The sequence below is a fragment of the Sceloporus occidentalis genome, unplaced genomic scaffold (assembly GCF_023333645.1).
Source record: "Sceloporus occidentalis isolate IW3139 unplaced genomic scaffold, rSceOcc1.0.p SCAF_6, whole genome shotgun sequence".
NCBI classification, from domain to species: domain Eukaryota; kingdom Metazoa; phylum Chordata; class Lepidosauria; order Squamata; family Phrynosomatidae; genus Sceloporus; species Sceloporus occidentalis.
In genome coordinates, this window is record NW_028316986.1 from 23184345 (window position 1) to 23328523 (window position 144179).

General features: G+C 40.4%; 3 protein-coding genes across 11 annotated transcripts in view; 2 read left to right on the forward strand and 1 right to left on the reverse strand.

The window, feature by feature from the left end:
- Positions 1-8987: 8987 nt before the first annotated feature.
- Positions 8988-82229, forward strand: PPP2R5D (protein phosphatase 2 regulatory subunit B'delta). 6 transcript variants are annotated; one of them, XR_016281676.1, is made up of 17 exons: positions 9003-9390; positions 15843-15950; positions 37451-37685; positions 44633-44832; positions 45502-45612; positions 47312-47404; positions 49491-49621; positions 51055-51114; positions 51408-51516; positions 52812-52865; positions 56137-56307; positions 57655-57782; positions 60510-60611; positions 62409-62481; positions 66932-67048; positions 70053-70302; positions 81625-82229. XR_016281676.1 is itself a non-coding variant. In XM_089529089.1 (16 exons), exons 1-16 carry the CDS (start codon positions 9223-9225, stop codon positions 70188-70190), a joined length of 1998 nt encoding a protein of 665 aa, XP_089385215.1. In that variant the 5' UTR covers positions 8988-9222; the 3' UTR covers positions 70191-73469. The 6 variants fall into 6 exon arrangements, 4 of the variants coding, with proteins under 4 accessions (XP_089385215.1, XP_089385216.1, XP_089385217.1 ...); XR_016281677.1 differs by lacking the exon at positions 81625-82229 and adding an exon at positions 71487-73469; XM_089529089.1 differs by lacking the exon at positions 81625-82229 and having other exon boundaries at positions 8988-9390; positions 70053-73469.
- MEA1 (male-enhanced antigen 1) lies at positions 73349-84102 on the reverse strand. Of its 2 annotated transcripts, none has more exons than XM_089529095.1 (4): positions 83996-84102; positions 75679-75958; positions 75461-75557; positions 73349-73979 (listed from the first exon to the last, which is right to left on the reverse strand). In XM_089529095.1, the coding sequence occupies exons 2-4, from the start codon at positions 75946-75948 to the stop codon at positions 73816-73818; spliced, it is 531 nt and encodes a 176-aa protein (XP_089385221.1). In that variant the 5' UTR covers positions 75949-75958; positions 83996-84102; the 3' UTR covers positions 73349-73815. The 2 variants fall into 2 exon arrangements, with proteins under 2 accessions (XP_089385221.1, XP_089385220.1); XM_089529094.1 differs by lacking the exon at positions 83996-84102 and adding an exon at positions 83605-83698.
- A 2434-nt stretch (positions 84103-86536) lies between these two features.
- The window catches only part of KLHDC3 (kelch domain containing 3), a 72780-nt gene continuing 15137 nt past the window's right edge, over positions 86537-144179 (forward strand). The window contains exons 1-8 of one of the 3 annotated variants that reach the window (XM_089529098.1): positions 86537-86791; positions 119827-120080; positions 124011-124187; positions 131538-131653; positions 136102-136173; positions 136328-136541; positions 136955-137041; positions 141506-141641. In XM_089529098.1, coding sequence (XP_089385224.1) covers positions 119927-120080; positions 124011-124187; positions 131538-131653; positions 136102-136173; positions 136328-136541; positions 136955-137041; positions 141506-141641 — 956 coding nt within the window. In that variant the 5' untranslated portion in view covers positions 86537-86791; positions 119827-119926. Of the gene's footprint in view, positions 86792-101721; positions 101786-119826; positions 120081-124010; positions 124188-131537; positions 131654-136101; positions 136174-136327; positions 136542-136954; positions 137042-141505; positions 141642-144179 lie in introns of those variants that run through there. The other 2 variants (XM_089529099.1, XM_089529097.1) reach the window with 2 other exon arrangements.

Consider the following 144179-nt stretch of genomic DNA (forward strand, 5'->3'; position numbering starts at 1 on the left):
GTGGAGGAGACATACAGACAGTGGAAATTCAAGGACTACAGTTATAGCGCTGCTCTTCCACTTTGAACTGCTTTGGCTGCCTCCTGTTGCATTCTGGGGTTTGAGGGTCAGGGAGGCGTTTGGGAATTCTAAGACAGAGAACTCCTAGGCCTCGCTGAACTACAAAGCCCACAATGCAACTGGAGGCATCATCTGAAGATGCCAGCCACAGATGCTGGCGAAACGTCAGGAATAAACTCTTTAGAACATGGCCACATAGCCCCAAAGCCCCACAAAAACAACTGGAGGCAGCTAGAGACGCGAAAGTGGAAGGGACATACAGACAGTGGAGATTCATGCACTATATTCATATAGCGCTGCTCTTTCACTTCCACAGCTCTGTCTGCCTCCTGTTGCATTCTGGGACTTGTAGTCCAGTGGGGCTAAGAGCTCTCTAGCTGAGGATCCAAAACATCTGGAGGACCAAAGAGTGGGAATCACAGCAACTACACTCTTATAGTGCTGCTCTTCCACTTTAATGGTTCTAGCTGCCTTCTGTTGAATTCTGGGGTTTGCAGTTCAGGGAAAGGCATTTGGAATGCTAAGCCAGAGAGCTCTTAGTCCTTGGTGGACTACAAGTCCCAGAGTGCAACAGCACCAAAGGAGCGCCTTAAAGCCACAGTGCCGCAGCTATCACACCTTTTCCAGGGCGCAAAAAGGAGACACTTTTTGTGGCTCCCTTTTGCACTCTGGGAAGGCCAGATCAGGGCCGTGGCATATGGTTGCTGCAGCCCCAATCCAGTGCAGCTGGAGGCAGCTACAGGCCTCCTTTTAGGGGTGGTCTGCACAGCCTGTCTGTCTCGACTCCCAATAAGTCTCTGGAGCAGGAGAAAACAAGTTCCTTCCTCAAGCATACAGTTATTTTTCCCCCTGCGCCATACATCATTTCACTGTTTACATGTAACTTTCCCAAAACCCAGGCAAATTCAAGAATGGTATTACAGTACTACTACCAATTCGTAAAATACTACATACATTTGAACACAATCTGTGGGTTGCAGCCAGTGTCCTTTAAACTCAGTTAAGGTATTCCTTGGATAACTGGAATATATGCACTGTTTCTGTCATGTATTCTCCTCTGTTCCATCTTTTGTTGCTCAGCACAATATGCTTTATAGATTATAGCAAAGCCTTTGCATAGATCACAAAATGCTATGGAATGCTCTTAGAGAAACTGAGGTGCCACTAGAGTAGATAATCCTGATGAGAAATCAGTACTTAGGACAAGAAGCTACTGTTAGAAGACAAGTTGAAGAAACAGAATGCTTTCCAAGTGGCAAAGAGGTCAGGTAAAGCTGCATCCTATCAACCTATTTGTTCAACTTGTATGCAAAAATATCATAAGAATGGCAGGTTTAGACTCAGAATTAGGAGTGAAAATAGGAGGAAGGAACATCAGCAATCTAAGATATGCAGATACTATTAGTGAAAACATCACAGACTTGGAACAGTGACAAAGGAAAATTAAAGAAGAAAGTCCAAAGGCAAGCTTAATGCCTAAGATAAAGAAAACAACAAATAACTACCATAGAAGATTTACATAAATTCAACTTAGATAATGAGCAAATCAGAATAAAGGTTTCCCCTATACCTTGGATCAAACATTGATCAGAATGGAGACTACAGTCAAGAAACCAGAAGAAGGATTTCTTTAGGAATGGGAAGAATTAGATAAGATGCTGAAGGGTCCAGTGATTTTGACTGAGCACTAAAGTCAGAACTGTCCAAGCCATGGCATTCCCCATCGCCATGTGCAGATGTGAGAGCTAGACAGTGAAGAAAGCGGACAGAAAGAAGATCAACTAATTGGAGATGTGGTGCTGGAGAAGAGTGCTGAGGATACCTGTGTGGCCAAGAAGACAGACAAATGGGTCCTAGAACAAATCAAGATTCAAGTGCCAGTCTAGGCAGCTTCAGCATGTGGAACTGAAGAGTATCATATGCCTGATACAGCAAAATGTCTTGGGTCAGTCCTATCTGAGCACATGGATCTTCCATGCAATTTCCATATCTAGTAGCCTTTTGTAGAACTATCCTGCATGGATTTGTGTAATCCTTCAAACCTGGCCACTTTTTTTGTCGGGTGTATCCTACTGAACTCAGTCAACATGTACAGAATTGTTTTGGGGAGGGGGAAGCTAAAAGAGTGTTTGGCAATTAATTCCATAATTCAATTGTGAATGGTCATGTTGTTTGTTGTGAGCCTATTAGCAATTAAGGTTAAGATCTTATGAACCTTTTAGTTGGAAGTAAATCCGACTTAACTCAGTAGGGTTTATATTTGAATAAAGAGACACGGATTAAGTCTGGAAATTCTAACTTTATTTTTTACAGTGAAAACAGAACAGGATTATTCCACCTTTTATTAAAATAAAACAACTCAGCTTGCAAATTCTACTTTATTCTGATACTGAAGAGCAAATAACTTTTCCTTCTTTCACTGACAAATAAAGTTGGGTTGGTGACTATGGTCTCCCCACAGTTATAATTGTTATGCATCTCTATTATTGTCCTATTAAATCATATTTTTACTCTAAATATTCCATCCCCTTAAGCAATAGGTGGGCAGAATACAGCACTGGGATTGTTCTGAGCACAGCACATGTTGTCCCTGGCTATATGTCTGTTCAGGCAATTAACTAATTTTCAGCCACAGTGAGATAAATAAAATCTAGTGCATTTCATTCTAGAATCCAATGATAGCAATTCAAAGGGAAGATGGTGAGAGGAGCGGTAAGATGAGCTGAAGGATGAGTCGCAGGATGAAAATACAAGGCCCTTTAGAGAGCAGAGAGAAATGACTGAGGGGAACCAAATCAGAATGAGGAGATCTGCTAGGATAATCAATCAACTGCAACACAAGGAGTCAGATCTAATCAGTTGCTAATCAATCTATATACAAAGAGCGACACATTTAAAATGACAATTTAGGGCAACAGAACATATAACAGAAAGGCCCTTTGGGGGCAGAATAGGTCCACATGCCACCTCAAGCATGTTTTTGTGGCACAACATGCACTTAGGCTTCCCTGGACATTTCTTGGCTAGAAATCTTGAGTGTCACTTTGAAAAATGCTATCAGACTGTGTTACCATCACAAGCCCTTTCACACTAAACAATGGCGTCCCATTTTAAATGCTGTATCCTGTTGGATCTTGGGGTTTGTAGTTTGATGAGGCACTAATCTCAAGAACCAGCATGGTGTAGTGATTTGAATGTTGGACAAGGACACTTTGGAAGACACTAGAAGACCAGGGTTTGAATTCTGGCTCAGCCATGTAAACCCACTGGGTGACCTTGGGCACATCGTACTCTCTCAGCCTCAGAGGGTGGCAACTCTTTCTGAAGAAACTTGCCAAGAAACCCCTGTGACAGGTTTGCCCTAACAACAAAAACAAGCCACTCTGTGAGCCTTTTTGTCTGAAGAGCAGGGAATAAAAACTAAATCAAAAATTTGTGCTGTGTGAAAGGGATCCACATGTCACTGTTAAAATTGACATTTCTATTATTTAAATTTCTTCTAAGGCAGAAGGCCATTGACATGACTTAAGAAATATCCTGGAGTGGCCATCAAAGCTCTTTTGGGATTTTTGCCAGCATTAATAGTTAGCACTGATGCAGATCTGGATTTATTACAAGTTCCTTCACACTATATTTTTAACTGATAAAGTAGTTTATCTTACTATGCGTTTATTGTTCCTGCATCACTGTGATTGTTAACTGTGGTTTACTTGTTACCTGTTACATGCATGGGATCTTCGAACACCTTCTAACATTTTGGCCAGCATTGTCACACTGTAGTATTTTGTGGGTTTTTCGGGCTATGTGGCCATGTTCTAGAAGAGTTTATTCCTGACTTTTCGCTGGCATCTGTGGCTGGCATCTTCAGAGAAGAATTTTTGCAGCTCAGATCCAGGGTGACTCCTTGTTCAGCTATGCGAATTCACATTATAACGTGAATGTTTTATCACACCTGGTTGCCCTTCCGTTGACCTTCCGAATCGAGGGGGAATCGAATCCAAGGCAAGTCACGTGATGCAGATTCAAACAAAGCAGAGTGAGTGCAAATTGTATTACCACACCGGTGGGATTCAACGATTCGAATCAACACCCTTGCGCATGCTCAGTGGGGGTCTGAATGCAACTTGTACGTTTCTGGGGTGAAAAGGGGCACAAGTTCTTGTTCCCTGTTTTGCGTAATTGTGTGATTGCATGAATATTTGCCTCGTGAATATTTCTGTGTCTTCTTCATCCCCCTTTTTTATTTTCCCTTCCATTTCAGCAATTTTAACACACACACATAGACAGACAGACAGACATATCTGTATATTCACATTCATGCACATACACACATATATATATATTCCCCAAAAATTAGTTGCCCTGAAAGTGAAAGGACCACCGAAAGGAAATGGGGGGAAATTGCAGCTCTTCATCATGGGAAATTTGCAACCCGGGGGGTTTGCGGTGGTGTACCAGAGCAGAAGCAAAGTTGCATTCCACACCAGACCAATTCGGAGTGAAATCGAAGTGAGCATGAAAGCGAATTCTGTCAATTCACACACACACACCCCGAATTCATCAAAATGAGGAGTCACTTTGGATTCACTGCGCAAGTGCCACGGAAGGAGCTCCCATAGAAAGGAATCACGTCTGATAACACATCACGTTATTGTGTGAATTCGCATCGTTGGACCCGCAGTCAACCTGGAACTGAGCTGCAAAAAGCTACAAAAACCTCAGTGTGATAAACTTCTATGTTATGAATAGCTGCCATTCTATTTGAGGCCTGTTTTTCTGTGATTGTGTAGATTTATTTATTTTGTTCTAACTTGTTTAATCATTATTTACCAGCCTGCTACTTATGTTGTCTGTGGAATTTCTTTTTTGTTCTATTGAGATTCCTTTACATTTTCATATTTTTGATACTATCATATTGGGATGTTTTTACATGTTTGATACACCGCATACTATTTCAATCATGTTTTTCTAGGTATTTGAATTAGCAATGGCTGTGTTTACTATGAGTTTAATCAAGTATTGAATTCTGCATCAAACATGCACCAATTTTCTAATAATTTAAATACCCTGCTCTGCTTTGATCAGCCAGACATTCTTTTTTTTACTAGGGACAACCATGTTAGCACACATTTATGTACTGCATGTTTCAGTAACAGCAATATTTATATAAGAATAGTATTTCTATGACAGCATAATTGTGTGCAGGTTTATTTGCTTAATGTTCTATTCTCCCTCCTTCTAAAAAGATTTTGGGAAAGAATATACCATATATATCAACTATGGTCCCAAACACACTGCAGAAATAATCCAGTTTCAGGCCGCTTCAACTGCCATGGCTCAGTGGTAGGGAATCCTAGGAATTGTAGTATATTGTGACACCAGAGCTCTCTGACAGAGAAACCTAACTGTCTCACAAAACTACAGTTCTCAGAATTCCCTAGCATTGGGCCAGAGCAGTTAAGGTGGTCTCAAACTGGATTATGTGTGTTTTGGACCTATATGTTGAGGGCAGATCCCTTGCCTTATGCGGGGGATCCGTTCCGGACCTCTCAGTGTAAAACAAATAGCGCATATGCTCAAGCCCCATTGAAAATAATGGGTCATGTGCCAAAGAACTTACAAAATTCCAGCAGACATAACTATTTGTGTTCACCTTAAAGGCTGGATGGATGAAGAGGGAATTAGCACCACTATATTCCCACCTAGGCATTCAAAAGGTCCAGAAGGGGTGTCATGGAATAGAGAGCAAAGGGAGGCAGTGGTTCTTTTAGGATTTCCTGAGATGGACTAAGTTCTCACCTTTTGGCACTCAATTCAGAGAAGGCAATGCTATATATATAAGTACTGTACTTTTATTCATATATAGTACTGTACTTTTATTCATATATATATATATATATATATATACATACACACACACACACACACACCGTACTTAACTTGGCCCATGGATAAGTCAACCCATTTTTTTTTGGGTCAGTTTTTTTGACTAAAATTTCTAGACTTATACACGAGTATATAAAATAGTTCACTATCATTTAGGTACACTGAGGATGTCATCCTTCTTGTTTTCATTTTCAGCTTGTTTCCTAACAATATTAGGAAAACAACCCAGCCAAGAAAAATGAAGCTAATTTAAGATCTACTAATTTTAATTGTCACTGAGTACTTTATTGAAATTCCCTCTGACCTCAATATCTGCAATATCCCATAGGAGTGTGTAGCAAGGTCAGTTTAAAGTGGTGTATCTTCTAATCTATCTGTTTTAAAATTAGAAGACATAGATGGAAACATTTAGAAATGTTTGGGTTTTGCATATTAGATTACAAAAGGAAGTGTACAGTATAAAAGTAATCGGGAAAAGAGGAAGAAGGCAAGAATATTTGTACAAATGAAATTTTTCTTTGGAATGAACAATGCAGAACATGATATTGAAGCTTCTTGATTTAAGCTTTGTACAAATGTTTTAACTGATTAATTTAATTTATTGATTAGTTAATTTATTATATAAAAATAAAGAAAGAGAGTCAGAATGCTGGTGCCACAAGAAGCTACAATTCCCAGGATTTCCTAGCACTGAGCCAAGGCAGTTAAAGTGGTCTCAAACTGGATTATTTCTGCAGTGAGTTTTGGACCTAAATCTACATTAGGAGGAACTTCCTGACAGTGAGAGCTCTTGGACAGTGGAACAAACTCCCTTAGAGAGTGGTGGAGTCTCCTTCCTTGGAGGTCTTCAAACAGAGTCTGGATGGCCATCTGTTGGGTATGCTGTGATTGAGAGTTCCTGCATGGGTTGGACTGGAAAGCCCCTGAGGTCTCATCTAGCTCTATGATTCTATGATAATTATTTGGATTTTCAAGATATCTGTTCTACAGTCTCTGATAGACTGTTATTATTATTATTATCATTATTATTATTAGGTTCTTCAGAAATCTGTTCTACGGTCCATGGCAGTAATATTGAAAGAAACCCACACATACAGACAGATACCTGCACAAGAACTCCAATCATCACCCAGGACAAAAAAGAAGCACAATCAAAACATTGGTAGACCGAGCAAAACGCATCTGTGAACCCCACTTCTTGGAAGATGAACTGAAGCACCAGGACCGGGCTTTACAGGCTAATGGTTATTCCAGCTCAGACATCAGAAGGGCTGCCAGGCCCAGGAAAACCCAGAGAAGTGAAGACAAGCAGCCACCCAAAGGGAAGGTATTTTTACCATGCATCAAAGGAGTCACAGACAGAATAGGCAAAGTAATATTCAAACAAAGGTTTTTATTGTTGTTATTATTTTCAAGAGGTTTATTCTACAGTTCTCGATAGTATTAAACTAAGAAAGGCCATTATTATTATTATTATTATTATTATTATTATTAGGCTTTTAAAGGAATATGTTCTACAGTCCCTGATAATATCCAGGGGTAGCTGTGTTGGCCATTTAGCAAACTGAAACAAAAATCCACCAACCGAAATGCACATTTTGAAGCTCCACTGATAGTAACATTGAAACAAAGAGGGGTCATTATTATTATTTAACTTTTAAGGGAGTATGTTCTACAGTCCCTGATAGTAATATTGAAACAAAGAGAGGTTATTATTATTATTATTATTATTATTATTATTAATGCTTTTCAAGAAATCTATTCCACAGTTCATGACAGTATTAAAGAAAGAGAGGTCATTATTATAATTATTATAGTATTTGGCATTTAAAGGAATTTGTTCTACAGTCCTTGATAGTAATATTGAAATACAGAAGGGCCTTTATTATTGTGGTTAGTGCTATTATTATTATTATTATTTTCAAGAAATTTGTTCTACAGTCTCTGATAGTATTGAAACAAAGAGAGGTCATTATTAGTATTATTTGGCTTTTAAAGGAAAATGTTTAACAGTCCCTGATAGTAATGTTGAAAAAGATCGAGGTCATTATTATTATTATTATTATTATTATTATTATTTGGCTTTTATAGGAATATGCTCTACAATCCCTGATAATGATATTGAAACAAAGATGGGTAATTATCATTATTATTATTATTTGGCTTTTAAAGGAATATGTTCTATAGTCTCTGATAGTAATGATAAAACAAATCGAGGTCATTATTATTATTATTATTATTAAGCTTTTAAAGGGATCTATTCCACAGTCCCTGATAGCTGGGGGTTATTATAATTTTAGTGGCTGCTGTCCTTTGGATCCCATTGTTTGGTACTGTATATGGATATATGGTAGCAGCTTAGCTAGAGATAAAATTATTATTATTATTATTATTATTATTATTATCAAGACTTTCAGTACTGCTATCAAGGACTGTAGAACAGATTTCTCGAAAAGCATAATAAATTTGTTATTATTATTATTATTATTATTATGCTTTTCAAGAAATCTGTTCTACAGTCTCTGACAGCATTATTGATAATAATAATAATAAATGTATCTCTAGCTAAGCAGCCACCACATATCCATATACAGTACCAAACAATGGGATCCAAAGGGACAGCAGCCACTAAAACTGTAATAACCCCCAGCTGACAAGACATCCCTTTTATTTCTAAAATTATTATTTTGTAAGGGAGGAATGATTGAGATGTGTGTGTGTGTGTGTGTGTGTGTGTGTATATATATATATATATATATATATACACACACACACATACAGAGAGAGAGAGAGGGGGGGGGGACTGCAATGCAGGTGGTGCCTTGTTTCCTGAGCACCTGGGTGACCATTCCCTCCCTCAGAGAAAGAGGAGGAGGTTTTACTTCAGACTAGGGATGCTTCTCCTTGACAATGACACAGAGAAACCAGTGTGTGTGTGTGTTTGTGTGTGGTTGTGTGTATCCTTTGTTCTGTTGGCCTTTAATTTGACAAAGAGCGTCTCTTTCCCCTCACATTTCCCTTCCTGAGGCGGCCATAGTGACCTATATGCTGCCTATCCTGATTCCTGGCTGAGGAGACCATCTTCCCCCCTCCCCTTCCCCCCTCCCCACCATTTTGGTCCCGCTTTGCCTATTTTTTAACCTCTCCCTCCTCCCGCCTCCTTCGGCTGTCTATCAAGCAAATTCACCAATGGGAAAAATGTCCTCCGGCATCCCTGGCCAATGAGGCCCCCTCGACGAAGCGGTTGCTGGGCAGGTTTGGGAAAGAGCGGGCCCAATGGGGGGACAGCCACCCCAGCGCAGAGGCAAGAGGAGGAGAAGGAGGCGGCGGCGGGGACGAGAACCAAAGGAGGAGGCGCTCGGGCGGGAGAGATCGAGGGGCGCTGAGCGGGTCCCTTTGGCTCTTGCAAGGTCCGGGATGCCCTACAAGCTGAAGAAGGAGAAGGTGAGGGGCTGGAGGGCGCTCTGTCTGGGGGATGAATGTGGGACGGGGGAAGGGGAAAGGCCTGGCAGCAGGGCCTCCTCCTCCTCCTCCTCCGAGGCCTTGGGCGGCGCAGGGGCCGGTGCTGCAGCAGCTCCTCCACTGCCTTTGCCTGGGCCCTGAAGGAGCCTCCTTTGCTCATTCAGAAAAGCCATCAGTCCACACAACACACACACACACACCTGCATAGGGTTTGCAACACACACACAATTGCAAAGGGGGCAGGGCTAGCTAGGTTTGCAACACACACACACACAGTTGCATAGGAGCAGGTTTGGGTAGGTTTGCAACACACACACACAATTGCAAAGGGGCAAGTCTAGGTTTGCAACTCACACACAATTGCAAAGAGGCAGGTCTACCTAGGTTTGCAACACACACTTACATAGGGGCATGTCTGGTTAGGTTTACAACACACATACACACACTTGCATAGGGGCATGCCTAGCTAGGTTTGCAACACACACACACAATTGCAAAAGAGCAAGTCTAGATTTGCAGCACGCACACGTGCATAGGGGCAGGTCTAACTAGGTTTGTAACACACACACACACACTTGTATAGGGGCATGTCTAGATAGGATCACAACACACGCAGGCAGGCACTTGTATAAGGGCAGGTTTGCAACACATACAGAGACACTTGTATAGGATCAGGTCTAGATAGGATCACAACAAACACGCACACTTGTATAAGGGCAGGTCTAGGTAGGTTTGCAACACATGCATGCATAGGGCAGGCCTAGCTAGGTTACAGCACACACAGAGAGACACTTGTATAGGGGCATGTCTATATAGGTTTGCAACACACACATACACAGACACTTTTGTATAAGGACATGTCTAGCTAGGTTTGACACAAACACACGCTTGCATAGGGGCATGTCTTGCTAGATTTGCGACACACACACAATTGTAAAGGGGCAGGGCTAGGTTTGCAATACACACATGCATAGGGGCAGGTAGCTAGGTTTGCAACACACACACTTGCACAGGGGCATGTTTAATTTTACAACAGGCCCCCTCCAATTATTTTATAAGGGCATGTCTAGCTAGCCTCCCCCCCTCCACACACTTGCATAGGGGCAGGCCTAGCTAGGTTTACAAGACACACAGACACTTGCATAGGGGAATATTTAGCTAGGCTTGCTGTACGCGCACACACTTGCATAAGGGGCAGATCTAGGTAGGTTTACAACACACACACAGACTTGTATAGGGGCATGCCTAGCTAGGTTTGCAACACACATTTGTAAAGGGGCAGGTCTAACTAGGTTTACATCATGCACACACTTGTGTAGGGGCATGTCTAGCTAGCTTTACAACACACAGAGGCTTCTCTAGGGGCATGTCTAGCTAGGTTTGCAACACACACATTTGTAAAGGGGCAGGTCTAACTAGGTTTACATCATGCACACACTTGTGTAGGGGCATGTCTAGCTAGCTTTACAACACACAGAGGCTTCTCTAGGGGCATGTCTAGCTAGGTTTGCAACACACAAATTTGTAAAGGGGCAGGTTTAACTAGGTTTACATCATGCACACACTTGTGTAGGGGCATGTCTAGCTAGCTGTACAACACACACACACACACACTTGTAAAGGGGCAGGCCTAGCTAGGTTTACAACTTGCATAGGGATATATCTACTTAGGTTTGCAACACACAGAGACTCTTGTATAAGAGCATGTCTAGCTAGGTTTCACACATGCACATGCATAGGAGCATGTAGGCTTGCAACACCCACACACTTGTAAAAGGGCAGGCCTAGCTAGGTTTACAACACATACACTTGCATAGGGGTATGTCTAGCTAGATTTCACATACACACACACGCACTTACATAGGGGCATGTAGGTTTGCCACAACACACACACTCGCATAGAGACATGTCTAGCTAGGTTTGCAGTACACACACACTTGCATAGGGGTATGCCTGGCTAGGTTTGCAATATGCAAACACACAAGTTTGCAACACACACTTGTATAGGAGCATATATAGCTAGATTTGCAACACACACTTGTATAGGTGCATGTCTAGCTGGGTTTGCCACACACACATGCACACTTGTATAGGGGTATATCTAGCTATGTTTTCAACATACACTCTCGCATAGGGGCATGTCTTGCTAGGTTTCTAACACACAGAGGTGCACAAAGGAGACCCTGTACAGATGACAGTGCCTATCCTAGTGCTAGTCAAGGGCTTATTGTATGACTGAATGACAAAAAAAGGAGGAGGGGGGGAAAATAGGTCCACAAGCCTAGGAGATCCTTGCATGGAGAAGAGGCTGGTTGTGTGTGTGACTTGGTTTCTCACAATCAAAGAGGATGCCGTGTATATAAACATGAGTGTGTGTGTGTGTGTGTGTGAGAGAGAGAGAGAGGCAGGGTGTTGTGTGGTTCCTGCTGAAGGCCTAGCAGTGTAGCTTGAGCATGCACAATTTGGGGAAAAGGAGATAACTGCATGATGCATCGACAATCCCAGGGGTGGGGTGGGAATAGGGGGTGGAGGAAGTTTCCTTGCAGGGTTAGTAGTGGTGAGGTTTCCTCCAACCAGAAAGGAAGAAATAATGGACCTATCCCACCCTTACAACCTAGAGTATAATATACACACAGGATTCAAAAGACATAGCTGTGTTAATTCGGCAAATCAGTATGCAAAGGGATTTTGTAGCACCTTTGAGACTAACTAAAAGAAAGACACAGGATGGTACTCTTTGTGTGCTTTGCATACATTCATTTTAGGTTTTTTGAGGGGGTATATGCATGTACACATTTACCTTGTATGCAATAAATAAATAAGTGCAACAACTATTGTTGAGGCCACACATAGGGTCACACGTATAGATTTAAGGACAGGCTGCTCCCCTTTGACTTTGTGCTTGGATGTAAAGTTTTGGGATGGAGGCTGGGTTCACTTATGCCCTTCATAGTGAAGCAGGCCTTACCAGAGAGTATGGGCCAATCTGGCTGCTCGGTGTACACACATGCCTGCACAAACACACACACACACACACACACACACAGACTTTGCATATGTAGGAAGACATGGCGATTGTGCATAGAGGTGAATGGGCTATAGGAAAGATAGATGTCTGTATGTATAAGGGAGACGAGGAAGAGTTTTGAATAAATGTTTATGGAGTACAGAGTATGTGTGTGCTTTACATATTTGTGTGTGCTTTAAATAATGAGGGGAATACTGAGACACGGCAGACTGAATTGTAACCAGTCATACATGCAGTGACCCTGTTGAAAGATATTGCTCATGCAGCTGTAAGATGGGGATGAGAATTTTGCAACTCTCCAGATGGATTTGAAGTGCAGCTCCAAGCATTCTTTAACATTCCCTAGACTGTGAAGTCAAAGGCTTTCATGGTTGGCATCCATAGTTCTTGTACCATTCCATACCTTCCAACTGTACCAATTTGGGTTTTTTGGGCTATGTGGCCATGTTCAAGAAGACTTTATTTCTGACATTTTGCCTGCATCTGTGGCTGGCATCTTCAGAGAACGGTGGGATGGAAATGAGTGGGGCATATATACTGTGTGACCGGTCATATACCCTACTCATTCCCATGCCACCATTCTCTGAAGATGCCAGCCACAGATGCAGGTGAAACATCAGGAATAAAATCTTCTAGAACATGGCCACATAACCCCCCCCCCCAAAAAAAAACCCACCAAAAACTATTCCCTAGATTGCCTGAGACTGTGGAGTGACCTTGGACAAGATGCATGCTCTCAGCCTCAGAGGATGGGAATGGCAAAACCTGCTCTGAAGAAACTTGCCAAGAAAACCCATTGATAGGTTTGCCTTGGGGTCACCATAAGCTGGAAATGACTTGCAACAACAGCCTAAGACTGTTGGGAACTCCATACATTCCAACATTTCACAAATGAAAGCTGGCTGGGACACATGTGGCCCAGCAACATTTCAGTGTGATCAACATAGCAAAGGTTATCAATGAGGAAGAACACACAACCTAGGAGAGGCTGCAGCAGTTTACCAGAGCCTACTGGGAAATTCCACCTCTTTCCTCCTTTACTGAGTTAATTAACTACTTATGCACTTGAACTCAATTTGCGGCTGTTGAAGTAAGCTGAGGACAAAGGGGGGAAGTGAGAAGAAGAGGGAGGAAAAGACATTTGTATGGTAGATGGGAAAGTGGGAAGACAGAGGATTAAGTGGGACTGGTGACAAGAACTTGCCCCATCATGCAGCACTCCAGTCTCGAACTGTCAACCTTCCGATTTTCCAGTCGTCAAAATTGGCGTCTTAACCACTAAGCCACTGCATCCCTTTCCAGGCTGGAAAGACCCCTATTTAAAACCCTGATGAGTCTACCCTGACTGACAGCATCTCTTAAGGGTTTTAGTAGATATTGCAGAACTAAACGGATCAGTAGTCTGAGTTTTTATAAGGCATCTTCATATGCACCTTTTTTACCTTTATGAAGCAGGTGTTACAGAACATAACAGCATGCATAAAACAGGGATGGGCTTGCCAGTGCAGCCTGTGTACCTGCATGGTATCACATGCATTGTCATGGTAAAAAAAAAAGAGTGGAAATTAGAGTGTAATATGCCTGTGGAACTAGAATATAACATCAACATAGGCCACATTTTTACAACATGAATATGGATAACATAGTTTACTACAGTTATCTTTTTAAAAAGCTGTGTTGGAGTTCATTCAAGCCTCCACCTATATACATTTACTTGGGAATAAGTCCCATCAGACACTTCACTACTTTCTGAGTCATGGTCAGCACAGTTTCCCATGGGGTCCAAATTGGTTTGGTGGCAAATCATGAGCAACTTACCATGAAGAAGATTTCAGATTCTAGTTTCTTTTTAGTTCACCTTTTCCAGCCTGATGCCATCCAGTTATATTGGACTGTAATTGTAACTTCCCAGCCAGCTGCCCTTGTGGTCTGGAGATACAGAGTTCTGATAAAACATAGTAGAGGTCACCCAGTTGGAAAAGGTTGGAGTAATGAATTCAGCTCGTTTTTTGTGGGCTAGAAACTTTTCTGCACCTCTGAATGAATCCCTACCAGTATTGTTACAAGAGAGGTGCGGGGGTCAGACTGCACTAGACAACCCCATGGGGAAGAGGTTTTACATCAAAATGACTATAATTTTTTTGTGCAGTAATAACCACAATTGTTTTGTGTGCTGTATCAATATATCTACAAGGCTAAAGCTCTATGCTAATTTACTTTTGGAATCTTCTAATGCCCATGTGCTCCAGCCCTGAGTGGGAAAGCATGTGCATGAAGTGCGGAAAGACAAAGCTCTGTGGGGTCATATGGGGAGGGGGAGTAATGCCGATGGTGACCCCTTTTACACACACACACACACACACACACACACATCATATTTGGGATATATAGTTCTCTATAGCACTTTGGAATGTGTATTCTGTGTTTTGTAATATTACTGCAGTGTGGTTACTACATATAAATATATGATCATTGTATATACATTAGAGTTGGGGTTTAATTCCTTTGGATCATTGTTGTGATATAGTTCATTACATTGTCAGTTTCTCTCTGATATTCTTTCTGTGTTGGCTGGTATTCATAGTCACCCTGTGAGAAAGAAGGTGTAATTTTAAATTTCCTAGTTGTTTATGTCACTACTTTTGCTCTTACATTCAGTGATGTGGGGGAAATTACGATTTACGAGTTACATTTGTACAAAAAACATTACTAAGGATTCTGTACAGTCTGGTACAGGAGGAAATCCATGAGGTGACACCATGGGTTGCTGCAGTGAGTGACACCAACCCTAGTGATGCCACTGTTCCCTATCCTGTTTTGGCTCCTCACTCCCCATTTCAGCCTTCCCCAATCTTACTTTGTCCTCCCATGGGCTGGCTCTTCTACCCATATGTGATATGTTGTAAACTCTTTAGTTTCTTCCCTGTAATTTCTCTGGATCTACATTGCCAAAAGAGCTTAATTACTAGCATTTCCTTGGTTTGACAGATAAGCCCTGTTCCTTCCAAGGAGCTGTAGCAGAGATTGGACAGCTATTCAGCCTGCTGGGTTCTGATGTAGTTAAAGGGGTGGAGAGGAAGGGCTTAAGGAGTCAGATGCCCTTTCAGAAAGGAAAGAGAGTTGATCATGCCAGGGGAGCTGCTTAGATGATGGTCAGTGTGTTGCTGTACACAGATCTTTTTCTTGTCTGGAAAGAATATACCTTGGGCATCTACTTGTGAAACATGGTATACTATAGAAGTTTTGTTTCTGGTCTAGTCTCCTATTTCAGTCACTGGAATTCTAGTTTCATGATACTCAGCTCATGGTGTTATGAAACATATGAAGATTTTATTAGAGCAGTGCATCTGAAAATGCCTCTTCTCTTTTGTGTGTTTTGTTTTTGTTTCTTTCTTGTATTCTCCAGGAACCTCCAAAGTCGACCAAAAGCACTACAAAAGCTAGCAGCAGCGGTGGAGGCGGCAGTGGCGGCACTGGGACTGGGAAAGATGGCAGCACAGAGAACTCAGAAGAGGTAGAATGCTTTTTCTGCAAAGCTTTAAGTCATCTGTTGTATGGTGTGCTTTGTATACCAGTTAACTCTGAGTTAAATTCAATCTGATTGGCAGAAAGTTCTTTTGAACATGACTTTTAAAGTCTGAGGTCCTATATGCATATACTTGGGAGCAGGTACTGTTGATCATTGTTGGATTTACTTTTTGAATGGACATTAATTTTGGATTGCACTGTAAAATTGCTTTGCTAGCTTGGCTGTTTCTTCAGACAAGAAGCAGCTGCATATTGCCTACTGCACTGTTCCTTCTTAAAAGGACAAGTATGTGCATGTCTGTAAGTATACAGATCTAACTAGTAGTCTAAAAGAGGAGAGGAATTGTGGCTAAAGTCATTTCAGGATCTCCAGAGTTTGCAAATGAATTCAATAATAAATGGATGGGCAGCTGAAGCGTAGAGGTTTGTATAGGATAAACAGAAAGTTTATTGTGTTCTAGGTTTCTCTAATTTATGAGATCTTTAAAACATTTAATTTCCTGCTGTTGGCATAATAATTTGGTACACATCTGAGAGGTTACCACAGTCTTAGGAAAGGGAGCATGGTAACAATTAGGGAAAAAGTAGAAAGAAAGTTCCTAAAGAATCTGAAAAGTCATACTGTGGTTTTAACATCTAGCTTAGTACAATAGAGATTGACCTATGAAATCAAAATACAGTATAACCTTATCTGTAAACTTGTGATTTCCCCAGACAGCATGGCTAATGACTGCTATGTCTGGGAAATTCTGGGAACTGAAGTCAAAGAGGAAAAAAAATCCAACTTTTCTGCAACATGGGGAAAATAATAAAGCTCTATCGTACATGGTTATTTTAAAGATTCCAGTGAGATAATATATGTGGATTGGTGTGAACACTAAATATTGCTAATCGTTAATTTACTAGTTTTGTTTAAGGAGCAGTAATGTGATTATGACATAAACATTATTAAAAATTGATAAAATCTTTTGGGAGAGATAATTAAGAAGGGTGCAAACAAAAACTTGTGGAAAATAACTTGAACACAAAAGAGCAGTCGGGCTTTACCTTCTGAAGATAGCTGCTATTAAAGGGCCAGATGGCATGCTGTATTATTGACAAAGAAATTCAAGGAATGGTGCATAGGTTAAGAGACTTTGATTGTGACACAGAACAGTATAGTCTGCACATTAATAACAAGGTTTTTAATTCCACTCTGTTGCTCCTGAAGCTCAAGTAAATGTTAATATTTCTGTCTTTTTATCTGTGGAGCACTAAAGATCAGAATATTTGTTCTCTTGTTTAGCTTACAGTGAAAGAAATACTATCTCATTCTGTACCACTGCTAAATATAACACTGCAGCAGTACTACAGGTAGAGTATGCAACATGTGTATTGTTAAAGTTGAGGAAGTCTAGGTGGCCATAAGATTCTCTTTGACTTCTTCCTTTTTTAAACCTTTTAGAGGAGTTTCTGGCTGATATACCATAGTTCTTTTCCTCCTCAGTGGCTGCTTCCATTTGTCACTGATTCTCCATCACTGGAGAAGTGCTAAGTCACCTTAACTGGGAATAATTTAAGTTCCCCTACATAAAAGAACTAATAATAATAATAATAATAATAATAATAATAATAATAGGCTGGAGTGTTGCATGTTGGTATCCTGGAATTAGATTTTTTTTTTTTTTGCAGTTCTCAGTAGGGCAGGCAATGAAAAGAAATCCATGATGGGTTCCAAATAATGGAGGCCTCTGGGTTGAATGTGAGTGTGTCTTGCTAGCTCTGTGCATTGAGGGACCACACCACATGTCTGAAGTTCAGATAATTATGAATTTATTATCTCTTGTCAGTACATTTTAATAAGATTTCAGAATGCTAGAGAAATGGGCGCTGGCACAAAAATATGTTAAAGGTTAGGAAAATTCTCCTTCTATATTATATGTTCTGGATTGTGTTCCAAGCAGGGAAGAAAAAGCAAGAGTTGTGTGAATTCTTCATGAGTTGCTGAAGGATCCTCAGTTTCATGCTTAACATTATAAGTGATGGGTTCCTCCTTTCCATTTTGGGACATTGTAGTACTAAACCCCAGGTTTTCCAAAGTCATACCTTTTTGTTGTTGCTTATTAAATTACCAGAGAGCATTTTTCAAAATAGTAAGGTTGGGTAGCCTGTAACTCTGGGGCCACATTTAGTCTTTGGTCTAGTTTAAAAAGCTTTCTGCAGTTAATCAGTTCAGACCTCTGACAAGAGAGATATCTCCTACTCACTCCAAGTGACAAGAAAAGAAATAGAGAACATGAAGGGGCAGAGGGAAGAAATGTTCCGACTCATCCCCAGCATGTAGCTCTTCCCCAGATTACCCCTTGGGCATCACAGGTCCTATTCCTTTTTTATTGATTTTAACAGTTGGTTATTGCAGAAAAGAGAGCCAAAGAAGCATTTATTTATGTTTTGTGGCATCATAAAAAGCAGAAGTGGGAACTGTGTTGTCCTTCAGATGTTGACCTGCAAATCCCAGCATTACTCAACATAGGGCTGCTTGGAGTTGCAGTCAAACAACATCTGGAGGACTGCATAATTCCCAACCCTGTCTTAAAGGTGTGTGTGATTTTTAGAATTAGAGTCCATTCTAGCAGATGAATGTCCTCCTAAGATGTATGTATCCATAAGTACTGTAGAAAGAAAAATGATAAATGGGTGACGCCAGGACACTGATAAATCAATTAGTCATTAAGATCCCTACAGACTCTTGTCATTTTTGTTGCAACCAACATAAAACAGCAAAATCTTGTGGCACTATTATTATGTAATTATCTCATAATTTTATAGATTTAAACTTCAATTTTCAAGATATTAGTGATGGTTTAATTTTTAAATATGGTTTTATTAACAATAGTTTTCATGCATTAGAATAACTATTGCTACTTAATGAAACTAAAGAAAAATCATACTTTTCATACAGCCAGCTAAACACAGGACTGTCATTTTTGAAAACGCAGTTGTATGTGTGTGTCATACAATAATATTATAAGATGTTTTGAGTATCCTCTCAACAAACTGAGTACGTGAAAGCTAATGTTGGGCCAGGAGTTAATTTTGCTTGGAAAAATATCGGTATGCCACAGCTACTGATGTATATTTTAACCTCTTGATGAGGGCAGGAAAATATTTTAGGTGTACTAAGAGCATTAAATAAAATGTTTAGTGCTATCATTAAAACAAACAAAAAGGAAAAATCTATTTGTAAGTGTCCTGTTTTTTCCCCAGCACTGCTTCCAAATAAAAGCAAGTGTAGAAGAAAATACAATACTCAAATTGGTCAACAAATTACATCAATTAGCAATTAAATTACCCATGGGGTAATCTGGTGAAGAGCTACATGCTGGGAATGACTGGGGACATTTCTTTTCTTTGGGCTGAAAGTAATTGGAATAGCAAATAGGTTAAAAGGGGGTGAGAAACTGCTGTTTACTGCTATTATGTTAGATGCTGACTGCAGTCACTCCCAGATACAGAATTATGTTTTGTTTGTTATTACGAGGCTGACATACAGTTATGTACAGTTGCACTCTGCAATTATCAGAGAAATCAGGTGCTAAAATATAAGGGCTGGGCAACTGTGGCCCTCCAGATGTTGTTGGACTGTAACATACATCATGCCTAACCATTCACTGTGGTGGTTAGAACTGATGGGAATTGCAGTCCAGTAGCATCATGAAAGCCACAAATTGCCCATTCCTAGTCAGTAAAAGTCAGGTCATGAAACAAGTGTATCTCTCTCTCTCCCCTTCTAGTTTTGATTTCCATTATATGTTGGTGAATATCTCCTATCCCAATCCAAGGGGAGAGGGAAAAACAAAGTGTGAATGCACTATATACAATGGAACCTAACACAACAGGATGCTTTCATATAAACTAGTCCAAACCAAGGGGTTTCACTGAAATCCCTAATGTGAAACCCTAGTTTCACACTAGTTTCATTGAAACTAGTCCCATTCCCCTCGGTTTGGATTAGTTTCAGTGAAAGCCTCCTGTTGTGTTAGGTTCCCTTGAATATCTCCTATCTCCATTGGCTTTTGATACTTTCTTGGTATCGACTTGAGGGTGGTTGACAACAACAAAATTCTGGTCACAAACTAGGGCAGAAACAGACCTCTGAAACAATTCACAGAGCCAACACCACAAAAGTAACTCACATTCTCTATTCAAAGTGTTAGTATTCAAAGGACAATCATGCAGGTGCTAAATTCATAAGTAATTTTAATAGCAGCTGGGCACCGATGTGCAACCAAATCTATGCAGGGTACACGACCATGAATTCTTTATCAGATGCACTCTTTATCAGATGTGTACTAATGTGATTTCTACGCCAAACGTTCTCTGAGGCATAGAGTGTGGATACTGAAGAATGATGTACCACACCACTCCTAATGTTCTTTACAGAATCCTCTTCCATGTCAGATCTGCAGTAATCGGAGATACAGTCATAGCTGTACAAATGGAAGCCACCCACATCCATTATCTCCTGCAAATGGAGGCTCGTTGCTTGTGCTGACAGAGTATGCTGTCCTTATGCAACTCTGATTTCAGGTTTTCCAAACTCGTCCCAAAATATTTTGCTTTCTGGGTCTTCCTTTTCAAAGGCAACTGCATAGGATAAAGTATTGGATTTAGTCTTTTGCTGCTTGTTGCTTGTAAACAAGCAGCAAAAGAGTGCTCTTTGGGGATAAAAGAAAGAAAAGAAATTCTGTGCCCTGTTCTGCAAACTGAAAGGATCTGGTAGCAAGTGATGTGAAAGACTTCTGGCTCAAGTCCTTTGAAGAGCTTCTGCTAAGCATCCATAAACCTCAGGAAGTCGGGGCAATAGTTATGGATATGGGAATTGGAGTCCAAATAGCCTGGAGGGCACTAGGTTGCCTTCTCCTAGAGCAGACGGTAGGGGGCTAGATAGACAGATTGTTTAACCTCATATGATGGATCTTCCTCTGTCCCTTCTCTTATGGTCTACAGCCATAACATGGAAAGCCCATACTGACTGGTGTTGTGGTCCAGAAAATCAGAATCGATCATAACTGTTCCTCATTTCAAATAGTGATCTTTCCCAACCTTAATAAACCTATCAGCACAAGCAGATAGAAAGAGACTTGTTCCAGTTTTGTAAATATTGGGGAAAATGTTAGAAAAACTAACAAAACATGCAGAGTTTTTATCCCAGTGATACCATGATAAAGTAATTTCAAAACTGTTGCTATTTTGTATACTGTAAGACACCTTTGGAAGACCATGGTCTTGAATGGCATATTGAAAGCATCTAAAAGAGTGCTTCTTAAACTATCTGATGTGGGATACTGATAATTGCTCCCACTCTATCCCCATGTATTAGGAATAGTACCATATTTGTATCTACTGGCTACAGTTGTATCTTTCATTCCTAGAATGTATCCAGGGATTGGTGCTGGTCTGGGGACCACTACTTTGAATGTCACTGACCTAAGAAAAGACAAAGCAAAATAAATGTTTTGAGGATCAGCTGCTTTTCATCAAGGGAACGGTGTGTACTATTTGAATAACTGCCCCTAATGCCAAGTACTGTTACGGTGTTTATGCATAATGACAAGCATTTGGCTTTTCGTGGCATACGTAAACTTCCTCTCTTTGATGAAAAGCAGCTGATGCAACAATTGTGTTGTGATAATTTAATGGCATTGCAGTTGGATAAACACTTTCACACCTTTGCGTGTTTGTTTTCTGCCTCTAGAATGAGCATGAACAGGTGAAGGAATAACTTAGAGCCATTCTTGGAAGTGTAAAAAAAGGCAGATAATACTTGGCTAGCAACTTGTGAATGTGATTCGAATCCTGTGTGTCCTTTTTAAAAATAGGTTTTATCATCCATAATACAACATATAATAATACTTTACAAAATATTACCATTATTAGATCATATACTCCCCCCCCATGGCTGTGACCAAGTAAATTAATACCCAGTACCCATAATGTGGACTATCTTATTAATAATTTCTTTAACTTTGTTGTACCCCTTTTCAGCTTTAACTTTCTCTGTCCAACCCCATTTTTCCTGGTCATCCAGTGTGTCCTCAGATGTTATTGGACTGTACCTCCCAGAATCTCTCACCATTGGCTATGTTTGGCTGAGTCTTCTGGGAATTAAAGTCCAAGGGAGCTAGCATGCCTAGTGGTTTGAGTGAGTGTTCAATTCCACACTTGGCCATTAAACCCACTGGATGACCAAGTCACACTCTCTCAGCCTCTGGGGATGGCAGTGGCAACCCCCCTCTGAGGAAACTTGCCAAAAAAACATGATAGGTTGCTTTGTTGTTGTTATGTGTCTTAATTTACAGCTTATGGTAATTTAATTACATTTTAATGTACCACTTTTCTATGTTTTAATTGTACTGTTCTTTTAACGTTGTGAGCTGCTCTGAGTCCCAGTTCTGGGAAAAGAGCGGGATACAAATAACAAGAAGAAGAAAAAGAAGAAGAACAATCCTATCACATGGTTTTATTGGAAAGTTTCTCCAGAGGGGATTTGCCATTGCCATCTTCTGAGGTGGAGGGAGTGTGATTTGCCCAAAGTCACCCAGTGCATTTCCATGGCCGAGCCAGGATTCAAACCCTGGTCTCCAGAGTCATAGTCCAGAGCTCAAACTACTATGCCACACTGACTCTCTGGTTTGCCTTTGGGTCGTCATAAGTCAGAAATGACATGAAGGCATACAATAACAAAATCTTGAGAGCCAGCATGGCATAATGGTTTGAGCAGTGGACTACGACTCTGGAGATCAGGGTTCAAATCACCACAGCCATGAAAACCATTGGGTGACCTTGAGCAAGTCACACTCTCAGCCTCAGGGAATGGCAATGGCAAACCCTCTCTGAAGAAAACTGCCAAGAAAACCCTTTGATAGGTTTGCTGTAGGGTCGCCATAAGTTGGAAACTACTTGAAGGTATACAACAACAACATCCAGGGATCCAAGTTGGGGAATCACAGGTCTCAGAGATAAAAGTTAACTTGAGATAGCAGTGATAGGCCTGTCTGCATATTGTCTCTCTGGTGGGGCTTAAAAATACTAGAGGCTCTTGGAAGATGCCTTTGCTTATATAGCCTTTATTTCCAGCTTTCTGCCTCACATACCTTTTTGGGCCTTTGTGCACTTTTTAAAAAAAGCTTGCTTAAAAGCTATGCTTTTATTTTCATGGCATGGGACTCTTCTCAGCTTTATTTCCCCTAAAAACAAATAAGAAGTGTCCTAGGGCTGATCCAAACCAAAAACTCCTGAGCAGAAATTAACTAAGGCGGGTTACAGACCACCCGTTTGGGGCGGCGTGCACTTGCCCCTTTCCCCGCTGTATCGGGGCCTCAGCTGCCAGACCGGCAGCCTCTGAGGCCCCGATCTGCCACTTTCCAGGCTGCGGGGAAGCTGCAAAAGGCCGCTTCCCCACGGCCTGGAAAGGGGTGTCCTTGGGGCTTCAAGCCCCAAGGACACCCGGTGATGGCGGGGAGGAGGAGAAAGGGGCCGCTTGGTCCCTTTCTCTTCTGCGTCGCTGGCGCAGCTGTCTGAACGTTGCGCCCAGAGATGCAAACCCAGAAGGAGCTCCGAAACGGAGCTCCTTCTGGGGTCACGGAAAGAGCGCCCTGGCGCAGTCCCAATACGTCACAACCACGCCGCCTCGTTTGGAGGCGGCGCGGTCATGACGTAGTGATGGCGGAGCTGTGTGGAACGGCCGCCGCCATTTTCTACCGCAGAGCGCATACTAGGGTTAGGGGGGTGCGGAAGCACCGCCCCTTCCTAACCCTAGTACGCACTCTGCGCGTACTTTAAGGCCAGTTTGTAACGGGCCAAAGATAGTATTTTTGGGGGAGACATCCTTCCCTATTCTTTTCCTATACATGCTTGAAAATAAAGAGAAGTGCTTTGTTGGAACACAAGGGAGTACAGATATATCCCTGTGTTCCTGTGTGTTATTTCTTTAACAGAAAATTTGGTACCAGAGGCAGGAATAACATGGAAAGAATAGGGATAAGTTTTTTTTTTTTATTTGAAACTAACAATATTTACAGATGAAATGAAACAACTCAGGCAAATCTTGCATAAATAAACATTTTGAACCTTACAGAGACTACTTGAAACATTATTTCAAAATGGGATTACTTTTCCTTTCTTTCTTTCTTTCACTTTTCTTATGATTTCCATTTTTGTGGCCAAATGTATTGATCTGTGCTTTTTAACATGCTAGGAGTAGCAGTTGAAGAAGGATTTTTTAAAAAAAACTTTTATTAATCATAAACATACAGTAATCACTAACAACTTTTATACTAATATATCTAAAATAAATACAGTGGAACCTCGCCATACGCGGGGGATCCGTTCCGGATCCCGCTGCGTATGGCGATTTCCGCCTATGCTCGAGGTGCGCGGAGCGCAACGGGCGCACGCGCCCATTCAACTGAATGGGACGCGCCACCCCTTCCGCCCCACGCGCGCGCCGCAGCTTGAGCGCGTATGCTCAAGGCTGTGTATGGCACGCCCGCCTATGGCGAGGTTCCACTGTATATGCAAGCAAGAATAACAAAACAAACTTCAATACTGATTAAAAATAAACATCCAATACTGACTTCCCCTACAACTATATACTACTATAATTATACTTCCTTGTATATGGTAATATATTTATGTCTCTGCAACATACAAATTCTGTTTATTTCATAAAACCTAAAGCTGATTCATATTCCCAATGAGATTGCAAGTACATAATAGACAAGTCCCAATCTTTCTTAAAATTATTCAGAGATTTAGAAGGGAATGCCATTATCACAAAAAGTTAACATGGGTTTCTGAGAAACAAGTCATGCCAGACTAATCTGATCTCTCTTTTTTACAAAATTGCCAGCTTGATAGATGAAGGGAATGCTGTGGATATAGCATATCTTGATTTCAGTAAGGCCCTTGACAAGATCCTCCATGATATTCTTGCAAACAAGCTAGTAAAATGTGGGCTAGACAATGCAACTGTTAGGTGGATTAGTTGAACCCAACTGGTTGAACCCAAAGGGTGCTCAGCCATGGCTCCTCTTCATTTTGGAAAGAAGTAACCAGTGGGATGCCACAGGGTTCTGTCCTGGGCCCAGGGCTATTCAGCATCTTTAGCAACTCATGTTCAACAACATGGAAGAAAGAATAGAGGGCAGTCTTATCAAATTTGCAGATGACACCAAATTAGGAGGATTAGCTAATACTTTAGAGGAGAGGATCAACATTTAAAATGACCTGAATAGATTAGAAAGATGGGCCAAAACTAACAAAATGAATTTCAACATGGATAAATGTAAGGTATTGCATTTAGGCAGAAAAAATGAAGTGTGTGTGCGTTTGTGTGTGTGTGTGTGTGTGTGAGATGGGGACACATGGTTTAACAAGACTACGTGTGGAAGGGATCTAGGAATCCTAGCAGACCACAAGTTGAACATAAGTCAGCAGTGTGATGAGGCAGCTAAAAAGGCCAATGCTTTTCTAGGCTGCATCAATAGAAGTAAAGCGTTTAGATCAAAGGAAGTAATACTGCCACTCCATTATGCTTTGGTTAGGCCTTACCTAGAGTACTATGTCCAGTTCTGAGCACCACACTTCAAAAAGGATTTTGAGAAGCTGGAGTATGTCCAGAGGAGGGTGACCAAAACAGTGAAGGGTATGGAAACCATGCCTTATGAGGAGCAACTTAAGGAGTTGGGTATGTTTAGCCTGGAGAGGAGACAGTTAAGAGGTGATATGATAGCCCTGTTTAAATATTTGAAGGGGTGTCATACTGAAGATGAAGCAAAATTGTTTTCTGGTGCTCCAGAGAATAGGACCTGGAGCAATGGATTCAAACTGGAGGAAAAGTGATTCCACCTCAATATTAGAAAGAACGTTCTGACAGTAAGAGCTGTTCGACCATGGAATACACTCCCTTGGAGAGTAGTGGAGCGTCTCCTTCTTTAGAGGTTTTTAAACAGAGACTGGATGGCCATCTGTTGGGGATGCTTTGATTGTGAGTTCCTGCATGGCAGGTGGTTGGATTGGGTGGCCCTTGTGGTCTCTTCCAACTCTTATTTCTGTGACTTTCCTTTGATCAATATTGTCAATGTATTCATTTCAGCAAATTCAATTGTCTTTGTTAGACAGTCTCGTGTTGGAGTATCTTATGTGTCTTCCCCTTTTGTCTCTGTTTTGCTGATCAAGCGTGTTTAGCAAGGGAGCCTGGAGCTACCTGCTGTTTACCTTGCCTGTTGTAGGCAGGCACACCGAGCTACAGCTAGAGAGTACAATCCCATTCCTTCCCAATTCAAGCTTGATCTAATTGCTTACTGCAGACATGCTGATTGAACTTAACACCAGAAGTCTGAGTTAGTCTAGCCTTCCTTTAGCATCTTCTCAATGTCATTGCTGCTGAAAAACCCTTCTAGCTCAAATGAGGATGAAGAGAAAAGGGGATGCTGTGTAGGCATAAAAAGACTTTGTAAAAAGGAGCTTCTTTGTTAACTGGAGTATGCCTGTATGTAACGGTTAATTTCACTCAGTAGCCCTTCCCCACTGGGGTGACCTTGGGCAAGTCATATTCTCTCAGCCTCAGAAGATGGCAGAGGGTCGCCATAAGTTGGAACTGACTTGAATGCACCCAACAGTGGCAACAAAGCCCTTTTTTAAAGCCAGTGTGGTGTAGTGGTTTGAGCATTGGACTATGACTCTGGAAAACAGAATACTGTCTTGGCCATGGAAACCTACTGGGTGACCCTGAGCAAGTCACACTCTCTCAGCCTCAGAGGCTGGTAATGGCAAACCCCCTCTGAAGAAACTTGCCAAGCTCCATAACTCGGAAATGACTTGAAGGCATGCAACAATATCAACAACAACAACAACAAAGTAGCCCTTCCTTAACCTTGACCTCTCTATTTGGTTATACGTAATTTCCACCAGCCACAACCAGTATGGTTAATGTTTAGACATTGCAGGAGTTGTTTAGCATCAGGTTAGAGAAGGCTGGTCTATAGAATAGACTGGAATCAAGTTCGGATTTTCAGTGGTGCAGCTAGGATAAATACTGCTCTCTTTCTCCTTAGACTGTGATGCTGTCAAGAGAAAAATTATCCTGGGGAGAAGGATTGATAGCATTTATTGTCTACTCCAGCCTCATTTTTCAGTTGTGGAGTGATTGGAGAGACAAGTGATCACTCCCTTTGAGAGTTCAGCCTTGATCATATTGGCTGGAACAAAGGCAGGAACAAAGGTCCAGATCTTTGCCCCTCCCTTGGGCTGAAAGGGACTGATTCTGACCCCAGGGAGGCCTTTTTGCAACCAGAGTGCAAAGTCTACCCTCTAACCACACAAAGGTGGCTCTATTTTAGGAACTACTACAGGGCCCTAACCACCTCATGCACCTTGATAAGAATTCTCTTTAAAGTTGTGAGGATATCTTAAGAGTTTAAACAAACAAACAAAGCCAAAATATCACACATTTTGTGCAAGTAAATGTTTGTCTTAAAAAATAATTCCAAAAGAGGAGGAACATTTGTAGTACAGTTGTCCCTCCATTTTCTCTAGTATTAGGGGAACAAGACCCCCGTGAATATGGAAAAACCGCAAATAACAAAAACATTGTTTTTACCTGAGAGGACACCTCTCTAGGAATCTCTAGGTCCTCCAGTGCAGCTCTGTGATCAATGTCCAACATACACTGACCATAGAATGGCACCGGAGTAGCTACAAATGGTCTTTCAGTGCAACTTTTAGTTAAAGTTGACCACAGAGTTGCACTGGAGGACCTAGACAGTCCTAGAGAGAACATATTAATGAAATCTGTGAATAATCAAATCCGCAAATATCAAAGCCGCAAATATGGAGGGATGACTATAGTTTTCTGTGAAGTGTTTCCCCAATTCTCCAATTTTGTGGTTGGATCTTTTGTTTTTTGGACAGTGTTACTGATATTAGTAGGAAAAAACAGTTGTAATCCTTTTGCCCCCCTTCTCCCAGTCTTCACATTGCTAACAGGACCATTGCATGTAAAGAGCAAGTTAGGCATTGCACCCTGGCAACTGCTATTTATCCTGGGAGGGAAACTTTGTAGGGGAGATGATTTTAATGGAGACTGTGATAATGAAAACAATATTCCTTGCATAATGATGAAACTTTGCCTTTCCTCTGCTATGTTGTTGTTTTTGTTATTATTGAGAGGCAGTGTTGTATAGTAGTTTGAGTGTTGCACTAGGAATCTGCAAGACCAGAGTTCAAATCCTCACTCAACTAACCCAATGGGTGACTTTGGGAGGGTCACCCTCTCTCAGCCTTAGGTGAAAGCAATGGCAAACCCCTCTAAAGAAATCTTGACAAGAAAACCCCATGTTAGGTTCCCCTTAGGGTTTGAAAAGACTTGAGGCTATACAATTATTATTATTATTATTATTCAGATACACTAAAGATGTTTAGCATCATTTCTAGGTTTAGATTAGAAGAGAGCTTTTTCTATTTATCCTTGTTCTCAAACTTGGATGTTTTCTTTTCCTTGCCTTATACAAGGGGAAGAGAGGGTGGGCCAATGCCATCAGGCCTCCCCAATGCTATTGGGCCTATCCTAAAGAAACAGAGCCCTTCATCTGTCCATCTGCCTTGGTCCAGGCCTCAGAGGGAGAGATGAACTCCAGGACCTCATCCCCTTCCCCACAACCATTCCCTTCTCCTTTTGTGTCGTGTCTTCTTAGATTGTATGCCTGAAGGCAGGGAACCATCTAATTAAAAGATTGTATGTACAGTGCTGTGTAAATTTACAGCGCTATATAAATAAAGCTTAATAATAATAATAATAAAACCTACAGTATTTTTGTGGTGGAAATACAGCAATTTAGATGCTGGAACTTCTAACAATGCTCCTAGTGGTACTGAAATATTCTGAGAACTTAGCAAAACAATGAAACCATCTTTGCTGTTGCCCTTGTCCAGACCACAAAAACGTGTTCTTGGTGTAATTCTGCCAGAAATTCCCATTTGTGATCCATATTAATGTGTAATTTTAAAGGGAAAGTGTATTTCCCTTAAACACTCCAACTGTGGAGGTTGATACCCCCCCCTTTTTTTTTTAATATACTGTACTCCATTCAGGATTCTGGAAAGGATGCGTTGAAAAGTGGCACAGGGCCTCTTCAGGCTTATAATGAACTGACTGTGGTGAGATGTTGTTAATATGCAACAGGCGGCATGGTGGGGCTGGCACACTGCCCCAGGGCCCTTGTAAGAGAAAAGTGGAGCACGTATTGGGCAGAAAAAAGGAGGGGGAAATGGGACATAGCATCCATTTCCAGATGTCTTTGCAAAGTATTGTTTTGTGCCATTTGCTTCCCACAGTATTTTTCTGGTTCAGGGTATCCTTAGGCCTTCCCCCATTTCTTCTTATAGCTCCTTTCCCACATCGGTCCTCTCATCACGCAGACCCTATAATGCCTTTTCTTCTCCTCATTGATGGAGGGCACACAAGCCTGTAGCAAAGGCTTCCTCCTTTTAGAAGCTTCTTTATTGCGGTGTTTTGAATTAACCTGGAGTTGCTAAGGGTTGGATTTGTGAGGCAAGAAATGAACTTGGAGCTACTGGAGTGACTCCAATGGACGTTCTGCCAGCCTCTTGGTCCTTAGCTTGTGTTGCAAAATGAGGGCAGCTTTTTGGAATGGGTCACTGTTGGAATTCTGATTCATTTTCAGCTACTTTTTTTCTCCCTTGTTTCTGTGTCTCTTGAAAAATACTAACCTCCCCCCTTGCTCTCATTCCACATGTGGGCCTGTGTATATTTATACCTGCTCCCATTTGATCTTTCCTAGTTTCTTTAATTTTTTTTCAGTATTTAAAAATTATTTTCATCTCTCCTATTTTTATTTTATTCTCTCCTTGTTTGCAAGGCTTCTGGAGGGGTTTTGGGTATGAGTGTGTGTGCATGCTAACAAAGCATGGAAAAATGACTAATTTTGGATTGCAACTCCCCCAGTCCCATATCCAGTATGGCTGTGCTCCTCTTCTGCAATGGCTCCTTTCTAATCTCACCATTAAGCATGTTATTCAAAATTATTTTGCAACCTATATTTTGCTCAGATCTCCAGAAATGACCATTTCAGGGTCTGAACCTCTGGGAAGGAGTTTTTGAAATGAGGAATCTGCCTGTAGTACTCCTACACTGTGAATTTACAGAACTAATTTAGGAGTTGGTTTGTTCATTTCTCCTCTGTAGCTTTTGGGTGGATCAACCCTGTGTAACTCCTGATTAGATTTTTGGGAGGGTCTTATGCAAGAAGGGTTGAGCAAAAGGGAATAAAAGCAGGTTTTAAAGGGCATTCTTTGAAGATCCAAAGATGAGCATGGAAGGGAATGTTGCAAAGGAAGATCTTAAAATAACAAATTAAGCTTAAATTGAGAGCTATTGTAGATGTCAAGGCCTTGAATATATCATTTTTAGGAGTGAGATTTTGGTGAAATGAACAGGATTAAAAGAAGAGGCCAGTCAGTGAGGCCAGGCCACACCTGCATAAGATCCCAAGTTCATTTCTTAAATCCTGCATCCTGTATAGCTATTGTCAGTCAGTACTGAGCTAGATGGGCTCAACAGAAACTATGGCACTCCCTGTGTTCCTATATGAAGCTTGGGCAAATTATAAATTCTCAATTGAAGGGCTCATTTGCTGCATTCCTCCTGCAGGCCATTAGTCCATCTGTTCAGAGTGGTATGAACAGAAAGTCTTTCTACATCCTCTGCACAGAACACTGTTGTGGTGTAATGCTTATACAGTGTGGGACTTGGAAGATATGGGTTCTTCTTTCCACTGAGTCATGGAAATCACTGGACTGTCTTGGGCCAGTAACTCTCTTTCAGCCTTACCAGGGTTGTGGTGAGGATAACGTGAAGAAGGGAGCCAAGTATATCACCTTGACCTCCTGGAAGGAGGGTGGGATATTAATGTAATTAACTAACGATCTGACTTTCTTCCTCTTCCCCCTTTCCTTTTCCCATCTCTTGGAGTTGCATTGAGAGTAGTGGTAGTTGATAGCTCTTATTATCAAATAGAAATCATATATTTGGTTTTTTCCCCATGTAATAGTGTTCTCCTTTTTGGTGATCCTTCTTGTGTTTCATCCACTTCATTTTACTGTTGATGTGACCCACCCTCTGTGAATGTGAAATTATCTGCTAAGATAAGAGGCCATTTATTAACAAGCAGTCAGCATGATTTCAAACACACCCAGGGCTGAGTCACAGATGGCACATTTGTTGCTAGCATTCTGAAGGCTTGATGACTCTCAGCCAGATGCATGAATTACCTCTATTATAAAGTATTATGTTTGCTTTAATTGACGTTTAAAGCTATGGAAATTCTGTCTGTGGCAGTTACGGATCCATGGAAGCTCCTTCACACACGCATCACGTTGTGACTTGCTGCTATAACCTCATGATCCAAATACTGCAATATGATGTATGTGGGGCTGTCTTTGAAAATGGCCAGGAAATGTCAACAAGTGCAAAATGCAGGAGTTAGATTGCTAATAGGTGTTGTCAGGTGAGTTTACATTGCGCCAGTACTGAGGGAGGTGCACTGTTTACATATTTGTTTCTGGGCCCATTTCAAAGTGCTGGCTTTGACCCTGAAAGCTCTAACTGGCTTGAGATCCAAATACCTGAAGTAACACCTGCCTATACCAGTTGGTTTGCATCCTAAGATCTGCTGGAGTGAGGGTTTTCCATAAAGTACATTTCATACATTGGCTATCATCTTGTTGGTTAGTTACAACTGGAGTAGACAACACATGGGTAAATACCATTGATTTAGTGGGTGTACTCTGGTTGGGACTAATAGGATTTAGGCCCTTATATGTTAACCAGGATTTGTGTGTTCTCTTTGTGGAATTCCTTCCCCCTGTAAATTTGACTAGTGTCAGCTTGGCTACTTCTTGGTGACAGGTTAAAACCAGGTTTTTTTGCTTGGACATTTCAGCTGGTTAATTTGCCTGTTTATATTTTACATTAAATTTATATTTAAATTGTTTTATTACTGTATTCTGTTTTGTTTAAAGGTATTAGAATTATATCACCGTTTTTCATCTTGTTTTTTAAACACCATGCTGGACCTCACTCTGGAAGTGAGATTTTTTGTGGTGTGTGTGGGAGGCACCATTGCATTCAGTGGTGCTTCCCAGGGTAGAAAAATTGGTCTTTGTCCCTTAGAGCTTGACCAACCTTGCTGTGTAGAAGGTTCCTTAGAGGGCCAGCGAACTTCAGTGACTGCTTTGGATTAGTTAATATTTTTATACACATAGACACACACACACACACACCTTTATATATTTTATTCTCATTCATTCTCTCTCTCTCTCTCTCTCTCTCTCTCTCTCTCTCTCTCTCTCTCTTATATTTACTTTATACATTTTTCTATCAGTGTATATATACATACATACATACATACATACATACATATTGTATAAAATATAATCTGTAAAATTAATACCAGATACTGTATGCTACATTTTAGAGGAAGGAACTGCCAAAGAATTAAAAATAAACCTATGAATTCATGGGCTCACCGTACATTGATGGGTAACCTGAAGGCATAGGCACACATACAGGCATAGAACTAACCAGAGTTATGGAATGGAAAGTCAAAATCACTGTTATGTCAACATTCTGTAGGTGTGTTCCAACTGTTGCCAATGCTTTTTAAAAACCACTGCCCATTGTGGTTTCTTTTTGTCACATTGTGACCATATGTGGAAATGTGAACCCCTCTGGATAGGTTCCCACAAGAAATAGTCAGATATTCAATTATAAAAATAGGGCAGTGCACTCTGGGCCAAGCACTGTTTTGTAGCTACCTTAAAAGCAAATTTCCTTAAATATGAACAGATAGATTTAAATGTTTTACAAGTCTAGAATGTAAGACTGTGATTTGCTGAAAATTTCCTTAGCAAGAGCTATGACCCAATTTTTCAAGCAGTTACATCTTTCTTAGAAATGTAGAAATTCAGGATCTTACATTGATTGGAAATCAAATGTCATTGTCTTGGATATATATTAATATAACATAAATTCCAAATGAGTTAGGCCCACAACCATAGCTGTGCATATATACCTGAGGCTTGTAATTCATTAATATATCTAAGAAAGCAGATTTCAGTCCGTGAAAGTTCATGTAAAAATAAACCTGCTGGTCTTAAAAGGAGCCACAAGACTCTACCCCCCTCCATTTTTATACACAAATAGATTGGCATGGCTAGCTCTTCGAAAATTGCAACTAATAAATTAGCTATCTCTTCAGTTGTTGTGGGAGTATTGACATTCAGCAGGCATTTCACCAGCACAGAATGAACATACAGAATATTGAGTGTTCCAGGATAATTCTTTTGTTCTAAGACTTTGATTATAAGATGTTTTTTTGTTTTCATAAATCTGTCTTTTCTGCCCAGTTTCAAGAGAAAGTGTTAAGAGGTTTTGTTAGTGCTATTCACTTTCACCTATGAACGAGTGTGTCAAAAATAGATTATCCCTTGCTCATCTACAAGGAAGCCTATGGAAGAATAATGACAGATTTACCTTTGGATGACTGTGTATCCAGCTTTAGAGCATAACTGTCTGTATTGTTAGGATTTTAAGAACCAGTGCAATCATTTAGCAGGGGCTTAATATAAGCACCCTTCAGATAGTGCAACAATCATTCCATTAGGATGCAGCAGAGAGAGAGAGAGAGAGAAAGGAGGCAAGGCCGCTTGAGAAACCAGGGGTATATTCGCACTACACAATTATATCAGTTTGATCTTGCATTGCCATGACTTCATCCCACAAAATCCAGGGATTTGTAGTTCGTTGAGGTACTTGGACTTCTCAGCTAGAGAGCTGTAGTTACATGTATTCAAAGTGGTAGTCCATTGGCAGGTGCCAGTTTGCAAGCATCAGCTGCCAGTTCCTGGTGGGTTTCTTGGAAGGAAAGAAACAATAGCAGCCAGTGAGCACAAATATGTTATTGGTCCCTAGCACATTGGGGGAGAAAAAATTTCAGTCTCCTACATTAGATACCTTGAGGTATTCTACTCTGGTTCACTCCTTTGAATTACAGCAAAGTACAATAACATCCAAAATCCACAGAATAGGGCGGAAGCAGCTTGGATCTCAACAGGAGCATCTCTTTTGGTCCTGGTAATAAAACTTAATTTTTTTTATTTCCTGACCAGCCTGCATGAATGTCTCTTCAATACCACCTGAACTGAGAATAGCCGCATCTTGACAAAATGCAGTTAGTTACAAGTTGTGACTAACATGGTCATATTTTTTCTCCTATTTAATTTTTACATCTTTACCTCATGAAGAAGCCAGTGGTGCTTTGAAACCTTGCAACATGTACAGTATTTTACGTCTTTTTGTTGGCCCAGTAGAGGTATCACTGTTTTGTGGATTTTGGGTGTTTATTGTACTTTGCTACATGGCTAACACAGGCTATCCCTGGATATATATTTTTTAATTACAGCATTAGAGTTCTCTAACAGAGGATTCTAAGTAGTGCATCTTTGTTGCTTTATGCCTTCAACCTGTTTCTGACATATGGTGGCCCCAAGACAGGTTCTGGGGGTCCGGACCCCCCCCATTAGAAAAATGAATGGTGTGTGCTGCTGCACCGCCGCACTCAAGCCCCATTATAATGGTGGCACTTAGTCTGGACCCCCCCCCCTCCTAAAATCCTAGCTACGTCCCTGCCCAAGATGTATATATCATGGAATTTTCTTGGCAGGATTTATTCAGAGAGGGTTTGCGCTCTACATGGGGCAACCTTTGTGCCACTTCGGGAAGCTCCAATTGATACAAAACATGGCAGCCAGACTGGTCGCCGGAAAATCCAAGTTCGACCATATTACACCTATTTTAAAATCACTACATGGGCTGCCTATTAGCTTCCGGGCACAGTACAAGGTGTTGGTTATCACCTATAAAGCCCTACATGGCCTGGGTCCAGTCTACTTGAAGGAACGCCTCCTCCCATACAATCCTTCCCGTACACTCCGATCCTCTGAGAAAAACCTTTTACAAGCGCTGGTTTGAGCTCTAGTTTCTTAATCTAACACTCAAACCACATTACACCTCAACTGTGTGTGTGTGTATGTGCGTGTGCGTGCACCTTCATGTCACCTGTTGACTTATGGCAACCCCATGAATTTCATATGGCTTTCTTAGGCAAGGAATCCTTAGAGGTGGTTTTGCCAGTTCCTTCCTCTGAAATAGAGCCTACAGCACCTGGTATTCATTGGTGGTCTGCCATGCAAGTACTAACCAGGGCTGACGCTGCTTAGCTTTCAGACTGAGAGAGAATCTGGTGCCAGTAGGTAATTTAGACACCCAACTAACCAAACTACGGGCCCGAACAGACAGGCCAAAATAAAGCTGCTTTGGGTCACTTTGGAGGTATGCTGTTTAAATGACACACACATCTTAAGGGGCCAAAAGCTGTGCCAAAGCTGCGCTCCAGTCCTTAGGATTGGAGTGTGGCTTTGGCACGGCTTCTGGACTCTCAGGACACATGCAACATTTAAACAGCATACCTCCAAAGTGACCCGAAGCAGCTTTATTTTGGCCTGTCTGTTCGGGCCCTACAAATCCCAGGATTCTATAGGATGAAACCATGGGAGTTAAAGTGTTATCCAAATGCTGTAATTGTCTAGTGTGGTTTCATCAAAGCTTTTTTTCTCTCCTCTTTTCTTTGAACTGTTTCTGTACAATCTAATCCTTATAAGAACTTCTTCCTTCTCTTCTCAGTGAAGGATGTCAAACCAGGAAACCTCTAGCATCATGTTCCTTTTTATCCAAACTAAGAAGTTGTATATACCACATTGCAAACATGCAATGGTTAATGGAGTGCACCAAAGAATTCCAAAAGAAAATCATGAGGAGTTTTATAGACTATAGCAAAGCCTTAGACCACATAGACCAAGAAAAGCTATGGAATACACCTAAAGACATTGAAGTGCCACTACATTTGATAGTCCTGATTAGCAATCTATACCTAGGACAAGAGACTGCTGGTAGAACAGAATATGGGGAAACAAAATTGTTTCCAATTTGCACAGGAGTCAGGAGAGACTGCACCTTACCTCCCTACTTGTTTGGCTTGTATGTAGAAAATATCATACAAAGAGCAGGTTTAGCCTCAGAAGAAGGAATGAAGATAGGAGTAAGGGATGTCAAGATATGTGGATGACAGCATACTACTAGCATAAAACATCACAGACTTGGAACAATTACTAAGGAAGGTCAAGGAAGAAAGTGCAAAGGTGGGCTTACAGTGGAATAGGAAAATAACAAAAATAATGGACACAGACGATATACACAAATTCAACCTAGATAATGAGGTAATAAAAATAGTTAAAGATTTCCCATACATTGGATCAAATATCAGTCAGAACGGAGACTACAGTCAAGAAATCAGAAGAAGACTATTAATGGGAAGGGCAGCCATGAAAGAACTTGATAGAATCCTAAAATGTAAAGATATACAACTGAGCACCCAAGTTAGAATTGTCCAAGCCATCACCATGTATAGATGTGAGAGCTGGACAGTGAAGAAGCCGATAAGAAAATAAATTAATTTGAGATGTAGTGCTGGAGAAGAGCGTTGAGGATACCGTGAACAACCAAAAAGACAAACAAATATATCCAACAAGAGATCCAAGCTTGAAATCTCCCTGGAAGCCAAGATGATGAAATTGAGGCTGTTATGTTTTGGCCACATCATGAAAAGACATGACTGATTAGACAAGACAATAATGCTAGGGAAGAAACAAGGTAGCAGAAAAAGAGGAAGACTGCACACCAGATGACTAGATTCAATCAGGGAGGTCATGGGCCTGAATCTGCAGGACCTAAGCAAAATAGTAGAGCATAGGGGGGACTGGAGATGTCTCTTCCTCAGAATCACCATGAGTTGGGGTTGACTTGAAGGATGTTAACAATAACAATGTACTGAATTCTGAATGGTCCAGGATATTACATCAGCATCAGAATGTAGTTTTGAATATCCCTGAGGTGGAAGCCCTATTTTTCTGGTTCAAAATGAGGCATTAAACGGGGGTTTATTAGAACAGGGGTAGGCAGAAGGTAGATCTGGATTTGCTGGTTGCTCTCTTGTTGATCAACAAGGCTTTCTGTCTCCCAGTTATCAGTTACCCAGCATTAAGTTAACCTAAATTAGGAAGGAAACAATTATGTCGCCCATATTGTTAATTTATTGGAAACTAGAAACTCTTACTGATTGGATTCAGATCACCTAGATTTACTGTAGATGGTGCTCTGCCCTTAAATCCATCCCTAGTTTAGAGTGCCAAAGATACCCATGCAGCATTTTTAAAATCAGAGTTGCAGTTGTTGTTTTTAATTGATAATAAAACCCAATCTGAATTCACACAGAAGTGATTTATTTTTGTTGTTTTTCCCCTCTTTAGGTCCAGCAACAACAGCAGCAGCAACAACAACAGCAGCAGCAACAACAGCAGCAGCAGCAGCAACAACAACAGACCTCAAATAAGCGTCCCAGCAACAGCACCCCTCCACCAACACAGCTGAATAAAATCAAATATTCAGGGGGACCCCAGATTGTAAAGAAGGAGCGACGGCAGAGCTCCTCTCGTTTCAACTTGAGTAAAAACCGGGAGCTTCAGAAACTCCCTGCCCTTAAAGGTGAGAATGGCAGCCACATTTTCATTACCAAGTGAGGTGTGACTGTAGGAAGAAAGGGCCTTTTCACTGGTGGCCCACTGTCTGGGAAGCTCTCTTAGAGAATCATTATGGTCTTCTTGGTGCCTTTGGTGCTTTTCTTTCTCTCAGGTAGTTCAAGAATTATTTATGTTTCTTTGCTGTTGCTTCTATCTTCCTTTGTGTTTTTTTCCAAAATTATTTTTGCTGATGGTTTTATCTTCATTTTATTGTGTGCTATTTCTGTTTACTGTTCGTTTTGTACTTTAAAAAGGAGTATGTTTGGTACTCTTTGCAGATAACTTCTTTCATGGGGTGGATTAAAAATAAATAAATGAATCTGGGAGCCTTTGAGCTAGCAAACAGTGGCTAGTTCATCTGTGTGCTGCATGGGAAGGTTTATGCAGGTAAGGACAGGATTGATTGAGCAGTGAGTCATGCTGACTCAAGAAGTAATTGCAGTGCTGAAAGGAAAGCAACTCCTAACTATTGGGAGGCATCATGCTTTACTGTCTTTAAGATTTTCAGTGAGCTGTCTTTTGGAAGAAAAGACTACCATTGTAATTATCTGTCCTTGTAGAAAGCTGCAAGCAGGACAATTAACCCTTTTACTGTTTTATTATGGAGTCTGTGCCAAAGAAGCCCCAGATTCACATTCAGAATAAATTATGCCAGTATTCACCATCAGAATTAAGTTCTGCAAATGATGTAATGCAGCTTTCCTTAGAACCTTACACCCTGTGCTCTCTTTCATTGGGATGCTCAGACATGCTCTTACATTTGGGGTTACTCTGTTTCCAGCTGGAAGAAAGGCTGCTATGCTTGATTGAACAAATGAACCTCATTAATAGGTGTAAATGTACAGGTTGTGGTAGAGTAAGTAGCTAATAGATTACTTGGTGGTGTGTGAATGTTCTGTTGCAACCTGTGGGTTACTTGTGTTTATCCAGAGATCATAAGATCTGTAATGTTGGTGATGTTATATGGGACTGTCTTTCTTAAGATGATTAGAATGTATTGTTTCTCTGCCATGGAGTTAATCTAGTATATCCGTGATATAAATTGAACATCCAGATTTTCCCTGGTTCTGTGGACTGTACATTGTCTTCAGACTGAAAAAACAAACAAACCCCAGAGCATGTAGTAGTGGTGTCTGCCTATATTTACAAAGAACCAAAGTAGTTCATCTGTGGAAGCTGGTTAATTTTGCACCTAAAATGAATTGTTTATATCAGCATTGGCTGGTTTAAATTGAGTGATTTATACAACAAAACACTTCTGTATTTTAAAATTGATTATTCATATTTTTAAAAGTCTGGCTATTGTTACTATTTTCCAACAGGAACAACAATGACTGTTTGAATTTAAACATTTTAACTTTAACCATTTATTGTCAATTGCTCATTGTTAGACCAGTATCCAGTGTCAGTTGCTTCTTTTTAATAACTTTATTTTATAGTGCAAGAAATGCCATTCAGCAACAAATCCTTCAATTAACATAGATGCATCCAAAACAACCTACTTTAAAAGAACTATATATAGGCTACCAACTAGTCAATGTAATTTCCAAGGTTTTGTTGAAAGATGTAAATCTTATCAAAATCTAATAACTTTGGATTGTTACTGTTAGAAAGCATTAAAACATGGTTAGAATCATAGAATCATAGAGTTGGAAGAGACCACAGGGGCCATCCAGTCCAACCCCCCTGCCATGCAGGAAATCACAATCAAAGCATCCCCGACAGATGGCCATCCAGCCTCTGCTTGAAGACCTCCAAAGAAGGAGACTCCACTACACTCCGAGGGAGTTTGTTCCACTGTCGAACAGCCCTTACTGTCAGGAAGTTCCTCCTAATGTTGAGGTGGAATCTCTTTTCCTGCAGTTTGCATCCATTGCTTCGGGTCCTAGTCTCTGGAGCAGCAGAAAACAAGCTTGCTCCCTCCTCAATATGACATCCCTTCAAATATTTGAACAGGGCTATCATATCACCTCTTAATCTTCTCTTCTCCAGGCTAAACATCCCCAGCTCCCTATGTCGTTCCTCGTAGGGCATGGTTTCCAGACCTTTCACCATTTTAGTCACCCTCCTTTGGACACGCTCCAGTTTCTCAATGTCCTTTTTGAATTGTGGTGCCCAGAACTGGACACAATATTCCAGGTGGGGCCTGACCAGAGCAGAATATAGTGGCACTATAGCTTTCTAATAACAAATATTGTTTCATAGTATTACTGTAATCAACAGGATTCAATTTTTTCACCATTAAAACATTAATGAAAAAAAGTGGTTTAAACAAAAAAAGTTTTTTGTTTTTGTTTTCCCATCGCTGGTCTAAGTTAGCTTTGCCCAAATCTTCTCTTCCTACTCTCCTTACCAAGCATCCAAGCACCGTCTGCCTCTCAAAGTGTGCAGTGGGCTTGAACACCATCCAGTATCTTGACCTACATTTTGAGTTTGCTGTATGTATTTTCGTATGCATGTTTGTATGAGCAAAATGTGAGACAGAAAAAAAGGGGAGTAGCACAAGACCATGTGCTCAAAATATTTAGAGGAACTAAAGCTGCATGTACACTGCATAAAGTGTCAGGAAAAAGCCACATGGGATATATAGTCACAAGAAATATAATATGTATATGGATGTATTTGAAAGTAACATGACACAGCAAAAGCAATTGAAATGTCACATAGGTGTTGCATATAATGTAATTAGAAGGTCCTAAAAGCCAAGGACATATGTGGCAAGGACAAAGTGAAAAGGTGCAAATTGATATCACCTGAAAGTCATTGAGTGGACAGTAATGTATGATGCAATGTGAGGTAAAGATTGAGCCAAGTATTGTATGTCAATCATAATGTATGTACACGCCCAGGAGGTGGCAACTGTATAATGAATAGAGAGACAAATGTCTATATAAGCAACAATGTATGGCAATACTTTTTGTGGGTATTGAGGAGTATAGTAGTGTGGGTTTTGTGAGTAGTGAATTGTTTTGTGCATAGTGTATATATTAGAATAAAAGTAAATCTTTAAAGAAGACTACTGTGTTGACTGGTGTCTTGAGAGCAGAACAAGAACCAGCAGATTCCAGAGAAGATTAGAAGACATCTTCAGCCAATTCTCAGAGCTACTGGTCAAGCTGATTGTTCTTCCGCTAACCAGGGGGTGAGAGTGAAAGCCAGGAGAAGAGCTGCAACTCCCATCATCCCTAACATAAAGAATCTGGTTTGACACCACTGTAACATAGCTCAATACTATGGAATTCTGGGAAATGTAGTTTTGTGAGATATTTAGCTTTCTCTGTCAGGGAGCTTTGGTGCAACAACAAACTATAGTTTTCAGAGTTCTATGGCATTGGGCCATGGCAGTTTCAAATTGGATTATTTCTGCAGTGCAGGTGCAGCCTAAATGCCTCAATTCTATTTTCAGTTGCATCTGAGATACAATTTCAGTAGGTCCAGTTACTTGGTAGGATTCAAAAAATAGCTCTGTTGATTGAATATGAAGGATAAAGCATTGAGAGAGAGTAGGGTAGCTTGTTCAATAGAGACAGGTTTACATGGCAGAGAAGGCTGTTTTTCTGGTTGCTGTTGAAAAAAATCTTGAACTAGATAAAGCAGGAATGTGAGGATGTCTGGTTCATGGACCTAATCCATCCAATGGAGGTGACAGAACCTGGCGTGCAGAGCCTTCCTGCTAGATCAGTGGTTCCCAGCCAGTGGGTCGGGACCCCTTGGGGGTCCAATGACCCTTTCATGGGGGTCGCCTAAGACCATTGGAAAACACCTATTTAATTACAGTTATGAAGTAGCAACAAAAATAATTTCATGAGTTTGGGTCACCACAACATGAGGAACTGTATTAAAGGGTCGCGGCATTAGGAAGGTTGGGAATCACTGTGCTAGATTCTTTTTAAACTGGATAAAGTGTGACAGACTAGAGGTGAGAAATCTGTCTGGCTATCCAAATATTTTGGTCTATAGCTCGAATCGCCTTCATCCAGTATTGCCAATGTTAAGGAGTTGTGGACGTTAAAAGCTAGAGGGCAGGCAGTAGCAGTATAATAATAATCTCTATCTCTCTGTGTCTCCGACTGATACAGTAACTAAGGATGGCACCTCCCCTCTGGATGCCTGCCTGGAGTCAGTAATGGGCTGGATGAGGGAAAACAAACTCAAGCTGAATCCAGAGAAAACGGAGGTACTCGTGATAGGCACCCAAAGTCCAGATAAGGAAATTTGTCACCCTATCCTTAACGAGGTTATGCTTCCCCTAAAGGATAAAGTTTGCAGTCTGGGAGTACTCCTGGACTCATTTCTACAGTTATCATCTCAAGTAGATGCGATGGCCAAGAGTGCTTGGTACTACTTTCGGCTGATACACCAACTGTGTCCCTGTCTGGACCGAAAGGACCTTGAAACTGTAGTACATGCACTGGTAACCTCTCGCTTGGATTTCTGTAATGCGCTCTACATGGGGCTACCTTTGTACCAGGTTTGGAAGCTTCAGCTAGTCCAGAACGCTGCAGCCAGATTGGTCACAGGTACTTCAAGATCAGACCATATAACACCTATATTAAAATCTCTCCACTGGCTGCCTATTAGCTTCCGGGCGCAATACAAAGTGTTGGTTGTTACCTATAAAGCCCTACATGGCTTGGGCCCGAGTTACTTGAGGGAGCGCCTCTCCCTACATAATCCGCCCCGCACCCTCAGAACAACGGAGAAATACCTACTTGAATACCCCAGGGTAAAATTAGCAACAACTCATCTTTTTCAGATAGCATACTCTCCTGATTCTCTTTAAAGATAGTAACCCTAATTAAGATCAGGATGTCCAACCACAACTGATAGTTTTTAATTGTTCTGTAGATGGTTTTAGACTTTTATTGAATTGTGTGAAATTGTTGATGTAACTGTTGATGTAATTGTTGTTATAGTGTATTGCTTTGTATTGTGACATGTGTCACATAGCTTGCACAGTGTGAACCGCTTTGATTAGGAGGAAAAGCGGTATACAAACAAAAGTTTTATTTATTATTATTATTTGCTCAAGTGCAAATAAGACAAATACATATTAAAGTAATCAATCCAAATTTAAAACATGGTGAGCCAAAGGCTTACCACATTGATAATAGACCTTTGGTCTGATCCAACAAGACAGTTCTGTTGATGAGCAGTATGCTTCTGATAGATTATTTTTATTATATCCATAATTCTTTACGTTTTTTGTTATAGTCAAAGTACTACTACACATATTTTATATTTGTATTTGCACGAGACCCAGTGTAGTGTAGTGGTCTGAGTGTTGAACCAGGACACTGGGAGACCAGAGTTTGAATCCCTGCTCAGCCATGGAAGCCCCACTGTGTGGCCTTGGGCAAGTCACACTCTCTCAGCCTGAGATGGAGGCAAAGGCGACCCCCCCAAGTCTGTTCAAGAAAACCCCATGATTGCTTTGCCTTTGGGTCACCATAAGTCTGAAACGATTTGAAGGCACACAACAACAATTTGCAATAACGGCCTCATAAGGTAGGCTAGTAAAAGTTATACTCCCATATTTAAGAATATGGAGGGTCACATCTTGAGAGTGAATAGCTGGCCTCTGGTATTCCCCAGTGGTTCATGAATGAAATGAACTAGGAATGCCTTGATTCACAGTTCATTCTCTTTACTTGAAACACCAGCTCTCAGCTGAGATTTTCCAGAGCAGAATCTAGCTCTCAGCTGAGGTTTTGCAAAGCAGAAGGGACTATATTGCCCTGCAAGGAGAAAGTAGCAAGAAGAGCAAGTGATATAAGGACTGTAGGTCAGATGTAAAGCTCATGCTTTGAATGCAGAGGTCATAGGTTCATACCTGACATCTTCAGCCAGGATTGCATCCTACCTGATATTCTGGAGAAAAATCCTGTTTGTAAAACTGACCCTGCTATTTAGATTGACAACAGTGGGGCGGGGGCGGGGGCGGGGGCGGGGGCGGGGGGGCCTAAATATTTTTGGATTACAGCTCCCAGACTCTACAGCCAGCAGGACCACTACCCATGTTAGCTGGGGGATTCTGGGAGCTATAGTCCGGAAAGTAACTAGGAAGGAAGAGCCAAAGCCCTGGTGCAGCCCTCAAGAAAGCTCTTATTGTACTCCCAACGAATAAATGTGAAAAATAATCATAATATGATTTATTTATATTCTGCTTTTTCTCAGAGGAATCAAAGTGGATTACAACATGATAGATGAAAAAAATGATAGGACCAAGAGAAGGGCCTTCCCTAAAGATCTGAGAGCATGTCATCTTCATACCCACAAGGTTTTGAAGTTGAATTGACATTCTCATAGACAAATGGCTTATGTAGGTCTGAGTCTGGATTCTTCATTCAAAACATTCATCTGAGAAAGTAAACTTAAGTCTACAAAAGCTCATGCTACCAACTTTTTCCTTTCAGTTAGTCTCAAAGGTGCTACAAGATCCCTTTGCGTACTGCATAAGTAAAAAATGTGATGGACAGCAACATCAGAACAGCTGCTTTGTTATCATAGGAACATAGGCCAGATCCTCAGCCTATCTAGTCCAGTATTGTTGACTTCAAAACTTGCAGTTACTTTGTTGTGTTTCTGTTAGCAAGTGAAAATTTTCCTACAGTCCTTTAAGGAATGGAAAGAACTGCAAAGTGTTTGAATGGTGTGCTGTTGTGCTGATTTTAATGTATTGTCTTTTAGTAGATTTAATTTAAAGTTTTTATTGGATTCTATTCTTTAATTGTTTTGTAACAGTATCTTTTTAAGCATTTTGAGTTTCTAAATGTTTTTAATTGTACTTGTTTTGATCTTTGTAAGATGCTTTCAGTACAATATTGGGAAAAGGAAGTATGAGGATGATGGCAAGAGCTTTTTGGTACAAGAGAGATGACCCCTCTTTTGCCTTTTGTCCTCTTCTGTCAGATGCGCCTCCTCACGAACGGGAAGAGCTCTTCATTCAGAAGTTGCGACAATGCTGCGTCCTCTTTGACTTTGTCACAGACCCACTCAGTGACTTGAAGTTCAAAGAAGTGAAGCGAGCAGGTCTCAATGAAATGGTGGAGTACATCACACATAATCGGGATGTTGTCACAGAGGCCATTTACCCTGAAGCTGTTATCATGGTAAGACTGACCTGTTTTTCCAGGTGTGGCTCCAGGCAGCACTTCTCAGAAGCAGTGAATCAGGAGAAATGTGCATTCAGAGCCTCCCTTAGAAGTAGCTCAGTTGGGGGTTGGAATGTAATTGGGTAGCTGGAGAGAGTCAGCATCTTGGGTAAATGTCAGCCGGAGTGACAGCGTTCATCACTTGCTGACAGGCTGAAAGTGACAGGTAATAGCTTGAGAGGTGGGTATAAAACTGTGCATAGAATATAGAATGGATGGAGGATGTTTGTCATTGCTGTAGCTCAGTGGCAGAGCACTTGCTTTGCATGCAGATGGTTCAAGGTTCAATCCCTGGTATCTCCAGGTAGGGATAAGAAAGATTCTTGCCTGAAATCCTGGAGAGAGCCACTGCCAGACAGTGGTAGGTAAACCAATGATCCTATTCAGTATCAGAAAGCTTTCCAAATCTCATTATAGCCTATAGAAATCTAGATTTTGTCAGATCTATTAGGGTTTTATATTAGGGTTTTGCTGGATGTTTGTTACTTTTTGGCTTTCCAGTGGTTGGTGGGTTGGAGGAATTTGTGAGAAAACTTAAAGTATGTTAGTGGTCTTTTAATAAGGAAGAACTAGATCAAGCCATGAAAGCAAGCTAACAAAACCTCTCTAGAATACTGCATCTGTCAGTTTTCAGTGAATCTCTTCCGGACACTTCCCCCATCATCCAACCCAACGGGAGCAGAATTTGATCCTGAGGAAGATGAACCTACACTAGAAGCTGCTTGGCCACACCTCCAGGTAACAAATTAAAATTAATTTTATTGCATTTATATGTCACTTTTCCTCCAGTGCTGATGCTCAAGGCAGTGTAGATCAGATTCTCAGGCTCTCACCCATTCAGGTACAGACTGGAGCTTTTTCTTTTGCTTTACTAAGTTGCCGCATCATATGACTTCATTAGATCTGGTCCCAACTAGTCTCTTTTTTAGGTCAGTAGAGAGCAAACAATGTCCAGTTTTGCTGGTGTGGGGCAGTGATAAGAATATTGGCTTAGGAGTAGGGAAAGTTGGGTTCAAATCATCATTTAGTGGTGAAGCCCACTGGGTGATCTTTCTTAGCCCATCTGCTACACAGGGTTTGTATGAGGATTAATGTGGAAAGAAAAAAATGTAGATTATTGTGAGCTCATTTGAGATAAAGATAAATAAATGAACTGTCTACATGTGAAAGAGAAAAAAATCACAGCCAATCGAAAAGATCAGTATACGCTGATCTTTCTAAGTATAAATTTCATATAGTATATTTTACTGACTTTTTTTTTTTAGATTTCCTATAATGCTAAGTGAACAAGGCTAGGAACACTTTCTGAGGATCACCAGAAGTTGAGAAAGTGACTTTTTGGGATAGAAGTTACAAAATAGCTATTGGCTATTCTGGCTGGGGATTCTGGGCTCCCAGAAAGTAACTTTCCCAACTCTTGGAGATGACTTACTCTGAGGCACCCCACTTGACCGGTGCTCAGTTGCTAGGAAGCCAATCTCTCCAAATGTGTACTTTGCAATAAAAATGCATTGTGTGGGACTTTCAGTCAGTTTGTGTTGGCATGTAATTACTGCTCCAACCACAGTGATAATGTAGGCCTTTAATCACTGAATTAGGACCTTACTGAGATTAATTGTCTACATTTCCACTGTTTTCTTTCACAAAGTTCTTGTGATATATCTGTTCTTTCACTGGCTGAGAAAAGTATAAAAACTTTCTCTGGAGATATCTTTTCAGTTTGTCTTTCCAATGCGTTGTATCTCTCTGATACTACATATATCCTTTTTTCCCTTAATTTTTTTTCACACAATAGTGATGATCTTATCCTCATTCTGTCTTGTCTCCCATTTCATCACCTCCTTTATATTTTGAAGACCTGTCACTCTAAAGTTGTATAGTTATAAAAACTATTCCTTTTGGCTTTCCAGGAACTATTTTCAAATTTATGATGTAAGCTACTCATTATATAAACTTCCCATCCTTGAGGCAGGCCTTTTCGCTTCCAGATGTTTTTCAGGTGCCCAGCATGTTCATCTAGTTAAATGTGTGTTTGATCCATTAAAAATCTATCAGTATCTGAATCCAGTGTTAACTCCCAACTCCTTTCCTAGGGCTGCTCATACTGGCTCTCAGCTTGTTATCCTTCCATTGACAGGTGAAAAGCATTTTATTCTGACAGGCTTTGGGGCACTGTTGATAAAGAAATAGGTTTTAATAGTATGCTGTATGATTTATTTCTTGCCTTTATAATGGATATATTTTATGTTATTTTAATTATATTGGTAATTTAATTACCTGTTATATCTCACTTTTTTCACTTTCTGTTTGTTGAAACACATTGGCCTTAGAAATAGTTAGGAACTGATGTCGAAGCAGGAAAGAATAGGCTAGAAATACCTTACGATCGGCTTGTAAATAATCCTTCTCTTTCTCTTTGTCTCCACAATCTTCTTAGCTGGTATATGAATTCTTTTTGAGGTTCCTGGAATCACCAGACTTCCAACCAAACATAGCCAAGAAATATATTGACCAGAAGTTTGTACTGTCAGTAAGTAGTTTTACAGTTTCTTTCCACCGTGTTTTTAGACAGCTCTGAACAGCTTCCTGTTTTGACTAAAACTCCCAGAATCACCAGCCAGCATGACCTTTTCCCATGTCCTGGAGAGTTCTGGAAGTTGTAGTCCATAAAGGATACTCGTAAAAGTTTGCTTTTAGTCCCACTTCACTTTGCACCTGAGTTGAAAGTAGAGATAGTCTTGATGAGTGGATGTAGAAAAGTAGTCTGAAAGGTCTCTAGAGAAGCTGGAAGAGTTGGCGGGGTGAAAAACAATTATCTCAAGGAAGCATACACATCTGATTGTGTCTTTGGTGGTTAACTGATTATATATTCATTTTAGCAATATTGGTTCTCCAAAGGTTCATGTGCATCACATCTTCTTGGCTTTTTTTACCACTTTCTTCATTTTCACTGGATTATACATAAGCATTACATTTACCATGTTTAATGATTGGATTTTATATCTTTGATAAATTCTAGATTTAATATGGTTTCTTTACAGGAAGTGACAGTGAGTTGTGTAACGTCATATGAATGTGTAGTTCTATGAAGAATATATTTTAAAAAACAAATGTTGTCTGAGATGCTGATGAATGTAAGTCAGATGTAAGAGACAAAATATTGCTGCGTGTGGGTTACAATAGGTGTTTTTGGTTTGATCAGTGCCTCTAGTGTAAAGTTGCTTCAGAACATCGTCTGGTCTAAATCTAATTCGTAGTTCTAATTAGAGAAGACCCACAAAAAGTCAACATGGGTTTCAGAGAAACAAGTCATGCCAGAAAAATCTAATCTCTTTTTTTGACAAAATTACTAGCTTGGTAGATGAAGGGAATATCTTGATTTCAGTAAGGCCTTTGACAAGGTTTCCCATGACATTCTTGCAAACAAGCTAATGAAATGTGGGCTAGACAACGTAGCTGTCACGTGGATTTGTAACTGGTTGACTGGCCGAACCCAAAGGGTGCTCAACAATGGCTCCTTTTCATCCCGGAGAAAAGTGACCAGTGGGGTCCCACAGGGCTCTGTTCTGGGCCCTGTGCTATTCAACATCTTTATCAATGACTTGGATGACAGAATTGGAGGCATACTTATCAAATTTGCAGATGACACCAAATTAGGAGAAGTAGCTAATACCGCAGAGGACAGGATCAAAATTCAAAATGACCTTAATAGATTAAAAAGCTGGGCCAAAGCTAACAAAATGAATTTTAACACAGAGAAATGTAAGGTACTGCACTTAGGCGGGAAAATGAAATGCACAGATATAGGATGGGTGACACCTGGCTGAACGAGACTACATGTGAAAGGGATCTAGGAGTCCAAGTAGACCGCAAATTGAACTTGAGTCAACAGTGTGATGCAGCAGCTAACAAGGCCAATGCGATTTTAGGCTGCATCAATAGAAGTATAGCGTCTAGCTCAAGGGAAGTAATAGTGCCGCTCTGTTCTGCTCTGGTCAGATCCTGGAATATTGTGTCCATTTCTGGGCACCACAATTTAAAAAGGATGTTGAGAAACTGGAGTGTGTCTATAGGAGGGTGACTAAAATGGTGAAGGGTCTGAAAAACATTCCCTATGAGGAAAGTCTCAGGGAGCTGGAGATGTTTAGCCTGGAGAAGAGACGATTAAGAGGTGATGCGATAGCACTGTTTAAATATTTGAAGGGATGTCATATTGAGGAGGGAACAAGCTTGTTTTCTGCTGCTCCAGAGAACAGAACCTGGAGCAATGGATGCAAACTGCAGGAAAAGAGATTCCACTTCAACATTAGGAGGAATTTCCTGACAGTAAGGGCTGTTCAAAAGTGGAACACACTCCCTCGGAGTGTAGTGGAGTCTCCTTCCTTGGAGGTCTTTAAACAGAGGCTGGATGGATGTCTGTCGGGTATGCTTTGATTGTGGTTTCCTGCATGGCAGGGGGTTGGACAGGATGGCTCTTGTGGTCTCTTCCAACTCTATGATTCTATGTAGTTTAGAGATGAGATGCAGAATGAAGTGTGAAAAGCACGGCTATCTGTGTTTATTCTTTGTGTGTTGGTCCTCATGGTGCAGGGGATGATTAAATCATTCTTCCACAGCTGCTGGACCTGTTTGACAGTGAAGATCCCAGAGAACGGGACTTTCTGAAAACCATTTTGCATAGGATTTATGGGAAGTTCTTGGGCCTCCGAGCATATATACGACGGCAGATCAACAATATATTTTACAGGTAACTATTGGCTGGCTGATAATTTTCCATCTCTCTGTAGCATTTGCTTATGGAGAATTTTGTCCTGATTTACAGGGTTAGATTAGATTTATTCTGAGTCCTGTTTAGCCCTTTAACTCCCTACATTAGATGTCTTCAGACGAATGACCTTGGGTAGGGGTGGGCAGCTTCCTGGAGATAGAGAGGTAAATTGGATCCCTCGCACTGCACTGGTAGCCAAATCATTGCCACTGAGGTTGTTAGAGCTGCTGTAGTTGTCGCAAAGATTTAAGAACAAATTTGACAGCTCTCTGTTGCCTGAGGATACAGAGTGCCTTTCTGTACTATAGCGTGGCAGTTCGTGTTGCCCAGAGTATCTCTTTCCACAACAGAAAAGAATGCAATAAGGGCTCTGTGTGTGTGTGTGTCTCTGTGTTTGTGTTGCTGAATTTTATCAGTGCCACTTTTTTGGCAAAGTGACAGTGGCCTCAAAAAAATACCAGACTTCACATGCCACTCTTGATTTAGCAGAATTGTGGGATGTGATCTTAAAGTGTGTGGCATTTACAAAAAATCAACAAAATTCAGTCTGTAGTGGAGTCACTTTGCTTCTTTAGTTTCTTTATTGTGTATTTTGCAGAATAAACTTAGATATAGAATCTTCAGCTAGACAGTTGGTGGCCTCACCTCGTACTGTAGAGTAATCTTAATATTCTCCTACAAAACTACAACAACAACAACAACAACAAACAAACCCTATGAATTTACATCATTTCCCTGCTCATCACTTTTCAGTGGAGTTGAGATTGGGAAAATAGTTGTCTTTTTCCTTAGATTTTTGTCCTTTTCTTGAGAAATCACTGATATGAGCAGAGTGAAAACAACTTGCAGGGGTAAATTTTGGAAGTAAATGGGGAAAAAGCAACATTTGTAAGGCATCAATTTAGCAACCATATATTCTCATGTTTCCTGGACAAATCTTAGCTGTAGGTAAGCAGTATTGAATAGAAGAATTAGAGGCAGTTCTTCCAGTTGTTAAGCTGCAGTGTATTGAGGTCCAATGCAATTCCCTTACTCCCAATAGTTCTGTTTATGGCCCCTGTTCACACCCAGCCTTACAGCCTTCTCTTGGGTTCAGTATTTCATGCTCAGAAATATTATTTGTGTGTGTGTGTGTCTTGGGTTTTCCTGGAACAAAATGTGAACATGTAGTATGTATAGAATACATATCAGCTGAAGTTTGGAAATGTTCTTTTTTGGACTACAAAATAGTTCCCTTTTTGGATCTAATCTCCCAGACATGATGGCCAGTGGTCATTCTATCTGAGGGATTCTGGGACTTGTAGTATAAAAAGGAAGCTTTCAGAGTTTTGAATTAGTAGCCCTTGTCCTTGGGAGATTAGCTTCATGGTTGCTGAATTTTGGTATTTGACACTAACTCTTCTCTGTTTTAGATTCATCTATGAAACTGAGCACCACAATGGGATTGCAGAGCTGCTAGAAATTTTAGGGAGGTAAGGGTATTTCTTTCTCTTTCCATTCTGCTGGAAGCTTCTTGGCAGGGATAGGTGGCTATTCCCCAAACAATTAAATGCAGTTTCCATTTTTTAAATACTGCTAGGAGTTATTCCCAAGAAAGCATGCTATGAACTATTTAAGTGAGCCCCCATGAGCTTTACAGATGTTTCCTGCAGGATATCCTGATGATGTGGCAACAGCAAGGTGGGGTTTGAGAACAGCATTGTGTACATGCACACTTGTGTGCATGTGAGTTCTGGATGTTCATGATTCTCTCTGTTTTCCTCAGTATAATCAATGGATTTGCTTTGCCCTTGAAGGAAGAACACAAAATGTTTCTTATCCGGGTCTTGCTACCATTACACAAAGTGAAATCTCTGAGCGTCTACCACCCCCAGGTAAAAAGTTAATTCTGTTAACAATCTATGTGTAGCCCCTCAATGAAAGGCATTTGTCTGACTCTTCTCTTGCTTTTATCCTAGCCAAAATGACCACTTGTCCAGAAATTATTTTTTCCAAGCTCTACCTTTATCTTTCTGTTAACCTATTAGCTGTTCTCAACAAAACTAATGAGGGCACATCAGAAAAATAAAAGGAGTCCTACTGGATCAAACCACAGTCCTGCTTAGTTCCATATTGTGTTGACACAGGTGCCAGGCATATCCCTCTGTGAGGCCTACAAAGAAGACATGAAGGCATTTCCCCCTCACTTGCTGCCCATTTCATCCTGCAACAGTTTTACAACTGTTTTTTGAAACTGCAGAATCTGTACAGCCACATTTGTAATAGCCATTCTGCTCAGATTCTTACTTTTCCAATTCTTAATTCAATTTGTCCTGTTTCTGAACCAGTTTGCATTTTTTAAAAGTTTGCACAAATATTTGACTTTACATTATTAGAATATGCATTTTTCCATAATAAATGCATTTTTGCAGGTTGACCTGATAAGATGGGTGGTAGTCTGCATCAGGAGATGGGATGTAAAGTTCTATTAGGCTCAACTATGCCCCCTCTCTCCTCCTTCATCCTGAGACCACCCAACAGTGGCCATTTAATGGAGATCAGGAGGTTTGGCTCTGTCCTTGTAGCCATACACACAATGTCGATATCATCCTCCAGGATCTATGGAAGATCCTTGAAAGGTCCTGGGAGATGCCTGTACCATTGTGTGTTTGGCTACAGGGACATGGTCAAATGTTCCTCCATCATGCTGAATTTCCCACTAAATGGCTTCTTTAGGCAGGACAGCATGAGGCAGGTGGGTTTTGAGGGGGTTGTGGATCATGGCAGAAGGAAGGCGTTGGATTTCTCTTTGTGCAGTGTCAAGCATGCTAGCCAACATGCTTTGTAAAAAGAAAAATATTTTATACTCATATAGGGATTTCTGTGTGTGCAGAGTGTGATCTTGTGCTTATTTACACAGAGATGAACCCTGCGATAGAATTCATTGCCAAGTAAATGTACATAGGATTGTGAGTTCAGATACAGCTAGTTGTTGTTGTTATTATTATTATTATTATTATTATTATTATTATCTTTTATTTATAAAGCGCTGTAAATTTAGTTGCCATTTGTAATATTATTGTAACAAAAGACTTATTATAAATGCTTAAATGCCATACACAGGCTGCTTGTCTGCCTGTGTTATTTTCATAGTCCCTAAAATCCTTGACTGTACTGTACCCTCCTACAGTTGGCATATTGCGTTGTGCAGTTCTTGGAGAAAGACAGCAGTCTGACTGAACCGGTAAGTATTCCTTTTGTGCCTTTGTAATTCTGGATGCATTGTAAAATGTTTGTAATTCTGGATGCATTGTAAAATGCTTATTGTTCAGCTGTATGTAGTACAGAAATGTGGGGCCAGAGTTGGCTCCATCCAGAATTAAACCTGAGTTGATGGTTTGAGCTGGTGTCTGAAGAGCGGAAGGCAGGATGTACTGTTGGCCTGGCTAGTATAACAAGTCTAAGGGATTCACCAGGATAGACCTTGATCATGGAGTCTGGAAGGATGGCAAGCCTTCTGGCCTGGTGAGATGGAACCATTTGGACCAGCCAAGCTGGAGAAATCAGGAGGTAGCTCACCTGGCTGCCTGTCTGAGCAGGCTAATCAACAGTAGCTGGGCAGCAACAAGTAGCCTTTTTAAAACTGGCCAGATGACTGAGCAGAGAGAAGCCAACAGAGGCAGTCAGCTTGGTTTTACTGGCCAGGTGAGATGAGGTCATGTCCAGCAACCCACTTGGTGACTGTCGAGCCAGAAACTACTCCTGGCTGACAATTGGATATTTCAGCCAATGTGGCAGACCCAGCAATTCTCCTCAGGATGCCAGGAGAGAACAGTAGTAGCCTGCCTTCTGTCCCCTCTTTTCAGGCTACAGACAAAGGGACTTTTTGCAGAGCAGGAATTTCCCAACCTCTGTAAGGGGGAAAGCAATCAACTATGTGATAAAGATGGATTTAAGTGCCCAAGGATTGTAGGACATCAAGAGAATGGCTACCGGAGGGACTGTTTGTCTTGAGTTGCTGAAGGACAGAGACTGGCGCAGTGCCTGTGATATCATAAAGCCTCTGTGGTCTGCAACTATTAATAAAGCATTTCTGGACTGAATCCTACAGTGTAAGCATACAGGCATCAAGGAGCAGGTGGGATTTTAATGTTCCCCTTCCAAAGGAAAACATCACAGCCAGACAAAAGCAGAAGGCAAGGCTCTCACGATTCATTGAGATCTGGCCAACCCAAAGGCTTCACATTGCTGATTACAGGGTCTGACATTGCAGAACTTTCTTCTTCTCCCCTCCTCCCTGCAGTCCTTAGCATGCCTGGAAACCAACTTGCGGGGGGGGGGTCTCCCTGTCCTTCAGAGAGAGTTTAGGGGATGACTGGGTTCAGTAGAGAGAGGAGATCTGCCTTTCTTGTTTCCTGTGATGGGAGCAGTTCCAATTAGTGGAAGTTTCCCAATAGATTCTGGCCTTTGGTTTGAACTTCACACTTGTGACCTGACAGTCAGTGCTGGCACAACACAGAGTGTTTCTGACTGATCTGAAGACAGCATAGAAGTCAATATAAATAGATGCTTCAGTTAATGCAGCAGACTGTCTTCAGATATGTGTGTTATTCAGCCTTTGTGAAAACCAAACTGGAATAACAGTGTTAGCAAGTGACTGTAAATGGGTTTTTGGAGGAGTATGTGTGTCTAAAAATTCCTTTGTTCAAGGTGCTTATGCTAAATGTATTGTAGGATTTGCATTATTAAGTAGGTTTGTTTAAGGGAAAATATTTTATGGCAATATTAATGTCAAAATCAGACTTAAAAATGAGAGCAATTCTCTCATCCAAACAATGTGGAGTGATGGTACCACAGTAAACATACAGAAAAAATGCTGAGGATGCAAAGTAGTAGCAGAATACTTAGAGAATTATCTATATCTCAGATTAAGATTGTTTAGGCAATCTGTTTGTAAAATTTATATCTGTTTCCAGAATGGTAATATAAGCTGACTTTTTGAGATATCTGACAAAAGCTAGAGGAAAAAAAAAACAGTACAGTGAGTATTGTTTGAAAGATTCTTTCTTTAAACCATTTGCTAACAGTCAGACATCTGAACCAAACGAATCTTTAAAATAATAATATATATATCAAATTTCAGGCTTTTTGCTGATTAAAAGTGTGCTCCATAGTTTAATATTGTACAGTAGTTGATTAATCTACTGGTTAAATCAGTTAAAGTGTATGTTTCTTGCTTTCTCAGTGAAATTACTATGTTTTCATGAGACACTTCGTTCATTACTCTGTGGCAGTACATATTGTAGATCACACCTTAACAGACCTTGGAAAAAATGCTCTTGATGGAGCTAAATTGGGCTGTTAGTTCCAGTTGAAGTAAATGTATTAAACCAATGGAATTATATATTTACCACATTTGTATTGCTTTGGGGTGTGTGCTCTAGTTGCAACTAACAGTTGGATTTAGTTATTGGACCACCACTCCCAAAAGCCCCTAGCCAATGTGGCAAGTAGCCACACTGGCTGGAGGAATCTTGGGGTGTCCTAGAAAATAACTTTTCCAAGTTCTTTTTCTGCATTCCAGTGAAAGGCACAAGAGGCATTGAGATGCAACATCACATTATGGCCTGGAATTATAAGAAGGAGCAAATTTAATTTCAGGCTTGGGTACTTTTCCCTCTCATTTCTGTTGCCTTAGTGCAAAGCAGTTAGTAGCTTCTGTGATTTTAACAAGTAAATAGTGGTTTGCAAGAAAGCACAAATCAGAGTTTTCCCCATTAGATGAAATGAAACAATATTTATTTTTTGATCTTAAACCATAGTCTAAAGAAAATGGTGAAGGGAAGAAGTGGGGAGAGCCGGAAGCGACCACCTGCTCAATCTTGTGCAACAACCTGGTTTGGTGTTGCTGTCTGAACACACTTACCAGTTCAATATATAATTAGGGCTGGTCATAATTTCTGCTCTGAAAACATATTTTACCCAAGAAAGTGGATGTGTGCATTAATTATGCAGAGTAACATCACAGTTTTTTGCCTTTTTTTCTAATTGTGTATTTTTTTTTAATTTTTTTTTTTACATTGCCATGGCTCCTTAAAACTAGTTGAGTGGGGGAAAGTGGGTGGAACATGTAGAAAGTAGCAGGAGAAAAGGGGGACTAAAATAATAATGATGCAGTATAGCAAGGATATACAACTGTGGAAGAAAACGGTGGAGGGGGAGTCCTAAATAGGGAGGCCCCCTGGGCCTTTTTAGATCCAGGAGAGGTCTTTTTTAAGAACAGGAAGCAAACAGAAGTCATTTCTTGTTCACTTCCTCTTTCAGAAAAGGCCTCTCCTGTACATATGTATGTGAGATATTCTGCAAGTATATCTTCCGCATACATTATTCCTCAAGATACATACTGGCAGTGCTCTGTAAGATTCTTTCAGATTTAAAAGACTGTAGACAAATTCACCAATAGAAGTGGTTGCTGTTATCTCTAATACTTTCAATCTGCTTTCTTTATGTTGTAGGTAATTATGGGCTTGCTAAAGTTTTGGCCGAAAACACATAGTCCCAAGGAGGTTATGTTCCTGAATGAGTTGGAAGAAATACTGGATGTCATTGAGCCTTCTGAGTTTGTGAAGGTTATGGAGCCCCTATTCAGGCAGCTGGCCAAGTGTGTCTCCAGTCCACACTTCCAGGTAGGTTCACAACTCAAGATGAGGCAACAATTTAGTATTCAGTTGACATTCAGAGGGAAATTCTGAGATTTCCAAGGATATTCATTTGGAAAATGAGTCAGGTGTGGCTGTGAAAAGTTGTAGTTAGGCAGTTGTAGTTATGGAATTCATAATCCAACATAATGTCCAAGTTCTGTGACAATGGCCTGTTACAGACTGCCAAAATAAAGCTGCTTCGGGTCTCTTTGGAGGTATGCTGTTTAAATGATGCATGCATCCTAAGAATCCGGAAGCTGCACCAAAACTGCACTCCAGTGCTTAGGAATGGAGTGTGGCTTTGGTGCAACCTCCGGACTCTTAGGACCCATGCATCATTTAAATAGCATACCTCCAAAGAGACCTGAAGCAGCTTTATTTTGGCAGTCTGTAACAGACCATTATTTCAGTTCAATAAATCATGACTTGTCAGGTCAAGAATGAATGCTATGTTGCCCTCTTTCCCACCATTATGTCCTCATTTCCTTTTGTAGTGCAAATTGTAGTTTGCTAGGATGGTTCATTGCCAGAAATTTAACCAGTTTCCCTATTTGGCTTTGGCTGGAAACCCTACAACTCTTTCATTAAAGTGCACATTAAAAAGGGCGGAGCTCTAATGAAAGGTGAAGTGAGGAAGACTAAAATAATAATGATGCAGTGATGACAATGTTCTTGATCAATAAGAAATTCATTTCTAACATTACGTTATGCTTTAGGATGAGGCAAGGGCTGAGGTAAGCCTTGTTGGGGTTGGCAGTAACTGGAAATAAGTATTAGATTTGTAAATCATCAATTTAATGTATTCCTCTTCCTCCTCACTTTGAGACATCTTAGTGGAGGAGTCAGAATTTCCGGAGCTGCTTCATATTTGACCTTTAGTGATTTAATAGATTGATATCTATATTAGAAAAAGTATTAATTTTGTATGAAAAACTGCAACGGTGTGTGTGATTTTCTTTCACAAAAATTGGAGAGTAGTTCCTTTATTGCAAGAGATGGGGGTGAGGCATACAGTCTTACTACAAGGGGGAGAATCTTGTGCTTTCAGAATTTATTTTAATGCTTAGATTGTGCATTGGTAAGGGCTGGTGAACTAATGGTCCTCCATATACTGTTTGCTGAACTACAACACTCACAGTCTCTAAGCAGAAGCCATTTTGTGTAAGGCTGATGGGTGTTGGAGTCATATAGCATCTCAAGAGCCACAAATTCCCCACACTTTCACTAACAGATTAGATATCTGATTGGGTGAATATATACAGTTTTTAGCATGTGACAATGAAAATCCACACTTATTCTTTACAAGAAATCTCTTGTCTTCTATTTATACAGGTTGCAGAGAGGGCATTGTACTACTGGAATAATGAATACATCATGAGTTTGATCAGTGACAATGCTGCCAAAATCCTCCCTATCATGTTTCCAGCACTCTACAAGAATTCTAAAAGTCATTGGAACAAGTAAGTCACTTCTCTATGTGCTGGCCAGGAATGTGAGTACAGATGAGAGAATACTGGCTTGCTCTTCCGTTGTGGGAAGTTGATGCTGTGCCAGTGGAAGTGCCAAGTCCAGTTTCTACACATATTTAGCATGGAGATTTAGCATGGAGATAAAGAGAAGAGTGTCAGTGATGATTGCTAGAAATAAGCAAGCACATACAGAAGAAAAAGTAGGGGTTGCTATTGTTCTAACTGCTTGCTCAGTCTGGAGGATGGGCAACTTTACTCTCTTTACACTCACCGCCAGTTTTGCTGTCATGTCACTGAACTTCAGACTATAAGAAGGAGTCATCCATGAATAATTTTTCATTGCCATTCAGACTAGGAGGAGTCACATGACTGTAATCTGCAAACCTCACAGGATTTGAGACAAACTGGGTCTCAAAGGCAGTAGCTTTTTGTCTTGCTAATGGAATTTAAATGTAAGGCTTATTTCCAGGAATTTAAGAATCTCCCAGTACCCATATGGCCAGAAGGAGGAGGGGCCTACCTGCATGAATACCCTTCCATACTATCTGAACTGAGGACCACAGCCACAACATCTTGACAGAAAGCAGGCCTATGACTTATATTGTCATTTTTTTTTCTTTGTATGATTTTGAATACCTTTTGCTTGATGAAGAAGCCAGTGAAGCTTCGAAAGCTAACAACATGTATATTGTGCCTTTTTGGTTTGTCCAGTAAAGGTATTAACTATTTTGTGACTATCAGACTATCCCTGGATATAATTCCTTGAGTAAGGTTTTATCCAGTGGACCTTCAGTAATTCTGTATCAGAACTGCATTGCTCTAATGAGACATATTTTTCTGTGATTGTCCCTAGAACTCAGGCCAAGCCTGATACTTATATGGTAGGCTAAGTCTAATATACATCTACTGATGAGCACCCTGCTGGACCCAAAACAACTTAAAGGGTCTTCTGAGTTCCTGTTCTTCTGTAGAGGAACAAAAGTAAATAAACTGGAAGGCTCAGGGCCATATAGTTGTCATTAATCTGTTTTTCATCTTTGATAGATTTTCAACACTTCAACAACAGCCCTTTCGGAACCACTTGGAACTGTTCCCTTTGTTTCACATCATTGAAATTTGCCTTCCTAGTAGCTATTACATCTGCTAGTTAGATCATAGAGTTAGGGGTGTACTCTGTTAACAAATACCTCTGCATGTTTGGAAGATACATGGTGATCTTATGTCCTGTTCCATTCTTTATGCCAAAGATGAATTCTCTCATGTTGCACAGATTTGAAGCTCTGTCCAAAACTTTCATATCCCTCTGAAAAGAAATGCCACAAGTGGGACATGTATATAGTCTTTCATATTTACACATTTATACAGCTGTCTGTATAAATGTTCAGAAACTTTACTTGCTTCCTTTCTCTCAATTTCCTTGGGGGAAAAGGTGAACTTCCATATTGACCAGATGCCTGGCGGATGATGCCTTGCATCTGCCCAGGCTGCCAAATATCATGGATCAATTTACAAGAGCTGCTTTCACTGACGTACATATGGATTAATTTCTGCTATTCAGGCCAGGCAGAATTACGTGTCCTTAACCATTCTTTGATAATTTCATTTGTTACATTTATAGTCTTCAGTTTTTCTAATGAGCCCAAGGTGGTATAAATGGCTTTTCCCCTTTCCCCTTTATCCTCACAAATATCCTTGATGCGTAGATCAGGTTGAGAGAGAGACTGGCTCATGGTTGTCCAATGAGATTCATAGCTCAGTAGGGTCTTGAACTGAGATCTCCAAGCCCCACTCCAGTACTTATATTCATTAGAGGAAGCTGCAGCATGCGATATACTTTGCATTCACAAGACACTACAGATCAGACAAATTGCTTCAAAAGTAGATAAATGCTGCCTTTGGGAGGCGAGTTTTGCAACTGATGGTCCACTCTTAATTGCATTGGTACTGGACTTTACCCCTCATTTAATCTGATCTTAAGTTTGATAGATCCCTCAGATGGCTACTTCCTCTGATTTGAGAATAATAGTGTTGGCTACTTACAGTGAAGGTTAATTTTCTATTTTAGAAAAAGGAAACATTCGTACCAGCTTTGAGGTGGCAAAATGCATGTGATGTTTTTTCATCTCTACGGTCCACATCCAGCGTGTGGTATACTTTGCAATAGTAGCATTAGTCTTCTGTATATATCTTTATCCTTACATACTTTTATCTTCCCTTTTAACTGTTTTATGGGAAGAAGAGCCAGGAATTAATGTGAGGTAACGGTGGGAGTATTGGAGTGGGGCTTGGAGATCTTAGTTCAAGACCCTACCTACTGATCTATGAATCTCATTGGACGACTGTGAGCCAGTCTCTCTCTCAGTCTGATCTACGTATTAAGGATATTTGTGAGGATAAAGAGAAAAGCCATTTATACCATCTTGGGCTCATTAGAAAAACTGAAGAATATAAATGTAACAAATGAAAATATCAAAGAATGGTTAAGGACCCATAATTCTGCCTGGCCTGAATAGCAGGAGTTAATCCACATGTATGGTTGTTACCAGGTGTGTTGACATTTGAAACTGTTTTAAGTGTTGTTTTTCTCTCTCTGTGAAGTATTGGGAGTTCATGTTACTGGGCCTTTAAATCTCTTCCATGGGAGAGCAGTTTTACCCAATGGGCTGTGGAGGCTCATTCAGTTATTCATTCATTGTTTGCCACTTCTGTCTTTTGTAGGACAATCCATGGGTTGATCTACAATGCGCTGAAGCTGTTCATGGAGATGAACCAGAAGCTGTTTGATGACTGTACACAGCAGTACAAGGCAGAAAAGCAGAAGTAAGTAGTCTGGCTGGGAAGATAATCTTGTCAGTTTAAAGACCCTTCCCTGGTGATAACAAGTTAACAAGTATGAAGAGGCTGTGGCATTGAGATTATAGCTCTGTACCAGCCAGGCGTTTTATATCACTTACTGACATGGAGGAAAATAGTATCCAGAAGGGAATGGATCTATATAATAAGTATCATCCAAGTCCAGTGGTGGCTTTGCCACTAGTCAAAAGCACAACCATTTGTATAAAATGGAATAACTCCTCCATGTTTCCTCCATGTACTGCAGTTCACTCTCCTATATGCTTCCAGAAGGTTACCCAAGCTTCAGGAGCATACTTTACTGGAGTAAAGGAGGCTGTGGTGTGCAGGAGGGTTCAGCCAAAGTTGGGAAGCAATCAGCCCAGGTTGTGAAAATGTAATATCTTTTATTAGTGAAGGGGAGAGCAACTGCCAAAAGTCATTTTTCAGGTTGGTGAAGTGTGCAAGGGCCATACTTCATTTATCTTCTCTAGGTTTTTAAGTTAAAATATATAAATATTAGTGACATATATAAAATAGATTTTAAAACAGATGAAATTGATTAAAAATTGACTGCTAAGTACTATTAAATACATTAAAATTCTGAACATGTTAATATTATTACTAATATTTTATTATTACTAAATTTACATTTCTATATTAGTGGGCTGAAATATCCCTCTGTTGCTTGTACTATATTGATTTTGAGTTGAGACTAAATTAAAAATAACTGAACAGATTATGGTATTGACTTTAGCCCATTTAGTTCCTTCTCTTATTTACTACAATGTACTTAGGACTTTGTACTGAACCACAGATAAGTAAGATTGATCACTGGCTTTGTCACCTCATTTTGGTGATATATTTTGATGTCAGTTTTTTAAAAATAAAAATTGTGAGGGTATTGGGGAGTGCCAAAAGGGATTGGGGACTGGATATAGGCTGTGGGCAATACTTTGTCCATCCCTGTGCTAGTCCAAAGCCACTTTAAGACAACAACCAGGTGTGTGCAGACTTTCTTCCTTGCTCTGCCCACATTGACGGAGTAAAGCTGCAATCCTGTAGATTGCAGTTTTGAGCATAAGAAACAGTGGTGCTGACCTGACTAGACAGACAGCTATGTGGCACCTTAAGGACAAAATGGTTTTATTGTCACATAAGGTTTTAAGGGCTAGTTGAAAATTCTGAATAAACACACATAAGATCATGCTGTCAGGCACATTTTGTTCCCCTTAAAAACACTGGACTTAAGAGCTTAACTGTTTTAAATGTGCCCAGTTGTATAAAGCTGTGTGATTTGTGCATAGAAGGACTTTGGCCTTTGAAGTGCTACAAAGCCAAAAGTTGGAAAGTCTTTAATATTGAGGCCCATAAAAGTTTGTGAGGGATGGGGAAGATAATAGATGGGGGGGGGGGGGGGAGGCGGTTATGCTACATGTATGAGGGGGGTGTTATTCAAGAGAACTGTTCTGTTTGGGTGAATGGCATTAGGAGCAACTGTTGTTGTTTTTAGAAATTGTGAAGTGGGGGGTTAAGCTAGGATAGAACTTCCTTTTGAGAGCCACATGGAACCAGGAGATGGGGAACAGGTGGGATTACCTATGTAATTAGACTGTAAATCCCAACAATTTGGCTGTGGACTGCTAATGGGAATTGAAGTCCATTAAAATATGATGGATCACATGCTCTCCATTCCTGATAGAAATCTTAAAGAGTTTAGATGAAGGAAACCTTAATGAGGTTTAGAAATCTTAATAATAATCCTAAATTATTTTTCATTTTCAGAGGGCGATTCAGGTTAAAAGAACGAGAAGAGATGTGGCACAAGATTGAGGAGCTAGCCCGCCAAAATCCTCAGGTATTGGTTATTACTATCAGAGAAAGGATGTTTCAGAAGTGTCCTTGCATTTTTGCTCTTGTTATAGGACCATAACTTGTTACAACCATGAAATCTACTGTTACTGGTCGAATGGGTATTGTTGAACTATCTATCTATCTATCTATCTATCTATCTATCTATCTATCTATCTATCTATCTATCTATCTCACATATGTGATGAAACCTCTAACCATTACATGGCCCTAGGTGAGCTGCTCTTAGTTTTAGTTTTACATCTGTAAAATGGGCATGATTGGAAGACAGAAATTATAAAGAGCAAGATAAATGGTTATGTCATACTTAAGTTGGACCCATATTGTGCTAAAACATTAACAGAACTTAGCCCAGTTATTCCTTACAAATACAATCTTAGCAGACCTTGAAAAACATTGTAATGGGTTACAACTTCTAGACTCATCTTGCCAGCATGGTCAGGGGCCAGCAGTGATTGCCCATTGTTTCAGATGTGGGTCTCATCTCCCAGACCTATCCAAAGATGGCAGGAACTGAATCTGGGGCTCTTTGCATGTGAGACACATGCTCTATCATTAAGCTACAGTCCTTCCTCATACTACTGAGCCTCTGAAATAAACATGGTTGCTGTGGAGAATAAGCATCTGTTTCTTGCCAAGCCTTTGAATAATGATTTGTTTTCCATGACCTTTACATGTACTGCACAGGATTTACTTATCCACAAGTAGCTTCCAAACATCTGAATTGACATGTATGTAGACCATAGTTTGGCTCTGCAGCTGTTTTAGACTTCTGCTTCCAGGAGCCTTGACTATTGGCTTTACTGGCTTGGACTTCTGGGAGTTAAAAGTCTCAAACAAAAGGTTAAGAAAATCGCTGCAGAGTGTCTTTTTATCTATCAGAGAAGGATCAAAAAATGGAATACTTTATATTTTATGGTGTGGGAGGTACATATGTTTAGCTGTGACATTCTGCACTTTCAGAAAACATATTTATTTGTTTGTTTGTTTGATTGATTGATTGATTTACACACTCCATTTCTCCTGGCATGGGACCAAAGGCAGAAGGCAGCTATTTTTTACTAATCAGATATATAAGTAAAATAGAACTATTGGCCATACTTTTTAAAAAAAAAACAACCCAAGATTTTTTTTTTAAAAAAATGTTTCATAATGCAGTGATCCCTTCCCTTACGTGTGAGATCTGTTCCAGGACACCCTCCTGCATAAGTGAAATTCCGCATATGTTCAAGCTCCATTTAAGTAAATGGGGCTCAAGAACGCGACGGTGCACACCATTACTCTTTCCAGCGCACGACACCATTCCTTCCGGCACGGCTTTCAGCTTATGTTGAAAGCCGCGTATATTGCACCTGTGTATGACACGGGTGCATTGTAACTCCAAATCAGACCTTGGAAAAGTTATTTGAGAGTACAGCTCCCATAATTCCCAGCCAGCACTGCTACTGATATGCAGGATTCTGGAATTTATGATTCCCAGAAGAAACTTCTGAACTCTGATGCCCCAGGTTGTCTACCCCATGTTAGATGGATCACTGATAATGATGATAATAATCATAATAATTTATTTATATAGGGATTCTAGGTAAGGGGAAAAAGGAATTGATTCATATATAGACATATATTTTCATCCCATTCTGGCATTACTTTCCAGTTAATATTCTCAGAAGCATGAAAACTCAATTTAGGAAACATGATAACCACATCTATTTTTCTAGTGAATAGTCATAAGCATGCTAGCTGCAAGATTCTGGAAGTTGTAGTCCAAAAAAACTTTCTGAACTCTGCTTTGATTAATGTTAAGATATATGATATTGTACTAAGAATTATTTTATAATACTGCTCTTGTATAGTTGTATCCTTAGATATAAGGTCTGAACAAATTACCAGAGACAATTGTACTAAGAGCTTGCATACCACTGATGAGGTATTCATGTACTTTTCTCTTCTGTTCAAAGCCTCTCAGAGAGATGAATAAAAATCACATTACAATACTTATTAATTTTATTTAACACCACATCAGCTGTTTTATGTATATGCAGTGGCATTGTTGTCAGGCCCTGTAAATGATGCAACAGAGCATCCCACAGTGCTGAGTGGTGTAAACCAACACAGTGTAAACTCTTTTATTTTATACTGTGCTGGAGTCATTTAGGTCTCCCAGCTCTGTAGATGTGTGCTCTGTTGCATCATTCTCAAGTCTTGATGATAATACCATTTCAGTGACACTCACAAATTAAAAAAGAGGGAAACCAGCCAGGGATGAAGGGTTAAAATATCACAGAAAAATCCACTCTTGTATTGTGGGCAAATATATGGAATATGAAAGCAGCAGAAATTAGGGAGAAATGTGTTTATATGTGTTTATAAAGAATGTTGATAAGCTAGAGCATGTCCAAAGGAGGGCGACTTAAATGGTGAAGGGTCTGGAAACCATGCCCTATGAGGGGAACGACTTAGAGAGCTGGGTATGTTTAGCCTGGAGAAGAGACAGATAAGAGGTGATGATAGCTTTGTTTAAATATTAGAAGGGATGTTCATCATGAAGATGGAGCAAGCTTGTTTTCTGCTGCTCCAGAGAATAGGACCTGGAACAATGGATGGAAGCTACAGGAAAAGAGATTCCACCTCAACATTAGGAAGAACATCCTGACAATAAGAATTGTTAGACAGTGGAACACACTCCCTTGGAGTGTTGTGGAGCTCCTTCTTTGGAGGTCTTTAAACAGAGGCTCAATGTCCATCTGTCAGGAATGCTTTGATTGAGAATTCCTGCAGGGCAGGAGGGTTGGACTGGAATGCCCTTATTGTCTCTTCCAACTCTGTGATTCTATCCCTCATGCCATTTGACAGAAGGGAATTTTAGTGAGCTTGTCTTCACTGTCCAGAATACTCTGGGCTGTCCCTGGAATATTCTGGACCTGAATCCCCCTGAACTCCCCGTTATCCATGCGCTCTTCTGCAGTGACAATAGGTGGCTGCCTTTCTATGCAATTCCATGATTCCCAAGCCAAATACCACCGCTAAGGTCACAATGAGGGGCCCACCCATGTTAATGATGCTGGGCACCTCATTCTGACCTCAGCAACTTGCACCTGCAGCAGCAGTAATGGGCAGCTTGCCAGGGACACTGTCGGAAGTCAGGTGCCCATTGTCACTGCGCAGAATGCTGAAAACATGGAGTAAAAGGTAAGGTTTTTAAATTTAGGTTAAGAGGAGGAAATGCCAAATTGGGTGCAGACATTGTGAAGACAGTCCACATCTGATTTGTATGTAGAGATATCTTGTAGCACCTTTGAGACTAACTGAAAGAAAGAAGTTAGCAGCATGAGCTTTCGTAGACTTAAGTCTACTTCCTCAGATGCATTTGATGGAGTGGATCAAATGCACCTGAGGAAGTAGACTTAAGTCTATGAAAGCTCATGCTGCTAACTTCTTTCTTTCAGTTAGTCTCAGAGGATCTCTCTACATATGGATTCTACAGACTAACATGGCTATATCATTGAATTCTACCACATCCAATTTGGTTGGCCCTGTGTCACATAAACAGGACACAGTGAGCCTGGGGAGAATTTGAAGTAAATAACGCATTTAGACAAGCCCAAAACAGACTCACCCCTCTACTTGCCTAAAGTTCAACTGACTAGCAGCCTGCTTCTGAGCATAATTGAATGTGCTGGTTACAGTCTATAAAGCCCTGCAAGACTTAAGACCAGATCATTTGAGAGCTGGCTTGCTGGTTTCTATCATTGGAGGCATGTTTGGTGGGCCTTTTTAGTGGCTGCTCTTAGGCACTGTCACTTCCTGCTAAAAGACCAGGTTATCCATCACTGTTGTCCTTCTGTGAGTGCACACACATTTTCATTTAGGCTTTTTTGCTTTTCAACAGAGCTTGGAAAAATTACTTCCAAGGCTACAGCTCACAGAATCCCCAGCCAGCATAGTCATGTTGGCTGAGAGAGACTGAGAGTTGTATTTTTTATAAAGTAAGTTTTCTGAGCCCTGCTGAGCAGCTTTATGTACTAAAAGAATTCTTAACTGGTAGGTACTGTTTCTTTCTTTTTAACTAATCTGTTTTTAATTTATTTGTTTTGATGTTTTAATTATAATTCCATATTTTATCTGTATTTAACTGTTAGCTGTCATAAACACTATTTTTAGTAGAAAAACTGGATACAAAGTTAATGAATAAATGGTCTAAATTCACTTGCTAGTTTCTACTACAGTGAACCCATTGGATCAATGGGATTTACATAAGTATTGACTTAATATTAGGCAATTTATGATATGCCTCTACTCTAGTTGTGACTAGCAAGTGGATTTAGGCCACTGACTTACCTTGTAGACCTGTGTTATCTGTGTTAAAACATTTGGTGTTTCAGTACTTGAGTTGCTGAGCTTGCATTGCCATTTTACTGTGTGCTGTGTTCCTGCAGTACCCCATGTATTGCGTACCCCCACCTTTGCCTCCTGTTTATTGCATGGAGACGGAGACCCCTACTGCAGAGGACATACAGCTACTGAAGAAAACGATGGAAACAGAGGCTGTGCAGGTGACTTGTCTGTATATCCCCAATAGACCAAGAGCCTTTTGGTAGTACAGGAGTGAGGAACATGTGACCCTCCCACTAATATCAGACTGTGTCTACCATCAGCCCTAAAAGCATAGTGAATACGAGATCATGGGAGTTGCAGTCCAGCATCCCCTGGATTATCACGTGTTCGCCAGGCCTGCTGTAACATGTGGTTCTTGATTGCCACTGGAGTTCCTCTTGTGCAAGAAGCATGCTCAAGACTTCATTAACTGGCTCAGGAGACAAGCTAGGGGTCAGTCACAGGTTGCATGGATCTCCCTGAGAAAGAACAAAAGAATTGGTAGGCAGTAACCCCTATCAAATCCCTATCTTTTGATTTGCCCAGTGCAGTAGAAAGATTTCTATAGCATACAAATGTGAGGCCTTGTGCATACTATTAGAGAAGGTATGCATCTGTTAGTTAATCGCTGGAGAGCACAGGTGGGAGGGTGCTGGTGCTGTTGCTGCGATCCAGTAAACATTCTGGAGGGAATGCAGTGTCTCTATCAGCATACAAATGTTGTCTTTTGGGGAGTGAGGTGGAGGCTGCTCCGTCTTCCCACTTCCCCATGTGTGCAACAGCTGCCTATGTTGGCAGGAGGAAAGCCAAGAAGGAGGAAAGCCAAGGTTAACCCCCAGAAGCCATTCACTGGCCAGGGGGACAGAGCAGTGCCTGTTAGGACTCAGCTGCTGTTGTGCACCAGTAAAACTGGGAATTGTGCAAAGGAGGTACAGAATACCTCTTTTGCAGCATCCCAAGAAATGCATTTGCAGGCATAACTGGGGATTATGCTTGTATATGTCACCAAGAGTATCTTAGTCTTTATATCTTGCTTTTGGGCTTCCCATAGGCAACAGATACTATGTGGAAAGGTTGCTGGACTGTACAGTCTGATCTAACAGGGCTCATTCTATGTTTTCAGGCTTATCATAACTCAACACTTTTGTGATGCCAATTCTTTTGTGTCAGGCAGTCCACCCATAAAACTGCAGCAAATTTGTAAATCAATTCTGCCTCTCTCAGCAAGTAACCTCTCCATTTCTCCAGAACATTATTCACCATGCACTTGTATTTCCCCTCCCCTGATCTTGTTACTTAAGGTGTTACTTGCTTTGAGTGGCCTTGGGAGCTCATTAATCTTTGAGATCTGGCAGTGCATAAAACCACTGAAATTCATAAGGAGCCCTGGTGGCGCAGTGGTTAAATGCCTGTGCTGCAGCCATTCACTCAAAACCACAAGGTTGCGAGTTCAAGACCAGCAAAAGGGCTCAAGCTTGACTCAGGCTTGCATCCTTCCGAGGTCGCTAAAATGAGTACCCAGACTGTTGGGGGCAAATTAGCTTACTTGCTAATTAGCTTACTTGCTGTTCGCCGCTATGGTCTTTGGAATAGCGGTATATAAATAAAACAAATTATTAATTATTATTATGACTGGCCAGGAATTCTGGGAGGTGAAGTCCCAAAGTGAATTTTCCAAGTTTGGCTTGGAACAAAATGATCTTTTTGCATGAATGGACAAAATCAGCAGGGCAGAAAGAAGGCAGGATTCAGCAAGAATATTTTGCCCTCCTGTGGGCCAATGATGTTCGCTCCAGTTGCTTTGTGTGCACTGCAGGTCTGCCTTGGGTATATTTGGGCCCAGTGGCTAGGGCAGCAAAGATTGGTTGCCTCGTGGGGTCCTCATTCTAACAGAGGGTCCATTAGCAAGTGCTTCTGCTCAGTTATGCTCCTGCTGTGCTTGCTCTGAGCCCAGTGATTGCTCATCCCCCTGTACATCCTCTCCTGCATTACCACATCTGCCTTGTTCACCCAACGTTCTGTGCGCTACCTCTCTTCCCCTCCATGTAAGCTCCCATGCCCAAGTTGCTTAACTGGTTGGAAAATTTTGCACATTCCCTTCCCAACACTTAGAAATTCTGTGCTTTTGAACTACAATGGCCATGCTGGCTGGGGATTCTGGGAGCTGTAGTTCAAAGTAGTAACTTTTCCAAGTTGTGCATTCCTCATCAAAACACTCCAACTCTCCCCACTTCTTCTTTGCTAGCCTGGCATACCCTTCACTCAGACCTTTAGATTTCCACAAAGTAAATTGTTGTGGGTGATTAGAAAGATGGAAATATGGTGGTGGAGTTGAATATGGAATCCGATGGTACAGAACTCACAGGGCTTCCTTTCCTATATATGTAAAAGAAAGATGACCAAGAGGCTGTTTGCTTTTGAGCTTTGATTTAACTAATTTGTGAAAGAGGACTAATAAGTAAACATACAACTTATGGTTCTAATTATAATTAAGATTTCTCCACCAAAATCCACTTCATGCTTGCTGCTCAGTCTCATTGTTCCCCACCTGAATGAATGGATGGCTTCTAGGTTGTGTTCCTCATGCTGAATCCCATTATAATTTGATGCATGTCTCTGTTGGTCTGTACTTTTACAACTTGGCTCACTTGCTCAGATTGTCAGCTTTGTTCCCATTTTATTACCTCTGTTTTCAGTCATGGCACTACCATAGTCTCATGATGTGATCTCTGGGAATTTGACATCATCCATAGATGGTGCTGCTTGACAGCTGATCCCTTGTAAGAAAATAGTATACCTTAGGACAGGAGTGGGTAACATGAGCATTGTAGATAGTGTTAGACTGCAGCTCCCATTATTCCTCACTAATGGTTATGTTGGAATGGGCTTTTAAGAGCTGGACCAACATCATTTTGCCTGCTCTTTCAAGCTTAGGTGAACTGGGTAGCTTTTTTGCTGGGCTTTTTCATTTCAAACATTGGCAAGCCTCTTCTGTCATTATCACAGGGTGGAAAGGGAAGACAACAAGGCAGCAAGATACCCACAAACCCTGATTGTGGTTAAACCACAACTTCCCATAAACTATGTTAAGTGGGGAGCCCAATAAGAGAAGAGGGTGAAAGAGAGAGAAGTATGCATCCTGGAACCTGCTTCTTAATTTATTTCTTATGGATTTGTGTCTAGATGCTGAAAGACATGAAGAAGGAGAAAGTGTTGCTGCGTCGCAAATCAGAGCTTCCTCAGGATGTCTACACCATAAAGGCCCTGGAAGCGCACAAGAGAGCAGAAGAATTTCTCACCTCAAGCCAGGAAGCACTCTGACGGGCTATGGAGCCCCTGGAGGGTACACAGAAACGCACTTTGTTCTAATGTATAACTAGGGAATGAACATGGTGAGCTGTGCCTGTCCTCCACTCCATTCTCATTCTTTCAGGTTAGATTTGATTTTACATTGTACCTCATATCCACCACACTGTCACTTCCTCCTGCTTTATCCTCTTAAGGTTGTGTTTGTGTGCACGTGTGAAAGGAGCCTAGCCAATCCATGAGAGTACCATTACACACAGGGAGTATTTTGGTCCCTGTTGTTTTTAATTTGACTCCAGTCCCAGGACCAAAGCAGCGAGTTCAGGCATTTATCAGCCATGCACTACTACAGGAGTAAGCTCAACATGTGATCTTCCAGATACCATTCAGCTGCAGTCCCCACCATCTTTTGCCGTTAGCAGTGCTTGTTGGAGCTGATGGGCACTGTAGTCCAACAATATCTGGAGGGCCACTCACCTCTGCACAACAGTAATGATTCACTATAGCTTACTCACACTGGCTTTGAACTCCTATTACCCACCATTCCCACACTATAATACAAAAGCTATATGTGAAATTGGTTGTGCAGGTAAATACAGGTTATTTCATAGGGATCAAGACACTTCTGGCTAGATTGCGGAACAATGTGCATTGCTTCCCACCTCTGGCCAAATAAATGGTTAACTGATTAGGGAATGTTGCTTGTTTTGGTCAGTATGAATAAGGGTAACTATATTTGCACTTTTTCCATTCCAGAAATTGTGATGCATTGGCAGCCATCTAGAACCAATACTTTCAGCTCTGTCATAGTTTTCATCCTCCCAGATGGCTAGCAGTTGATTGGTGTGCCCTGGTAGTTATAGTATAACTGCTGCATGACAGGCTCACTTACTGTTTGGTTTTCTCTCTAATTTAGCTAGAAATGGAGCCAGAGTGACTTTGAAGCAGATTGTTTCATTATGGCAAACTCCCTTCCCACTCTTGGCTCTTAAGCTCAGGAGAACTCTGAATTAATAACTTACTAACAAGAAAGCTTATTGAACACTTTCACAAACAGCTTTAAATATTCAGCAATTTGGAAACAAGAGAAATAGATGCACAATCAAGGAAATTTCAGTTTCCATTTTCTGAGTATGTAATGTTTGGTATGGATGAGGCCTCATTGTGCATTGTGTTCATTCCAGCTGTTCTAGCCCAAGGAGAAGTTGCTGACCTCTTTTAGGGAGTGTACAAATTTAGAGGCTTTCCCTAAGCTACTGCTGTCTTACAAATAATAACTGGCTTTGCTTAATATGCTGCCATTGTTCACAGGCTGCTAACTGAATTTCTGGATCATGGAACATCACAAAAGGGAAAGACCCTCACTCTAACCAGTTCTTCACCCACCAGAAGTGTGAACAATACAGCTCAGATGTTGTTGGAATGCAGTTTGCAGTAGTCCTAGCCACAATAGCTAGTGGTGAGGGACACTGAAAGTTCCAGTCTAACAATATCCAGAGGACTGCATTCTGCCCAACCCTGATGTAAACTTTCCAGTCATATCTTTAGATAACTTGTCTACTGAAATTTGTCAGATTCTCATTTTTAGTCCTTTACTATTAATTTTAAATCTGCAGGATCTACTTCAAAGTAAATTCCATTGAAATCAGAAAAAGTATGATTTATGATCAGCTGTAAGCCTCTTTCTACCCTACATAACATTCCTGTTCTTTCATGTTTAAATCTTTAGATTGTGTATTGCCTTGTCTATCTACCCATCATTAACCCAGTTGTGCTTTCTCATTTCTTCTTTGTTTTGAGTAATTTCATTCTGAGATCCCTGAATCTTAATTTGTTAGATGTAATTCTCTGTTTGAGTTGGTATCATCAGACAGGTGGTAATTTCCCAGTTTTTCACACTGCTAAGTAAGCCACAGTCTTGCTTTCTTTAAGCTGAAAAACACAATTTGAACAAGAGTGGAATTGCTCACTTTAAGCAGTGAGATATGGTTGATAATCAGCTATTAATCACAAGCAACACCTATGGAACATTTCTGTTCAATGCCTCCTCTCTAGGACATAACACTCCTCTCCCCTTACCACCCAATTCTTCGCTACCACCCCAGACAGTCAGCATTTTGTGGTCACTGAGCATGCTCAGTCCTCACTGGGTTATTTCTGGGGTTTCTCCCATCATTTTTTTTGTTGTACTTCTGCAAAGCTTGGTTAGTGCATGGGTGGTGCCGTTCGGCTACATAATAACTAGCATTCAAGAGAATTGAGATGATTATTATACATAATGCTAAACCTCCACTGTCTGCTGCCAAACATTTGCAATATGCGTTATTGAAGGTGCACTGTCTGGCTAATTGTTTCGTATACCACTGAGGTCCTTACAAGGCCTGTGAAAACCCTTGGCATGTACTAGGTAAAACAAAGTGGGAAGTAAAAAAATAAATATACAAGGGGAAAATATGCTTGATGTTCAACATACACTTATCAATTCAGTGATTGTAGAACAAGACAGGCAGCAGTCTGTATATTCAGCTCCTGATCTTCAGGTGCAGTTTATCTGCTGGAGGGAAAAAATCTGACTTGGAGTTCCTATCTATTGAAGTGCAATGTGTTCTGTCTCTCTTCCCTTCCCCACCCAAGGCTGGGCTCTATAAACAAGAAGGACTGTAGGAAATCTCTTCCATTTCCATTCCCACATGTACACTACGCAGCACTTCTCTGCCAGTTACAGTTTTGCGTGGGGTGGAGCAGGGCTGTAATTGAGCATCATGTGCTGTACAGCTTAGATGTAAATATAGCCTGTCTAATCTTTGTTTCAGGTCAGGGAATTTGTGTTTGCTACCTAACATTAAAGTTTAGTTTGCTGCCAATTTATTCTGGTGTCCTATGTATCCAATGGGTGGGAGGAGTGGAAGAAGAAACTGGGTGAAAGTAGTAACTTCTGAAGCCAAAATGAGCACCTAAAGCACACAGTTTCCAGTCACTCTCTACCTTAATCCAGCTCTGCGCAAGATTCCCCTTTGTATTTGTCCTAATTTCTGCTTTTACCTTCCCTACATTTTACATGGAGAAGGTTGGAGCTGCCTCTTTCACTTTTTACATAGCCTCTCTCAAGAGGGAAAAAGCAAAAGTGATGCATTCACTCCTTGGACACAAGTATTAAGCTGCTTTACAGTTCATTATGTACATATGGTGTACTTTATTTTCAGTAGAGTATTACATAGTATGACAGTGTTGGATTTTGTACAGATGTCCCTGTATGTACAGAACTAAATAAAATGGATCTCTTGAAAAAGATGACACATTGGACCATGGCCATCTTTAGCCCACTTGTCACATAGAAAAGTAGAATGCGGTGGGAAGAAAAGAGAATAGTAATAAAACCATACATATCCAAGGGTAATTTCACATGAGCTGATTATTTCTTCCAAGAAGCTTTTCCCCCATCCCCTCCAAGACTATGAAAACATCCTGATGATCACCATCCCCCCTAGTAGCTGGGTATTATAAATGGATGGTGGAGCCATATTAAAATAAGACAATATGAACACAGAGTTTTGACGCTGGTGAAACTATAAACATCTACCTGACACTTCAGAGAAAGATAATTTAAAGTGCAGCACTTCACACTTAGCAGTTTCCATCTTCATTTCCATTCTGGTTTAGAGCTACTCTGACTCTGTCTGGCTTGAAGTGTTCGCTGCACCATATCCTGCCACTGATCATCTGAGATTTCATTGGCCCATGCAGGGATTGCCAGTGTAGGAAGCTTGATTCCAGCCATAGTCCTTTTCACCAACTCCACATGTTCTAGAGTCAAAGAAAACTGAAGGATCAGACACACAGCATAAAAAACCCCACATTCCTACAGCAAGGATTTCAACAGTCAGCACTGATGAATGGAGATTAACAATCCAAAGCAAAAGCTGAATAAATGTATGAGCCACTAGTCGTTCACTGCAAACAACTCAACAACCAAAAACGAGTGCTTCCCCACAGAGCTTATAAACAGGAGAGAGTACCAGAGCAAGAGAATAGAAACACCACTGCTCAGGTAACAGTTAAATAGCATTGAAAATGGGAGCACTGTTATACTAATTACTGTCCTGAAAATGATATTTCCAGGAAACCAGGGGTGGGGAACAGATTATTGCTTCTTAAACTATCTCACATGGAGGATCAGCCTTTTTTCTCCTCTGGCCCAGGAGCTAGTACCATATTCCTAACCATTGGCTATAATGGTCCATTGAGCAGCACTATTTTAGACTACTCTTTTCCAGATCTGTGAAACAGTTTGGCTTCTGGATCACCCTCCCAGCATCAAGCCCTCCTAAAATTCCATCCCATCGTTTTACAATGCCCTTCCTTCACTAATACAGGCAGCCACTGTGCAAGGAGAAAGATACAGTCCCTCTTGGCACTAGAAACAGGACTGATTAGAAATAAACAGGTCTTCTTTCCCACCAACACTAAAGAACCTCCATAAACCATCCTATTTCCTGCAGTATACATTACAGGTACTATGCTGAAATAAGAGGTTGCAAAAGGAAGAAAACAAACTGGTACGATAGCTAGTTGGATGAGAGGAATGCTACTGAACGTTTGGTCTTCCAAGCATTTTGGGCTTCAAGTCTTAGCCAGATTAACCAATGGCCAGGGATTCTGACACCTGAAATCCAAAAGACCTGGGGGCTGTACAAACTGGCAGTAAGCGCTGGCTTGGGGGTGGCATAGGAATGTGGTGTTTGGACAACGTGCGCCCCAACGCCACCCCCAAGCTGGCATTACGGCACTCCTTTGGCACAGCATTCACACAACACACACCAAAAGGAGTGCAAAAAAGTGGGCCAAAAAGCAGTATTTCCTTTTGGCCCAGAAAATGCTGGGTGGGGTGGTGGCAAGCCGCTCCTTTAGGGCAGTCTGTTTCACCCCCAGGATAACCAAAGTTTGAGAAGCAATGATGCAGAGAACACAATGTTAGACATGGACAAGGGAAACTCGAATTTAGATTCTGACTCTTGACGCAAATAGTATTTTTCTCTAGTATATATCACAGGGCTGCTGTGAAGACCGATGAAAAAATCCCCTCTGTAACCTAGAGTTTTTTTTTAAAGAAGAGCAAGATAGAAACATGGTAAGTAGCACAGAAGAAAACAGGACAAGACAGGTCTTTACAGGCAGAATAGAAAATCAATGAATATGGCAGGATTTGGTTTCCATGCTGAAGTTCTACGACCCCTTGCAGACTACAAAGATATAACTAAAATGCATAATCTTTTCTTTAATGTTACCTGGATCCATAGGGATAGAGCTGCGACTGCTCTGAGCTGCAGATCCCTCCTCTTCATCACTGTCTACAGGTGGATCAGGCAGATGCAATCTCATTGCCTGTGTGCACACAGTCATTAAAAGTGTTAATCGGAAGGCAAAGGAATGCCAACATAAGGTGATCTCTGTAATCTCATTTTTTAAAGAACCCCAGGAAAACACTCATTGCAATCAAACCTACATGAAGTCGCTCGTTGATGTCAAGTGCTGGCTCTGTGCTGGGTACCATTTCTTCAACTGCTGCTGGTCCTTGATCTGGATCTTGGTTCAGGGGTTGGTACAAATAGCTATTATTGCCTTCATCTTCTTCTTCTTCAGGTTCCTCACTACTCCATTCCACAGTAGGTTCAGGGGTTCCATCAGGTGCCTCTTGCAGCCCCAGCTCTTCATGCTCATTTGGACAGATCCTCTCCGGACCCATTGTCAGCGCCACCACAGGCTCCAAGGCCATGCACTGGGATCTGTAGGAAGAACATGACACTGATCTTTGACCTTTATATAACAAAATAGTTATCATTTTTTAAAAAATCTATATGTTGTTTGAGAAATGATTGGAAAAGGGAAGTATCCAACACATGTTTTACAAAGAGATAAGAGCAATAATCATTGAGACCCATTTCAGAGCTCTGAGACCTACATCCGTTAACATCGCCATAGTGAATGACAATAAATTGACTAAATACATAGGATGTTGGGTTTCAGGCTCTCTTTCAGGAAACTGGGCTTCAGTTAAAACTTAGTAGGGATGTCTTCCATAATCAATAGCAAGCAAGCTTCCTCGAGGGGCAGCTCACACAACATTGCTGTAACACGAGGCCACAGTAGCCTCTTTGGTGCTTTACATGGTTCAGTTTTAGTTGGTAACTGCCTGTGCTGAGAACCAAATCCCTCCCCCCCATAGAAAATGCAGAGTACTATTCCCTGTCCCCACTGCTGTTAAAATCACTGACTGTGAGAACAAATACTACGGATTTATTCTATTTTAATATTCACATTTTCCCTAGAAATGGAGCGTGTGTGGCACATGTTCCATTATCAAGGCTAGCACTGTTCCTGTAAGCACTGTTCCTGAACACCACATGGGCCTTTCTGATCAAAACGGCACTCCCTAGAATTTACTAATCTTAGAAAGTGAACACTGACATCCCATCAGCCAAAAGGAGCCTATTGTACTTTGGTACAATAGCTTTGGGTGTATTGTGAACATGACTCATTAGAAAAAATTATAATGCTTGGTAAAGTGGGAAGCAGTAGAAAAAGAGAAAGATCTGATTGCTCAGTCAAGTAAACCATGGTTCTGAGTTTGCAGAACCTGAGCAGAATCTCTTGGAGGGCTCTCATTCATAAGTTGCCATAAGTCAGAGCCAAATTGATGGCAATTAACAGCAATAAGTAAATCCTATGCATCCTCTTATAAAAGAAAAAATCAAGAAAAGGAAAATTATTCAGGGGTAGCCATGTTGGCCATATAGTAAAGTACAATAACATCAAAAATCCACAAAACAAAAGATGTGAATAAAAGAATTAGACAAGAAATTAAATTATATTTCCAAGAGATTACTAAGAAGGGAACATCTACGCAAATAACTTGGGATGAAGGTAAAGCTGTCTTCAGGGGGCTACTAATACAGCAAGAAAGGAGAAAGAAAATTGAGAAAATAGAGAAAGATAAAATGTATTGGATCAACTGGAAAAGAAAGAGCAAGAAGCAAAAAATAAACCTAAAGGCAAAAGAATCTTATGTGAATTACAACTAATCAAAAACAGGATTAATAAAAATGCAATGCAGGAAATTACAGATAAGATTAAATACATCAAATACGACGATTTTGAAAATGCTAATAAAGTGGGAAAGTGGCTTGCCTGGAGATTAAAAAAATAAAGAAAAAAGCGATATTAAAACTTAAAAAAAAGATAATATCATTGCACAACAAAATAAATTAAAAGAAATAGTTACAACCCAGGAAAAGAGAGTGAACATACGAGAGGGAGAGTACATAAGGAAAAAACCAAAATATGTATTACACAACAACAAGCTAAAAACCTGAATGAACCAATATCAGTAGAAGAAAGAGAAACAGCAATAAAAGGCTAAAGGATAATAAAGCTCCAGGCCTTGGTGGTCTAACAGGGAAATTTTATAAGAGCTTTAAAGAGGAATTAATACCACACTTATTAGAAATTATTAAAGAAATTGATTTTGGAAAATACCCAGATTCTCGGTGTCATTCAATAGCAATCTAAATTCCAAAAGAAAATAAGGATCCAGAAATAACAAAGAACTACTTTCCAACTTCCTTATTAAATTTGGATTATAAGATTTATACATCTATCTTGGTGGAACGACTGAAGAAAGTATTATCTGATAAAATACAACTGGAACAAGCAGACTTTCTTCCGAACAGACATCTCAAAGATAATATTAGAACAATAATCAATGTAACTGAATTCTTTCAAATATATAAGGAAAGGAAATTCGGGATGGTGTTCGTAGATATCAAAAAGGCTTTCGATAATGTGAATTGGGACTTTTTAGAGATAGTACTGGATAAATGGGGTATTAAGGGCAGGTTTCAAAATTGGAAAATGAATATATATAATAAACAATTTACCAGACATAAACGGAGAAAAACCGGCTTTGATTAATATTGAGAAAGGTTGCCCCTTGTCGCCTCTGCTTTTCTTAATGATAATGGAAGTACTCAATAACAAAATAAGAAATGATGACAAAATACAAGGACTAGAAATCTCCAAAGCCAAGCATTTGCAGACAATTTAGTTATTATTTTGGAAAATCCTAAAAAATCTATCAAAAGATTAGATGATGTTCTGGGAGATTTTGGTAATTTTAGCAGGATTTAGAGTGAATTAAAAAACATGGTATGCTAACTAAAAATTTAACCAAAAAAGAAGAGGAAGATTTGAAATCTCTTACAGAATTCCAATTGATAACCAAAATCAAATAATTGGGCATAACCCTGACAAAAAACAATTTAGATCTCTATAATTATTTAACAGTATGGAAAAATTTAAAATCCGGCCTAAAAAGACGAGGGAAATGACAGACATCTCTACTAGGGAAAATCTCCACTCTCCAAATGAATGTCCTTCCGCGAATGTTATTTTTATTTCAGACTTTTATTGCTGATCATAACTAATAAGAATTCTTTCAAAATACGAGGAAGAGATATTTCTAAGTTTCATGGCAAAGAAAGAGACCTAGAATAAAATTTAAAGTGATGCAAGATAGTAAAGACAGAGGCAAATTGGGTTTACCTAATTTAGAGCTGCTTGTGCTGTGACTTGGATCAAAGATTGGATTTCTTTAGAGGATGATAAAATGATATATTTAGAAAACTGTGTTTTAAATCTAGGATGGCATGCTTATATTTGTTAAGGAACTGATATAAAAACTAAAGATTTTAAACAGCATTTTATTTGGAATGCTCTATTAAATATCTGGAATAAATGCAAGAAATATCTTTATACACATTTGCCCAGATGGACGTCCTTGCAGGAGGCATTTCATCAGAGAGGAAAAAAACGTAACAAATAATTGGTTGAGATATGATATTTTTTTTAAAATCTGGAGAAATAGAATAGTTAAAAAAAAGAGAGAAGAAATATCGGAGGGGGACTCCCAGATCAATTGGTTTAAATATTAGCAAATCAGAGACAATTGAAAAAGGGACATATCTAAAGATGATATAGAAAGTAATGAGACAGAATTTGATAAAACCATCAAGGTGAATAGGACAAAACTAATTATAAAAGATTATAAATTCTTGTTAAGTATGGAGATGATAGAAGAAACTGTTAAACATGGTAAGATGTCCCAAAACATAGGGAGAGAAGTACCTATGATCAGTTGGGAGACTGTCTGGAAAAGAAACCTTCGTTTTACTAAATGTAATAATTTAAAAGAGAATTATTATAAATTGTTCTTTAGATGGTATATGACGCCAACTAGGCTTGCCAAAATAAGTAAGCATGGTAACACAAACTGTTGGAAGTGTAATAAAAAAGGGGGTACTTTGTATCATCTTTGGTGGCAATGTAGTAAAGCCAAAAATAAATAAAAATAAATAAATTGGAAACTGATACGCAAAAACATAACACTCACACTTAAAAAATTCCACTGAATCCTGAATTATTTTTGTTAAATATAACTGATGTAATACCTGATAATTTGGTTCAAGATGAAGTGTTTTGTTGTACATGATTACAACTGCCCAATTGTTATACACAAAGTATTGGAAATCCAATATCATTCCAACAACAGATGAGTGGCGTTTGAAGCTGCATGAACTAGCTATATCTGATATGATTTCAATGTCAAAAATGACAACTTCACAACAATATGAAGAAAAATGGGAAAGAGTATCCAAACTATGGGAAGATAAGAGTAATGGTCAATATAATGGAAATTTAAATAATTTTCCTTTGTCTTTGCTCGGTTTTCTTTTAGTGTGTATGCTATTTATGTGTGTGTGTATTTCAATAAAGGAAAAATAATCCACAAAACAGCGATACTTTGTTTGGCCAACCAAAACGCACAAAAAGAAGAGAGGAGCTTTCGGAGCTGCACTGGCTTCTTCTCAGACAAAAGGTGTTAAAAAATCATATAGGAGAAAAAAATTATAAAATGATAATGTTAGTCACAGGCCTAACCCAGGCCTTGTCACAAATACATCATGTATTTTTGTTGGCTGAATAAAAATACCACAGTTTTGTGGATTTTAGATGTCATTGTACCAAGAAAAGGAGTTAGCTTGTTCCTGCAGCTATTCTAAGTGAAAGAATGGTGAGCACAGGATGGAGGGATGCATATTACAGAAATGACCAGAGGACATATCATGCCCATCTTTGCCCTAAACAAATTATCCTCCTCTCTGCTATGGCAGATGGTAATAAGTCTCCTAAAATTTATTAACTCATTAATGAGGGACATGTCACTTTCCCAGTATTGTTGGTTTGCACTTGACATCAGCCATAACCAGCACAGCTAATGGCAAAGGATAATGGGAGTTATGACTAGCAACTTCTGGAGAGCTAGACTGTGTTCCCCATCCTAAGATTAACTCATGGTAGCTAATTCTCTACAACAATGCCCCACCATGCATTTGACAGAATACCTTCGTCCCTCCACACGCAAATAACAAAAACACTACGTTTTTGGCTGAGAACACCTCTCCAGGAATCTCTAGGTCTACCAGTGCAGCTCTGTGGTCAACATCTGCCAGACACTGACCATAAAATTGCACTGGAGGAGCTACAGATGCCGAGTGGAGTGTTCTCTCTAGGAATTTCTAGGTACTTCAATGCGGCTTTTGGTTAAAGTTGATCATAGAGTTGTGCTGGAGGACCTAGATATTCCTAGAGAGAGCATATTAATAAAATCCATGAATAGTCAAATCTGCAAAAGTCAAAGCAGCAAATGTGGAGGGATGAGCGTATATACATAGCTTACACACACACTGACCATAGAAGATCTACAAGAATTCACTCTAGAGGAGATAATTGAAATAGTCAAAGAGTTCATGTGCCTTGGCTCCAACTCTGATAGGAGCCAAGAAATTAGAAGACTATGTTTGCTATTAAGCGGGGGGGGGGGGGGGCAGAGACAGCAAAAACAGGGCCAGGCCCTGAATGAACACAGACAGGCATAGCCCCCATAATAGTTCCTGTTACATCCCTCACTCTTCTTCCAGACAACCAAACATCTGCCACTCTCTCCTGTAGAAAAGCTAGCTTTGTTTTGTTCTAGTTCTTTCATTGTACTATGCTGATGTTATGTAATGCTGCCTTGAATGGATTTTAAAATTTAATTAAAAATAAATGAGAAAAAGAAAGAAAAGAAAAGCAGCTGATGATAGAGCTGAGAAATAATCTGCCTAGAACCCTTAATGCTGAATGGCTCAAACATGACAGGTCTAATACAAACATTATTAAAATTCTTATGTATTACAGATGTACATAGAATGGGTACAATAAGCAATGACTCAAAAAGGCAACAATCTTCTGAGCTGAACTATGAGTCTCCTAGAGTCGGCTGTAATCCATTAAAGCTTATATCACAATAAATCTGTTCATCTTCAAGATGCCATAAAACTCTTTTCTTTTGCAGCTGAAGACTAACAGTCACCTGTCAGAAGAGGAACACACCAGCCTTGAGCAGCTCACCTTTAACTATCAAAAAGCAACACAAGGAGTCAGAAGCTGCAGGCTACTACAAATGTAATGACTGCCTATTACCTACCAACTATGTGCAAGGTGTTGTTGTTGATATACAAAAGCCCAGCCTGGAAACACCATACTTAGCAGACCATCTACAAACCCAACCAGCCTTTGCAAGATATTAAAAGGCTCTTTTTCTGGCCATTCCACAACCAATGGAATATCACCAGGGCTTGAATTTAGGCTCAGCCACAGAAATCTACTTGGTGATCTTGAGCAAGTAACACACACTCAGCCCAGAGGAAGGCAAGAGCAAACCCTCCTTCAGAACAAATTCTGCCAAGAAAACTGTGTTAGGTCCGCTTTATGGTTGCTGTAAGTCAGAAATGGCTTGAAGATGCACAACAACAAACCCTCTCTGGCACATCTTCCCATGCGTCCAAAAGCACGTTTACACATTCTTCCCATGGTTTGTAAAAGTGATCATCATGCCATACTGTTTTATTTTTATGTCATAATATATGTGTGTGTGTGTGTGTGTATGCTGTGCATGAATTTCTTTAAAACTGTATACATATTATACAAAAAAGCAATAAGACCGTAGCAGAAGTCCATAGCAGGGCAGGAGGATAAGAGCCTTTTCCTGTTTTTCTCCCAAATAACTAGTATTCAGGGGCACACTGCCTCCAACTTTAGACGTCGAATACAGGCATCAAAACTATTTGTTCTCAATGACCTTACCCTTTGAATCTGCCTCACTCCCCTTGGTGGCCATTGCCACATCTTGAAGTAAGCAATTCCATAGTTTTATGTGGTATGTAAAGAACTATGTATTATTTAAGACATTTATTTAGCACCCCCTCAACCCACCTGGGCTCCCGTCCCATTGCTCATTAAATGACTCCAAGTTGCAGTTTTGTGAGAATGAAAACAAAAATTCTCCCTCTCCATTTTGTCCACAACCAATATATAAGTTTGTATCGCCATCTCTCTCTTAATTGCTTCAAAACACCTTACAAAATGAGGTGCTGTGTATTAAGTGTGTTGGTCCAAAGCTAGAGAGAGCTGGGCTCCTACTCAGCTATGTTATGTAGCTCCATAAGTAAGCTTGGCCCAGTCACTGTCTCTCAGCCTCATTTATCTCATAAGAGTTGCTGCGAGAATAAAAGTGAGGAGCAGAAGCAGCTCTACATCCTTGAGCTCCTCAGAGGAAAGGCGAGATATAAATAGTACTCAGGCTGAGTGAAAGAGAGGGAGGGTGCATTTTCAACATCTGAAAGCACTCTGCGCACGACATTTGATTATCATCCACCATTAACCTGAGTGTTTCCCAAAATACTAACAAGGGGCAGTCAGGATTCATGGCACGCAGGGCTGGCAACCAGGAAGGAGCTACTAACAGGTTTATAGCCAGCCTGGTCTAGTAGTTTAAGTGCTGAAGTACAACTCTGGAGGCCAGGGTTTGATTCCCAGTTCAGCCATGAAACCCCTCTTGGTAAGGCCACACTCTCTCAGCCTCAGGATGGCAATGGAAAATCACCTCTGAACAAAGCTTGTCAAGAAAACCCCATGCCTTAGGGTTGCCATAAGTTGGAAACAGCTTGAAGGCACACAACAACAACAACAACAACAACAACAGCATGGTGCAGTAGGTTGAATGTAGGAGACCAAGGTTCAAATCCCCACTGAGCCATGAAACCCACTGGGTGACTCTGGGCAAGAAGACACACTCTCTCAGCCTCAAGGAGGGCAATGGTGGCAGACCCCCTCCGCAGAAACCTGCCAAGGATGATAATAATAATAATAATAATAATAGGTAATACAAGGCAATAACAAAAAGCAGCCCTTGTGACAGGTTCACCTTAGGGTTGTCATAAGTCAGAAATGACTTGAAGGAACACAACAACAACCGTTCTACCCAAATACCTACCAAGCCCAATTTCTTTTTACGTTATCCATACACCTCTTTGTAAAATGAATGCTTTGTCCACAATTACCAATTGCCCTTCTACTTCTGTGAAGAGCCCACTCCCCAAGACACAGGCCTTGGGGCAGCCTCTGTAAAAGGAGAGGCTTTCCCACCTGAAGCAGGGCCTCCCTGATGGCGACATGCTCTCAGCCCCAAGGAAGGCAAGGGCCATTCAGCCCCTCTGAACAAACCACGCCAAGAACGCCCCAGCACAGCTTCACATTAGGGGCGGGCTGCCATGAGTCGGAAACGACCGGGAGGCACACAGCAGCTGGCATCCCTCCCTAAACGGGCCTCCATCGCCAGAGGGGCCTGGAGAGCACCGTCCCTGGGGGAAAGGCCCTCCACTCACCGCCTGCTCCTGGCGCTCCAAACCCACTTCGTAGGGCTCTTCTGCCCCGCTGCCTCCGGAAACAACAAGGCTTCCCGGCCACTTTCAATGGCGTCATAACCAGGCGCCGCGGGTGGAGCTGTAACCATGGCAACCGCTGAGCGAGGCCTAGCGCCTATGGCTGCATCCATTTTGACACCGCTTTAACTCTTGGTCTGGCTCTTTACTATGGAATTCAGCCTCAGAGGAAGGTCCTCCTAATGTTGAGGTGGAATCTCTTTTCCTGGAGTTTGCATCCATTGCTCCAGGTTCTGTTCTCTGGAGCAGCAGAAAACAAGCTTGTTCCCTCCTCAATATGACATCCCTTCAAATATTTAAACAGTGCTATCGCATCACCTCTTAATCGTCTCTTCTCCAGGCTAAACATCTCCAGCTCCCTGAGACTTTCCTCATAGGGAATGTTTTTCAGACCCTTCACCATTTTAGTCACCCTCCTATAGACACACTCCAGTTTCTCAACATCCTTTTTAAATTGTGGTGCCCAGAAATGGACACAATATTCCAGGTGGGATCTGACCAGAGCAGAACAGAGCGGCACTATTACTTCCCTTGAGCTAGACGCTATACTTCTATTGATGCAGCCTAAAATCGCATTGGCCTTGTTAGCTGCTGCATCACACTGTTGACTCAAGTTCAATTTGCGGTCTACTTGGACTCCTAGATCCCTTTCACATGTAGTCTCGTTCAGCCAGGTGTCACCCATCCTATATCTGTGCATTTCATTTTCCCGCCTAAGTGCAGTACCTTACATTTCTCTGTGTTAAAATTCATTTTGTTAGCTTTGGCCCAGCTTTTTAATCTATTAAGGTCATTTTGAATTTTGATCCTGTTCTCTGGAGTATTAGCTATTCCTCCTAATTTGGTGTCATCTGCAAATTTGATAGGTATGCCTCCAATTCTGTCATCCAAGTCATTGATAAAGATGTTGAATAGCACAGGGCCCAGAACAGAGCCCTGTGGGACCCCACTGGTCACTTTTCTCCGGGATGAAAAGGAGCCATTGTTGAGCACCCTTTGGGTTCGGCCAGTCAACCAGTTACAAATCCACGTGACAGCTACGTTGTCTAGCCCACATTTCATTAGCTTGTTTGCAAGAATGTCATGGGAAACCTCGTCAAAAGCCTTATTGAAATCAAGATATACTATATCCACAGCATTCCCTTCATCTACCAAGCTTGTAATTTTGTCAAAAAAAGAGATTAGATTTTTCTGGCATGACTTGTTTCTCTGAAACCCATGTTGACTTTTTGTGGGTCTTCTCTAATTAGAACTACGAATTAGATTTAGACCAGACGATGTTCTGAAGCAACTTTACACTAGAGGCACTGATCAAACCAAAAACACCTATTGTAACCCATATGCAGCAATATTTTGTCTCTTACATCTGACTTACATTCATCAGCATCTCAGATAACATTTGTTTTTTAAAATATATTCTTCATAGAACTACACATTCATATGACGTTACACAACTCACTGTCACTATTACTTCCCTTGATCTAGACACTGTACTTCTATTATTATTATTCAAGAAAAAGCTAGCACATGACCAAACCAAAACCAAAAACACTCCTAGAAATGTAAATTTATGCTTCTTAGTCAGGCTCCAAATGGAGTATGTTTTGAAACTCCTCCTGGACAGAAGGCTGAAGTGGAGGACATGTCCTGGAAAAGGAGGATGTCTGATCACCCTGGTCAAAATGCATTTAATTCTGCCGTGTAGGAGAGCCGGTGTGGCCCAGTCGTTTGGATATTGGACTATAACTCTGGAGACTAGGCTTCAAATCACAGCTCAGCCGTGGAAACTCACTGGGTGACTTTGGGTAAGTCATACTCTCTCAGCCTCAGAGGATGGAAATGGCAAACCCTCTCTGAGGAAACCTGCCAAGAAAACCCCATAAATTAGAAGCAACTTGCAAAATGTAAAAGATGGCTTTTATATTTTAACAATTTGAACTATATTTTATTAGTGTTATGTTGGAATTTTGATGTTTTTGTGAAGAAGGAGGGAATAATGGGCCTTGTGTTATACCTTTTGAGTTTTATTATTGCCGCATAAGCCACCTTAGAGGCAGAATAGAAATAAAATATTATTATTATTGGGTATGTGTTTTAGATTATGTTTAACTTTTGTATGCGTTTCACCTTTAATTCCACACTGTTTTAACTAGCTTACTTTAATTGCTTTAAAAATTGTTTTTAAAGTGTTTTTATCTTGTGAGCCGCCTTTGGATCCCTTTTGGAGAGAAAGGCGGCACGAAAAGAGCAATGTAAATAAATAAAGAGGCTAGGGCTAAGGCTCCCTGCGCATGCGCACACAAAGCCTTCCCCGCGCAAGCGCACATAAAACAATGGCGGGTAGTAATGCGCTATGATGATAGTGTCGGTTGCTTAGCTTCCCGCAAGCTGTGTCTCACAGGTTCCTCCCCTTCCGGTCGGGGTGGGCCGAAGACTACATTTCCCAAGCTCCTCCAGTGGGCGGGGCGCTGTACACCGGAGCTATATGGCCGTAAGGGAGGGAAATGAGGGGAGGCTAAAGAGGAGAACTGCCGCCGCAAGAAGAGCGGGAGGCCATTGGAGCTGCCGGGAGGGCGGGCGAGTGGACCCTCCGGGGCCCCGCTTCCCTCTCTCCCCGGCGGGGAAAGGCTCCTGAGGGGGCTGCGCTTCGCAGGACGAGGCCAGCAGCAGCAGCAGCAGCTCCAGCTCCTCAGCCTCCGTCGGGACTCGGAGGCGGCTGCGGAGCCGAAGGAGGGGCCGGTAGGTATCCCTCCCTCCCTCCGTTGCCAGCGATGGGGAGGGCCCTGCGGAGACAAGGGAAGAGGAAACTTCGCGCTATGTGTATACTATACTACGGCTGCATCCACACTGGAGAAATAACCCGGTTTGGCACCGCTCTAAGTGCCCTGGCTGAAGGCTATGGAATTCTGGGAGCTGGAGCTCCGCTCTGGGCCCACAACAGACTCCAACTCCCAGAATTCCATAGCCTTCAGCCAGGGCACTTAAAGCGGTGCCAAACCGGGTTATTTCTCCAGTGTGGATGTATTATATTATACTATACTATACTCATGAAGAGAAGATATTATATTATATTACATTATTACTACATTATATTCTTATATTGTATTGTGTTTTTCTATACTTTGGAATTCTGGAAAGTGTAGTTTTTTGGGGCACCAGAACTCTCCGGCAGAGAAGGCTGCCTATCTCACAAAACTACAGTTCCCAGAATTCCATATCACTGAGCCGTGGCAGTTGCAGTGCTGCCAGATGGCCCCTTGGTCTGCTTGGTCAGATGCAGGTGCCACAAGGGCCCCTTGCGTACTGATACTCCAGGAGGACAAGGCTGACCCTGTGCATGAAATGGCCTTTTGTGGCGCTTTCTGAGATGCTTGTCATTTGAGCGTTATTTGGGAGATATGGGATAGAAATCTTCCAACTTCCAGATAATCACTCATTTTATAGATATTGCACCTTTCCCTCAAAAGCAGAGCCACAGCGTGGTGACATTTTTCATGTTTCTTGACCATGGCCATGCTGTCTGAGATCAGTGGAGGTCCAAAACATTGGCTTGGTGGTCTTAAGCCTTGGTTTTCACACTGCAGTCCTCCAGATGTAGGGGACCATATTGGCTAAGACTTCTGGCAGTTGAAGTCCAGAAGAAGAGTTTGGCTTTTGGTTTATCTGCTCAGGGCACAAGCACCTTTCCCCTGTTTTTCTTCCCCATCATCGTTGCTGTTGTAAGTATTTATTACTTAATATAGCACCGCTGGTGTATAGCATAGCGCTAAAGTACATAGATGAAATGACTGGAACCAGTGAGTTTAGCCTAGAGAGCCAGTGTGGTTTAGTGCTTTGAGTGTTGCACTACGACTCTGAAGATCAGGGTTCAATTCTCCTTTCACCCATGGAAACCCACTGGTTTAGCAAGGTTGCTAGATATTAAAGTAGACCTTAATTTCTTTAATTCTAAATAGTTCTGGAATAATTCTTTGTCTCGCGTGTAGATTAGAATTTCTACTTCATCTGTAAAATTGACAAAAGAAAACCAGCCCTCACTTATGGCTATCTTGATATCTTGTGCATCTTGTAGGCCAAACACTGAGGCCAACAGAAATTGTTGACATCGGCAGTAACTCTGAGGCCAGCAGGTTACAAGTTTTCTGAATTTCTTTAACCCAGCAGCTATCAGTTACCACACACATGCATTTATATCACTTGATGGCTTGAACATCAGGTGTTGGCTTGGATGTAAGAATTGGCTACCAGAGATGTGCCACAGGAAGCAGAGCTTTCATATACACAAATTTATCTACAGGTAGACATTTCTGAAGAGACAACAGATGCATATAGATTATCTCTTATCATCAAAGGAGTCACAGGCAGAATAGAGAAATTGGTCAGGAAACACAACCTCCAAATGGTTTACAAACTGACCAAGAAAATCTAGCAAATGCTGCACTCAGCAAAGGACAGGAGAGACCTTCTCTCAGCAGCAGGATTTTACTGCATACTATGCAGCTGCAGACAAGTCTATATAGTGACCACCAAATGCAGTGTTCAAACATGAATCAGGGAACACAAGAGACACTGCAGACTGGGTCAGCTGAAAAAATCAACAGTAGCAGAACACATTATAAACCATCCTGGGTATAAAATGCTATTTGAAAACGCAGAAATTCTGGACCATGCCAACAACTATCAGCTCAGAATGCACAGGGAAGCAACTGAAATCCACACACACCTGGACAGCTTCAACAGGAAAGAAGAAACCCTTAAAGTGAACAAAATTTGGCTCCAGTCCTGAAAAATAGCAAAATCAGGACTCAGCAAATGCAAATGAGAAACCACCCAAGGTCAGGGTTTTCTCAGCAGACAATGATCACTAATTAAGCACATACTAATCCTCTTTGCATATCTCCCACCCTGAGGCCCTGCCATCAACATCAGAACAATACACTGATCAACATGGAGATCACTCCTCCCTATCCAGGCCAACTCTCTTCCATGCCAGCATTTTCTGAAGATGCCAGCCACAGATGCTGGCAAAACGTCAGGAATAAACTCTTCTAGAACATGGCCATATACCCTGAAAAACCCACAAAAAACTATGGATCTCTTTTATTATTGTCTTCTTTAAAAAATAGCTCAGAGTATATTAAACTCAGATGTTACGCTTAGGGAATAAAGCTCAAATCCACTGAACCAGAATTCAAATTTTGCTCTCTGACAGAAATAGAGAACAGAGAACTCCACGGAATTCTACTCACTGCCACTAAAGGAATGGAAAAGAGTAGACTTTCATCACTTTGCCCTTCCATTATCTTATGCTCTTGAAAAACTTGTCCAAAGGGTGGGGAGGACCTCTGGAAATAGAGATTGCAAAAGGAGGAGAGATCACTGAAAATTGCTCACCCTGTACAGCTGGATCAGGGTCCCAACTGTAAAGAGAAGAGCTCCTTCTATTCAGTAGTATCTGATTAGTATTCACTCACCCCTTCTTAAACCCTTAAGCCCTTTTAATTTTTTTTATAAACAAAAGCTCCTGTGTTTCATTTGTACATAGCACTGCATGGTGGCCTTTTCAAGCTGCTTCCACTCTCAATGTGTCTTAATAGTAATTTGCTGTAACAAGATGGTTCTACCTTTCCCCCCCAATAGTGAAATTACCTTCCTTAGCACAATTGAAGCAGCTCCCACCTTCAGTTACTCAACTACTTCTGAGCAAACAGGCATAGTATTAGGATATAAGTTTGGATTGGTTACATTTCTGTGAAACTTTAACTGTGAAACTCCTATTCAGACTAAAGCTTGTAGTGGAGAATTGTGCCAGTTTCCACTAATTCTGGACAACATGACCAGTGGTAGGGACAGTATGGACTGTAGTCCGACAACAAATGGAAGGTCATTGTTTCCTCATTAAAAGATAAATTTTTCCTTCTTTTATGGAAAAGCATGCATATATGCAAAATTAAAATTAACAGAAATTTCAGTTTCAGGAGTTATTAAGGATTTAAATTATTAAACTCAGTTTAAGACTACACTGCACCTTCACTCACTTCAATTGTAAGTTGTCTTGGATACATTGTACATGTTTCTACTCATTAGTACAGTATACTTTTATCTGTCATAAAACTGTAATAGTGGATTACAAAAACTGGCATAGCATTATGTTATAGCTCTACTGTTTCTCCTCTATCCCAAGAGAGAAAATACTACAGTGGAGCCTCGGGTTACGAAATTAATTCGTTCCGCGGCCGCTTTCGTAACCCGAACGGCTTTCGCAAGCCGAATCCCCATAGCCGCTAATGGGGAAAAGCCGCGATTTGGTGTAAAATCGCGCCGAAAAGCACCAAAAGTTTTTTCGGGACCCGAAAAAACTTTCGTAACCCGGATCAATAATTTCCTATGGGTTTTTTTCGGGTCCCGAAAAATTCGTAACCCGGGTATTTCGTATCCCGAGGTTCCACTGTATTATGGTGGTACAGTGCTACAACATTACAATAATATAGATATAGGATGGGGACACCTGGCTTCACATCAGAACATGTGAAAGGGATCTAGGAGTCTTAGGGTTGGTACAGACCAGCACAAAAAGCTGCTTTGCGGGTGGCATGGGGGTGTGGTGTATGCATGATACATGCCTGGAAGCCACCCGCCTGCCCACACGTGGGCTGGCTTCATGGTGTTCCAGCGGCGTAGTGTTTAGATGTCACCTGCCGCCTGAGCGTTGCAAAGCCATGACGGTGGCAGAAAGGGCACACTTTGGCTGACTCAAAAAGGAGTGGCATTTTGCCACCTCTTTTTGAGCCGGCAAATAGCTGGATTGGGGCTGTGGTTGCTGCAGTCCCGATCCAGCATTCGAAGGGGCCATGTGAAGCCGCCCCTTCAGTGCTATCTGTTTTGGCCCTAAGTACAGTAGAGCAGGAATCCATTCCTTACCTGGGGATGCGTAAGCTCAAGCCTCATTCAATACAATGGGGCTCGTGCTTACGGCGGTGCGGTGTGCATGCACCATAGGCACGTGTGCCATTCAGTAGATGGCAGTGCAGTTTCCGTGTAAACCAGAAGCCGTGTATGGTGCGTCCGTGCTGTAAACCACAAGTTGAACTTGAATCAACAGTGTGATGCAGCAGCTACAAAGGCTAGTGGTATTCCAGGCTGCATCAAAAGAAGTATAGTGTCCAGATCAAGGGACATACAGGGGGCCCTCCACATTCGATGGGATTACTTACTTACTGTTTTTATATGCTTACAGATAGTTAATTACACATTTCCCTGCCCTCAGGCTTACAGTCTAAAAAAGACATGATACATAAGGAGAAGGGAATGACAGTGGGGAAGGAGAATAAGTCCTCATGAAGCTGGCAGGCCTTTCTCTCCCTCCCTCTTCTGCCAAGATAGCAGGAGCTGGGCTGGAAGCCATTGCCATGAAACCGTGAAATATGTTACTCCAGTTAAAGGTGCTGTAGTCGCTCCCCAAGGCATTAAAGGAAGGGTCCTCAGTTCAGGTGGGATTTGTAGTCCTTGATGTTTCTGGATGCTGGACTCCGTTGTCCAGCTCTACCAACCCTTTACAATCTACCTCAGGTTAGACAGCCCCCAGAGGCAGACAAAGGAGGACCAAACTTAGCATGGGTTTTTCTCAGCAAGGTTTTTTCAGATGGGTTTTGCCTTTAACTTCCTCAGAGGCTGAGATAGTGTTACTTGCCCAACCCAGTGGGTTTCTGTGGCCAAGCAGGGATTTGAATCCTGTTCTCCGGAGTCCTAGTCCCAACATTCAAATCAATACACCACGCTGGCTCTCATTTTAAACACTATGTCATGTTTAATTACAATTCCTAGTCTGCAATGGAATGACTTTACTTCAGAAAAATATATTTAATTTAGAAAACTGGAGTATCCCATGCATATATTCAAAGAATATCGTAATAAAAATGATTATGTTGCAGGAGGAATCTACATGACAACTACATTTGCTCAAATGTTTAAATTATTTCTTAGCATAGCAACCCACCATCACACCATTATAACATGAATTAAAGGGCTGCACAGACCATCCCTTTCAGTGCTGGATTGGGGCCTCGGCAACTACATGCCACGGACCTGATCTGTGCAAAAAGGAGACACAGGGAGTTAGGGGTGCAGAACCCCTATGAAAGTAGAAAAACTGCATTAATTTTTTTTTTTTTTTACTGGAGCGAACCTCTCTAAGCATTTGTATGTCCTCCAGAGCAACTCTGTGGTCAACAACTATTGGAAGTTGACCATAGAGTTATGCTGGAGGACCTACAAATGCCTAGAGAAGTATTCTCTCTAGGAATCTGTGGGTTTTCTATCACAACATATGACAGAAGTTGACCTTAGAGTTGCACTGAAGGACCTAGATATTCTTAGAAAGAATATATTAATAAAAGCCGTGAATAATCAAAGCTACAAAAGTCAAAGCTACAAAACTCAAAGCTGCAAATGTGGAGGATCAACTGTAAATACCACCTTGCTCTGCTTTGGTCAGGCTTCATTTGGAATACTGTGTCCAGTTGTGGGCACCACAATTCAAGAGGGATATTGAGAAGCTGGAACATGTCCAGAGGAGGGTGACCAAAATGGTGAAAGGTCTGGAAACCATGCCCTATGAGGAGAGACTTAGGATGCTGGGTGTGTTTAGCCTGGAGAAGAGCAGGTTAAGGAGTGATATGATAGCCCTGTTTAAATATTTGAAAGGATGTCATATTGAAGATGCAGCAAGTTTGTTTTCTGCAGCCCCAGAGAATAGGATCTAGAGCAATGGATTCAAAAGAGATTCCACCTCAACATTAGGAAGAGCTTCCTGACAGCAAGAGCTCTTTGACAGCGGAACACGCTCTCTCAGACTGTGGTGGAGTCTCCTTCTTTGGAGGTTTTTAAACATAGGCTGGATGGCTATCTGTTGGGGGTGCTTTGATTGTGTCTTCCTGCATGGCAGGGGATTGGACTTGATAGTCCTTGAGGCCTCCAAGGGAGTGTGTTTCACTGTCGAACAGCTCTTACTGTCAGGATGTTCCTCCCAATGTTTAATAAATGCCTGTTAGACCTTGACTGTAGAATCCTGCTGTAGATTCCTAGAGAGGTATTCTCTTAGGTAAAAAAAGATAATGTTTTTTATCTGCAGTTTTTGCACTTTCACGGAGGTCCTGCATCCCTAACCCCAGCGAATGTGGAGGGTCCACTTTAATTTAAAATGGTTTTGTAAAAACCTTTTGATCACCATTTTGGCAATGATGAGAAAATAGGTGGTTGATTCCCCCCCCCCCCCCTTAAACAAAAAACACCTGCCTTTCATTTGGAAAAAGAATCTAGCAGGAAAATCCCAGCAGATTCCCAGCAGACAATGGATCCCTAAATAAACGGACACCCTGTAGAACTTGCCATTCAACAACAGAACAATACACAGATTAACATGCAAATCACCTCCTCTCAACTGACAGTATATATACCCCACTCTCTTTCATTCTGGCATTCTCTGAAGATGCCAGCCACAGCTACTGGCGAAACATCAGGAGTAAACTTTTCTAGAACACAGCCTCATAGTCCAAAAAACCCACAAAAAACTATGGATGCCAGCTGTGAAAGCCTTCAATTTCACGTATCAGGAAAATATTTTAGCAACGGTTAAAAGACCAGTTTAAATCATAAAAGCATGGTCACAAAATAGTGCCCCTTACTGCAAAAGTAATAATGAATATGTGCTGAGTTGTGATAAGCAGTTGAGTGTTGATAGGTTTCCTTTTCAAATATATTGCTGTCCAAATCAAAAAGTGTGCCCTTTAAAAGAGATGGAAGAACAAATAGCACAGACAATATGTATGGAGATTGCACTTGTCTTCCATTTTTATGGAAAAAAAATATTTTCTGTGGTCTGAGAAAACGCAGGAAAAGCTTAAGGAAAATACAGTATGTTAGTGATTGGATGACAGGAAAATGTGGATGTTTCTTGAAAACAAGTGAATATAACCTAGTGATTGTATGCTTAACTCTTACAGTAGAAGCACTTTTATTTCCTGGTCCACAGCTTTTTAAATTTGGAATCTGAACTTTGAGGTCATGCTATTGCTTGAAATTCCTGCAGATTTATAACTTGGATGAATATTTACGTATTGCAAAGCTATAATGGTAGATTGGATAGGAGTGAACTCAAGGACTACTAATATGGTTGGAGATGAAGGTTGAATTAAGGTTGAACAAAGGCTTGTGTGTTTCTGTCACTGGAAAGAGTTGCCCTTCTATAGCAATTTCCTCTCTCTGCTGTTCAGATGGCAAGTCGTGTTCATGGAATTTCTGGCTTGCTTCATTACTTCTGTTTATAGTAAGTTTCTGTCGGAGACGTGTCTAATACTCATCATTCTAAGATTCCTGAGATCTTTGCCTCAGGGTAGACAAGACTCGGTGTACACAAAAGGAACTAGGGGGATAGGGAATTTTTGATAACACCTTGACATTCTGGTCTTATGGTGTGTAGTTGAATAGAATGGATATAATGCAGCATAATGTCAAGGGTGAGAGACAGATATTTTCCTCTGACTTTCACAGGATATATAATCTCTGTAGCGTGTGGGGAGATTATCCTGTTTATTTATTTAAATTATTTATTGGCAGCTTCTCAGCTAAAGCATTTAAAATAGCAGCTTGCGTTATAATGCACTTTGAAATTCAGCAGCTGGCATCAAAAATAAATTACAATTCACACCAGCAGTAAAAATAATAGTTACAGAAGTAAGAGCTGAAATCAAAGTTTCCACTTTGATTGAGGGCAGGGAACCGTCCAATTAAAAAGATTGTATGTACAGCGCTGTGTAAATTTACAGCGCTTTATAAATAAAGGTTAATAATAATAATAATAATAATAATAATGCTTTAAACACCTGGATGAAATAAATTAACGTCTCTAAAAGTCAATGAAGAGAAAGAACATAACTAGCCCTTGAAAATGGTGAGTGTGAAATTGCAGAACTCTAGAAGATCCATCAGCTAAGAACCAGGAGGATGTAAGATCTGTGGCCTAGCTATTGGCTAAACAAAAGGACAATACTTGTAATGAAGAAGACCTTGCAAACCCAGAAATAGCAGTTTTTTTCTACTTTGATTTCATTCAAGTATCTGTAAAAGAGTTTTCCATATAGTACCAAAATGACATTATCAGGATCCAAAGGAGGTAAAAGGAGCAGCAGAATGATTCCAATAAGATGGAAGAGAGGTTGCTGAATTTAAGAGGCATAACAAATGCAGTCTCAGAAATAAATGCTGCAGTTATATAATAAGTTTAATTTATTTATTAATGACCTTGAAATCTCAAAAACCAAGCACTAGAAAGAAGCATTATACCTGAAAAGAAGGTAGCTGAACTGCTGACATTATCTGATGCACTCAGAAACAAAATTCTGGATCCTAACAAGTCATTGCTCCAATACCTCATTTGAGGGGGGTTCCAGAGCAAGTAGAGCAGAATAAAACGATCCAACTTCCTATTGTAATGGTTTGGAGAGAGCTCTCCACACCTCCCATCTGCCACTCAGTTGGCCCTAAACTGTGTAGAGATTATTTCATTTTAGATATCATTATACATTTTCTGGATGTTGCCAAAGAGAAGTCCACAGTCAATGGGTTATATAGCTTACGCCAGCACCAAAAGCAGGTACCCAAAGTTCTTTTATACTTGCTGTGAATATTGTTCTTGGATGCACAGAGGAACAATCCACCCCTGCTCAGGTCAGGTGTCTGTCAGTTTAGTTTTACCAAAGTGCTAGAAGGGCAGTTGGAATCTGTCTCTATTTTCTAGTAATGTTTTTTGTTTTGTTAAGAAAATACTATAAAGAGTTTTCGGTAAGGCTCAGTGGCATCACTAGGGGTGTGTGGGCCGCACTAGGTGACAACCTAAGGGGGGAGTGACACCACTGCTCCCCAAACATCAGCCTTTTGGCATAAATGGGCTATAGTATTCACCTGTGTCCCTTTCAAATGCTGAAGAGAGGATGTGAGTGCAGTGAGACTCAGTGGGAGCAGAAGGAGAGCCCCCCTTTTTAAAAATGATATTTAAATTTTTACCTTTTTAAAATTAAATAATTAATTTAAAAATTGTTTTGTTAAATTAAAAACATCACATCTTACCAAATTTTCACTTTTCACCTGAAAATACGTACATGTAAATACATTTTGGCTGTGTGTATGATATTGTAATTTAAATGCATAGTTTTAATTTTGCTCATTTATCTCACAACTATTACCATTAAATTCAGTGATAAATGGGAATTATGAGTAACATTAGTAGAAGAAGCATTATTAAGGATTTGGTGTGGTGTGGTAGGAGGTCAATGGGGAAATTACACCATAAGTTACCTCATTGGGTGACACCAACCTGAGTGACGCTACTGACAAGGCTATGGATGTAACTCAACTGAAGGAAAGAGAGGAGTCAACAGACATTAATAAGAAATAATCTAGGACTTCTTGTCTCAGATTCTGGTGCAATGGGTGCTGTTACAGGCTGAGCTCTAATTTGTTACATATTTTGCATAATTTAAACCCCTGACACCTGAATATTAAGTAAATAAGTGTGTCTTTTTAGAGCAAAAAGCTAAATGTGTTAAAAAATACTAGATTAGTAGTCAGTTCTGAGCATGAAGTCATCCAACATAAAACAAAGAAATAAGAGGAAATGGTCTGGTGAAGAAATATAAAATGATTAGTATGCCTCAGTTAACAAAATAGATGTGTTCCTGGGCATTAACATAAAATTTGGAGTAGAGGCAAAAACAGCATGGAAAGAATAGGAGCATAAAATGTTTTTTGAACTTTCTAAAGACCACCTGAAAGACTCTTCCAAAAATGCATCTAGGGATGATTTTCTTTCATGAGTCTCCGCTTTCTTATGATTTCCATTTTTGTCCAGATCTGTTTTGTTTTTGTTTTTTAACATGATGGGGCAGCTGGTGAGGCAGGCTTATCTAATTTCCCCGTCCTGGAGGCAGCAATTGCCTGTCTTGCTTGTTGTACTCAGACAGTGCTTCTACTTAAAAATCAACTATAGTAGAATCCCATTCTTTCTCATCTTAAACTTTATTGCATTGTTTTATCACAGACACACTGTTACCACCTGATACCAAAAGTCTGTTTCTCCAGGCTTCCTTCACCTCAATGCCACTGCTGCTAACATCATCCATCTAGCCAGAGGACATGTAGGAAAAGGGAGGCTTGACTGGCCTAAAAAGACTTTGTAAAAAGATCCTTTTTGTCAGAGGTATCCTATCTCTACGTAGCCACAATGTCACTAATTAGCAGGTCACATTTCTAGAGCATGTGTACTAAACAGGTCATGTACTATACTATCCTATATTGATCCTTCACTGCCTAGCAGTGCAGAAATCCAGGGTTCTAATCAGGGGATTTTTAGTTAGTTCAAAATTGAGAGAGGGCGGACTACAAGCGCCCTACAAAATTGCTTCCCAATTTGTATACCGAGGGCGTGAATAATTAAGAAATGAAACAGACAGGCTTCTTTGATTAAAGTAAAATATTTATTAAAAGGGGAAAATTCACACAACACAAACACACTCACATTCATTAAAGGCTAGGGAAATCAGTGGGGAAAAGTGGAATAGTTCGAGGCAATACTAATGGAGACACTTACTCTAGAGTAGACCTTCTTGTGGAGTCCAGTAGAGCAGTGATGGGGATTGGGACACAGGGCCTGAACAGGCCGGCCAAAATAAAGCTACTTTGGGTCACTTAAGAGTGACCCATCTTAAGAGGCTGGAAGCCACGCCAAAGCCACACTCCAGTCCTAAGGACTGAAGTGCAGCTTTGGCTAGGGTTGCCATTAGTCCGGACCTCCAAACCGGGACAAATGTAGCACAAAATTTTCAAATGTAGGACTTTTTTTTTTTTTTTGGTCCTACATTTGAAAAAGAGCCTCTCTGAGGGGAGGATTCCTTCTCCGCCTGGGCTCCATTGGAAGCAGCCCAGGCGGAGAAGGAATCCGCCCCCAGGGAGGCTTTCTTTGCCCCCCTGGGCTCCGTTTTTGCCAACGGAGCCCAGGGGGAAAAGAATCCTCTCTGAGGGGAGGATTCCTTCTCCGCCTGGGCTCCGTTGGAGGCAGCCCAAGCGGAGAAGGAATCCACTCCCAGGGAGGCTTTCTTTCCCGCCTGGGCTCCGTTTTTGCCAACGGAGCCCAGGGGGAAAAGAATCCTCTCTGAGGGGAGGATTCCTTCTCCGCTTGGGCTCCGTTCTCACCAAGGACGGAGCCCAGGTGGAGAAGGAATCCTCCCCTCAGGGAGGTTTTCTTTTCCCCGCCTGGGCGCTGTTTTTGCCGGCGGAGCTCAGGCGGGGAAAGAAGTCTGGCCTCGGCAGGCGAGGCTTCTTTCCCTCCCTCGGCTCCAGCAGAGCCAAAGAGGGGAGGGAAGCCCCCCGCCAAAGGAGAGAGGCCTACAGAGGCCTCTCTCTCTTTCCCCTGCCACCACTGTTGCACACTTTGCAACAAAGCCCGGGGGCGGGGGAAATCCCAGGGGCGGGGCCAACCCGGGGCGGGACCGTGCGGACCCGCTCCAAACCGGGAAAGTCCCGCCCACGGGCGGGATATGGCAAGCCTAGCTTTGGCACGCCTTCTGGCTTCTTTAACATGTGTGTGTCATTTAAACAGCTTACCTCCAAAGTGACCCAAAGCAGCTTTATTTTGGCCTGTCTGTTCAGGCCCACAGTCGCAGAGTGAATGACTGAGCCAGACCAGAGACCAGAGTGACAAAGAGTCCCCCTGCATCTGATCTAGATTAGCACTCTGATGGGAAAAATCAGGGGTTTTTTAAAGGCAGAATCTAGCCCTTGGCAAAGAGGCTTAATTGTTTGGCAGAAGCCTGGACAAAGGTGTTTTATTGCTTGGATAATGTAAACAAAGGCTGAATGATTGTCTGAATGTGGCAATCTGGTCTGACAACAATCAAGGATAAATGGGAGAGGGGTTAAGTTGATCATTGGCTCATCAAGTGAGAGATCTGCGACAAACATTTGTTTGTTAGAGGTGAGGATAGCAACTCTCAAACTACCTGTGGAGATTTCTGAAGGTGTTGTTTTCCAGGGGTCTTGTGAATGCAGTGCTTATATTACCCACTATTTTGGAAATAATGGCAAATTGCAAAGCAGAGTCCATTTGAGGTCATGAGGAATACCACACACCAAAATTTTAGGGAAAAGCAGACTTGGTAACAGTACCTTTTGGCAGAGAGGTGTGTTTTGGGGCTTATGGTGTCAAAAAGACATCCAGGGTTCAGGAACTCTGTACAACATCCAAGCTTCTTTACCAGGCAACATTTAAACTATGGTGCACGTTATCTATTTTGTTTTCCAGTTAGGCCTTGTAGATTTGCTCTCTTCACTTACCCTCTGCATTCCTTTCTCTGCTTCTCTGTCAAACTGACATTACCAGGTTTGCTTACTACATTGAAAAACTGTAGGAAAGGGCAGGCAGAAACAAGCATACATTTTCTATTCAATTCTGTTGGCATGACATTTCCAGACTGGTTCCTCTTACTGGTTTCTCATACTAGCTTACCATTTTCTCCCAGTATAGCTTACCACCACCACAACAAATCTGTAGATATCATTAATATCTGTTACAGTCATCCCTACATATTGGTAGATTTTTTATCCACAGATTCAAGCATCTGTGGTTTGAAAATGTTTTTAAAAAAACAAAAACAAAAAACTTTGATTTGCCATTTTATATAAGGGACACCATCTGACTATGCCATTGTCTCTAATGGAACTTGAACATACATGGATTTGGGTATCCACAGAGGGTTGTGGAACCAAACCCCAGCGGTTACCAAGGACCCACTGTAATTATCTCTTTTGTGAGCCAGCAGAAGTTCCTGACAATTCCAAGTATAGTACATTGCAGTAATGAAGTATGGATGTTAATTAAGGAACTACTTCCTTTGGAAATTCTAGAGTATTTGCTTGTCCCTGATGTCAGAATGGCCACATTGCATAGAGGAAAGAAGCAGAGGGCAAGAGAGGATAAACCCTCAAGGTTCTGAGACACCTTGATGTGGTCAGCTGAGGAGAAGGAGCACTTGACTGGCAGCTGCTGCTTGAGATGAGAATCTGGATTAAATTTATGAGGTGGGAAGTGTTTGGGAATTCAGGATTAGATAGGTTTGGTGTGGGTGGTGTATAACTGTAGCTTGCTATAGAAGTCGGTTCCTCTTGATTTTAGTAGGCAGTATCTTGTTAACCCAGCTTACATAAGCGTTCAGATGCATGACCTTTCCTTTGGTGGATGTTTCTACAGTTGGTATTCCTATTAACAGGAAAGGACAATCTCCCTTTCTTGTGGTATGTTGTTTTCACTACTCCACAGTTCTAAAGAGATGACATTAAATCAGAAAGGAGGATTAAAACACTTTGAGTGTGTTGTCAGACATTTAAAAAAAAACCCTGTTATACTCCGACCAGTGGCAGAAAAAAGATGAAGCAGGAGGGTTGCAATGGTAGGCAGTTCAGTAGCTACAGATAAGGCCACATAACTGATGCTCATCTGTGGCCTAGCCCTGTGCACAAAATGAGCATAATGTTTGGTTAAAATAGGTAGAGCTTTGCCATGACAACTTAATGATGCATTGGCTTTGCAGTAAGTACACTATGGCTGGAGTTGTTGCCAGATAGCTATCCTCACTGCAGTTATTTGATGGGCCCCAAGTATCCACTGTAAAATCTCTGCTGCAAATTCCATTTCTAGCTCATAAATAGAGAAGCTGCCTGTGAGATCACATGAGCTTGATTAATTCCATTGTAGGAGAAAGTGTTTTTGTAGACTACCAAAAATCTTCCAAAGTTTGTGGCTGCTCTGCTTTTCTGACACATTTTACTACTGGGTTACTAAGGGTTAGTTTCTTGAACTCCCAAGTTTAACTGTGGCTTTGGTTATGGAACTTTTCCTCTTGTGTTTTCTTTGGAGATGTTAAACATGGAGTAGCTTTATATTTGTGCACACTATCTGATGCCATTTTTGGTGAATGTTTATTCCCCCGTCTGTTAGTAATACACCATGCTTTTTCTTCTCCTTTTCTTCACAGGAACAAAATTGGATTTTGAAATATTGCTCTGGCCACAGTTAAATACCACAATTAAGATATAGTCCATAACATTCTGTTGGTAGTAGACTAACAGAGCTACTCTGGAATGCTACTGCACTTACTGCCTTCTAGAGAAGAAATTGCAAATAGAGTTCTTTCATGGTGGATTTGAACATGTATGGAAATATGCAGGTGACTTTCAGGAGTCCTTTTGAATGTGAAAACAGTAATATGAGTATGGTGGCTGACTCTGGCTGTTTATCAAGTTGTATGTCTTGTAGATCCTAGCAATTCACAAGTTTGCTCTCTTATTTTAGCAGCTGCATAGTGACTCAGTCTGCCTAGCAATCAGTCCAGTGTTGACAAAGCTACACCTCATTATAAGAAACCACTAATTATGGCTGTGTGGACACCAGCTTCCATTTCCTGCTGTCTTGGAATAAATAGCCAAAGAAGTGAGTAAATGTGAGGAGAAAAGAACTTGGATTATTATTGTGATGGATGTAACAGAGAGTTGGGATGTGCCTGAAATAGAACAGTCTATATGGCCTGCTTCAACCCAGCTGGGGCTATTTTTAAGTACTACTAAACCATGTGGCTGGAACTACAGCCTTTCAGGTTACATATCTTGGACAACAGAGACAACAGCATGGTAGGAGCTTTATTATTATTATTACATCTATTTCAGAGATAGTGGGTGTGGGGTGGCTTTAGGATTTAGAGAAACAAAGCTTCGTTATTGCTGTGGTTGACGAAAATGAATGTGAAGATTTTGTTTGTTTCATCCTGAGCTGAAATATAAACCGGAGTATTAGATGCCTATAGTCATAGTTATAATTTTAATTTTGTGCTTTTACTGATAACATAAGGCAAAATTAACAAAGCAGGTTATTTGGTCAGTCTTAAAACAGATAGGGTTGCAGTCTTTCTCAAATACTCTAAATAGATATTAGATTTGGCACACACTTTTCTCCGATATGATTTTTCCTTGGATTTCTTCCCTGCCCTTTCTCAAAGGACAAATGTCAGTTCTAACATTTTTTTCATCTCGTTTTATGTTTATTTTGGTTATTATTTGGGGGAGCACTTCTAGGGCAGGTGTTTTTTTATTCCTTTCAGAGCTATAACTTAGTTTATACACTTCCAATGTTTACCCTGTCTCCATTTCCTATTTCTTCCTGTGTTGTCCCTTTGGTGTCAGATTTTAGATAGTCAGCTTCTTGAAGCAGGGACATGACCTCTTACTTTCTAAAGCATTGTGGACATTGATGTCACTGTCTGGACAAATAATAAAACTTTTTGTTACTTGTAGATAAAATTGTTGACAAATTCAGATGTAAAATACTTTTAAAAAAATTTAAATTTAAACACTTTCCCAAATCTTATATCTTATCCACACTATGTATGAGTAAAGCCATGTTTTCAGGATTTTTTTCTTTCTTTCCTACTTGATGATTTCTGGAATATCCACCTACAAATGCAAGGATCTTTGAGAAAAACTGAATGCTTGTGTGTAGAGTTGTGAACTAGTCTGCTTTTCCTTAATAAACATTTTATTGTACATATTACATGGCAAAACACTGTTAATGTAAATCAGAATTTCTTATAGGGTTTGTCAGGTGCTTATCCATTTTAAAAAGGAGCAAATAAAGAATAATTAGAAGAGGAAGGGGTAATATGGTCTACTTTGCATAGTCTAGTACAAAGATTCTCAAACTTTGCAGAGTTCTATGTGGATTTCCCCCCCCCCCCCCTTTACTGTGTTAAGTGTAGCTCTAAAATCTTGTAAATGCTAAATTTGCCAAACAATTAAAGCAGCACCTCAAGCATATACATCACAAAACGTATCACATTTAGGATTGTGCTGGGGAAATTTTTCCTCTTTCCTGTTTGTATTCAAGAATGGAGGCATTATTGAAATGAAGATGACAATGTATTTAATGATGTGCCAGTCCAGATGTTCAGCTTTTTGACTGAGTGGTCTGGCACTGAGGCAAACATACACTTAATCATTTATAATACAGTAGTTTTGTAAAATATACCCAGCAATAGCTTATGACATATAGTAGACATACAGAAAGACAGACCACAGGAATATATTGGATGTATTTTAGACAGTCAATAAACAGCAGTCATTAAGCTGTAGTGGAAATACACCAGGGAAAGGGGTGGGTGCAGGCCGCCCCAAACGGGCGGTCTGTAACCCACCTATGTGATTCCTGATTAAGCCCTTATCTTGATTTGCAACCCAGCAGGTTTGCACTGCTGCATTGAAGCACACAATCCTCTTTTGGGAGGAAGGTGAAGCAAAGTAAGCACTGAACAGTTGTGGATTTGATTAATACGATTTCTTTAGTAAACTCTAGGTCCTCCAGCATGACTCTATGGCCAATTTTTACCAGAAGCTGCACTGGGGGATTTAGAGATTCTTAGAGAGAACGCCTCTCTAAGCATTTGTAGGTCGTCCAGCAAAATTCTACACTCAATGTCCAGCAGATGTTGACCACAGAATTGCATTGAAGGACATAGAGATTCCTAGAAAGGTGTTCTCTCAGATAAAAAGAAAAAGTGACAGTCAGATGAAAAAGAAGGTGAAATATTTAGGAGTATGGTTAACCAACAAGAATATGGACCTCTTTGAGAATAACTACAAGATAAAATGGGCAGAAATAAAAAAGACATGAAAAATTGGTCCAAATTAAATTTATCTCTTTTTGGTAGGATTGAAGCGATTAAAATGTCCATGTTGCCAAAGATTAACTTTTTGTTTCAAACAATCCCAATTTGAATAAACGATAAAATATTCAAGGGTTGACAAAAATACATAAAATCTTTTGTTTGGAATTACAAAAAACCTCGACGGAATAGGAAGATTATGACATACCAAAAAGAAGTCGGAGGAGGAATCCCATCTAAAATTGTACTATGAAGTGAACGTGTTGAATTGGATTACCAATTGGATGGAGTTGAAAAATGAAAAGCTCAATTTAGAAGGTTTTGATAACAGATTCGGTTGGTGCACTTATATGTGGTACGGGAAAGCTGCTATTCATAAGGATTTCCAACATCATGTGGTCAGGAAATCTCTCTTAAAGGTATGGGGAAAAACTAGAAGAAAAATCTATCAGAAAATTCCCCTTTCGGTATCTCCTCAGGAGACATTCATTGGGAGGTGGAAAAAATTAGATACATGGCTATCTTATAAAGACCTTTTATACAAATCTGAAGATAATAATTATGAACTGAAACCTGTTGAGGCACTGAAACAATTGGACCCAAAGGTACACTGGTTCTTTTACTTACAGATTAGAGAGCGATTCAAAATAGATTTTAAAAAATCCAAGTCTTTGAAGAACAGACATCTGAATTTTCAAAAATTTTATTGGACACAGGTAACAAAAAACCCACAAAATTACATAAATTTCTCAGAAACCTGGAACAAGAGAAAGAACCTGTTACCGATACAATGATAAAATTGGCATCAGATTTAGGCCATAGTATAGACATAAATAGTTGGATATTAGCAAGAGAAAAAACTAAGAAATTTACAAAATCTCAAAACCCTTTGGAAAATTTTTGGAAAATGGAACATTGCAAAAATATATAAAACAGGATCAGGGACATGTTGGAAATGCAGTAATGCACCGGGAACTTGGATGCACATTTGGTGGAAATGCCCAAAGCTAAACATTACTGGAAAAAACATACATAGAGAAACTGAACATATGTTAAAGATAAATTTTGAAATGAGACTGAAAATACATCTGTTAAACATGTTAGAAAATATTCCTATAAAGACCAGGAAAAAATATGAAAAAATTATGTTGTACTTAATAACCGCCGCTAGAATTACAATTGCACAATTTTGGAAAAATCACGAGACACCTAATTTGGAAGTGTGGTGGGAGAAAATTTATGAAATGTGGGAGATGGACATTCTGACGGGTCGTTTATCTAAAAAAGACATTTCAGTAATAGAGGAAGAATGGTACCTGATGGTGAGATATTATAGGAACAATAAAGGGTGCAGACTATGATGAGACATGTGCAACTAATGTATAATTACTGTTTAACAGAACTTTATTGTTGCAAATACAGTTTGAGGATACAAGAAAATAACTAGAATAAGTAAGAAAAAAAGAGTAGCTAGAGAATTCAATGTACAGGGTTGAGATTCGGCTTTAAAATAACTTGGAAGTTTTTGACTAGGCTCAATGTATTACCTGACACTAAGAATGGAGTCAAACTCTTTCAAATGTGTGATGGACACTGTTACAAGCTTTTTTTATGTTATTCAAAAAAGAAAAAAAGTTATTTTTATTTGCATTTTACCCACTTTCACAGGGATCCTGCATCCCTAAACCCAGCAACCATGGAGGTCCTATGTAATTAATATAAGGGCCAAGCACAATAATGAATATTTTAATTTTTCATGGAATTCCTCTTTATGGCAGTTCAACGAATAGTTCTCTGGGAGCATTTATACTGATGTTTCACCCTCAGCATGTGGTTCCTGTTTTCTTCTGGTCCCACTCTTAAATTGCCAGCAGGATTTTGACCTGAAGGTTGGACCATCTTACCTTAAATATCCTCTCTTTTACACTGCAATCCTTGTCTTAAACCACCTGAGAGTAACCTTTTAAGAACAAATCTATATATCAAACATAGGAAAATAAATATTTAGTGAATCTCCACTCTTGAGGAATTTCTTTCCTTCAGATGCTTGAGTTTCTTCTTCCCCAACCTGAGACCCTCTAGATGTCTTAGACTACGACTACCTTCATGGCTGCTCACACAGTGTAAATGCATATGCTGTTTGAGAAAGATGGTGATTGTAATCAAACGCACCTGAAAAACACCAGATTAGAAAAGTCTGTTCTAGAAGTTAAGATTTTTTAAAGCCACGTTTTATTGGTGAAGAGGTGACGAAGGACTTTTATCACACATACCTGCTGTCCTGTCACAATCATACTAGTTTTGTAACAGAAGCATAACAGTTTTGCACCACTCTATCACATGTTCTCTGCATTAGCACTGCATTGGTGATCAGTGGTTGTGCAATCTGATTTCCACACTGCTGCCATAATGTTGGCTTCTGCATCCTGCACGCCCTAACCTGTGCATCTGGGCCTTTCCTCCAATTTTTTAATTTTTAAAATTTCACAATTTCCCACCAAAAAAGAAATGAGAATCCTTACTGTATATACTCAACTATAAGTCGACCTCATGTACAAGTTGAAGACAAGTTTTGGGGCAAAAATTATGGATTTCATAATTTTCAGCCTTCACTCAGAGACAGCGAAGTGTGCGGGTGGAAGAGGGACTGTTAAACAGCAATCAGTCACCAAGGACTCTACCTGCTTGGCAGGACAGAAAGAAACCGCATGGGGAAATCTGAAAGAGTTGTTATCACATTACCATACTGACCCGTAAATAAGTCGACTTAGGATTTGGGAGTCAATTTTTGGGCATAAAATTTTAGACCTATAGACAAGTATATAAGGTATAATTTCTTATTTGGTGGGGGTGGATGGGGTGGGATTGAAAACCAACTGTACCCCTATGCCCCTGCCAAAAATGAAATTAGAGTCTCTCCTCATGAGAGAAGACTGTAATTTCTTCTTTGGTGGGATAGAATAAAGGAAAGTTTTTTTAAAACTCAGTCTGCGCTGAAATAGTGAGACGGGATTTTAAGGAAGATTTAAAGGAAGTAAAAGAAGCAATAAAAGGAATTTCAGAAGAAGTGAAGGATGTGAAAAAAAAAGAGTAGGAACACTGGAAATGAGAACAACAGAAGTGGAAAAGACGACAAAGTTAGTAATTCAAGAACGCCAACAGGAAAGAACTTCGAACATGCTAAGAGAAATAAAGGACAGGAAAAAATGTATTAAAATCAGAGGTTTAGAAGAAAAGAAGAATGAGGATTTGTATGAATGTTTGGTACCAGCTCTTGCGGAAATGATAGAATGTACCCCTGAATATCTGGACTTGGACATTGATAAAATCTTCCGAATCAGCTCTTCAGCAGCCAGAAACAGAAACCTTCCTAGGGATATAGTAGTTTATTTCATCAGAGAAAGAATTAAGGACAAAATCATTCAGGCAAATTATGAGAAGAAATTAGTAATTGACAGAAAAGAGATAATGATTTACAAAGATGTGCCCAGTGAAATATTAAGGAAAAGAAGAGAGTACATGACCTTGACGAGAATGCTACAGATGAAAAATATTAGATACAGATGGGAACCCATTGAAGGAGTGTCATTTAATTGGAGGCAAAAACTGTATAAAATTGACTCGGTTGAAAATGCCAAAAGGTTTTACAATAGATGGTTTAGAGAGGAGGAGACTGGAAAAGAGAAGGAACAAGAGGAAGAAAAGAAAAGAGAAGGGGAAAAGAATAAAGATAAAGATAAAGACAAAGATCAGGAACCCCAAGTTGGCGCAACAGGGGGAAGAGACATTTGCCTGCCAATGAGTGAAGATTTGACGGTAGTGATCGATGATGACAATGAGGAGGTAAACCCAGAAGAAGACCCAATGTTGGGTTATGAAGAGGACTGATATATAAGTATAAAATTATAACATAAGACAGAAAATGAAATTCCTTTCCTGGAACGTAAAAGGGGTAAATTCGAAATATAAAAGAAACCAGATTTTTCATATATTAGAAAAAGAAAAGGTGGACATAATTGGCATTCAGGAAACAAAAATAAAGAAAAAAGAGGAAAAATACTTGAAAAACCCTAGATTAGGACAAGTGTTTATAAGTGCAGGGGAGAAAAGAAAGGGGGGAGCAGCAATATGTCAAGAATACCATACCAGCAAAGGAGATCATAAATGATACAGAGGGAAGAGTAATTGGTATAGAAATTGATTTAAAAGAAACAAAAACTTTAGTATTAAATGTGTATGCCCCTACTGAAGGGAAAAGTAAATTTTTCAAAAAACTTCTAAACAAAATTAAAGATTTAAGTTATGAACAGTTTGTTTTTATGGGAGACTGGAATGGTGTACTTGACCCAACAGTTGACAGATTCTCCAGGAAAGGAATTTCAGAAAAACAAGGAAAATTACCAGATTCTTTTTTCAAACTTAAAGACTTTTTTCCTTAATAGATCCATGGAGATATAAGCACAAAAATGAAAGAGATTACACTTTTTACTCAATTCCCCAAAATTCGAGATCAAGAATTGATATGTTCTTTATTTCAAAAGACCTGATAAAAGAAATTAAAGAGGTTAAAATAAAACCCAATAAAATCTCGGATCATAATCAAATTTTACTGGACATTGAACATATAAGACAAGAATATTTTTGGAAGCTAGATGAGAATTTGTTGAAAGATGAAAATGTAAGGAAACAAGTGAAAGAGGAATTAATTTGGTTTTTTAAAATAAACAAAGACGATGAAGTAAAGATGAAAACAATATGGGACGCATCGAAAGTGTTCATTAGAGGCTTTCTGATAAAGAAAAAAGCTGAGAAAAATAAAACAAAGAAAAAGGAAATAGAAGAAATTTCAAAGAAAATACAAGAACAGGAAAAAAGATTAGCTAAAGACCCAGATAGTAGTAAAGCAAAAAACAAATTACAGATGTTAAAAAATCAACTAGAGGGAAAAATGTCAGAGGAATTGAGCAAAAAGTTAAGATTTATAAAACAAAAACAATTTGAATGGGGAAACAAAATTGGAAAATGGTTAGCTTATAAAGTTAGAAAGAAAAAGGAAAAAAGTATAATAAATGAAATTCACGAGGGGGGTGTAACCTATACAGGACAGAAAGAAATTAGAAATATTTTCTTTAAATATTATGAGGAATTGTACAAAGAGACTACAGATAAAAAACAACACAATGGGAAAGTAATAAAGTACCTAAAGGGGACTAAAAAAATAAAATGCAATGAGGAAATTCTGAATATGTTGAATGGAGAAATTATGGAGGGAGAGATAAACGAGACCATAGATAAAATGAAAGAGGGAAAGGCCCCGGGACTGGATGGGTTCTCAAAAGGATACTATAAATATTTCAAAGAGGAATTAGTAGGCCCATTAAGAGATATATTTAATGATATACAAAGGAATGGAATTCCAGAGACGTGGAAAGAAGCAAATATAGTCTTAATCCCCAAGGAGGGTAAAGATTTGACATCTACAAGGAACTATAGACCAATATCTCTTTTAAATCTGGATTACAAAATATTCACCTCTATTTTAGCTGAAAGAATCAAAAAAATCATAAAGGATTGGATAAAAGAGGACCAAAGTGGGTTTTTGCCGCAAAGACATATTAAACAAAACATGAGGGTAGTGATAAATTTAATAGAGTACTATGAAAAGAATCCAGGAAAGGAGGCAGCAATGGCTTTCTTAGACGCTGAGAAGGCGTTTGATAGGGTGAATTGGCAATTTATACTACAATTAATAAAGAATTTGGACATGGGAGGAAATATAATAAATTGGATAGAGAAAATATATACCAATCAGAGGGCAAGTATAATTATAAATGGGGTCAAAACAGAAGCTTTTCAAATTAATAAAGGAACTAGACAGGGCTGCCCACTATCTCCGCTTTTATTTATCATGTGTTTGGAGATATTATGCAAAAAAATAAGAGAAAACAGCCAAATTAAAGGGGCTAAAATAAGGGGGCAAGAATTTAAAATCCGGGCCTATGCAGATGACATGGTTCTGATAATTGAAGATCCTATACAGGGAATACCAAAAATTTATGAAATAATAAGCGAATATGGTTTATGTGCAGGGTTAGAGGTTAACAAAAATAAGTCTGCACTCATGACGTTCAATATGACAAAGCAAAGACAAGAACAACTTCAAAAAATATCAGAAATACGAATAGAAAAAAAAATCAAATATCTAGGCATAACGTTAACAAAAAGAACAGTGGACTTATTTAAAAATAACTATGAAACTAGTTGGAGAGAAATAAAAATGAAATTAAATAAGTGGACAAATTTAAGGCTTTCCTTCCTAGGGAAGATAGCATTAATCAAGATGAATATAATACCAAAGATTCTTTTTATTTTTCAAAATTTACCAATTATATTAAATGACTCAAACTTTGTAAAATGGAGACAGGATTTGGCTAAATTTATATGGGGAGGAAGGAAAGCGAGGATAAAATGGAATTCCTTAATCGATACCAAGGAAAGAGGTGGATTAGCAATGCCGGATTTAAAAACATACTATCATGCATGTTGTATGGTATGGATTCGAGAATGGATAAAATTGGAAAATAAACAATTGTTAGACCTGGAGGGCTTCAACAACATTTATGGGTGGCATGGGTACCTTTGGTATGGAAAAACAGAAAAAAACAGACAATTTAATGAAAATATAATTAGAAGATCCTTGTTGAGAATATGGAAACTATACAAAAAGAGAATATATACACAGATACCGGATTGGGTATCACCTCAAGAAGCTTTTTCTATTAGAACTGAAGCTCAAGAAAAGAGATGGTTGAAATATAAGGATATAATTTATACGGAAAATCGAAAAATACGCATGAAAAGTCAGGAGGAATTAAGGGTCGAAGGAATAAACTTAAGTTGGTTTCCATACTATCAACTCAAAAGTAGATTTGAGACAGATATGAATCAGGAAGGAATAACACAAATAAAAACGGAATTGGACATACTTTGGGAAAAAGGGGAAAAAGGACCAATCTCAAAATTTTATAAGATCTGTTTGAAGTTACAACTAGAGGCTACAGAGACAATTAAAGGTAATATGATCCAATGGGCAAGAAATATAACACGAAATATCTCATTAACAAATTGGGAAAAGATTTGAAATTTACATCTTGTGTGGATATCAAAGAAAACTTCGTAAAAATGTTTTATAGATGGCACCTATCCCCCCAAAAATTAGCGAAAATTAGTAAAGGTAAAAACGACAGATGTTGGAAATGTAACGATGGTATTGGATCCTATTACCATATGTGGTGGACCTGTCCACGGGTTAAAAATTTTTGGATAGAAGTCCAAAAAATAATACAAGATATATTGGATGTTAAGATGGAACTAAGGCCAGAATTGTGCTTGTTAAATATAATAGAGGAAGTGAATGCAAGAAAGAAACTGAAACAAATATTGTATTTAATTTCTACAGCGAGAATAAGTATTGCAAAGAGATGGAAAGATAATGAAGTTCCGACAATAGATGAATGGTTAATAAAATCCGCCGAGGTTATAGATATGGACAACCTGACAAAATTGCTGAAAGAAGAAGTATATGAGGAAGATAACTTAAGTTGGAAATCCTTTATTGAATTTTGTGAAAAGAGATGGAAAGCATGAATATAAGCAAAACTACAGTTAAAAATTAAATTAAAAATAGGATAGTGAAAGGGATATAAGGCAACTAGTATAAAGAGAAAATATAGATATAAGGTTGACGTATGTATGTTATTAGTTAGAAAACGTAAATGGAAAGATATGTTTAGGGGAGGGGGAAAAATTAATCAGATGTACACTCTCAAAGAGGAAATATTTCTCAGCATATGGTAAGAAATAGAAAGACCGAGATGGTTCTAGGGAATAGATAACTAAGGAGGAACAAAGAAGAGAGCTGAATAAATCATGTGAGAAGATGTGTGTAAGAGACATCTAGATGGTAAAGAATGATATGTGAAGGAAAGGGGGGTGATGGAAGTGAAGTAATGTGATAATATTGTAATGTGGAAATGTAAATATATATGTGATTTTTTTTTAGCTTTTCAATAAAATTATTTTAAAAAAAAGAAATAGTGAGGGAGGAAAGGAAGACACTGTGAGACCACATGACTGTCCAATACTGGAACTGCCATTCAAGGACCCTATCACACCTGAGGACTAATGTTACAGCAGTACATTTGAGTGCTTATTGATGGATTTTCCCCTCAATTATAAGCTGTGCTCTAACAGCGCTTTGAGAGCAAGGCAGTGATGAGACTGAGACAGCATTGTCCAGTAAGTATCACCAAAGACAGTATTTTCAACTTTAATGGTGGTTTAAAAGTTGTGTGATAAAAGTCCTGATACATCTTGCAACTAAATATATCATATTGCTAGTGATATGATGAAACACACACTGGCTACTGGAATGCACCAAGGAATTCCAGAAAAAAATTCATATGTGTTTTATAGACTATAGCAAAGCATCGATCATGAAAAACAGTGTATGGCTCTTAAAGACATGGGAGTGCCACTGCATTTTATTGTCCCTATAAGTCTATACTTAGGGCAAGAAGCAACTGTCAGAACAGAATATGGAGGAAAAGAATCGTTCCCAATTGGCAAGGGGGTAAGGCAAGGGTGCATTTTATCACCCTATCTAGCCAACCTATATGCAGGAAATATCATACTAAGAGGGGGCTTAGACACGGAAGCGGAGGAATAAAGATAGGAGAAAGGAATATCAACAATCTAAGATATGCAAATAACACCACAACACTAACAGGAAACATCATAAAGTTGGAAAAACTACTAAGGAGGGTCAAGGAAGAAAGTGCAAAGGCAGGCTTACTGCAGAACAAAGAAAACAAAAATAAGGGCCACGGAGGAGCTGACTTCATCCAGCCTGGGAGGGAGTGAAAAGGCAGGCCCAACTCCATTAGGTCTAGCTAGAGCAAGAATTAGGGCCCTCCGTCCAGTTCATCTGCCATGCTCCAGGCCTTAGAGGGAGAGAAGAACCACTGGACTTCATCCCCTTCCCCACCACCATTCCCTTCTCCTTTTGTATCATGCATGTCCTTTTAGATTGTAAACCTGAGGGCAGGGAACTGTCTGAACAACTATCTGTAAAATGCTCTGAGAGCCTTTAGGGCTGAACAGCATGGTATAAATACCGCAAATAAATAAATAAATTCAGCCTAAACAATAAGGAAATCAAAATAGTAAAACAGTTCCCATACCTTGGATCAAACATTGTTCAGAATGGAGAATGCAGCCAATAAATCAGAAGACTAAGAATGGCGAGGACAGTATGAAAGAACTAGACAAGATCCTAAGGAATAGAGATAGACAGCTAAACACTAAAGTTAGAATTGTGCAAGCCATTGTATCCCCTGTTAGCATATATGGATGTGAGAATTGGACAGTGAAGAAAGTTGATAAGAATATTTGTGGTATTTGTGGTGACCACGAAATTGAGGATCTAGCACACATTTTGTTTAGATGTAATCTGTACCAACAGGAAAGGGACCAACAGCTTGATCCCAATATTAAACAAACAATATTCTGGGATACTCACATCAGAATATCATACTTTATGAGTGGACAAGATTCAAAAATATCTATTGACACAGCTCTTTTCCTTCATAAAGCATCACTGTCAACATCTAGATATGTGGGGATGATTGGTGTTAACTGTAAGGGTGATGAAGAGATTTGACATATGATGATGGGTGTTTAATGTTATTTCTACCTCCCATTTTAATTCTATTTTACTTCCCATGGTAACTATTTTACACATTACTGTTTGATTGTGTAAACACTTTTATTCTTAGCTGTTTATTTGTATATCTTTCAGTACATATGGTATATTTTTAGATTTGTATAGTCTGTATATAAGCTGTGCATGTTTAGGCTATTCATATGTATATATATTGTATTGTGGTTTATTGCACTTAGTGCACTATATTAACATTTTATATATATGTGTGTGGCATTGCTTGTATTACTATGTTTTGAGTATTTTGAAACAGCCCTGAGGCTATTCAGTAAACTTGTTCATTTGTTTAAGAAGAAAATCAATGCATTCAAGATGTGGTGCTAGGCAAGAGTGCTGAGAATACTGTGGATGGTCAAAAAGACAAACATATGGGTCCTAGAACAGATCAAGCCTGAATTCTCCCTGGAGGTCAAGATGACCAAGTTGAGGATGTCATACTTTGGTCATGTCATGAGAAGGTGTGACATTCAGAAAGACAATAATGCTTGAAAAAGTAGAAAGCAGAAGAAAGAGAGGAAGGTCACACATATGATGGATAAACTCAAGTCATTAGCATGAATTTGCAGGACATGAACAAAGCAGTGGAGGCCAGAGTGTCTTGGAGAAGTCTCATCCACAGGATCACCATGAGTTGGGGTCAACTTGAGGACACCTAACAACAACAAAAATTATAAATACATTTCTTGTTATTTTAACAGTTGGCTAAATAGCAGTTTTAGGTTGCCCACAGAGTGATAATGTCATGTTGTGTTAAATTGACAGCCTTGTCAAATACAGAAATTGTTCAGCAGGAAACAAAAGAATAACAGTGGCTGTTTATAATATTTACTGTGAGGAAAAATCATCCAGTAACAGCTGTTTGGCAATCAATGTTCCTAATGTGAGTTGAATGTCGCAGTGCAAAAATAGGTCAAAATATAATTGCTTGTGGAATCAGCGAACAGCAAGTTGGCAACATCATTTTCTCCCCACAGTGACTCATTATAGATACATTCAAACAGCCTTTGACCAAGTGTCAACATGGCCATACAGCTTTGTAGGGAGACTGGTAGAATTCATCTGCAGTGTTATAACTTTACCACATCCAGTTTCTTTAAAAGCATTAAATTCTTAGTAACAAATAAGTAGATGATTCAAGTGGCCAGCTTACCCACATTACAATACAGAAAACGACAAATATCAAAGGGTGCCTGCATTCATATATAACAGTGTGAATGTGGTGCCAAGGGTAGAATATTTCTCTCATGGTATTATATATTCACTTGAATTCTGTAGGCTATTTGAACATTAAACATTATTGATCTATTTTTTTCCAGTTCCCTTTTAAGCACCCCCCCCCCCACAAGCTCTTGCATATTTCAAAGGTGAAAGGGTTTCTCATCTTCTGAAGCTGAAATCCAATAAATGCAAAGTTTACATAAACTATCTTTGGTTGATGCTATTCTGAAAGGAATTTTTAAATTTAATTCGCTTTATATTCCATCATTTTAGGCCATACACTTGATAGTATAAATTGGAATGGAAGAGTTAAGCAGATAAAGAATAGCCTGTTCATTATCTTTTAAACACCTGCATAGCTGAAATGTTAAGGAAAATGCAACATGGGACATACAGTAGAAGAAATAAAACATGTATGTGAAAGTCACAGTGACTAAGCAAAAGCAATTAAGAAGCCACACAGGTGAAAAAGCTAATGTAATTTAGAAGTCCTGAATGCCAAGGACAGAGTTATAGAATGTACAATTGGAAACACCTGAGATTCATTAAGTGTACAAGGTGAGATGATGAAATTCTTAAGTATGGGTGGAACTATGAGAGCCAATCAAAATGAATGTACACGCCCACTGGGTGGAAACTGACTAGTGGGTGGTGTTTGACAATGGCTATAATAATTGCTATGTTTGCCAGTGTATTTTGTGGGTAGTTGGAGTAGTTTGGAGATATTGTGATTTGTAGAGATTGTGAGGGCATTTAGTATTTTGTATATAGTAGAATAAAGTCGATCTTTTATATAAGACTACTGAGTTGTCTGGTGTCTTGAGTGAAGATACAAGAGCCAGCAGGATCCTGGAGAAGTGTGAAGACTTCTCAGGAAGAAGAGTGAGAAGGCTTGGAGAGTTTGTCAGGGTCTTCAGCCTATTCTCTGAAACTCTGCTGCTTTGGAGAAAAGCACTAACCATTGACCAAAGCTGGTCAGCTCCGCTGCATAACAAGGTGGTGAGTTAGAGCCAGAGGTGAAGAGCTACAACTCCCATCATCCCTGACCTGATGAGAAAGTTCAAAGTGCTTAAATAGTCTAACTTCTTAAGTTTTCAGACACGGTTTTGAGAACTCCCACTGTAGTTGTCACAAAAGAAAAGACAGGTCTTGATTTTTCCGTCTATTTTGAATGCATAACTGAGGAGAGGTGTGTGGGTTTAAATCTCTAACTGCTGGTTTTCTCCCAGGGACTGATTTTTAAAACTACTTTTCAACAGCCCACCAGCTTTTCTCCTGCTGGTGCTTGGGTAAAAGTCTGGCATAGACCTTTGGATCACAGGAATATAAGTGGAACTTTGCACAGAAGATTCAAATAACAGTTTAAACCTTTGGATCTCAACAGTATAAGAGTATCTTTTCACATAATAATACCTTTCAAATATAGTGCATGCATATATTTACCTAGTTGCCAATGAATGGGAAATTAGGTGTTGGGCAGGAATGATTGCGTATTTGAAATAAGAAGTCTTGTGTTGTACAGTATATTCATTTAATACTCTTGCTTTTCTATTATTCTTTGCTGATCTTCCTCCTCCTCCACATCTTCATGCTCCTCCATCATATTCTAATATGGTGGGAATACTGAGGGTAGGAAAACTGGCCGAAACCTTCATCCTGATTGCCAATCTTGGATGGAATTGGATTCTTCTCAAAGGAATTTACAGTCTGAGACTTCTCCTAAACTGTGGAAGTACTGCTTGTCATAATGCTGGGGGTGTCTCTTAGACTGATGTGTCAGGTATAACCATGTTGAGAAAAGGCAGATCCAGCTCAGTGATGCATGTTTTAATAATATCCAGACTAGATTGTTGCAATTTACTCAATATGCCTTTAAAGACAATTTGGGATCTTAGGCGCGTTACAGACGGCCCAGAAGGGGCAGTCTCACGCTGCTGCTGGTTGCTGCGTCCGGGAACCGCAGCATCCAAACCGTGCGGTTCCCGGACGCAGCAAAGAAGGAGCGCAAAAATCGCGCTCCTTCCTTGGCCCCAGAAGAGACGCCGCGAGGCGCTAGTCGCGCACTTGCAGCATCACTTCCGCCGTGCACCATACGGACGCAGAGCGTCCGCTATGTCAAAATGGCGGCGGCCATGTGGAACGGCCACCGCCATTTTGACGTAGTTGTTACGCGCGAGGGGCAAGGCGCGTCAGGAAGCGCTGCCCCTCGTGCGTAATGACAGCAAGATGACGGCGCCTCATGGGCCCATCTGTAATGCGCCTTGGATTGGTATAGAATGCAGTTCTGATTGATATTGGGACTAGGCAGTCAGAGGATTTAAATGGTGTCCCAGCATCAATCTGCCTATATAGTATGAGCAGCACTGGTTGCCAGTGCATTTCTGGGCCCTACATAAAATGCTGGTTCCAAACAATTTAGGGCTATGCCCATATACACACATGTGCATTCAAACACATCCATATTTGAAAATTGCATATCTGCTATAACACTGGCAAGCAGTAAAGGAGAGACATTTTTGTTGTGGCCAGTATCTGTGGAATTCTCCCTCAGAAGACATAACTGCAACCTCTTCAGTGCTGACTTCTATTCAGGGCTTTTAAATACATTTATTCCAAACTGCTTTTAATTAAGGGACTTTTGAAGACTTTTAAAGACTTTGCATTTTTTAAAAGTAGCATATATACTCATCTATAAGTTGAAAAATTAAAGTCCAAAAATGGGCTCCAAAATCCTAGGTAGATGTATATATGAGTCAATATGGTAATACTTCTCCATGAGCCTTGGGAAAGCTGTAGAGAAGAGAGGGAGGAGAAGGAGGAGGGAAATAAGAGGTCAGTGTCCCCCCTTTTGCAAGCCATCAGCCTTGGAGAAAGTTGTGGGGAAGGGAGGGTAATTGGAGGTCTGTGTCCCTTTTTTTTTTTTTGCAAGCCAGCAGCCTTGGGGAAAGTTGTGGGGAAGGGAGGGAAATTGGAGGTCTGTGTCCCCTTTTTTTTGCAAGCTGTCAGCCTTGGGGAAGGTTGTGGGGAAGGGAGGGAAATTGGAGGTTTTTGTCCACATTTTGCATGCCCAGACTGTGACCCTTGGGAGAAGTCCAGAGAGGGAGAAGGAGGGAGCAAAGTGGTGTGTCCCTCCTCCATTTAGATCCTTTGTTACATGCTCCTGAATTTGACCCTCAACTTATTCACAGGTCATAGCAAAATCCATGATTTTGCCCCCAAAACCTTCCCTCGACTTATACATGAAGTTGACTTATACAGGAGTATATATGGTATTTGGTTTAAAATAGTTCTTGTTAACTGTTTAAATTAAGTGTAATGTTAACTTTTGAAAAGGTTTAATGTGTGCTTTAACTTCTACTGTGCTGTACAGTATTGGAATTACATTTTATCCTTTTTATGTAAGCCACTTTAAGAGATTTTACCCTAAAAGTCTGTCTCAAAATTGTTAATATGTTATATTTTTGTAAATGTAAAGTGCAGCTTCAGAAGACTATTTATAACAGGAGCCCTCCTTGATTATTAATTTTTGATTGAATGTTTACTGTGTTCACCCGAGGTATGAGAAGAAATTGAAGAATAACTTTAACGTATATTTCCTGTTTTGCTTATGATCCTTAATACATTGTCTAACATATTATTTGGTTAGACTTACAGTCTGATTTTCTCCTGATAAACTCAGGCCCTTTGCAGACCGGCCATTAAGGCCAGCCTGGGGGCAGAGTTGGAGTATGGCATCCACATGACGCACCCCCTATTCCACCCCCAGGGTGCCATGACACTGTGTGCTACTCCACATGGCGTGCAGCATTACAGCTCACCTCTGGCACTGTGTCCACACGACACAGCGCCAAAAGAGTGCTTTAAAGCCATGGCAGCATGGCTATCACGCCCTTTCCAAGGCACAAAAAGGACCCAATTTTTGCAGCTCTTATTTGTGCCATGGAAAGGCCAGATTGGGGCCGCAAGGGGACAAGAACCTGCATCTCCCAAGTTCCAGTTCATCACTCTAACAACAACACTACCCTGGTTCGTATGCACAATATTAACTGCAAGAATCTCAGTGGTGGGTGGGAAACCTTGTGGGGTAGAGCAGTTTTGAGTCACATAATCTGTCTGGATTCCACCTGCTGTGTGGTGGGATTGCATTTTACAGTCAGCCCTCCATAGCCACAGATTTTTTATCTATAGATTCAAGCATCCATGGTTTGAAAATATTTTTTAAAATATATAAATTCCAAATAGCAAACCTTGATTTTGCCATTTTATTAAAACCATTTTACTGTGCCATCGTATGCATACATGAGTTTTGGTATCCATGATGGGGTCCTGGAACTACACCCCAGCAGATACCAAAGCTTCACTGTATAAGAAACATGATTGCCATTGAAAATGCCAGCCACCTGGCAGTTTATCCTGTCTTCTCTCAGTTATCTGTAGTATACCTTACCTCCTATCTTGGTATCATTACATTGAACATTTCCCCACAAGTACCAGACAGTGATGTGGGATTAGAGGGAAGCTCAGCTTTGGAACTGCTATTTTCAGTGGTTTTCACAGTTGTATTATTTTTTCTGGGAAGAAAAAAGAGACATCTTCTAGTAATATAAATACACAGTACCTATTGTTGCCGACATCTGTTATCTGTTGAGTTTAAGTATTTGTTGTCTGAAGCAGTGTCCAATGAGGAAAAGTTTGATTTTAACTGCCATCCTGAACTTTTGAGGCTTAGTAAAAACCTCTGAACCTTCATTTTTGCAGTAGCTATGTATTATCTTTTTTCTTATTAAATATTCTGCCCTATCATAGCCTTTTCTGATTAGCCTGTTACATTTCTAGCAGGCGTAATTGCTTTCTGACACCCAGGAGTGTTAAAAGAAAGGAACAATGTGGCATTATGCTTAAAGAGGCTATTAAAATCTTATTCAGTGGGAAAGCTGTTGATCAGGGGAAGTGCAAGATACAATTTTGCTGTAAGCCTAATAGGATGTATTTTTGAATGTATTGTTTGTCTGTCATAGAATTCTGTGCCTATGATCCAGCATGGTTGGTAGCCCTGTGGACGTGATACTCTAATTCTCCCACCCCCAGTTTGGAGGAACTGAGCACTCACAAAAGGGAATGTTACGGTGGACAGTACATTTAGAAGGTGGGCCCCGGAGAGTAAACCACGCGGCTGTGGCTGTTGGACACAAAGTCTACTCTTTTGGAGGCTATTGTTCTGGGGAAGACTATGAGACACTCCGACAGATTGATGTTCATGTATTTAATGCAGGTAAGACTGGTGCTTGAGTACCGAATGTCTGAGAAGCTGGCACTCTAATATGTTTGGTTATGTTTATAGAGTGCTATTGAAGCTTTTTCCAGAATTCTTGCTATTTAGATATAAGGTGCATATGCTGTCCCCAGAGAATAACTGTCTTAATTACCCAGAGATTATGTTTTGAATCTTAATGAAAATGTCAGTACAAGGTACCTTTCAGTGAGTCACTAGATTTAGATGAAGCCACTGAGAATTTAAAAGTAACCCAGCCTAGAATTGTCCTTTGGGGACAAGGAATCGCCACTTCACATATAATGTAAATCATATACACTGCATTGCTTGGTTGAAATTACAGCTGTTGAGAGCCATTCACCTCTGTAGTAAGAAGTGTTCAAGAAACCAAGACTTTGTGATGTACAGTCTCCCTTCCCAAAATGATTTTTTGGTTATTTTGGAAAAGGTGTATCCTGTGAAATGAGTCACTAGTACTGAAATAATTTCCCCAAAAGGAAATAATAAAATATAACAACTTAATTAAATCATAAATTATAATGGAGCAAAACCCAAACATTTATTACAAAAGCAAATGATTTATCATAAAAACAGTCAACCATGTGTACCAGCAAAAAATGTTTCACACATTTGCTGCCAAAAATGCAAGGAGGTCCTTTGTTGTTAAATTTCTTTCTCTAGCGGCTAGGAAATGTTCAGGGTTTTGTTTTGATTTTGACAGTTTAGACAAGTAGTTCTTTCCAATAAACAAGCCGTCCAAGTGTCTTCATTCTTTATACAGTGAACACAGTTGTGAATGGGACAATTTGAATTGTTTTTCATTTTAAGAAATATTAGGAGAACAAGTGTATGAAAGCCCTTCTTACTCAGTAAGAACTCCTAAATAGCAAGAATGTCAAGATAATTTATGGAGCAGCTGTCATCATACTTCAATATTTCAGATTGCATGGACACATCTCTCATCTCTTTTTAAACTGAGTTTTTACTATTGGTATCATATGAAAAATATTAAACTGTTTGCCACTTGCAAGTTGATTGTTGAATATCTCCAAAAGTAAAATCTTTTGAAGTAAAATGTGTTCACTGTTCATATTAGTAATAATTCAGGTTAAAAACTAGCTTTTTTTCCTCGTTTGTTATGTGTTAGTTCACACTGCTTACATTATGCTTGCAAAGATGGTGCAAAATACTATTTAATAATCTAGTTGACAGGTGCAAGACACATCACTAGTTAGTGGCAAACTTAGTAGATCAAGCAGGAATGGCATAGTATGACTAAGGGAGTGCTGGGTCGTATAAATTCCCAATTATACTAGCCTTAAACTGGAAGTGTCTTCTTAAAAATGAATCCCTGTCACGTCTTTCACATTTTACTTTGTTTAATCCTGACAGACTTTTGGCAGCAATGAAAGTAGATGAACTAATCACGTGTTTTCCTTTAGCTGTTTTGCTCTGCAGTTTTGTGGTAGTCAAAAAGTATCTTTCTTTTCCCCCATGGAAGTTCCTAAGTCAGTTTGTTCTTCAGCTTTCACACTTGACAAGGCTCTGGATTGTCTTTCTGTTATCATTTGCTTTATTAAAGTGTTTCGAGGCTTTCATAATTTCCTAACAGCTTCTCTATCAACTGTTCCCAATTTCTCTCTTTCTGTTATATGCATCTCTTGTGAGATGTTAAATTAATTAGCGCAGAGCAGACAGACCAAATTAGGATTTTGCACAGAACCAGGGAATATTTCCTTCTAGTACTTAAAAACTGGGTGCCTTTTGTCACTTCAGATTCCAGGATGGTTCTTAATTTAGGAGACAATAACTGCAGTATATTTTATACATAGGTAAACATAACTATGTGGTTGATGAACAGGTGCATTTGGAAGCACCATGAAGTATATGCACTTAATTTCACATTCAACACAGGAGGATTTTCAATGTTATCATTCACTTTTTTCAAATCTCTTCTTGTCAGGTAACACAGGAGCTATCAGTACAAAACTTTGTACAGTTCATTTTAAACAATATAAAAGTTAACTTAGAGCAGATGAATGAATTGCAAATTCAGACAGACTTCACATTTATTTATGTATTTATCTATTTATTTAATATCAGAATAGGTTCCTGTACTCACACATGGTGGTATTGCCCAGTAGACAGTCAGTTCTGGAAGGAAGTGTTCCAAGAGGGAGGATGAATATATACTATACTAATGAATGCATTTTGGACTCCCCTGAGTTCAGTTTGTTTGTTAATATTCTCAGGGAAGAATACAGGCTTGCTTCACAAAATGTTGATTATTCCTTTTTAAAACTTCAGCTCAGCTATAAATTGGTCTTACATAGAAGACTGATTAAAAAAATTAAGTGTTGGTAGAATAGGTTATGAAACATATCATTGACAGAGAAACTTACTCAGCAGATAAGAGTAGCAACAAATACTCAGTTGCACTTTTTTTCTGAGGTTTAAGTTGTTTTATTTCATACGTGTACCAAGACAGACAGACACATTCCTCTCAAATCACCTGTGTCAGTTTATGGAAAAGTACACTGGACTGAACAGTTTGGTTTGCTGGACTTTGTAATTTTGTATGATTAGGAAGCCAGTGTCAAAAACTTTATTTTTCACTGGATTTTTTTTTCTTTAGTTGAGTGCTGATACATCTTGTTAATTGTTGTTTGCTGTTTTTATTTAAACAAATGGGAGGGGGGAATTTATATTTCTCCTAACCTTGTGTGAACTCAAGGTGGCACAAGGTGACACAAGATGGAAAGTCACTCTCTAGGCTGTTAGCTCAGTGAAGACTTGAACCTGGATTTCCTAAGCTCCTGTGTAGCCCTATTGCCCCTCCACCACACAGGCTTTCAAACAAACACATATCACATCAACATTTTAAATGTTTTTTTTTAAAAAAATAACTTACTGCACATGACAAATACTTGATGCCAAAGAGTTCTTTGAAAGTGACCAGGGTATTTACAAATGGTGTTTGAGGAAAACCAAGTTTAAAAATAATATCCTTATTTTGTAACTTCTTACATGCTATTTCTGTCAGACATGTTCCTTTAAATTCCTTTAAGGGGATTTTTCTTTCTTTCTTATTTTGAATGGACCTAATGTTTAATAGGATACATTGGCTTTATAAATCAGGTGGTTTTGAATAGCAAATGTCTCAAATATGTTACATAATACGTATTTTCTAGCTGAGAGTCAGAAGAAGGAAATCAGGTGGAGTTTACAAAGTTTAGTAGGTTTCATCTGAACAGAATGGTAGATTTAGATTTGGGAGACCCAAATTCAGACATGTAGCATGTGAGCCTTTGGGTGTTCTCTCAAGCTACTATAGGTCACAACAATATTATGAAAATAAACAATAGAATTGTCATTTTATAGTTGAATCTCTTTTTCTGTGCATAATGCCTTGCATTTTTTAGTCTGCCATTTGACTAACCATTTTACTATTTCAAGTTCATAAACCGTGTTTAATTTGGTTAACCTGTTAAACTAAATGGGATCTCGGAGCATTTAATTTTGTGTGGATTGTGTTTGTTTGTGTCAATCCTTTGAATATACCTTTCTTTTAGGTTTGGAAATTTTCCTTCCTTTTCCCTGGCACCAACATTTAAAGAATGTTACATCTTTTTGATAAACTAATCTAGATTAACCTCTTCCACCTTCTCACATAACCTTTTAAAAACTGCTTATGTTCTATGTCAGTACAGTGTTTGAATCCTCCCCCCTTCTGTGCCATTTACCACCTATATATATAGTTACAGACTTTATATTAAAAGTTGGGTGTTTTCTATAGCTGGTTAATGCAGTGCACAAGCCATTGTTGAAGGGTTATTCATTTTTAAGTTGATTTCTCTGTTTTATTAAGATGTGGCAGCTTGATGCTTGAGAGTATGCCTATCAAATAAAACTTACCTCTTTCTCTTTCAGTCTCTCTGCGCTGGACCAAACTGCCCCCAGTATGGACGAATAGCAGGGACCATGTGAGGGAAGTTCCCTACATGAGATATGGACATTCTGCAGTGCTCATTGATGATACCATCTATATCTGGGGAGGCCGCAATGATACTGAGGGAGCCTGCAATGTCCTGTATGCTTTTGATGTCAGTAAGTGTTGTCTTGCTGCTACAACTCTTAGAATAGAGTTGGAAGAGACTGCAAGGGCCATCCAGTCCAACCCCCTGTCGTGCAGGAAGTAGTTCAGAATTTGTATAATCCCCCGTGTCCTTGTTTTATCTGGGAAGACATCTGTGAAGCTCCTTATTTCAGATTACATTTGCCCCTCCGTTTTCGTGGGAGATCTGTTCAGGACCCCACGCAAAAATGGTAATGTGGGTATATTCAAGCCCCATTGGCTTGAATGGGGATGCACTCCCATGGACTGCTACGTTCCTCCTCTGTTTCCCGCTTGCATATATGCGAGGGACGCAGATCTTGAGTCAGCGGAAATGGAGGGGTAACTGTATAACCTGGATTTATTTACTTATGAAAAAATATTTCCTTGCCAAGATTATGATGATTCACATATATAATAGTTCTTGGAGTCCTCTTGCGCAGTCCACTACTCTCATGACTGATGCTTTAGGAAAGTCCTTTTCTTCATAGTATGAGTTTCACACAAGTTAGAGATTTTATATCGTAGTAGGAAATGAGGGGATGCAGTAGCTTAGTGGATGCTGCCTCTGACGACCGCAAGGTCAGCAGATTGGCAGTTCGAGACCCAAGCAGCATGTGACAGAATGAGCTAATGTCACTAGTTCCAACTTCTGTCAGCCTAGCAGTTTGAAAGCATGTAACAGTGTAAGTAGACAAATAGGTACCACTTTGTTGGGAAGGTAATAGTTTTCCATGTGCCTCGGCATTTGGTCATGCTGACCACATGACCATGAAGTCATCTTTAATAATGATAATAATAAAATTTATTTATGTTTCCCCGCCTCTCCCGGTGGATCGAAGCGGGGTTACAGACTAAAAAAGCACAAACTGTTTACATAAAAATTCAATTGAAAGCAGCTAAAACCAATAAAATATACAACATCATACAGTAACAATAGCATCAACAAACAAGGCAGGGATCATACACAGACAGGGCAAGTCATTCATATCAGGGGGGTATTCATATCAGGTGGCATTGTGGTTGTTATGTTGGACTACAACTCTGGAGACCTTGGGTTCAATTCCCTGCTTAGCTATGAAACACGCTGGGTGACCTTTGGCACATGCTCTCAGCCTCAGGGAAAGGCAATGGCAAACCTCCTCTAAACAAAATTTGCCAAGAAAACCCATGATGGAGTTGTCTGAAGGTCGCCATATGTCAGAAATGACTTGAAGGTAAATGGCGCACACACATAGGAACTAGATGTGGGGGAGATGGGGTGTCATGAATCACAGTGAGAAAAGAGATGCTGATGAAGTGAGATTGACTAGCAGTTCAGTAAGGAGTCTAGAGAAAAAGAGCACTTATCTTAGAAGTTCAGGTTGTGATGAGGCCCTTTGAGCCCACAAAGCAGGGTAAAAAATAGAAAACATATTGGGAAAACAGAGGTAAAAGAGTTCTAGATCAGTTGAGGAAAAGATGGGAATTGCCATTTGAGTTAAAAACATTATAGGTGAAAGAGCATAGTAGCATCAAAGAGGGAGGATGTTTGATTCAATCTACTCCTTTTTGATCTGGTCAAAATGACTGGATTGCAGTGCTGGAGCAGCTTCCAGCCACTTTGGGGACATGCGTTGTTTAATACCACACCCACAAAGCAGTTGGCAGCAGCCTTATTTGGCCTGTGCTTATTTGGCAGGATGCAGCAGAACATTAGGGATAGTGCTAATATGCAGTAGACTTGATTGGATGCCAATGCCCATGCGCAAAAGCTAACGTGCAGCTTCAGAACCCTTCCGTTCATCGGTAAAGTTTCGGGCAGCTTTCTAACAACAAATGGCATTTAAGGCAGCTAACCGTGGCAAAATAGAATGAGAACAAATAATTAAATATATATATATATATATATATATATATATTAAAAACACAATGCCTAAGGAAAAAAAATCATAGAATCATAGAGCAGGAGTAGACCGCAAGGGCAATCAAGTCCAACCACCTGTCTCAAATAAACAATCAAAGTACAGCGGACCCTTGTTATACACTGGGGTTTGGTTCCAAGATCCCCCATGTATAACAAAATCCATGTATGCTCAAGTCCCATTAAATATAATGACATAGCAAAATGGTGTCCCTTATAAAAAATGGAAAATCAAGGTTCGATATCTGAAATTAATAATAATAATAATAATAATATGCTTTATTTATATACCGCTCTTCCGAAGCGATCAAAGCGGTTCACAGAGTCATTTAAAACTTTTACATCATAAAAACAGCATCTCAATGTATATATCAATAAAAACCAATAAAACCAATAAAATCAATCATCGATAAAACATGCAAACAATAAAACAGGCAAGGAATCTATCAATTGTAGTTAATCAATTCGTATCAGGGGAGACAGTCTTTATGGGGAGTCCGACGGAATTGCTACTCGGAAGAGGTGGGTCTTTAAAGCCTTTTTGAAGGCGTCCAATGTGGGGATCGTTCGAAGCTCTTCTGGAAGTTTATTCCAGTATATTGGTGCAGCTGATGAAAATGCTCTCTGGTGGGTTGCTGTCAGTCTCACCTTAGGGTGTACTAATAAATTTTTTCCTGATGTTCTGAGAGTGCGGGGCGGACTATATGGGGAGAGGCGTTCCTTCAAGTAACTCGGCCCCAAGCCATATAGGGCTTTATAGGTAATAACCAACACTTTGTATTGAGCCCGGAAGCTAATGGGCAGCCATTGTAAAGATTTTAGTACCGGTGTTATATGGTCTGACCTGGAAGTTCCAGCAACCAGTCTGGCTGCAGCATTTTGTACTAACTGAAGCTTCCGAACCTGGTACAAAGGTAGCCCCATGTAGAGCGCATTATAGAAGTCCAAACGAGAAGTTACCAGTGCATGTACTACAGTTTCAAGGTCCTTTCGGTCCAGACAGGGGGGACGCAGTTGGTGTATCAGCTGAAGCTGGTACTAGGCACTCCTAGCCATCTCATCCACTTGAGATGATAACTGCATTGATGAATCCAGGAGTACCTCCAAACTGCGGACTTTGTCCTTTAGGGGAAGTGTGATCCCGTCCAGGACTGGATGACAAATTTCCCTGCCTGGGCCTGGGGTACCTATCACGAGTACCTCTGTTTTCTCTGGATTCAACTTGAGTTTGTTTCCCTCATCCATCCCATTACTGACTCCAGGCAGGCATCCAAAGGAGAGACGCCATCCTTAGTCACTGTATCAGTCAGAGACATGGAGAGATAGATCTGGATGTCATCAGCGTACTGATAACACCGCGCTCCATGTCTCCGGATGATCTGTCCCAGCGGCTTCATGTAAATGTTAAATAGCATGGGGGACAGAATGGCGCCTTGAGGGACGCCAGATGTCAACTCTCTTTTGTGAGAGCAACTGTCCCCCAGCTTCACCATCTGGAATCTACCCGAGAGGTAGGACCAGAACCACTGAAGGACAGTGCCCCCAATACCTAACTCTCTCAGGCGTTCCAGAAGGACACCATGGTCTATGGTATCGAAGGCCACTGAGATGTCCAAAAGCACCAGCAGAGTCACACTTCCCCTGTCGATGCCCAGACGAAGATCATCGACTAAGGCGACCATGGCGGTCTCAACACCGTATCCCGCTCTAAAGCCTGTTTGAAATGGGTCTACTTAATCAGTTTCATCCAAGACAGTTTGGAGTTGAAAGGCGACTGTCCTCTTGATCACCTTGCCCAAGAATAGTAATAGAGAGACCAGTCTATAATTACACATCTGCAGGGGATCAAGGGAGGGTTTCTTTAAGAGTGGTTTCACTATTGCCTGTTTCAAGTCCGCTGGAAATATCCCCTCCCGAAGAGATGCATTAACTATACGATGTAATGAAGTTTTTATAGCATTTTTTATACTTTTTTTGAACATTTTCAAACCATGTATGCTTGAATCCGTGTATAAAGAATCCATGTATAAGAAGGGCTGACTGTATTCCTGACAGATGGCCATCCAGCCTCTGTTTAAATAAATATCAGTCTATCAAAGCTTGCCTTAGCAGTAGCTCAGTTTAAATGCTGAAAGTTTATTTGTATAAAAATATATACAATAGAGTCTCAGCTAACCGACCTTCGTTTAACCGACACTCCGGATTATCCGACGCCCCTCGCCTCCCCCCGCCCCCTCCCTCCTTTTTCCTCCCTTCCCTCCCTCGTTCCCTACTTACCTTGGCCGAGTCCTCTCCTGCCCTGCCTCCCTTCCCTTCCCCTTAAAGGACTCCGAAGAGCCCTTTGGAGTAAAGGGGAGGTCCGGGAAGAGGAGGACTGGCCGGGGAGCCCATTGAGGGGGAGGGCAGGCCTGCCGAGGCCTCTCCCTCCCGGCTTCTCTTTCCTCTTTCCTCTCCCCGAATGGACTCTCAGGAGTCCGTTCGAGGAGAGGAAAGACCCGGGTGCTCGGCCTGGCTTGTCCTCTGCAGCCACGGAGGACAGGAAAAGGCCAAGGATGCAGCCTCCTCGAAGAGGCTGCGTCCTCAGCCCAGGCTTGTCCTCCGTGGCCACGGAGGACAGGAAAAGGCCGAGGACACAGCCTCCTCGAAGAGGCTGCGTCCTCAGCCCAGGCTTGCCCTCCGCGGCTTGCCTTCCCTCCCAAGGGAGCCCGAGGACTCCCTCGGGAGGGAAGGGGCCAAGCCTCGAGCTGAGGGAAGCCAGGCCGCTGAGGAGGGGATTCTGGCCTTGGCCCAGTCCCCTCCCCGGCAGCTTGCTTTCCTTCCGCTTGAAGGGAGCTCCGCGGAGGTCCCTTCAAGCAGAGGGAAACCTCATTGGATTATCCGACATTTTCGGTCATCTGACAATCAGTCGGTCCCGTTTATGTCGGATAATCAAGACTTTACTGTATCTGCCTACTGGTAAAAGGGCAAGATGATGGAAGGCATTTTAGTTACCTTTAGTAAGGAGTTCCAGAGCCCAGGAGCAACCAGTGAGGAAGGTCCAGTCATGGGAAGTTTCTCCTCACTTCTTTTAAAGCTTCATAGAACATTAATACATATGGCTTTTAAACTGTGTTTGCACCAGAAAAGAATACATTGGTGGTACTCATTGCATGCCGACTCCAAACTGCTCTGTCCCCAATCCATCCCTTTTCATTGACTGGGATTACCTATGAATGATCTGTCAAGTGTGCAAGTCTGCAGGTGCAAAACTTCACTCCTGGGCAGTTGTACAATTGTGAGTCATGTGATGTCATTTGTGAGCAATATCTATGAAGAATCACTTATGAGCAATATCTATAAAGGCAATTTTAAATTGATTGGTTGGGGCATCATTCTTTTGTTAGCATCTGGCCAAGATTGATACAGTGACAACTGGCTTTCTCTCTGTCTGTTTTTCATTACTTTAATTAGATGGCAATTTTTTTCCTATTAGAAAGTGAGCTTGGTTTTTGAAGAATATACATACCAGTGCAACATATGTGGGTATATCATTTAACCCATTGAGTTTGTATGTTTTGGCAGTATTTTAAGAAACAGCACAGAAAACATGTTTTCAATGTGTGATCCATCTAACTTGGTAGTAGGTAACTTGTCACCTTCCAGAATAGAAACCAGAAAAGTTACTTTTGATGTGACAGTTCCCTAATTTCTCCAGACAGCATGTTTGGAAAAATTAATTTTTGGATTATAGCTGCCAGAATGTCCTAGCCAAGGTACCAGTGGCCTTGCTCACTGCGAGAATCTGGGTGTTACAAAATGTAACTTTTCCCAGCTCTGTTTAAGCATAGCCAGAGTTGAGGGACGATGGGGTGCGCAGTTCAACAACATCTGGAAAGCCACAAATTGCCCACCCCTAATCTAACAGAAACATTGAAGTTTTGAACAACACATGGTTCAATATCTTTATGTCATTGTAGCAAGCAGATATATATGGAGACTCTCCTGTGCTCATGTTTAGGCATGGGACTGATTACTTAGAGCATTCCCTGGAAATTAGTCATAATAAGAAGGAAGATAAGAACACTAATATACAGCAAAACTAGCTATGCACTGGGAGATGGAACAGTCTGCTGTGCCTGGGCTTTCTTCCCAGATCTGGTATGTTTCTTTCAACACATTTGATTTCTCCATATCTTGAAGTTCATTGCAGGGAGCAACTCTTGATATCCTTACAATTCTGTTGTATAGGTTGGCGCCAGACACCTGACAAACTTGTTTTGTGTTTTCTACTTACAAGTGAAAAGTGGATGAAAACTGCACAGGAACTGTTGCTGTCCAATGTGCCTTACATTTACTTGCTTGGGTCATTTCCTCCCATCCCTGGAAAGCAACCATGCTAATCCTCCTACTCTCAAGGGAGAAGGTGGAAGCCCTCTGGCATGAGTCACTTCAGGCTAGACAAAGCCCTGAGTCTGTTCTACAGGCCATTGTCCTTTACTGGCTTGCAGATGCCATCTAGATTAGATGTCACTGCTCACTTCAGTCTCTGGTTTCATGTGTTGCTCTTGGCGGAGGACTTTGGGGATAACACATGACTAGAGTTAGAAATCCAAGCATGGCAAACATCCCAGTAGGAGAAAGCTCATTTTCCCTTTGTGCTAATCATTTCCCTAGAGTTCATGTTGACCTTGCACTGGGTCGGAGTACAATTCTAGTTTGCCACAGTGAATGGCTCTAGATAAAAGCAAGGTTGCTAGACGTTTGTGCTGCTGGGAGGGTTTTGAGTAGGCCATTCCATTGCTGCTTCCTGGCATAAGCAATGAAGTTGATGGCTAATTGTGCTTAAGAGAATCTCTTCTTACTCCAAGAATTGTATGTCTTTATTTTCGCTCATGGTCCTCAAGAACAGATGCTCCTGATTTTCTGCTTACTGGATAGTCATATCGTCTTGCATGAAGAACATTCTTCATAGACTGAAAAAAATAGTTTCCTGTCTTTTAATAGCTTTCCAAGGGCTGTGAGCAATTATTTCACCCTCAGTGTCTAGTAGTAATAGATACTGGGGTAAAAATGAAACTGCACAAAATGTGCTCAGTAGCCGTGGAGTATTTTTCAAGATCTGTAAGCAGAACACAGAAACTTTAACCTTTTGAAGTATACCTCTTCGAATTCCCCCAAGAATAGCTACAGGCCTTGCTGGCTAGCAGATGCTAAGAAGCCGTAAGCCAAAAAGTAACATTTCCAGGGACTTGCTGTAAGGTAGTTTCTAACCATCCAATGATCCATTGTCTTCTCCTGAACATTGTAAAGTATTGGCTTCCTCCTTGCAAGAAGAGATATGCATTGTATATTTAGAATGATTTTTTCCTCATGGCTATGCCCATTGTTACTCATCCCTGAGCATGCCATTCTGGATCTACTAGTAACAGCTCCTCTCTGTTTTTTATTTCTTGCATATTAGGCACGCACAAATGGTTTACACCAAAAGTTTCTGGAATGGTTCCGGGAGCAAGAGATGGACATTCAGCTTGTGTCTTGGAAAAGAGCATGTATATCTTTGGAGGTTATGAACAACTAGTAAGCTTTCCTGTTTATTTTTGAGCTGCTTGGAAAATGCTGGTTTCAGTTAGGTTGTTCTGTACTGGGTGTTTCCCTCCATTTATTACCTTTTCCCTTAGTAACAAAGGTTTTAAGACATTTGTGAGTAAAAATTCTAGGTGATAAAGTTATAATTATGTCAAACCTCCATCATAGTCAGGAGTAAGTCCCCTTGAATTTTGTTGGATTTACTCTCAACTACATAAAGCTGCAGTCTAGACTTAAGTATGAAAGACTAGACATATTTTAGAGTTAAATTCTTCTAATATTTCTTTGTTCACCTCAGAATTAGAGAGCAAACTGTTAAGCAGGTGTGTGTGTTAGTCTATTAACATTTCTTGCATCATTGCTTTTATTGGCGAGTTTTTTGCCCAGAGGTGTCTATTGGATTTGTGCACTGTCCTTTCATCCATAATATACAGATATTAGGTTGCAGTTGTAAAGTATATATTATTGTGTCATAAACTTCTTAAGAGCTGACTTGTTTCAGGAGGATGGATGGATATTAATTTACACGTGGAAACATATTTCAAAGGGGATCTTAAAGATAAAGTAGGTCACTTGTCCTGCCAGATGGCTATCTAGTGTTGTCTTAACTACTAGAGATTCCACAGCATTCTAAGCAACTGTAATGTTGTTTTTAACATGTGCAGAATGCTTATCCATTCTTGCAGTCATTTTAAAATTGATCAGCATCCCTATTTCCCAGTTGAGAAACCTTCCAGGTCACACAATATATATATACCCAAGTCCTTTCCAGGCAAGCATTCTCTGAAGATGCCAGCCACAGATACTGGTGAAACATCAGGAAGAAATTCTTCTAGAACATGGGCACATGGCCCGAAAAACCCACAAAAAACTATGGATGCCAGCCATGAAAGCCTTAGACTTCACATTGGAAATCTCTACGGGGAGAAACTGTTCCAAGACACTTGGAGATTGGAGAAACTCTGGACCAGGAAAGCAGATCTACTCTGCTCACTAACTTTCCTGCTACACTGCAGAGACACAGACACTATACCACAATTTCTCACAGGAAAAAAGACCTTCAAATCACCACAGGCCATCTGCGTCTACAACAGGATGGAACAGGCTCTATTACGGGAGAGAATACACACCACCCGCAAAGAACTGGCCAACACAGACAAGGAACTACTTCCACTCCACCGCGGCATCAGCCAAAAGATGAACACCCAAGACAGGAAAATGGAAAAAGATATGGCAGATCACACTGAAAGACAAAAACAAAAATTCAACAAATGCCATAAAAACCAGGTGAAACCCGCACTGGATACATAACGGACCATCATCAATCTCACACAGCAGCAACTTTCAAATGAGGAAACATCCATCCTGGCCAAAGGAGACAACTTTGCAGCAACCAGTACCAGAAACCCTGTTGAGGACATCATTGCCCAGGTTGAATCCACCCTCCATCATCTCCCGGAGGAGGAAGCAGAAGAGATAAGAGGGGAAACAGCAAGGATTCTGCACAAGGCAAAACCACCTTCCAGCAACATAACCAAAAAAGAAAGAAAAGCCATCAAGGACCTCAATTCGGATCCAGAAATCATCATTCTCCCAGCAGACAAAGGCAATGCCACAGCAATCATGAATACAGAACAATACAAACAAAAAATCAAGGAATTTCTGGATCCTACAATATACAAAAAGCTGAAACAAGACCCAAACAGCAAAATCACCAGAAAAACTAACACCCTGATCAAAAACTCCTCAATTCAGCCAATCACAAGACAAATTTGTGCAAATCTGAGGCTCGCCCACCAAGACTCTATGGACTTCCCAAGATCCACAAGGATTCCGTTCCACTCCGACCCATAGTGAGTGCTATTGGATCCCCCACATATGACTTGGCCAAGTTTCTGGCCACACAATTACAAACCGATATAGGGCAGAGCCCCCACTACATCAAGGACTCACTCACTTCATAGGAAAAATCTACAAGCTTGAACTAAAACCTGGAGACATATTAATCAGCTTTGATATGGTCTCCCTGTTCACCAAAGTCCCCATAATGGACACCATGATACTCATCTGACAGATTTTTCCAGAAGACATCACAGCCCTGTTTTAACATTGCCTCACCACAAGCTATTTCCAGTGGGACAATGGATTCTACGAACAGAGAGATGGGGTAGCAATGGGAAACCCACTAAGCCCTGTGATAGCAAACTTTTACATGGAACACTTTGAAAAGCAGCCCTGGAAACAGCACTGAAAAAGCCCACAACTTGATTCCGATACATGGATGACACTTTCACCATTTGGAGCCATGGGGAAGAAGATCTGGCTGTGTTCCTGAACCATCTGAACAACATCCACCCCAACATCCAATTCACTATGGAAAAAGAAAAGGAAGGAACACTACCATTCTTGGATGTCCTAGTCATCCGCAAACTGAACCAACATCTGGGTCACACAGTATACAGAAAACCTACACATACAGACCAATACCTGCACAAGAATTCCAACCATCACCCAGGACAAAAAAGAAGCACAATCAAAACACTGGTAGACCAGGCAAAACACATCTGTGAACCCCCACTTCTTGGAAGATGAACTGAAGCACCAGGACCGGGCTTTACAGGCTAATGGTTATTCCAGCTCAGACATCAGAAGGGCTGCCAGGCCCAGGAAAACCCAGAGAAGTGAAGACAAGCAGCCACCCAAAGGGAAGGTATTTTTACCATACATCAAAGGAGTCACAGACAGAATAGGCAAAATGGTGAGGAAGCATAACCCGCAACTGGTTTACAAACCGACAAAGAAAATCCAGCAAATGCTTCGCTCAGCCAAGGACCAGAGAGACCATCTCACAGCCGCAGGAGTTTACCGCATACCATGCAGCTGCGGAAAAGTCTACATAGGGACCACCAAATGCAGTGTGCAAACAAGAATCAAGGAACATGAGAGACACTGCATACTGGGCCAGCCAGAAAAATCAGCAGTAGCAGAACATGCCAAAAACCATCCTGGGCATAAAATACTGTTTGAAAACACTGAAATTCTGGACTGTGCCATCCACTACCATGTCAGGATGCACAGGGAAGCCATTGAAATCTTACAAACACCTGGACAATTTCAACAGAAAAGAAGAAACCCTTAAAGTAAACAAGGTTTGGCTATCAGTCCTGAAAAATAGCAAGATAAAGACTCAACAAACGCAAATGAGAAATCTCCCAGCAGACAATGAGCACTATCAAGCAGACACTAATCCTCTTTTGCAGACCCTCCCACCCTGAGGCCTGCCATTAGCAACAAAACAATACACATGCAAATCACTCCTGCCTTCCCAAGGTCACACAGTATATATATACCCAACTCATTTCCAGGCAAGCATTCTCTGAAGATGCCAGCCACAGATGCTGGCAAAACGTCAGGAAGAAACTCTTTTAGAACATGGCCACATAGACCGAAAAACCCACAAAAAACTATGAGTCATTTGGAACCATCAATGACCAAAGGCCTTCACTAGTTTTTCAATAACAGCATCATGTGCCGAATGAGACCATTTTGGATAGATCTGCAACATTAATTGAAGTCTTGGAGGCAGGACACTGAAGCAAAATAAAATATGGTTGGCGTATTTAAGAAACTGATCATAAAGCCAAAATATTCATTCATCTCTTTGGTAGATCCGTATCCAACAGAGCTAGCAAAATTGTATCTTTTACAAGTTCCTGCTAATTGAGCATTCCTCTCAGAATATTTAGCTTGAGGCTTCTCTGGTCTGATTTACTGACGTTTAACAACTCCAGCAGAGGTTAATGAAAGCAACTTACTCTCAACACTTATTTTAAAAAAGGGCAGCTCCTGCTGTCTAAATCCAGACTTTCAGAATCAGTGGCTATTACTGCAAGTGATGACTTTAATCTCATTGCTTCATTTTTCTGTCCATAAAGTGAAGTTGTGTTATGATGAGAGGTAACTGTAGCAAAGCCCGCAAGGCTCATAATTCTACATTCTTTGTCTGCTTTGAATAGCATGTACTACTATGAGGAAGTACTGCTGAAGAGCTACAGTGAGTTTTTCAGTTTCTGCTGGGGTTTGGTCCCAGGACCCCTGTTGATACCAAAATCCTTATATAAAATGGCAAGATCAAGGGTTGTTTATTGGAATTTATATATACCGTATTTAAAAATATTTTCAAGTTATAGATTCTTGAATCTGTGGATGAAAAATCTGTGGATACAGAGAGCTGACTATACTTTGCTTTCTGAACCACCTCATTCATATATTCAAATAATATATATTATTTCTATTTGGAAATCCTGCAGAATTAAATTTTGTAGAGTTTATATCTCTGGAAAACAAAGTAACAAAGGTCTCCTTCAGAAACCCTACATTTGGTATTTCTACTTTTGGCATACCCCTTAATTTAATACTGTAATTCCTCTTTCTTACAGGCTGATTGCTTTTCAAATGATATCCACAAACTGGATAGCAGCAACATGGTGTGGAATCTGATCTGCGCTAAGGTCAGTATCGGTATCAGTATTTCTGTCTAGTATGTGACCATACTTCCTATTTAACTATTGTCCGTCTTAGTTTAAAGCTGAGCAGTAAGCACCTCTGCTCTGAAAGTAACTTCCATTTCCCTTTGACTGACTTAATTAGAGTTTCTTATTCCAGGGCACACCAGCTCGCTGGAGAGACTTCCACTCAGCCACTATAATTGGGACAAAGATGTATGTGTTTGGGGGAAGAGCAGATCGCTTTGGGCCATTCCACTCCAACAATGAGATCTACTGTAATCGAATCAAAGTATTTGACACAGACACAAACTCCTGGCTAGACTCGCCTCCCACTCCCCTCCTCCCTGAAGGCAGAAGGAGCCATTCAGCATGTAAGCCACCATTACACTCCACAGAATATTAAAGGTTTGCGGTCTAAATTCGGAAGGTCAGGCAGGATTCTTCAAAAGGTCATCCATTGCCCTGTGCTCTTGGAGAAATCATGCAACAGTGAGCTAAGAGCCAGGAAGTGTGATTGACTTGTGTGACTTCTTCTCTGTGCTTTTCTGTTGGCACAATTATCAGAAGATCAGTTAAGGGAAAGGAGGGAAAGAATCAGGTACAAGAATCATGAATCAATTGTTTATTGTGTTCTCTTCCTCTCTCCTCCTTCTGAAATGGTTTATAATGTGAAGCTTGTAGACAGCTGAATGTAGGATGTGGATGACACAGCTTCCATTCAGTAATAACTGATCTGCCACTGAGCTACATTCTGGATAATCTGAAATGTCTCTGTTTCCTATAGTTGGCTACAATGGAGAGTTGTATATATTTGGTGGCTACAACGCACGTCTGAACAGACACTTCCATGACCTTTGGAAATTTGATCCAGGTACTTATACTGAAACACCTATTATTTATATTTCAGCCACCTCTAAGAATCTCTGTTCATGTACTGAGCATTTTTCATTGGGTTTAAAAAAACAACTTCTGAATGTTTTATATGAATCATAAATAGTGTGTTTTCAAAAAAATATGTATAGTGTTTCCATCAGTAAATACTGGAGAGGACCAGTTTACATGGTTAGTGGCAGGTGTCGTTTATCATGATGATTTGAGGCTCAGTCCACAAAGGGTCATGTTGTATGTTTGCTGATGGCAAGGAGTCATCAGCACAGCCAATCCCCAGAAAGCCCTAGGAATTCCTCTAGTGTGCACAGCATGGATCACAAGTTGTGCTGCAAATCCAGATTGCTTATGACTGGTTGTAGCTTGTTTGTCATTGTGAGTTCTTGCAAGTTCTGCCACCATTAACAGCAGTATTGTAGTCTGTTGACTATCTTGGAAGTATGTTGTATCTAGTATATATCATGACTGTAGAAACTGCAGGTTGACTGTATAGCAGTCCAGAGCAGATTTGTGGTTTGTTCCTTTGATGGATCAATTAGTCTTCATGGATGAGAGAATTCTGAGATCACTCTTTAATGATAGTGCAGCAGTATCACTGATAGCTACTGATTGCTTGGAGGGAAAATGTGCACAGAATTTTAGACATATTCAGGAACAGCTGATACGTCAATGTTTCAGCCATTTAATTTCATGCAGGAATGACCAGTTGATTCATTTAGGTAGAGCAGGATTGTACCTACCCTGATCAAGTAAGTTATATTCTGTCTTTCCACTTTTTTCATAGCCTTCAAGACAGCTTACAGTGTTTATTTATAGCAGGAAAACACTCAAGATATATAAACCAGTTTAAAAGTTAATTATTTTTGTTCTCTTGGTTACCATGAGCTATTAAAAGCCCAAGCAAATTAAACAGTTTTACTTGGTGTAACCAGGCTAACACAATCAATTCCTGGCAGATCAGGCTGGGGAAGAAATTGCCAAACCAGAGCATCATGACTTGTTAGATAGGAGATGAGGGAAAACAAATTGAAGCTGAATACAGACAAAACGGAGATACTTATGGTATCGGCTCCGATACAACCTCCATTCCTAGAAGGAGTCACACTCTCCTCAAAGGACTGTGTTCACAGTCTGGGGGTGCTCCTAGATTCATCGCTTCACATGACAAATCAGGTGAGGTCAGGAGTGCCTGTTATTAGCTCCGGCTGATATGCCAGCTGCGCCCTTTTCTGGAAGACAGGTACCTTGAGACTGTAGTACATGCGCTGGTAACCTCACGTCTTGATTTCTGCAATGCACTCTACATGGGGCTACCCTCGTGCTTGGTCCGGAAACTTCAATTAGTTCAAAACATGGCAGCCAGACTGGTCTCTGGAACATCCAGAAGAGACCATATAACACCGATCTTAAGATCACTTCACTGGCTGCCCATCAGTTTCCGGGCCCAGTACAAGGTGTTGGTTATCACCTTTAAAGCCCTAAATGGCTTGGGTCCAACCTGTCTTCGGGACCTCCTTCTTCCATATAATCCTCCCCGCACACTTAGATCCTCAGGGAAAAATCTGTTACAGCCTTGTAAAACAAGGCTGCCTACGACCTCCCAGATTTTCAGAAAGAAAAACTGCTGACCTGACTTCACCACAGTTATCTTATTGTTCTTAAGTATGTTTTATGTTTTAAATTCTACATTATTTAATTGTATTTTAAGGGGTGGGTGGGTTGAGGGTTCGGACTGTATATTTTAATCTTGTAAGCCGCCTCGATTGCATTTTGTAGAGAGGCGGGATATAAATAAATTATTATTATTATTATTATTATTATTATTATTATTATTATTATTTAGGAACTGTATTCCAAAAGATAATTTTTTCATGATCTGTAAACATTTTATTGGTTAGGTTGAAGTCTCTTGAAGTAGGCTGATGACAATTGCCTGAATGGGTTTGCCACCCTCACAACATAAAAATGTAAGAAGTACTGTAATCACATCAGCCCCTGGATCAAGCTAATCTCTATCTAGTCCAGTACTCTTACTAACTATGGCTAGCCAGATACCTCCAGGAATCCCGTTTGCAGGGCCTGAAGGCAACTGTCTTCCCTATTCTTTCCTTTCTCTTCTCTCCCAGTATTCAGGAAATGCTGCATTTGATGCTGGAAATTTCACTTAGCTGTTAATTACTTCTACAAAGAATGATGGCACAGAGGAGCCATCTGTGTTCAGGGAACTCAAAAGTCAAAGAAGTACAGAAAATCTTGGTAAAAAAGGAGGAGTGTAGATCCAAAGCACACTGCAGATGTAATCCAGTTTGAAACCACTTTAACGGTCCTGGCTCAGTGCTAGGGAATTCTGGGAACTGTAGTTTTGTGAGAGATTTAGCCTTCTCTATCAGAACTCTGGTACCACAATAAACTACAATTCCCAGGATTCCCTAGCACTGAGCCAGAGCAGTTAATTCAGTCTCAAACTGGATTATATCTGCAGTGTATTTTGGAGCATAGTGGAGGGAAAACAGAACCTTTCCAAAGTAAGACATAGCATACTTAATAGCCACAGAATGCTGTGTTGCTAGATGGAGAGGTGGAGGAAATGTGCATGTACAATGGAGTATTTGGAACAAGTCTGAGCTAGCTGCCTGGGACTTTGAACAGAAAAACTAGACACTATTTTTGAAATTCTCTATCACGGTGTATGTTACATAACTTTATGTATACTTAGCTATGCAGCAAAGGTTCTAAGAAACCTTAGCACTGTTCACTGTTAGTGAATTGTGAAGATATGTAACAGGATACCAGTAAGAATGTCCTGATGCACATTGAATTCTACCAAAGCGTGTTCCTTGGCACTTCTTACCCAGTGTCCCAATGCACAGCAGGACCAATGTACAACCGGACCGATGTGCATTGGTCATTTCACTGGCTCCTTTACATAGTAGCATAACAGCAGCCCTTTACTAAATGTTATGGAACTGACCAACCCTAATTCCTGCAGATGTTAGTCCACTGAGAAAGACCTAAGTTCCCAGCAGGATTCCAATCAACATCTTTTTTTTAAGTTCCATGTCCTCACTAACAACCAGTAATAGGTTTGCCCTTTAAAAAACCATGTCTGGTCTCTAAGGTTGCGGCATTTCCATACCATGTGGATAGTGGGCTCATTGCATTAATTCTGTTTCATGTGAAGCAGTATATTAGTTTCTCCTGAGTCTGTTGCTCTTCAGTTCCAGTATTATCTGAGAGGGAAAAGACTGTCTCTGTTCACATCATGTTACGACATTCCTGATGAAGGTTTCTCATTATATGCTTCAGGGAGCAGCATCTATTCAGCTGTTTTTCTTCTACCTTTATATTAACAGAACTAATGGCCTGAACAGACAGGCCAACATACAGCTGCTTCGGGTCACTTCGGGTCACACACACATTTTAAGAGGCCAGAAGCTGTGCAAAAGCCCCACTCCAGTCCTTAGGACTGGAACATGGTTTTGGCGCGGCCTCTGGCCTCTTAGAACACACGCATCATTTAAAGAGCACACTTCCAGAGTGGTCCAAAGCAGCTTTATTTTGGCCTGTCTGTTCAGGCTCTAACTTGCCCATTTTCTACCTCAGAAGCAGAAGACTTTTAGATGTATTCTCTGCATTTTGTGGAATTACCAACAGATGGCAGTATGCCTGCATGTAGTCTTCAAAAGATAAACACATTTCTGCAGGCTCTAGTCTGAATTCTTTAGTTCTGAATTCCACAATTATCACCTCCCCCTTTGCCTTCCAATGCAAATGCTTTTTTCAAGGATCATTATGTAACAGAGACCTATGTTTAATGAACCCAGAACTAAATCAGTTGCAAACCTTACATTCTGGTGTCCCAGGGCTTCCAAGGGAATTTGGAAGAGTTCATTTTTTTTATTTGAGAAGGTATTACATAGCATTGTATCACTTCTGTGATGTGAAAAGTGCTTGAGATGTTAAGCTTATAACCTGTGTATTGACTGTTACAAGCTTTATATCCATTCTTTAGCAGAATTAGTGAAAAAGAGCATCTAGCCTGAGTATGGGTTTCTATCTTTGCGAGTGATATACCTGCTGCTGTGGGAATAACATGTAAATAAAAAAAAATTGTGTGTGGGGGGGGAACATTATGACTCTCTCAACACCTCTTACATTTGCAAGTAGAAATCCTTGGAGTGTACTGAGTCCACATGCGTTAATCCTTCCCTGCACAAAATGAAGTGATATCCTGCTTTCTTTATTTCTGTGAAATGAAATTCTAACAGATAACAGCATTTGTAGTGCAGGATTTTCAATGAATGTGTCCTTTTGTTTGGATTGAGAAGCGAGTAAATAAGTAAAGGAGAAAGTAAAGAATGTAGAGGTTAGTTCTCTGAGTTAAATGTAGAACCTTCCTATGCTTTTAGCTTGTCCTTATGGCTTTTCTATACCAACATTGCTTCAGCTTTCATCATGTGTATGTTGTCTTCAGTTTCTTTTACCTGGAAGAAAATTGATCCCAAAGGGAAAGGACCATGTCCTCGCCGCAGGCAATGCTGTTGTAGAGTGGGGGACAAGATCATCCTCTTTGGAGGCACCAGGTGAGTGTTGTATCATGCCATTAAGTGTTCTGCCTTCTGAAAAATCTTACCAGTAATAAAGCTCCTTTTAGAGTGTCAAAAACAAGCATGAATGCAGACATACCACTAGCCTTGTGTTCTGTATCTCTGAATTATGATCCTGAGTATGAGTCCTCTGGTCTCTCCTGCAAGTCAACCTCTGTAGTCATTATTTAGCTATTTTACCCTAAACCAGTCTTCCACAATCTAGTGTCCTCTGGATGTCTGGACTACAACTCCCATCACCCCCATCCTTGAGCCATTCTTGCTGGGGATGAAGGATATTGTAGATTAAACCAACTGGAGAGCACCAGATTCAAGAAATATTTCCTAAACTGTTCCTTGATGAAGCTGGAATTGTCTACTGTGCCACTTGCAATAGTGAGTGCTTCATGAATTGTGATTGTGTATGTGCCTGTGGTGCTTGCTGGATAATGCTAAAAATCTCACTGATGAGCATTGACTGAATGCACACGTGGCTAGCCACTCCTTGCTCACACAGCTTTGTGAATGAGTGTGTGGGACTTTTTTTTTTTTTTTTTTTTGTATTTTTGGGGGGATTGGGGCTCCTCTGCTCTTTTCTATGGAGTCTGTACACTAGTCATTCCCTGATAATAATAATAATAATAATAATAATAATAATAATAATAATAATTATTTCTATTTCCTGCCTCTCCCTGCGGATCGAGGTGAGATTACAACAAACAGACTATTCCAGCAATAAAAACATATCAAATACATTCAGTAAAAACAATAGCATATTATCAATACAATAATGTTAATAAAATACATTTAACTTTCATAAAACATACAGTACTAATGGAGGTGGGATATTTTACAGCAAATTTGGTGGATAGGCTCGCCGGAAGAGATCCGTCTTGAGTGCCTTCTGGAAGGCATCTAAGGTGGTAATAAGGCGAATCTCTTCCGGCAAGTTGTTCTATAACTTGGGGGCTATGGCGGAAAATGCTCTGTGGGAAGTTGTTGTTAACCTAGTTTTTGCACTCTCTAATACTTTCTTCCCAGATGTCCTGAGAACGCGGGGCGGATTGTGTAGGGAGAGGTGTTCCCTCAAGTAACTCGGGCCCAAGCCATATAGGGCTTTAAAGATAATAACCAACACTTTGTATTGGACCCGGAAGCTGATCGGCAGCCAGTGAAGAGATTTTAATATTGGTGTTATGTGGTCAAATCTAGATGTTCCTGTGACCAATCTGGCTGCACCATTTTGAACCAATTGAAGCTTCTGGACCTGGTACAAAGGTAGCCCCATGTAGAGTGCATTACAGAAATATAAACGAGAGATTATCGGTGTGAGTACCACTGCTTCAAGGTCCTTTTGGTAGGGTAGGGACACAGTTGGCGTATCAACCAAAGTTGGTACCAAGCACCCCTAGCCGTTGCATCTACTTGAGATGACAAATGCAGAGATGTATCTAGGAGTACTCCCAAACTGCGAACTTTGTCCTTTAGGGGAATATAATAATAATAATAAATTTTATTTATATACCGCTTTTCCAAAGTTCAAAGCGGTTTACTTGGTTTTATCTATTTTATGATGCGTTTTGTAATTGGTTTTAATTACAAAACGCATCATAAAATAGATAAAACCAAGAGCACTAAATACAATATACAATCTTAAAACAATCATTCAATCAATCAATAGGGTGAGGTAGAGAGTCAATGGGATCAGAGTACACGACTTCATTTTCCAGGGGGGAAGGCTTGACAGAAGAGCAAGGTTTTAAGCTTCTTTTTAAATTTTTCCAGGGGGGGGTGATAAAGCGGAGCTCGTCAGGAAGACTATTCCAGATTTGTGCGGCCGCTACTGAGAAGGCCATCTGGGAAGTAATAACATATTTAGAAGGTGGAATTTCCATCAAGTTATTCCTGGTTGTTCTGAGTGTGCGGGGCGGATTATATGGGGAGATGCGGCCCCTCAAGTAACTTGGGCCCCCATCCAGGACAGGTTGGCAAACTTCCCTGCCTGGGCCTAGGGATCCTATTGCTAGTACCTCCGTTTTCTCTGTACAGTGGAACCTCGCCATACGCGGGGGATCCGTTCCGGATCCCGCCGCGTATGGTGATTTCCGCCTATGCTCGAGCCCCATTGTAAACAATGGGGCTCGTGCGCGGCGGCGTGGGCGCACGCAGGGTGCAACAGGCGCGTGCGCCCATTCAATTGAATGGGGTGCACTGCCCCTTCCGCCCCGTGCGCACGCCGCGGCTTGAGCACATATGCTCAAGGCCGCGTATGGCGAGGTTCCACTGTATTTAGTCTGCGTTTGTTTTCTCTCATCCAGCCCATTACCGACTCAAGGCAGGCATTCAGAGGAGAGATGCCATCTTTGGTCACTGCAAGAGTCGGAAGCATAGAGAAACATATTTGGGTGTCATCAGCGTACTGATAACGCTGCACCCCATGCCTCTGGATGATCTCTCCCAGCGGCTTCATGTAAATATTAAACAGCATGGGGGACAGAATGGCGCCATGAGGGATGTCGGATGTCAGCTCTCTTT

What these genes read in the sequence shown, in the direction of transcription:
- PPP2R5D (XM_089529089.1), top strand. Translation starts at nt 9,223, where the DNA reads ATGGGGGGACAGCCACCCCAGCGCAGAGGCAAGAGGAGGAGAAGGAGG. An exon ending in GAAACTCCCTGCCCTTAAAG is followed by an intron (nt 37,686 to 44,632) that starts GTGAGAATGGCA and finishes CTCTTCTGTCAG; the next exon opens with ATGCGCCTCCTCACGAACGG. An exon ending in CTGCTAGAAATTTTAGGGAG is followed by an intron (nt 51,115 to 51,407) that starts GTAAGGGTATTT and finishes TGTTTTCCTCAG; the next exon opens with TATAATCAATGGATTTGCTT.
- MEA1 (XM_089529095.1), bottom strand. Translation starts at nt 75,948, where the DNA reads ATGGCCTTGGAGCCTGTGGTGGCGCTGACAATGGGTCCGGAGAGGATC. An exon ending in ACATCAACGAGCGACTTCAT is followed by an intron (nt 75,558 to 75,678) that starts GTAGGTTTGATT and finishes GTGTGCACACAG; the next exon opens with GCAATGAGATTGCATCTGCC. An exon ending in CTCTATCCCTATGGATCCAG is followed by an intron (nt 73,980 to 75,460) that starts GTAACATTAAAG and finishes CTTTGACTCTAG; the next exon opens with AACATGTGGAGTTGGTGAAA.